This window comes from Odontesthes bonariensis, chromosome 2 (assembly GCF_027942865.1).
Source record: "Odontesthes bonariensis isolate fOdoBon6 chromosome 2, fOdoBon6.hap1, whole genome shotgun sequence".
In the NCBI taxonomy this organism is placed as follows: Eukaryota; Metazoa; Chordata; class Actinopteri; order Atheriniformes; family Atherinopsidae; genus Odontesthes; species Odontesthes bonariensis.
The window spans coordinates 17,401,157-17,544,644 of NC_134507.1; the positions used below are offsets into that span (position 1 = coordinate 17,401,157).

General features: G+C 39.0%; 9 protein-coding genes across 11 annotated transcripts in view; 4 read left to right on the forward strand and 5 right to left on the reverse strand.

Moving 5' to 3' along the window:
* Positions 1-703: 703 nt before the first annotated feature.
* On the reverse strand, positions 704-4,122 carry LOC142394650 (polymeric immunoglobulin receptor-like). Of its 2 annotated transcripts, XM_075478385.1 has the most exons (8): positions 4,050-4,122; positions 3,544-3,864; positions 3,064-3,357; positions 2,885-2,945; positions 2,657-2,751; positions 2,510-2,544; positions 1,513-1,590; positions 704-1,199 (listed from the first exon to the last, which is right to left on the reverse strand). In XM_075478385.1, the coding sequence occupies exons 1-8, from the start codon at positions 4,093-4,095 to the stop codon at positions 1,134-1,136; spliced, it is 996 nt and encodes a 331-aa protein (XP_075334500.1). In that variant the 5' UTR covers positions 4,096-4,122; the 3' UTR covers positions 704-1,133. The 2 variants fall into 2 exon arrangements, with proteins under 2 accessions (XP_075334500.1, XP_075334499.1); XM_075478384.1 differs by having other exon boundaries at positions 1,107-1,590.
* A 6,661-nt stretch (positions 4,123-10,783) lies between these two features.
* Positions 10,784-15,202, reverse strand: LOC142398898 (polymeric immunoglobulin receptor-like). The gene is made up of 9 exons (XM_075483135.1): positions 15,150-15,202; positions 14,610-14,942; positions 14,161-14,505; positions 13,851-13,944; positions 13,512-13,604; positions 12,066-12,100; positions 11,308-11,364; positions 11,165-11,230; positions 10,784-11,026 (listed from the first exon to the last, which is right to left on the reverse strand). Exons 1-6 carry the CDS (start codon positions 15,193-15,195, stop codon positions 12,085-12,087), a joined length of 927 nt encoding a protein of 308 aa, XP_075339250.1. The 5' UTR covers positions 15,196-15,202; the 3' UTR covers positions 10,784-11,026; positions 11,165-11,230; positions 11,308-11,364; positions 12,066-12,084.
* Positions 15,203-15,999: 797 nt separating this feature from the next.
* polh (polymerase (DNA directed), eta) lies at positions 16,000-21,397 on the forward strand. The gene is made up of 10 exons (XM_075484501.1): positions 16,000-16,263; positions 16,850-16,984; positions 17,094-17,350; positions 17,460-17,638; positions 17,724-17,827; positions 17,948-18,067; positions 19,323-19,446; positions 19,676-19,741; positions 19,835-20,004; positions 20,099-21,397. The coding sequence occupies exons 1-10, from the start codon at positions 16,127-16,129 to the stop codon at positions 21,042-21,044; spliced, it is 2,238 nt and encodes a 745-aa protein (XP_075340616.1). The 5' UTR covers positions 16,000-16,126; the 3' UTR covers positions 21,045-21,397.
* A 1,503-nt stretch (positions 21,398-22,900) lies between these two features.
* Positions 22,901-32,160, reverse strand: gtpbp2a (GTP binding protein 2a). 2 transcript variants are annotated; one of them, XM_075478386.1, is made up of 12 exons: positions 31,740-32,160; positions 30,695-30,721; positions 30,105-30,289; positions 29,781-29,889; positions 29,483-29,680; positions 29,113-29,287; positions 26,262-26,481; positions 25,983-26,118; positions 25,818-25,876; positions 25,544-25,715; positions 25,214-25,378; positions 22,901-24,976 (listed from the first exon to the last, which is right to left on the reverse strand). In XM_075478386.1, exons 1-12 carry the CDS (start codon positions 31,938-31,940, stop codon positions 24,794-24,796), a joined length of 1,830 nt encoding a protein of 609 aa, XP_075334501.1. In that variant the 5' UTR covers positions 31,941-32,160; the 3' UTR covers positions 22,901-24,793. The 2 variants fall into 2 exon arrangements, with proteins under 2 accessions (XP_075334501.1, XP_075334502.1); XM_075478387.1 differs by lacking the exon at positions 31,740-32,160 and adding an exon at positions 31,155-31,257.
* Positions 32,161-34,182: 2,022 nt separating this feature from the next.
* LOC142399950 (otoraplin-like) lies at positions 34,183-37,760 on the forward strand. The gene is made up of 4 exons (XM_075484513.1): positions 34,183-34,405; positions 34,568-34,707; positions 34,983-35,093; positions 35,208-37,760. Exons 1-4 carry the CDS (start codon positions 34,291-34,293, stop codon positions 35,229-35,231), a joined length of 390 nt encoding a protein of 129 aa, XP_075340628.1. The 5' UTR covers positions 34,183-34,290; the 3' UTR covers positions 35,232-37,760.
* A 16,079-nt stretch (positions 37,761-53,839) lies between these two features.
* pcsk2 (proprotein convertase subtilisin/kexin type 2) lies at positions 53,840-83,831 on the forward strand. Its single transcript, XM_075478389.1, has 12 exons — positions 53,840-54,290; positions 56,028-56,132; positions 61,538-61,651; positions 62,110-62,218; positions 63,671-63,708; positions 69,451-69,527; positions 70,499-70,587; positions 71,062-71,237; positions 73,378-73,593; positions 75,270-75,370; positions 76,675-76,902; positions 82,764-83,831. The coding sequence occupies exons 1-12, from the start codon at positions 54,108-54,110 to the stop codon at positions 83,251-83,253; spliced, it is 1,926 nt and encodes a 641-aa protein (XP_075334504.1). The 5' UTR covers positions 53,840-54,107; the 3' UTR covers positions 83,254-83,831.
* A 2,223-nt stretch (positions 83,832-86,054) lies between these two features.
* bfsp1 (beaded filament structural protein 1) lies at positions 86,055-95,836 on the reverse strand. Its single transcript, XM_075478388.1, has 8 exons — positions 95,466-95,836; positions 94,518-94,578; positions 94,044-94,139; positions 92,021-92,113; positions 90,070-90,183; positions 88,219-88,439; positions 87,514-87,605; positions 86,055-87,417 (listed from the first exon to the last, which is right to left on the reverse strand). Exons 1-8 carry the CDS (start codon positions 95,834-95,836, stop codon positions 86,462-86,464), a joined length of 2,004 nt encoding a protein of 667 aa, XP_075334503.1. The 3' UTR covers positions 86,055-86,461.
* Positions 95,837-104,001: 8,165 nt separating this feature from the next.
* On the forward strand, positions 104,002-112,702 carry prokr1b (prokineticin receptor 1b). The gene is made up of 3 exons (XM_075484524.1): positions 104,002-104,175; positions 104,847-105,514; positions 111,189-112,702. The coding sequence occupies exons 2-3, from the start codon at positions 105,048-105,050 to the stop codon at positions 111,892-111,894; spliced, it is 1,173 nt and encodes a 390-aa protein (XP_075340639.1). The 5' UTR covers positions 104,002-104,175; positions 104,847-105,047; the 3' UTR covers positions 111,895-112,702.
* A 23,218-nt stretch (positions 112,703-135,920) lies between these two features.
* Positions 135,921-143,488, reverse strand: part of plek (pleckstrin) — an 8,877-nt gene continuing 1,309 nt past the window's right edge. Inside the window, exons 2-9 of the mRNA XM_075478391.1 lie at positions 140,431-140,586; positions 140,020-140,201; positions 139,432-139,523; positions 139,136-139,320; positions 138,875-138,979; positions 138,627-138,710; positions 138,477-138,546; positions 135,921-138,365 (exon numbers count right to left, since the gene is read on the reverse strand). Of these exons, the coding sequence (XP_075334506.1) occupies positions 138,226-138,365; positions 138,477-138,546; positions 138,627-138,710; positions 138,875-138,979; positions 139,136-139,320; positions 139,432-139,523; positions 140,020-140,201; positions 140,431-140,586 (1,014 nt within the window). The 3' untranslated portion in view covers positions 135,921-138,225. The remainder of the gene's footprint in view (positions 138,366-138,476; positions 138,547-138,626; positions 138,711-138,874; positions 138,980-139,135; positions 139,321-139,431; positions 139,524-140,019; positions 140,202-140,430; positions 140,587-143,488) is intronic.

Genomic DNA, 143,488 nt, shown 5'->3' on the forward strand with positions numbered 1-143,488 from the left:
GAAGTGTCATGACGTCAGACGTATGATACGAAGGATATGTTAAACCTAATTGCTTATCTTTGACTGAGAGTAGAACGTTCATGTCAGATAACAAGCTGGTGGTTTTCAAGTTAATTGAATCCACAAAGATAAGTGGTTTTCACTAAACCTAAAAGCAAAGTAAGATTCATGTGAAAACGTTGCATCAACTACAGCCCAAAGGCTCTTTTTAGAGTGTAATACATATGACACTGGACATGAGGTGAATTAGACATTGTAATGATCCTTAACTTTACCTCAGGAAAATAATTGATAATGTCTTGCATGGAGATTTGTTTTAAAGCTATAAGATATTGATAGTTTTACTTTATACTTTGCTACAAGTTAATAGTTGTAGACATCTAATGAAAGATTACATCTTAGATGGTTTCCTTTAGCACACAATGCAAGCCAAAGTACTTTGTTGCCAGTTGCGTTCACCTCATGCACATACTGTGAACAATAGGGACCAGTGGTTGTTTTAGTCTATCTATTGAGCCAAATGGCCAAATAAGTGACCTCAAAGTAGTAACGTCAACCCTTTTTCTATATCATAGAGTCTATAGCATTGTGAGAGAAACCCAACAGTTTCAAGTTAGTGAAAACAACTGAAAACGTTTTGAATCTACAATCTTTTCATAACTAAGTTGCACAGAGCATAAAATAATGAGCATACCATCAAACAGTTTTTCTTATATCTTGTATTTTTTTTTAACCACATAAGAGTAACAAACACAAAACTGTTTAATTTATACAGACATTTCACTGTACAAACACATTTCACTGTACATTGAACTGTGCATGTTACAAATAGAACTTGACTTTTCTTATCGATCAGACTAAGCTAATAGGTATCAGAAGTATTCATTTATTAGGTGAAGGCTTAACAATAATAAAAGAAAACACAGAAATATGTTGTCAATGGTCATGACAAACATGTTACAAACAACAACTCTGTGCCATTGTGCAACTATGACTCACAGTATTTGAAAGAAAAGAAGAACAAGTGAAAAGTCGCTTTACAAACAGATGGTGACAGCAGACAACACGAAGCAAAACATGCCTAAAAGTAAGTCAAGTAACAGATGCAGACGAAAAATAAATAGGTGTAAAGTTTAAGTGCTTCGTTGGTGTGGAAAGGTTAATGTGCTGTATGTAACATCGTCCTCTTTTGCTTCACCCTGTCAGAGGAGAAGCAAATAAGAAGACACTTAGAAAGGAGAAGAGATGAAAGTTCCACATATCTTAAAAGAAAATGATTCAAGTGAATAAACTGAAAAGTAATGTTTCTGGCGTCTTAGAACCATGAGCAAGATCATTTCTGAGTTGATGTTAGTCTTGTATCTTTGCTGTTTGACTTTTGATGTTGTTGTTGCTTAAATTTAGCTTTTAGTAACACCTGACACAGTACATCAAATGTGCACTGTTCCTGTCAAAAGAGGACCTGTCAAACAGTAAGAAATATTGCGATGTTGTGTCATGTCCTTCAGTTACCCCTTTCCCTTTTTGTTGTGTTGAAATAACCAAAGAGCTGTATGTTACATCTGTGTCACTTTCAGCACGTGATATCTCCTGTTAGGAAAAGAGAATTGAACAAAAGTTTTATTGGATTTTCATCTGCACTTGAAGAAGCAACAAATCAAATTAAGGACAAATGAATCATTTCAGTCAGTCTGAGCTGACTCGTGTTACGAACATGAGAGTACACAACGTCCTCTGCTGTGAATGAGCAGATCAAATTTGTAGATCAAAATGAACTTTAAGAAACCTTTGGCACAGCTTAGCTAATGTTAGAAATGACATTATTTATTTGATAAAGTCGCTTTAAGAAGGCTATCAATGGAAAATCTGATACACAGTCAAATGAGCTCTGATAAGTCTCAGAAACGTGAAAGATTGTGGCAAAGTGTATTCTCTGTCTGCTGTCCACGTGATAGATTGTAGATCAGACTCAACAAATTAGCAGAAGACAGCAACATCTGTCACGTCCATGGGGTTTTCCCCATGTTTTTAGTTTTATGTTTTATCATGTTTTAGGTTGTTTCATGTCTTGGTTTTTGAGTTCATCTTTAGTTTTAGATTTGCCATTGTTTTACCCTCACTTCACATGTTCAGTTCATTAGTTTCACTCACGTCACCTGCATTCATTGTCCCCAGCTGCACTCATTTCTCAATCACTCCCAGTTTAGTATTTAGTTCCCAGGCTCCCCTCTGAGTTTGTGATTTCCTTTCCCTGATTTCACCATTCCCTTCTTGCCACGCCACGCCTTAAGATAAGTGGTTTTTCATGCCAAGTCTTTTGTTTTTCTTGTCACAGTTATATTCATGTTTTTGATCCCACACTTTAGTGTTGTCATCCGGCTCAGCCATGTTAAACCCTGTTTTGTAAATAAACCCAGTTTGCTTTACACCTCTGGAGTCTGCATCCATGTCCTACAAGCACCCTTACAACATCATTCTCAGAAACTGATACTGTGTCATTTCTACTTACCTCTTTTGGGACCACTGATCCTGATTTAGCCTTTTCTGTTGAAATGAAACAGCTGTTACTTAGTGAGATAAAGCACAACTGGTTAAATTTCAACAGAAAGAAAATTATTTAAAATTCAGTAAGGCATGAAAGTATAATCGGACTTACTGCATCTTAATATAAACCAGAGAACTAGGGCCACAGCTACAGCCAAGATCAACAAACTCAGAGGGATGACGAGGCTCATTGGGTCAAAAGAAGCACTGCAGGACACATTGTGTGAGCATGCAATGTAAATTAAGCTAAGTGAAGATAACGTCTTTGATGTCATTTTGATGTGAGCACAACATGGAACCAAGTTCAATAAGTGGAAGATATTAGTGGAAGGTTTCTGACCTGTTTTGTTCATCTTTAACTGTGGTCACTTTTCCGTCTGTAGGAACAGGAGCGACTGTGGCTATAATTCAAAACAGGATTACCATTCTGACAATCATTGATCGTAATATCTGGTAGGGTAGTGCAGCAATATGTAGGAATACTTCAAAGTAACACACATAGAGTCTACATTCACATACCATTGGGTTTCTCCGTAACAGTTAGATGCACTGGCATCTGAAAGTCACCTTTGACACACCAATACCAGCCAGCGGTCTCTGGCCTCAGTCCACTCATCGTCACTTTGAATACATCAGAGTCGCTCTTTATGGACACATTTGTTCCATCTAATAATCCAGATTTCTCTGTCACACATGTCATGCCCAGCCTGCACCATTTCAGTTTTCCAGGGTCAGTGAATTGACAGTTGATGGTTATGTTTTCTCCAATATATCCTGTAACTTCCTGATGAGCCACTTTGACCCTGGGTTCACCTTGACAGGAAACAAATAGTACTCAATATAAAATCTTTGGAAGCCTTCAGACTTTAGATTTATTCTTATTAGCTGTGATTAATAATATGAAGGTTGAAGGCAAGCAATCTTTGTTGCAAAAGTGAAACTTTTACGGTGTTACAATTTCAGGAAATATTTGAAATGTGCATGAAAAAGAATTCTTACCGCTGATGACAAATAGCTGAAAGTACTGACGCACATCAGAGCCCCCATCAATCTCCACAGCACACCAGTAGTAAGTGTTTCTATCTGTCAGGTGTTTTATAGTCACAGTGAAGATATTTTGTTTTTTGTCATCGGAGATTGAAAACTTTTCTGAACTCTGCGGTTGATTTGTTTTAGTTGCATATGAGCAGGAGGACCAATAATATCCTTCACATAAGTATTTCACATGGTCTCTGTATTGAGAGCTGTAAAGACAGGGGATAGAGATGGAAGCTCCAGCCTTCACTGATACTTTACCAGCTGTGGTTATGCTGTGAATTCCTGTAAAAAGAACACAGTATTTTAATGGGTAGATTCCCTCCCATTGTCTATGAATTGCATGTTTTTCTGAAAGGAATAGAACACCAATAGATAACTTCAACTTAATGAAAACCAGTTTCATGACACAAAGATAACAAAAGGCCAACATAAGCTTCACCGCTTTAAAACGAGCCATTGCCACTAACCTGTTGTTCCGGTAAGAATAAGAAGAATGCTGAGAGGAAGAGCCATGTTGAGTGAGCAAGCACACCAAGAAGTAGTGCACTGCATTAATGATACTCTACTTCCCAAAAATGTGCTGGTTGCAGTTGTTCTTCCTCTAATAGGCAGTAGCTTCATGTGAGCTGGCCAATGAAAAGTGTACTACGTACGTACAGTGTATGCAGTCACATGAAAAATTAAAATTAAAAAAGGGAAATCAACTCAATCAGGCAAAGCAGGAGAATATGGAAATATTTGCTCATGCTGAAATAACAAAGGAGCAAACTGATGAAAATGATTATTTTGTTGAAAGCTATTGTTTGTGTCAAAATGTCCTTTCTTGGTTAAAAGCTCCTTAATTCTGACCCAAACTGCTCGTAGCCAGTACTCCTGGCCACCGTGTTCTTTCCTTCAGAGCTCTCAGAGCGTAATTTCTCACATCACACCTTCACTATAGAGTGCACTGAGCTCTTATGGAAACCTTTGTTTGTCAATGCAAAGAACAGGAAAAAGTAAATGACATAAGAGGAAGGATTTCAGCTGAAGATTTGTAATAGGTTTTAAGGAAGATTTTCTCAATCACCTAAAAACTTAGCATTGTTGGAGATTGGTCCTCTGTCAACCACACCTTTACACAACAGCCGCTTTCGGACAGACCGTTCTAAGAAAGTAGTTATCAGAACCCTCCTCGAATTTCGTTCTGATAACTGTCCTTCCCCAGCGGAACTGTTTCAGTCTGCATTCGCACATGAGTCGGGACCTGATAGGGACTGATGCGCCGCGCGCAGCCGTCTGCTTCAGTGACGTGTTAGCCGTTAGCCGTTTAGCGCTACATTCAAACACAAAACAAAACGGTAAAAGTAAGGAGAGTAGAAAAAACACCACCAAGAAGCTAATATGGAGAGCGGGGAGGCCACCGTGTTTATGGTCTACATGATGGTGATATTAATCATGGATAATCACATCAGGCGTCTAATATCAAGGCTGGAAGAGCTCACAGAGAGAGTCAGGAGATACTTTTTTATTTCATGAAGGAAGAAATGAGAGCAGAGCGCTGCAGACAAATGAGACCAGTGTAAGTTTAACTTATTAAACACCCACCGGTTGTGTCTGTGTCATATGAGGAAACATTTCAGCCGTGATAGCATGACATGGGGCGTAGCTACCGACCACCACACACCTCCGTCAGATCGTTCTATAAGAACTATGAAAAGATCCGACCTCGGAGAAGTAGCTAAATAGTTATAGGAACTAAGGGAGAAAGCCCCGAGTTCCTGTATGTCCGAACACGGGAGAAAACGGCCCCGCGGATTAAAAGGTTATTAGAACTGCCAAAGGTTCCTACAGTCCGAAAACGGCTAATGTGATGTAGCTTCTGCTACCGTGTATGATCCCGTCCACAGAGGAGAGGACTGTTATGTTTGTTGACTTTATGCAGTTGTTTTACATATTCACACAAGTTTTCATACTGTCATAAAACAGGGGTGAGTCTGTTGGTGCAGTAGTAAATGGACAGGGTATTTTCTCCCTATCCAGACTTCATGTGGGACAACCTGACAACATTCATGGTGGCATTTGGAGTAAATCTTAGGTTAAAAAACATATTAGGGAGAGCTTCAACCCAAGTTAACTGTGTGTCTGCATAGATTTTGTTGGGCTCTCACCAAGCCGCTCTCTGCTCAATGTTTTTAAATGCGCCATAAAAACAAACCTTGACTTGTCTTGTTATTTCTCACTGCAGCTGTCTTTCTGTTAATCTCCTAATACCCTAACTTATTTAAACCTCTATAAAGCACTTTGCTGCTTTATTAAGAGAGCATATTAATTTTTTCATATATCTGCTGCAGTTACAATAGTTAAATGATTTAGTTAAATAGTCAAATGGTTTAATGAGTCTAAATCTAAATATTGATGATAACTGTTAACTCAGAATTGGTGAAAAGAGGCAGAGGAGAACTATTTAGAGCAGCTAATTTTTTAAAGTCAAGTTAATATTTTGATTTTATATTTGACTTTAGCTCTTTAAGAGAGCTGTTAAATCTTATTTCAGCAACAATTTGTATGAATGTCTTGTTTCAAACACTGTGTTCTTCCTGGATTTATTTTGGACATTTTATTGTTTCTTATCTCATCACTGCGATTTTTGCATTGTAAAGCTGTTTTCAGTTTATCTACATACTTTGGTATCTCTCCCAATCATATGTGTGTTAAAATAGATGGATGAATTAATAATAATTGCTCTAGTACAAAACTAAACCCCCATTATCATTATAAAATCAGGCTAATGATCACTCAGAGTCTGTAGATAAACATATTGTTTGGACTGTTCTCACTCTCAGGGCTGAATGAGAGAAGAAGAAAGCAGGGTTGAGAAGAGATACTCTTAGGGTGTGAGCATTTATGACAAAGAGAACAACTATAAACTTAAATTGGGAACATAATGGCTCAAAAAGCGTTTTGAGCTTTTAATCTCTGTGATTCATTATTTACTGTGATGCTGCTGCACAGCTGATCTTTAGTTAGAAACCTTGTTCTCAGGCCAAGCCTCCAACTCTGTTGATCTTTTCTTTTTCTCTTATAGGTCTCTTATTAGTGCGTTGCTGCTGAAAAATTTTTTCAAATTAATTTCTGTCAATGAACTTTGGGATCAAATATACCAAAAACGTCTTCCTCCTGTATTGTGCAGTTGCTCTTGCTTGTTTTGAAAACATTCAGTGGAGCACACACACACTCACTTCCTCTGCATTTCTCCAGTCCAATTTACAAATCTATCTGTCCCTCGTTTTTCTTCTTCCCTCGGGGCATTTTCTGCCATCTAGTCAAGGTGTTAACTAATACCGACCCTAATGAGCCAGGTTTACACTTTTTCCAGTCGTTGATCAATTTCTGTGACATATTCAAATGTTATACACATGTTAGTCAGAGTGGGTGAATGGCGTAATGCCCGAAGGTTGGAGCCGGTCAAGAAACTTCTACACAGAACCTAAAAGTTCTGCACGCTTGATCGCTGGGGGTTCACCCAGTCCAGTCATCCGTTTTAATTCAACCCTCTGTGTAACACCCTATCTACCGTTCCCCCTTTTTATCTATACCAATGCCCCCAGTTGAAACAGAACTACTTGAGATCTGCGTGATATCACAGTAAAATATCAATCAAGTAGCAAACCACCCCACATTTTCAAGAAAAATAACAAAGCTTTCCCTGTGTCCTTATGCCGAAATCTTGGTCCACCCACCACATATTGAATTAAATTAACAATTACTCACAGGAAACAAGTGAACTATGAAATAGTTCACGTGACGTCCAATACCATCAGGGAATCAAGTTTATTACTGTTCACTGAGGTACATGGCAGTGCTATCGTTGTAGAATTTTGTCTATAGTATGATAATAAGAAATCTATATGTAAAAGTATAAACAAAACACCACTATGAAACATGTAGCCAAGTTATATATGGATACATGTATAACTTGGCTACATGTGTGTGCAGTTTTCAAAATTGTACACACTATGATAGAAATAGTGTGTGCAATTTTGCATGTTAGTAATCAGTCCATATATCTGTATAAACTGTGTAGTAAGTTTGTTTGTCAGGCATATTCTTCAATCATTAAAAGCAGATTGTCTGGTGAAGATGGCTTTATTGAAAAACAAAAGGATAGCCTATATTCCAGCACAATACAGCAGATATGCCACGAGAGCTGGACAGTCTCAGGGGAGGTAATATTGAAGCCAAGTTAATTCTCTGCGTTGTTTTTTTGTTTTTCTTTTAGTCAAAATGTCATACCAGATGCGGAACAGTAATTCAGAATTCTAACAAAACCACAGAACACTTTAAAACGGTTTTTGCTGGTCCCAAATATTAACAAGGAGAAGATGACCACAAAGGATTTTCAACAAACAAATCAGCAGAGAGCACACCTCAAAGGACAACGTGTGTCAAGAATTCGTTGGACGTTGATTCACAGCAGAACTGCAGAACATGACCGATCTTCCAGGGAGCACCCGAAGGCTCCTCTCAGATAAACACTTCACATTACAATCTGACTGGGAATGAACACTACCAACACTGCTAACCTTTGCAATAAAACAAACCACATTCACTTTTTTTTTTAATTTTGCAAATTTATTGATCTTCACCAATAAAAACAGGAGATGAGAAAACTGTTGGATAGGCTTTTGATTTGTAAGAGGATGCTATGTATGACGGGTGGACACACAAAAACAAAGATAGGTCATTCAGAGAATTTAAGATGCTCTGTGCAGTAAGTGTGCCAAACATCAAAACTATATTCAAAAGTTCATTGATGTGGATTTAAATGCAAATGACTGGTTATATTGTGAATTCCTGTCCCCTCAAAAACCTAATATTGCCTAATAATGTCATCTATATAATCAGCAAAATCTTATCCTCCTCCTTTTTGGGGCAGATTTTCAGGCCCGGGCTGGAACTCAGGAAGCAAATGCAGGGATTACGGTTCTTCAATAAGCAATCTTTATTGAAGGGCACAGGATTAAATCTCCAAGATAGAGAAATCAATGCAGGCTATAGAATTATCTCAGAAACACTTGGACGTGTCCAATACACAAATGGACGAAGCGTGGCTATAAAAATGACCAAAATAATAATCTGTCCACTAAAAGGAGGAAAACACAAAAGACTGTAAAATGTTATAAGTAGCTGAAAATCACGCACACTATGGAGGCAAAAAGTCAAGCAGACTAAGGTCAAAATAACAGAAAAACACTCCTGAAAACTGGAGGCACTAGACTATGAAAAGTTTAAGTAAACAAAGAATCTCTCCACTCGGAGGAAACAAAAGGCTATGAAATAATTAACTAGATTGAACCAAACTAAGATATGAAAATAACAACTCAAAATCTCTCTCTAGGATGAATCGGAAAAATCCAAATGACAACTGTGAACAGGGCTATGACTTAACTGTGGTAAGGCTAGAGTGAACGCACGCAGACAAGAACAAATACGATACACTGGCACAAGACAAAGGGAGACGCAGACTCTTATACACAGGGTGGTAGGGAACAGGTGGAAACATTCAGCAGACAATCACACCGAGACACATGAGGAAGGGCAAGTAACCTGAAACGAGAGGAGAGTTACTTTTTCAAATTAAAACAGGAAATGACAAGACAAGACATGGAGAACAAAAAAAAACACTCGACCTCACCGCGGTGACACAGATACAGTTAGGACTATAATATCCTCCTCTGCTGTTTGGAAGACCAGATTTTGAATCACTATGCTGTATGTTATCAAAAATGTGTGGAAGTTAACCTGCCTGAGCCGTGTCCACCACTTGAATTGGGCACGCGGCGCTAAAAATAAGTTTGTCATTATTTTTTTTTAAAAACATTTTTATACTATGAAGCATCATCTGAACCATTAGGGAAAAAATGCATTGATTCCAAATATTATTGCCCCAGAGATGCTCTTTGATAAAGAAAGTCTTCCTTACAAGAGATCTAATTCAATAAGGAGAGATGAAATGAAAGGTTTACACAAATGAACTGGTGTACAATAATTAAGAAAAAGGTTGGTGTACAGAAAATTGGAATAAAGTTTGGCAGATGCTTTAGACGTTTTAGACAATGGTGGAAAGTGGATGATTGGAAAGGCCCCGGAGTCTAGACAGTTGGGCTTCTGTTGAGGCTCCATCTTGGGAAACTGTTGAAGGTGGAGTTGGGGAGGAGGTGGAACAGGCAATGCACAGTCTGAGCCCAACTGGCAAGGAAGAGTGAACAAAACGGACAGATCTCTCTTATTAAACTTTCACCAAAGCTTCATTATAATTTGAAATACGAACAAAATCAGAGATTAATGTTTTTCACCAAAGAATGAATCTCCCCATTTGGGATACTTAAGGTCTGGGATTCCAGACTTTGCACTTGTCTTTGGGTGTTGTACATTCATGGGCCTGTTTTGCTTTAGTTTTATCTTCAGGAAGAACATTGCAGTTTCTTCAGGTGAAGAACTCAGCAAATATATAATCTTTCACTTCTTTTCCTTAAAAAAACTCTTTCTTTTACAGTATGTTCATTCTCCTTCTGTATTGTACAAGACTGCCCAATCAACTATGCTACATATGACTGAATCTCTGCAGAAAGTTTATCCTGAAACTCCGCAGTATGTGACTTCTTCTGCCTTGTGTCAAATGATCACTAGTGACGCAGTGCCACTGGGAGTCATGCCATTACATTACCTCTGTATGTCTAACAGAGGATGCTGTAAGCCATTCTAAGCCTTGCCTATACTTTTTTCTATCATTCTGGTACAGATTGATCATTGTTCCATCTCACTAAAGAATATTACTAGCTTTACAGAATAGTTTTACTCCAGCATTTCCAAATGTATATAACAGTTTGGGAATGAAAATACCATACTTGGAATCAACTCCAGACTTATTACAGCACCCACTGGGCAAAAGGCAGGGTACATTCTGTACAGGTCACCAGTCCATCACAGGATCAACAGAGACAAACAACTGTGCATGCTCAAGGGTTAATCACCAATTAACCCTACATACATGTTTTTGGATGGTGGGAGGAAGCCGGAGTACCCAGAGAGAACACACGCATGTTTAAGAAGAACATGCTGACTCACCTGCTGAGTCATCAGCCGGGTGTCATTAGCAACGAGGAACCATCTTGCTGTGAGGCAACAGTGCTAACCATCACATCACTATGCAGCCCACAAAGTACCCCCAAAAGCAAAATCATTGGATTTTTTTTCTTTTTTACGAACAGCAATTATGTCTGTTGTTTCTTTTTCACGTCTCTGATACGCAGGGATAGACTGACTCATTTATCAAGAGAATTGAGGGCACATTAAAATGACTTCATCAGTGTTGCAGTACTTGCCATTTCAATGCAATCTCATCTCATTCAGGCTCATTGTTTTTCAGCGTGCTGTAGATCACACTTTCATTTGGTCCTGCAGTCTGAAAAGTGAAAACAAGTACAGATAAGAAATGCTGAACAAGCATCAATTGATTATTACAGCAACATCTGTGTGACTGACAAATAAACAAGGTATTGTTTCAGGCCTCTGTGAACTTTAAATAAATGACATACCGTACCTTTTGCTGGAAATTATTCTTTGTTGAAATTGTGCTGTATGTCACATTTTCTGTGAGGACATGGTCCTGTCGATGACATTTGCGTTCAAGTGAAGCAATTTTGTGGGCAGTTATAGAAAAAACAACATGGAAAATGTTCTTACATTTTGAATATCATCAATGGTAGCGTAGAGCACATCGGGATCAAAAGTTTGTGAGCCCTGCAGTAGAGTGATTTAAAATACCAGCATTAGATTTACATTGTGTTTCATATGTATGCTTTCTTCTGTTCAGGTGTAGATCTGAATACTGAATAACTGCAGGGTTACATGATAAATCTGAAAATTAAAGTGCAGCTACCAACATGCACACTTTATAGTATTAGTAGATCACATATTTAGTTTTTCTTCTTTCTTGCATTGTTGGCCCATGTTGATTCTCATGGAATGTGGCTATTGGGTTACAGTTTTACAGATTAATTGACTTCCCAAGATGTTTCTCACTGTCATAATCCTACAGTTAAAAGCTCAATTATTAGCAAATATTGTCAACCAAGTATTTCAAAGGACACTGATGGTTAGGCACTGGCTTCACATGTCACATAATGCAAACGTGTATAAACTGTTACAATAATAATAAAAAAAAATCTTTTAGCAGTTTAACCCCATCAAGGTCATTTCCCAGTTTCTGTTTTTTTCACTCTACCGAGCTGAATATAAACCAAGTGTCTAATATCCATAGATCAACTGGGGACTTGATTGGCTATGTGCTAAGGGTTCAACTTTGCAACTCTGCATGATGCTGAAGCAAACCTACATATTTGTTATCAACTACTCACTCTCATTACTGCTATAATAGCTCGTCAAATTCCTTGAAGTCTATAAGTTCATCAGTCATAAGAGCATTATAAGACAGATCTTACCATAGTGACGTCACAAGCTTCAGGTTTGGTCTTTTCTAAAGAAAAAGGAAAAAACTTTTTGAACTAGAAATTTGCTGTTCCTGCGAAACAGCTGTGAGAATGCATATGAGCTGAATTACCATGCTAAAAAAAACTGAAGAAGATAAAAAAAAGCTAAAGAAGCTGAAGAAGCTAAAAAAAGCTTTAAAAAAAAACTGAATAAGCTTTAAAAAAGCTTTTAAAAAAGCTGAAGAAGCTAAAAAACAAAAAGCTGAGAACAAACAGTTGCTGAAGTCTTGGTTGAAGGAGTTTGAAGTTGAAATGACAATCGTGGAATGATTTAAACCTACTGGAGAAAACTGCAGAAGTCTTAGTTGAAGAAGCTGAAGAGTTAAAGAGTTAAGTTTTTATATAAGTGGAGTGAAATATATTTAAATGGCAGCAGGTTGAACACACACTTGAAGCTGATTTTTGAGTGCTCCGAAATTTAACATTGGAGTGAATGGGAGAATTTGTCAGAATTTGAGAGATTGTTCTCACTTAAAGGCTCATAGCTGAATTTCTGTCAATGTGAGCTCTTTAGTAGTTACATTGGCTGAAAGAGGAATTTGTTTCCTACATTGTAAGGTATACTTTGTCTCTGTCAGTTAAACTGTCTGAAAGTTATAGTAAGTTGTTTGAAAAACTGAAAAAGTTGATACTTATCAGCACGCACTGCTGAATCTCTCATTCATAATTCAACTGTCATATTTCAAAATTGGCCGAATATTTCTAAAAGCTGAAAGATTTGGTAATAGCTGAATGTCTTGTGAATATTTAAAAATTTTAATGGTGTCTCTAACTGAAAGTATGCTGAAGTAGTTAAGTTTTTAAAGAGGAGGAAGCTTTATGAAAGGATTTGAAAGGATTTACCATTACTTTTAAAGGGAGAAAAACTTGCACAAAAAGCTTAATAGCTTAAAAAGTTTAAAAGTTAGAAACATCAGAAATAATTGCAGTAATGTGCTGAAAGAGCTGAACATTTTGATACCAAAAGTGTTGAAATGGCTGAAAGTATGCTGAAGTAGTTAAGCGCAGAAAACTGGCGGAATAATGATAATAAAGAGAAACAGGAACTTAAATGTGAGAATGCTTAATGCATTCTCACAATAAATGTGAACTTAAATGTGAGAATGCTTAATGCATTCTCACAATAAATGTGAGAATGCTTAATGCATTCTCACAATAATAAAGAGAAACCGGAATTTAAATGTGAGAATGCTTAATGCATTCTCACAATAAATGTGAACTTAAATGTGAGAATGCTTAATGCATTCTCACAATAAATGTGAGAATGCTTAATGTATTCTCACAATAATAAAGAGAAACCGGAATTTAAATGTGAGAATGCTTAATGCATTTTGAAATAACGTCTACTTTGACACTTTATTCCTTCATTTATTTTAGCAGAGTTACCATATGACTTACTGTGCTTTGTCATCTTCCAGCCAAAAAAGGCAGAGAGCATAATCAACAGCGGTAAGAGCAGGGTGGTGATGACTATTATTGACCTTAGTGGTACTGGAGGATAAGATATCAGTTTGATTATGTAAGGCTTTCACAAGAGCATTTCATTTGAATCTCTTTGCACAACTCATTGTTTTGTCTAAAATTAGCTTTTGTATTAAGATATAATTTTCAATGTCTTAATATAAAAATCTAAGTAAAGAATGTAACCATATTTTATTTGTGGGTTGCAGATCATTTGAAGGACAGTTATATGCAACTCACTTCAGATGTTAAAGTAACATAAAGCAAAGCACTGACCTCTTGTGTTCATCTTGTATGTTACTACCACCTGCTTCAGTCATGGTGGAGTTTAAGGGCAGAGCTGTGTATGGTTTAACTGGTCCCGTGAAGGCTAATCATGTAAAAAGAAATGTTATTTCAAGGTAAATTTCCTCATTTTTTTGGTAATTTTTCAAATCAATATGTCATACTTTCAAGGTTGAAAGTCTAAATTACATCAGCGCTTTATTTAAGTTATTTTTGTGATTGCCTACTTACTTTACCTCCATGTCACTATAGTATAATTTTTTTAATTATAATAGAAAAAAAAGTGATACATGTATCTTACATGTTTGATTGGGGCTCACTGTAGATGTAGTAGTCAACATAGTTGTAGTTGAGGCTAACTTGTGAACAGTTATATGCACTGGCATCTGCAATTTTTCATTGGCACACCAATACCAGCCACTGCTCTCTGTCTTCAGGTCACTCAAAGTCACACTGAAAATACCAGAGATACTTGTGTTTATCATCACAGTCGTTCCATCTATGAAGCCAGTCGCATGTGTTACACAGGTGCTGCCCAGTCTGCACCACTGGGTTACTTCTGCATTTTCACAGTGACATGCAACTGTAACACTTCCTCTTTCAAATCCCGTTATTTCTTGTTTGGTCACGTACAGACCTGACGCACCTGAAAAAAAGCACAACAAGCATTGCTTAACTGAGATATATCAAACACAGCAGGCACTTCACAAAGAAGGTTTGTGTAGTACATTTAAGGGATTTTCACAGTACCTGAGGTGACAGACAGCTCAAAAAGCTGTCGCACATCTTTTTTCTTTTCAATCGTCACAGCACATGAAAAATACTTGTCTTTATTTGTCACATCATTTATAGTCACTGTGAATGTTCTTTGATTTGTGTCATCTGAGATGGAAAATCTTCCTGATCTGTTTTTCAGTTTTTTTGGCTTTGTTGCAATCACGCCATCGCAAAACAGCCAAACATATCCTTTACACAAGTATTTCACCTGTTCTCTGTAGCTCTGCTCATAGAGACATGGGATGGAGATGGAGCCTCCAGCCGTCACTGCAACTTTACTCACTGTTTTAATTTCAGAGCGAAACCCTGAAAGAACAACAGCAGACTTAGTGGTGTCTTTAAATGCATTATGTAAATTCCTGTCACAACGGTTACTATGACATATCACAGCTAACATTTATTTCACAACTTAGCTATAAAATTTATTTGGATGCTACATTAATGTTTAACATTAATGAGAAATCTCTTAAACATTGGATTCGTGTTATTTTACTTAAAGCTTTTCAGACTTACCCATAAGACCTGTGAGTATAACCAGAAGAAAATATGGAAATGCCATGCTGGCATGAGCCCTACCAGTAAATGAGCCCTATCGCAGTTTCAGTAGTTATTCTACTTCTGTCAGAGTTAATTCCTCATTTTTGAGTTTCATTTCAGTCCAGCAGTGAGTAAACCAGCTGTAGTTCGCATGGCTATCAAAATCTGAAATTTTCATTTCATAAATATATAAAAAAAATACACAAATTATTGAGGTTTATTTACTTCATATTTATACTGTAGTTAGATTACAGAATAAGCTGTATTGGGCAATTACATTAACACACACAAGGAATTTGGCTCTGGCAGCTGGTGTCTCTAGTGCACATTATGTAGATAATTTACATATTATCCACATAACCTACACAATAAGCAAATCATATAGGCAAGGCAAGGCAAGGCAAGTTTATTTGTATAGCACAATTCAACTACAAGGCGATTGAAAGTGCTTTACAGAGACATTAAAACAGTAGAAATAAAAAGCCTGATTTAAATTTTAAACAAAAAGAAAGAAATAAGAACAATAAAATCAGTAGTTAAAATGTGATTAAGGTATATATAAATACATATAAATATGTGATTATATACATACAGTAACACTGTTTACAATATGCCATCTAATTATTAGCAATACACTTCTCAGAACACACGGACATCTCTACTTGAAGTCTCCTAAAGAGACTAGGCAAAACACAGATAAAGTAATAACTGACTAAACGGAAAGGCCTTTACAGTAACCAGCTGTTACTGATGTTTTGGCTCATACGTAATCCTCACATCCCGTCGCCGTTTGATGACGTTTTTATGTAACTGCGATTCACTGCGCCAATAACGGAGCGACAGCGCTCTGTCATTTTGGCGCTCGGTTCAACTTCAGTTTATATGTAAATCTTCTCACAGCTATGAATTAATTGCTCCGTGGACGTTTATTTCACGGACCCCAGTCGTTGCTGATGGAATACGGGAAGGACAGAGTGGTGGCGCTGGTTGACATGGACTGTTTTTACGTCCAGGTGGAGCAGCGGCTGAATCCGGCTCTCAGGAACACTCCCTGCGTGGTGGCACAGTACAAAACGTGGAAAGGAGGCAGGTGAGTTACTAACACAGAGAATCCGTTTTTCTGATCAACGCAACTCAAACACAAACTGTTTAGCCTTCGGATACCTACTCAAACATCTATTTCTCCTTGAACTTAGGGCTGTGATCAAGTTACTTTAGTTTGCTATGTTTCATGTGAGAGCAGTGGGTCAAGTCAAACGTCAACAGGTTGCACTGCAGTTCATGAACAAGTATGAGCAGCATTGGTAATGATGAGGAGGTGGAGGATCTTTAGGGCTCAGGAGTTCAAGGATTATGTTTTGCCCAGACCGTGAACGCCTTTCAAGTTTCCTGCTGAATGACACGTGACCAAACATCACCAACCAACAGTTTTTGCTTCATTTTTACTAGCACAGATTACACATATCTTTCTTCAGCATGCACTGTATATCCACGCAGTTTGTGTCTGTTCAGTTGCATTGACCATTTGAATTGCTGTCTCTGTGTCGGTAACTCACCCGCCCACATCTCCAGCCACTAAACCCGCCGGATGTACTGCTGACATGTTACTGCAGTTTATACGGTTAGCATGACTTGTGAAAACCTGGTTGTCCATGAAACATTATCCTCTGTTTCAGTATCATAGCGGTGAGCTACGAGGCCAGGGCCCATGGTGTCACCAGGAACATGTGGGTGGATGACGCCAAAAAACTGTGCCCAGATCTTCAGGTGGCACGAGTGCGCGAGTCCCATGGCAAGGCTGACCTGACACAGTAAGTGCTGGTAATGTTACATCCCCAGACTTTGTCTCGTTGGCAGAGGGTTGGAAATTAAATCTGTGTGCTTTGGTACTTGGAATCCTGTTATAACTTCTTTTTTTAGTTACAGGGATGCAAGTGTGGAAGTGATTGAGGTGATGTCACGCTTTGCAGTGATTGAGAGGGCCAGCATTGATGAGGCCTACATGGATTTGACTGCTGCAGTCCAGCAGAGGCTAAAAAACACAACTGACAAACAAGTAGAGGCTTGCCTCCTCAAGACCACGTACATCCAGGGGTACCCACAAAGTGGACTGGAACCCTCTACTGCGGACGGTTCCAGTCCAGGTGACCTTACAGAAGACTCTGTTTCAGATAAAGGTAGGCCATAACCCGACTTTTAAGAATCCGTGACTACAGTAAGCTTGTATGAAGACTTACACTTTCCAAACTTCTGGTAGATTTTGAATAATATCATTTCGGTCCTCAGAGGTGCAAAGGTCCAGAGGTCTGCAGCAGTGGTTGGCATCCTTGCCTGCTCCTTTGTTAGGGGAGCAGAGCTCTGCAGAACTGCAGCTAACCGTGGGAGCGCTTATTGTCGAGGAAATGAGAGCAGCCGTGGAGAAACACACAGGTTTCAGCTGTTCAGCAGGGATATCCCACAACAAGGTAAGGCAGACTCTACTGTAATTCTTATCTATGAACAATGATTACCTTTGCAGTACTAACTGTTTAACTGTCTACTTTTTTTAAGGTATTGTCGAAACTAGCCTGTGGTCTGAACAAACCTAACAGACAAACTATTCTGCCTTTGGACTCTGTGACTGAACTTTTCAACTCTTTGCCCATCAGCAAGATGTGAGTTGACAGTATCCGTTTACCTTAGAGAATTAATTCCTCACAACTTGCACTCATGTTCTGATATAGAGGTGTAAAAGGACAAGTGGACTCTTGAAAAAAACTATTTTTCCTGTGCAGTCGTAACCTGGGGGGGAAGCTTGGTGCCTCAATTACAGAAACTCTGGGAGTAGAGAACATGGGAGATCTCACTCGCTTCTCTCAGGCCCAACTAGGACAGCACTTTGGAGAAAAAACAGGGTAAGTAAAGAAAGACGCTAAGTTCACAGCAACAGCCACATTCATGTTCAGTACAGATCAGGTTTGATGGCTCATAGACACAACTATAAATGTCTCGCTTCTGACTGTCACTTGAAAACAACGGGCAACTGTAACGGCACACGTGTACATTAAATGTTTATTTGCATGCGTCATTAGTATGAACAGTTGTAAAAGAAAACATCATATTTGTGAGACAACTTGGGAGAATAGTTTGAGATTTACAAAGTGGAAGCTATCGCAGTTAATTTGGGGATGACATTTTGTTCTATAGGATGGCAATGATTTGATCTTTAGCAGCTGTTGCTAGCAGTCCTCTTGTAGTGCTACAGGTTTAACAACAAAACTCAGCTCATGTATATAAGCAAAAAGCAGCATGGAATCAGTATACATATATATACATAGCGTGAGGATGCTCATAACTGAGCATATATAACATAACACATATATAACATAACACATAACATATATATATATATATATATATATATATATATATATGTGTGTGTGTATATACAATTTAGGACCACATACTGAAGTTACACAGATTGGATTAAAGAATCAGAATTGATGGTTGCATTTGTGTCCTCGCAGCTCTAAAAAAGAAAAATAAACTGATACAAGAATGCAAAATAAAATCAGGTTTGAGATACTTCAGTCTGGTAATGTAAATGCAACCAGAATGTCCTAAGATCACTGGCAAAAAAAAGTCCTGCTTAAAAGAAAATTTTAAACCCAGGTCCTATTTTACCAAACCTGTGGGTCTGTATTGTTAATGAGGACAAAACAGTTAGGAATCAGTTTAGTGTCGATCGAGAACGCCATTACTGACAACTGAGAAGTGGTGGCAATGAAATTTTATAACCAGCTGTCTCCTGATGTACTTTGTCTGTCAGGACTAATGTGGGACATTAAATTCTATTCTACATGTCTCAGCATCAAATAGATGTAGCTCCACATTAAAAATGTGGCAGATAATCAAACTTATTACACCTCAGTAGTAATCTACGGTATGATCCACCATTGCACGTTTCGACAGTTTGCAGAAAGTCGGCCTGTAAATGAACCAGGAAGTGCAGATGAATACGCCAGTCATGAGGTCAGCCAGTATGTTACCTCGGGTAACATCAGATGCTGCAGACCGTTCATCTGTCTGATGACAGCCCTTCAGGGGTCATCTGGACTTTGAACTGTGAATATTTTCTTGCTTAACTTGTTGAATCTTTCCACTTTGCAGCCACTGGCTGTATGACTTGTGCCGGGGGATCGAGTTTGAAGCTGTGAAACCCCGACAGCTTCCCAAGTCCATTGGCTGCAGTAAAAACTTCCCTGGGAAGACATCGCTGGCTACTAAAGAGCAGGTATAGGCCATCGGTCACTGTTTTACTGCGTTAAACCAGGAGGTCTAAAATGTTACTTGCTTTATCCTTTAGTTCTAGTTTCACATTGCCTGAAATTGTTATTCCTCTGGATCTGAAATGAAGACATACTGCAGTAATGATGTTAATGAGACTGCATTATTTAATATAATCTAGTTTTTACTCCTGATTTGCACAAGTATTCTTATGTCAAAATTCAACTTGTGTTTAGGTACAGTACTGGCTTCATCAGCTGGCTCTTGAACTGGAGGAGAGGCTGACCAAAGACAGAGAAGTGGTAAGAGAAAGTGGCCTGGTTTGGTAAGCTTTTATTTATCACTTCTTGCAGCAGTTTTGGTTTTCACATCAGCGTTTTCTTACCATCCTACAGAATGGTCGAGTGGCGAAGCTATTGACAGTCGGCGTGCGTCAGCTTGGTGATAAGAGGAGCAGCTTCTCCCGATGTTGTGCGTTGGTTCGCTACGAGGCAGCCAAAATATCCAGTGACAGCTTTGCCATCATCAAGAGTCTAAACACAGCAGGAAACCACCAGGCAGCATGGTAAGTAAAGTGCAATAACACTGTGAGATACTTTAAGTACTGGTGAAAGGAATGCTTTGTGATTTAGACGCTCTGTCTTGCATGGTATCCCCAGGACTCCACCTTTCACTCTGCTACACCTCTCAGCCAGCAAATTCAACGATGCTCCATCGGCTGGAGGGATCGCTGGCTTTCTTTCCAGTGATGTTACTTCAACTCAGAGTGTTTTGTCCACCTCTCAGTCCTCCACTCAGCCACATTCTGAACTGAAAAATGGCTCTCTGTGCAAACAACCCGGCACCATTCAATCCTTCTTTCACAAGGCGGCTGAGAAACAAAAACGGGTTCGAAAGCATGCAGAGGAGGAAGATGAGGGTGTAGGTGCCAGAGATGTCCCTCCACCTTCAACCCATGACACAGATACAGAAATCAGCTCCCCTGCATCCTCTTTTAAAAGTTTTTCCCACTCTAAAATGGGCGCTGCAAGCCCTCCCTCTGGCATCTCCTCTTTCTTCCATAAGAAGAACCTTGAAAGAAACTCACAGGTCTCAGTCTCAACATTGGACAAACCTGAATCCGGACAGAATCCTGTGCTCATTGATAGTGATGATCATAAAGACTCTGATCCTGTTGCATCAAGGCTACAGTCGCAGCAGAGCTCAGAGTTCACATCTTGTCAGTCGCCATGTGAAGAGGAAAGGCAGGAAGTGGAGATCGATCACCATTCTCCCAATGTGGCTGGAGAAGACATGTTAAGCTGTGACCGCTGTGGTCAAGAGGTGCTGGTCTGGGAAATGCCTGAACACAATGACTATCACTTTGCCGTGGACCTCCAAAATTCACTCTCTTCATCCACTAATTCAGTAGCCATCACCTCCTCGTCTCTGGTATCTCCCTCCTCCAGTGCCTCTCTTACTCCTCTTAGGGTAGGAGGAGGGGGCACAACCCAGTCCTCCCGGGGAAAAACAAAAACCCGAGGCCAGTCAGGACCTGCGCCGAAAAGACACCGCTCCCAAGGCGCAAGTACGGGTACCCTGGATTCTTTTTTCAAGAAGAACTGAAGATTTTAGACAGTGCTGCATTTGCGTTTGCTTAAATCAAACATATTTAAAGACGGAATGTGTTCTTGTACTCACTCAAAGAATGAAAAGCCTACTTAGGCGGATACAATAAGATTTTTGCTACGTCACTGGTGTTATTATATTTTAAAACAATGTGTACAAATTAAAGAAAGTTTATATTTATTTAATTTGATTCACCTATGTTTTAAATTATAAAGAGAAACATGGTACTTTAAACCTACTTTTTGATTTAAAAAAATTCTTCACTTTTTTTTTTAACCTTACATTGTTGTAATATTCTGACTCACCAGCAGGTGACAGTGGTGAGTTGTCAATAAAAAAAGCAGTCCTCACTTGGAATGAAGTTTCTTAAATATTCAAGATAATGATAATTACTTTCTTTACAGTACGGTTAAATTCAAACTTTATTGGTTGAGTATTTAGACACAACTTTATTAAACTCACTTTGATGTTTAAGCTAATCAGACAAACGGAGCACCAGTCACTGGCAGGATGTAATATGGAATTTTCCCTAAGGTTTCTCCAGTTGAACTATTTTACACCTCTTGTCTAATATTACTGAGCCATCACGACCATCATATGTTTTACAGATAAGAGGTTTATAGAGTGGAGTTTTGAACTGGGGAGGCTCAGTTAACAGTGGTGTAGTTTGGTGGTCGTGGCTGATTTAGGAATTTCCTTCACTTTTTCAGTCAAACCAATATCTAGTGCAGTACAAATTCGCGCTAAACTGACATTTTAGGCTAGTTTGGCATGCTTGGTGAGTGTAAGTTGGATTAAATAGTAATAACGATGATGATTAACGCTGCGCGATAACGTCATATGCTCGACCAATCACCAGCTCGCAGTGCTTTGGCTCCTCTCCAAGGGAACCAGTCCTGTATGTTATTGGACAGCGGGAGAACAAGCTGTAAGGAGAGGGAATGTTTAACCCTCCCGTTGTCTTGCGGGTCAAAAGTGACCCACTCCCATGTTTAGCTGTTGAAAAAATATCTTAAACTATCTTTTTCCAACTTGAAATTTTATGACTTTTCCTAAAGGCACCCCATCATTAGAAAAAGTCATACTTTAATTTTGTTTATGTTTCCATGTGGGCTGTCTTATGGGTCATTTTTTACCCGTGAATTATAAAAACATTTAAACACCAGAAAAAAAGTTCACTGGTTTTTTCCCTTTCAATATAATTAATTCAGAAGTAATTACTTCACATTTATATGATAGAAATAATAAACCTTTATTATGTAAAATAAAACTAAGAAAAAAAGAAAACTGTTGGTCACACAGACAGTTGGTTTGTGGTTAAAAAAAAAAAAAAAGTGTAATCCTGAAAACTGGTGATTGTCTTAAAACAAGATAAAACAATTATTGAATTGAGTTGAATAGATAAATAACAGGTGGTTTCATCATACAAAATAGATTTTGGATTTAAAATTCAATTAAGTTGCTTTATTTTGGGGTTTTGGTAGGGCGGGTCATTTTTGACCCGTAGGACAAAGGGAGTAAAACAGAATGTTAAGACCACACAAGGGGCACAAGGGTTAAAGGGAAGTGTTTGTCCAAAAGCTTGATTCATTTAGAGCTTCATGAGTAGTACATGAGCCTGACCTGCTCTTAATAAATCATTCTTGCGCTGTATTGCATCAGATGGGGAGCAGAATAAGGAGGGGCAAAACAATAAAAAAAAAAAAATAAAAAAAAATGTTGCCTCTTCTTAACCCCACCTTTTGCAGTGAGTCATGTCTCTGTGACACGAGAGCCAACACACGGTGCTGGATGACCGGGTTGAGCATTTTGTTTTTGGTTTCACTCAAAAAAAAACTAAACAAAAACAGCTGTTCAGGAGGTAATAAAAGTTTTATTTATGTACACCATGACACACAAATTGGATCTGTACATAAATATTGCATTTTACCCAACAAATGATCAAAATATTAACATTTTCGATTCAAAGAAGAAAAAAGAATGGGTTTTGAAAATAGTGAAGATGTGCCCGCCTCAAACTGCAACAGTGAAAAAAATGTGAGTCAACTGTAAAATCGGAAACCTCTAGAAATCTATCAAATACAACTGTAATGCATTAAAACAAGCCGACACCTGAACTCTTCATAAATGCTATAAAACAATTTGGTTGAAGTGTAATCCTAAACGTCTCAGTCTTTTGCATATAAACTGCACTGATGCCGCAGGGGCTACAAAAGAGCACAGAGTAAAAGTTTCCACGCGCATCACTGATGTCAGTGGGACGAAATGTGTGTAGAAATCAGGTCAACATGCAGTAGTAAGACAGACGGTGAGGCTGAAAATATGAATCAACATTCATTTTCAAAATTTTTCTTTTAAATAACAAAACCTGTTTCGAATAATAGCACCAACTCAAGTAGATGTTCGTTCCTAAGTTGTAAAACTTTGGGCTGGAATGGAAGGATACCCAAATGGTAGTTCCACCAGGCAGGCACTGTTAAACCACATCTAAACCTGTGACATCAGTAACTTAAGTGAAGAGACAACATCAAGTACCTCCGTTATCACTGCTTTTAAACAAAGCTGCATCGGTCGGCAGCCTCGCACACTAACGCACGATCAAACACACACCTTTGGGATTAACAACATGGTCTGTTTTTTTTTGTTTTTGTTTTTCTTTCCTTTTCTTCAAATCTCCCAACTCCCCAAAATCAGCAACAGACACCTCTGCTGGAGCGGTTCTGTGAAAGTGGAATGCTGTCTAATACAAGATTTACGCTGACCTGAGTTACTAAAGCACTTGAAAGATAGCCAGCGAGATGGTTACAAACTCGCTGCACTTCCGTGAGGCATTATTTGTGACTAAAAAAAGAAAAAATCATTCTCACTGACAAATGTGACATAAAACGGTGATTGCCCGTGTGTGTGATTTTGGCAGACTGACACACAAACTAAGTTCTTCCTTTGCATACCCCCATTTCTCCCCATCACAATCTAAAAGTGCCCATGTCTGCAGCACAGCTTGAAGCAAAGCTTCTCCGAGACGGACGAGCTGCGCCCGACACCGACAAATGCGTCTCGTTGCTGTTGCTCTTCTCAAAACGCAAAAGCAGTCACCGAGACAATATGATCCAGAAGTATTCAAACAGTGAGATCCAAGGTTTTTCAGGCACTATGCTGGTAACACAGACAAGCTGCTGCGGGTTATTGATCATGTATCACAGAGGTGATACCGATTACACCTTCATGTCGAAGCATCTGATACTTTGCGAATAGATATCTGCTAAAAGGTATATCAATTGACATTTGAAGTTCAGTGCAAATGTGTGTGAGGATCAATTTTGAATTCGGAGTACATTTAGGTGTAAACTTGGTAGGCAGCACCTCAACATAGATGTGGAAATGTCATATTTGCTACTTACTGATCTGTGCATTGCAACTGTGTTTGCTTTGAAAATCACTTTGGTCTATGTTGCTGAGTTAACGCGCTGCGCCGAGAAAAGGTGACACTCTTGAAAACTCAACACCAGAAAGCAGGTTAAAATATCAGCAGTTATTCAAAAGGCTGAAGATGACATGCGATAACAAGGCTTTGTGAAAATTTAAAAAAAAAAAAAAAAAAAAAAGGTAAAACCACAGTCCTGTAGAAGGGATTTACTGTGCATGAACAGGGCAAGGTGGCTTCTTGAGAAAGCAGGAAGCCGTTTATAAAGCACCTTGTTTTCGGGGCGGGACGGTGTTTTACGCTGTGGTCGTCTAACTACATTTTAGGCTTCCTCGTCCTCCACATGGGATGGCTGGTACTGGGCGAGGGGCTGCAACTTGGTGACGTGACCGATACCTTTAGTTGCTCCCTCCCTGAAGAGCACCTTAGCCCCAACTTTCAGATATTCTGGGTGCTTGATGAACTTGAAGAGAACCACTGCTTTCTCCCCTGTCCTCAGCTCCTCCTGTGGTGCAGAGAGCAGAAGAGGATTCAAGCAAAGGCAGCATTACGCATAGAGGTAAAGTACGGAGGAATTAAATAGTGTTGTTTCGTGTTGTTCTTATTTCTTAGAAATCACCGTAACCCATGGAGTTTTTTTATAAGAAAAAACGTGCTCACAGAGAGCGTTGCTTGAGCCAAAATGATACCAATTCAACGGAAACGGATTCAAATGATTCAATTTTACTTTGGATGAACGAACCTTGCCATAAACAGCCTCCACTGTGGCGGTCTGTCGCACATTGCCAATGTGAACAGTAACCTGGAAGCCCTTGTGGAAAGTCTTGGCGTGGAAGAGGAGCACGATCTCCGCTTCAAACATCCAGCAGATGGTAGGATCCATCTCTGGACTCACCATCACCATGCCCTGCACATAGATAAGACTTCAGTGTGCAACCTGATAATGTGGTTGGGATTGAAACCGTGAATTCAAATTGCATAAATGTATTATGGCATCACCAGAACATATAATATCTGGTATCAAGTATCGAGTACACACACACACACTGTAGTAGAACATTAAGAGTCTGACCTTGCGAAGTAATGACCTGTCGAAGTTTCCCAGGGCAAGCGTAGCAGCCTGGCCAGCCCTGAGTACTCTGCATGCTGATCGATTCCTTTGGATGCTGCCGATAGTCAACTTGTGGAACTGGCCGGAGTCTGTGGGCCCTACTACAAGACTATCTCCTTCACGGCAAATACCACTGAATGATGGAAGAGACAAGAGGGTCAGAGAGGTATCGAGCTTGAGAAAAAAAAAAAAAAAAATTACATCTGGAATGAAATGAGGCTTCCAACACACTGACCTGTACAGAGTACCTCCCACCACTGTGCCCACCTCTGGAACCGTGTAGATCTCATCCACCTGTAATGATGGACACGAATGACGTCAAAATCATACATGTACTTACACTGCACCTGCAAGAGTGCAAATCACAGCCAGCTGGCCGCGTCCTTCACCTCAGACTTACCTGAAACTCGGTTAGTTGCTGCATAAGCTCTTCCTGCTCCTTGCTGTTGCTGAGAGGAGGGATGATGTTGAAGAAGACCTTGAGCAGGTCTAAACTCTCACCATTTACACTGGACAAGGTGAAGATAGGTGTGATACTGCCAGGGAGAGAGCAAGCGCAGAAAACAGGTATCAAAGACACAACCATCTGGTTTCTAGCCTCTGCTCTTACAAGTGTTCTGACCAACAAAGTAAAAAAATTGATACATAGAAACAGGCTCATGTACAATAAGTGTCATACTTGGGTGACTGGGCGAACTGCTGTGCTGCTGTAACGGCATCATCTGTGCTGCTCACAACCATGGGCACTTTGTTGCAGCCCGGCTGCTTCAAGACGCGCTCCAGCTGCCGCAGCGTGCGCTCCACAGTGGCCCGTGTACAGAGGTCCACTTTACTGATGACGATGAAGATGGGCACCTTCAGGGCCATGGCGAGGCCCAGATGCTCCCGTGTTGTGCCAGCTGGAAGAGGGTGGGAAGCAGAAAAAGTAGGGAACAGCAGTGAAACATTAGTTTCATCTTACCTTTTACTGAATCAAGTCACTAAAAAAAAAAAGAACCTCAAGAATACAAAGACCATGTTTATCTGGTGCTCTTTTGTGGGGTAGGTTGCATTAAACAAGCAGTAAAGGACAAAGTCTCCTGCAGAAGCACACACATGGCTGTTTATGCACACTAATCATCTGGGATAAATAATAAGCAACCACCTGCTATTACACACATAAGATTGGCCTTTTGCTGCATGGCAAACCGCTCCTCCAAATCAATTCAGACATTAAGGACTGTTGGGACCCAAGATAACCTTTCTTATCTATATGCTTGCTATATAGATTGCAGCAGAAGACCACGCATACAGACTGATAAGACCAGGTAGGTTTTCCCATGACATGCGAGTGTTATGTCATTGAATCAGGCAGATGGGATAGCAGTGCTGGGGAATGTGCAACCCTATAGTAAGTTTCCTCAATATTTTGGTTGTTTACAGTGCAAAGTAATAACTTCTAAACAAAGGGATGTCTCCCACAGATGAAAGTGTCTTGGATGTATGCTGGTCCTTCTATTCCAGTGATATGTTTAGTATCACAACTGTGATATGGGTCTCAACTTGTGCGACATCACCAAAAATGCCAAGTGTACTGACCCACAGGATACATTACAGTGTAACATAGATTTGAAATACCCTGAATCCGAAGCAGCAGTTCGTGGTTTTTTTTCCCTCTTAAGCAGATCCAAGGGAAATAAACATGAGATGATTTTTTTTTTTTTGTCCCCGAGCATTTTCAAAGGCAGATCTGGTTAATCTGGATGTTTCAAAGTACAGTGAGATATCAAAACATCACAGCGCAATACAAAAAGACCACTTGCTGTTTGGCCGGCCCCGCGGAGCTGAAGACGAGCCCTAGGAATTGCACCTATCCATTACCCCGTTTCATAATTAAAGCTGCAGCTCTTGGGTTGCAGACAGCGTGTCCTATCCCGTCTATGGCAAAGCTAACGTGGTGTACATTCTTGACCCCGTTTTTCCACAGCACAACCTTTCCCACAGCATACATAAACACAGCAATGTCCACAGCGTACCAAGAACAGAAAACATAAAAGGAAATTAAGCAGCTGAATGTGCAAGCTTTAAAAGGATATGAAGGAATAAATGTTAAAACCCCTTTTTACTGACCGACAGAAGCAGATACACTACTTCCATAACCCCTTTTGCTTAGCAAAATAGAATTGTAAATCTAAAGAACTGAACAACAGCGTCTCAAGCATATCAGAATCTTTTATGATTTGTTAATCAAATCGTGCCTTACATTGACAGAGGCTTAATATAGTTCATCTATTAACTCCCCTCTGAGCCTCTGAGTGTTATCTCAGGTTTCACATACTGTACCAGTTCACTTGCCACTTGCAAAAGTAAAAAAAAAAGAAAAGAAAGAAACACAACATATTTCATAACAACCAGATGTTTTTGAAGTATTGCTTTCAAAACGGACAAGAGGCCCTTAGAGATTTTCTAAAGCTTTATACACATAAAAAAAAAGCGAAAAAAAAAAAAAAAGAAAAGTCTTATCTCTGTCCCCTCATGGTGTCTGTCAAAGCCCCACCTTCAACTTGACAGAGACGGAGATAATGTGAGTCCCAGTGGCAGAATTATCTGAGCCTGCAGTGTCTCCTGTTTGGAAGTATTTTAACCACAGACTGTTGCAAGCTACATTGAAATGTGAGTTTACAGCAACAAATGTCTTTGGGAAGTAAAGCTGACAACTGCCCGTTCCATTAGCATCATCAGCTCAGGTTTCAGGGTATGTTGTTGCTGGATCCAAGCTCCCTGCTCGCAGTCCCATTTGTTGTTTTTACAAAAGAATATGCAAACTATTGTTTTATTTCTTTTTTACATGAGAAGACTTATTTGCATTTTCCTCTGTACCCCATTATGATCTGGAGTGATTTTTGCATCATTGTAACTATAAAGCCTGAAACAATGCACACGATTTAAAATTTTCAAAAACACCGACAAACATTAGTGCAAAGTTACTAGATTTCAACTTTAAATGTGTGGAGACTTTAAATGACTGTGGAATAGAGTGTAAATTATCTCTTTAGTCACCACAGTAATCGAGCCCAGTGAACAACAAGCCTCAATTTAAAAAGGCTAATGCCTGCAAGTATTTGGGGAAAAACTTCCGGTGACCGTGTCGTGTCTTTTCCACAAAGTTATCAAAGCAGAGTTACTTGCTTACATTGCTGTTACTTGCTGATTTCATTTGTAGAAATCAGGTTTAGATTGGGATCAGGCGCCGTGTGTCACCTGGCTTTGCTGTGATCGGATGCTATCTTGATATATTCTGGGACTCGCAGTGCCAAGCAGACGTTGGGAGGAGATGTAATTGGACGGCTGGTATGTTATGTGCGCTCGGATGTTTCGCTTTTTAGTCAAACTGGTCCTGCAAGAGTATATCAACACCCTCTGACAGGTTAATTATCAATCCGGCTCGTCTCAATTGCCATGTGAAACGAATGCACATTTTTACAGCCATGTAATGACGCTAAGGCTCGTACGAACATAACACAGAGGCAGCTTGATCTACTAGTGCTCACCCATGCCGGTATTTGCGCTGACGACCAGCATTGCAAAATCTGGACAGTAGCTGGTGAGGCCAAAGATGGTGGTTTTCAGGTACTTGTGGTGACCCGCCAGGTCAATGAATGTGATCATTTTAGAGGCACTCTCACAAATCTCCTCTGCTGTCCGAGACTCGCTGTAATTCACAACCTAGGAAAAAAAAAAAAAAAAAAAAAAAGGTAAAACATTCATCAGCGTTAGCTGCAGAAGCAGTAATTTGCTGAATGATGTTAGCTACAGAAACCAGGTGTTTAAAAATCATCCCTTTTTATAACCACAATCACGTAAAAAAAAAACTCTTGATGTTGATATTATTTATTCTGTGGCAGAGGGGGTTTTGTTCACCTCTCCTTTACTGTTAAAACCGAGGATCTCAAAGCTGATGCTCGAGGTGCGTCCAGTCTGGATCTCATGTAGATGCCTGAAGAGGTTGAGCCTCGCTCTTCCCCGTCCATTGTCCAGCTCGCCCTGTGTCAAAACCCCCAACAGGGTGGACTTGCCAGAGTCCACATTACCCAGCACCGCCACTCGCAGGTCTAAGAACTAAAGGAAAAACAGCAAGGGAAAAAAACCAAAAGCATGAAAGAGCTCAAAAATGAAAAGGGTCAAACCGACCGTTCACCTTTACAGGAGCCAAACTAACCTGCTGGTCATCTGGCACCTTGCGAATGAGAACTTCAGCAATCTTGCGAGGCACGTCAGAGTCATAATCAACCTCCCGCTCTCTCAGGACAGTGATGTCAGCTCCAACTCTGTCAGACAAAAAAAAACAACAGTGAATTTTTGTATTTACAGATTGGAGTAAATTTGTTTCATACTGGAGACAAACATCTCAACTCCTTTGTTTAGCTTTAATTTCCTTTAATTTAGTTTGGGTTAAAGAGGAAAGACATGTTAAAGTCACTGTCGAATCAGGATGACACAAGTAAGATCTGAAGAAAAAGCGAGAGATACTTCCTGGACTTACTTCTCTGCCAGCCTGTGGAGCGTCTTTAGCGATGCCCTCATGTCCTCCTCTGACAGTCCCACCAACATGCCATTGTCCTCGACACCTATTTGATAGACAGCTTCACCCCGACCCTCCTGCAGCCGCCATTTCATTTGTGTCGCCAGGTGCTCAAAGCGGTATTGCGTGGGGTTCACCAGCTTCAGCTAGAATAAGGCAATTCCTTTAGAAACCCAAACTGCTGAAAGTCGAATGGGTCTAGTAAGTAGTCAACTGATTATGATCCAAGTAACAAAAGTTAAACAGGACTACTGTAGGACTGGGATGATCAAAGAAAATAATAAAAAGAAGTGGAATAAAGTCTATGTTGTTGCTGGGAAGCAGCTGTTCAGGTACTAAAAGTGTTCTTGCTAATCCACAGCGGTGTTGAATTTCCATGGGGTAGGCTGCACTTATATGTTCTGACATATTACCTACACGTTGCTGACTGACTATAACAATGTGCCAATAACATCTAAAGGGGCACAGTATGATGCAACCGCATCTCTGTGAGGGAAATGGGAGCATTCTGGGAACAATTAAAGTCCTTGCATCACAGCCGGCTTGCTTACCTTGTACTCTATATTTCCCTCTTCGGCCTAGGAGATAGGAGAGAAACAACAGCAGTCAGACAGCACAGAAGTGACAACGGGCCGACGATTTGTTTAAAGACAAAAAGAAAAAGCAGTGTGACTGAATGAGCACTAAGCTTGTGCTGTGAATAGGTAGGCACTCACTGACAGCAATACAAAGTGACCAACTGCTTAGTTAGCCTTAATACACGGACACTCTCTGTGTTATTAGGCAAAGCACGCATATGTGTGACAGCCATTGTGAATTCGGTCAAGATTTATTAGGATGTGGGACAAACTGGCTTTATGATCAGTATAGGGAGGTTGATCTAGTTGCATTCGGGGATCAGTTGAAGCCACGAGCTCTTGACAACGATGATGTAAAAAAAAATAGAGTTCATCTCTTTACTGTCAAGACTAACCTGCTAGCTATAACTCACAGCGACATTTAAAAGATCACCTGATCGAGACCGCGATGTGTCTTTGTTCGGTTCCCACTTTTAGATATGCGTGAGGCTGTTGTGCGACTTGAAGTTTGAACAACTAAAAAAAAGGTGAAATCTAAATCTAATGGCAATGCGCACCAACACAGTTATTTCCTGAGTGAAGTTCAGAGAGCGTCACCACTCTTACACCCGCCCCCCTATTTACAAACACACAGCTGTTCCGCTTCTGCTAGCTAGCTAAATATTAGCCACCTAAACACCAAGTGGCCTTTTGATTTTGGTCAATTGTGGTTTGACTTGGTCTTGTGCAGAGAAACACAAGTGAATGGCATATTGTAAGTCTGGAACAAATGGGAGATGTTACTAATCTCAGCCCAACACGACCACCTCACTCGTCTTCCCTCGCCGACCTGCTACGTGTCACTGCAGAGACAAATCAGCTAAACCCGGCGACAAGAAATCCTTTCACTAAATCTATTATCAGTTTTACACGTCATGCAATTAAAAAAAGTGGTTATATGGACAGACTTTTTCGTCTTTCGAGGACAACAGTAGCTTGAGTGCGCTAGCTGTGGTTTGGAGCGTAATTTCAGTCCTACCTCTGGAGGTAGATACGGGGTGTTGTTGCTTGGTTTGAAGTTGCGGGAGAATCGGGCTTTTGCTTTCTTGTTGTTCTTCGCACAAGCCTTTTTCGAAGCAGACCCATAGCCATTCCCCGGCTTGTTGTTGGACGCAACACCTTGAGGACAGGAGCCGTGTCCATTTCCTGATCCAAACAACTCCGATACCCGCGCATCCATCGGCTTCTTTGGGACCTAAGTTATTAACTTACCACTACCTGCCTAAAAGGTTTGCTATAGTATCAAAATATACCCCGGGTCAGACATGTATGTGTTGATATTTATGTCAAAAATATCCAGCTAATGGTAGCTCATATCCCCTATAAGCAAAACAAAGCACCCGCGTCCCCCAAACTCTCCAAACCGAACAATAACACCGCCGTCCGAGACTGTGGTTTTGAGTTCACAGTGTGCTTACGTCAGCAAGAGGGTGTGCGTGATTTGATTAACTGCAGACCGCGAGTGAGCGGTCCTCTTTGATTTCTGTATTAGACTTGAACTAATGTAGGTTTAAACTCCGCCCAGCTAGCAACCGAGGTGTATTCAGCATTGATACAAACGCAAATCGCTTTGCAAGCCTTTGCATCAGACGAAAAAGGAAATACGTATTTATTTACAGCGAACATGAAATGCTTGTTAAGAATAGATTTCACAAAATCGAAAGTCTACGTTCTCTTGTGACATGTAGACTTTTGCATTAATAGGTTTCAGTGACTCCTTTGTGGATTCATTTTCAATATTACAGAAATAACATTTCCAGTGACAATTTTAAATAATCCTGTTATCTGTCTGTTAAAGATTGTTTAATTCCCTATTAACATTAGCCATTTTTGCCTACTCATGAATTTCTAAACAGTTATCACTTTTATCAAGCTCATCGTGCAAGAGGTTCTAGCATGACTAATCGTCACTGTCCTAATAAACCCTCAAAATAAAAAAAACAAAGAAAACAAAAACAGATCAAGTGGGGCTTTTTCTTGACCATCTGGAGTTTAAGCTGTGGCGTGTTTTAAAGATAAGTCTTACTTATTGAACTGAGCTCCACTGTGCCCTTAGAGGACATAGGGAAGAACGGTCTGGGTGCCAGGGAAGTTTGGTAACAGCTTTTGTCATTGCATAGATAAGCAGGAGATGAACTGAATGCAAAAATGGAACATTGAACAAAGTGCAAAAATGGAACAAGTGAAAAAAAGGTGAAAGGCACACCAGGCATGAGGCTTGTTCATGGTCATCATTAGTTAAGACACGGTGATGTCAGTTGTTAAAGTTTTTAAAATGCTCCTCTTTGCAGCTGCCCAGCGGGAAAAAAAACCCTAAAAGAATTGCTACCCACAAAGCAGATAGAGAGAAGTACAGAACTGAAACAATTTTCCAAGAAAACAACTTGTAGGATTGCTAGAAAGTCATATATATCTATATTTATAGATATAGATATAGGCCTATATGTAAATCTATGTGAACAACAAAAGAATCTTGGCTGGCAGTAAAAAGTATTTACAACATGGGATACTTTCAAAAGGTTTTTGAAAGTGGTTTACAATAATCACATTGTATACTGTCTAACTAGTTTTGAAAATAAACTTCCATCCATTTTCTATACCTGCTGAATCCATCTGTCGGGTTGCGGGGGGGCTGGAGCCTATCCCAGTGGTCAATAGGCAGGGTACACCCTGGACAGGCCACCAGTCCATCTCAGGGCCACACAAAGTCCTAAGGACAAGTTTAGTCACCAATTAACCTAACGTGCATGTTTTTGGACAGTGGGAAGCCAGAGTACCCAGAGAGAACCCACACATACACAGGGAGAACATGCAAATGCCACACAGAAAGGGAGTTGAACCTGGAACCCTCTTGCTGTGAGGCAACAGTGCTAACCACCACACCACCATGCAGCCCGTGTTTAAACTTAAATTGGTTAAACCTTTTTTTGTTTGTTTTTGTTTACATAAGTATTTATTTGTATTTTTATATTTTTCTCCTAAAATCATCTCCAGACTGCTATGCTAATGAACTGTTTGCTCATTTGCTTGTAACATTTACTTACAGTACACAATGTGTATGAAATCTAGTATTATCACTTATAAACTGCTGTGCCTGTTTCTGCTACTATTGTTATATTTTCAGTTGTTTATATTATATCTTATTAGTTGTATTTTTTTTTTATGTTTGACCTACAGTTTATTCCATCTAAGATAACCCTTTTAGCTCCTTTGTTTGCCACACGAGCAAACATTTTCCCATTTTGAATTGCATCTAAATTTGTTGTTTTGAAGAGTTCACATAAACTGTGACTATTTGTCTTTGCAAAGAGAATGAGATCTGAGAAAAGTCAGCCATCTCCCTTGTGGGAGATAAATAGTTGTAGACATTTCTGAAACTTAACACTGATTGGTCAGGCAGCCTCTGATGCACGGGCTCAGCCCATTCAGTGGCTGAGCCTGGCTGAAAGAAGAGTTTGGGGATTTCATAGCCTCAAGCTCCTTCATACCTTCCCGTACAGCTTTCCCATGGTTCTGCTCCTTCGGTCAACATGAGTCATCCACTGGTGATTCTGCTCTGTGTGATACTACTACATCAAGCGACAAGGGCCGTCCTCATGGATAAACTTTCAGACAGCAAGATCTGTGGAGACGCAGAATGTTCAAGTAAGTGAGAACATTAAGGCATTGCACAGTATGTAGAATGTATCCTGAAAACAGTCCTACATTAAGATAGAGAAAATAAACTGCATATCCAAGATAACATTTTAAAAACTGTAGGCCATATGCTTAAACTTCCCTTTTTTTTGTTTGTTTTTGCTCTATTAGATGTTCTTTCCATGGCCACAGCTTTGGATGACTTCATAGCTCCGGACTGCAGATTCATCAACGTCAAAAAGGGTCAGATTGTCTATGTGTATTCTAAACTCATACCAGCAGAGGGCAATGGAGTCTTCTGGGCTGGAAGTGTACGTTCATAGTTCTTGTCCCCACTACACGTTTGAAAGTTGCAGTAACAAAATGTATAGAGAATATGTTAAAGCTTGTAAAAACAAACATATTTTTCCATGCTGCCTTGATAGAGCAAAATGTCTAGGAGTGTCTTTGAAAAATCTGTTTTGAAAATGTTTAACATCTGAATGAGCTTGATTTAATCAAGTTGAGCATAGAGGGTTCAATGCAAAAAACATGCAATGTGCTGCATGTTAATTTGCTACATAGTTGATGTTATTTTCATTGGCAGGTGTACAGTGAGCGCTATGTGGACCAGATGGGCAGAATCGGATATTTCCCTACAACTGTGGTGAAGGAGACAAATAAGTTCAGCGAAAACACAATTGATATGCAAACAAATGTGAGTATATTTATGTCTTCTATCAGATATTGTTCAAGATGAATCATTTCATTCCAAAATCATTTTTTGGAGTAGTAAGAACTTGCCAACATTATGATTTTCCCTCTCTTTTAGGACATGGACTTCTACTGTGATTAAGGCTTTTCAAATCTTCCTTTTCCTGATGGTTGCTTTTATAAAGGACAGACAGTGGCTTTGTCAAGTCCAAGTTTCAGACAGTGTAGCGTTATATCATATTCGATTCCTTCAGCAGGAATGTTTCACTCTTTTAGCCCCCCATATCTTTAATACACCCACTTTTCAGTTACCTAGTCATGTGTGTTGCTCAAGATCTTTTGCTAAATAAATCTTGGTCAAGTTTAAATGAAAAGACAAGAACTGGTTTTCTAAATGCTGTTTTGATGTTTTCGGATGTGTTTCATTGTACAACTTGAATTAAAAAAGAAATGGGATGATGTGTATAATGGAGATTAGAAAACACATGGCAATTATTTGTACATCTCAATAAACCAATGGGGTATTCACAGTAGAACACAGAAAACATATCAGATATTGAAATTGGGACATACTACTATTTCAATAAAAAAAATAATAGCTTATCTTCAACTTGCTACAACCCCATCTCAAAATGATTGGGATGGGAGAAACTTTGAGTATTCCACCATCTGCAGTGTATAATATCTCCAAAACATTTAGGGAATTTGGAAGATTCTTTGTATGCAAGGGACATGGACAAAAATCAGTAATGGCTGCCCATGATCCTCAGGCCACCAGTTGGCACTGCTTTAAAAGCAGACAACTCGGTCATGGTCTGTCATCTCTGGATGGATTCAAGAACACTTCCAGAAATCCAGGTCTCTGAAAACAGTTCACTGTCCAAACATGCACGTTGAGTTGATCAACGTTGATCTCTGCTGAGATGTAAGTACAGGTTTTAGAGCAACTTATGCTCGAGTCCAGATGACTTCTTTTTTAGGGAAGCAATTTCAGCCATACAATGCTAATCCACATACTGCATCCATTACAATGACAAGGCTTTGTGGTAGAAGAGTTTGGGTGCTGGACTGGCCTGTCTGCTGTCCAGACCGTTCACCAAGCTAAAGCATCATGAGAAGGCAAAACATGCCAAAGAGAACCCAGTACTGTTGATTAACTAGAATCCTATATAAGAGAAACAGGGACAAGCTTTATCTCTGAAAGGTTAAGTAATAAGTCTCCACAGTTCCCAGATTCTGAGGGACTTTTTTTTTAAGGAAGAGAGGATCCTACGCAGTGAAGAACACGACACTGTCGCAACCTTTTCGAGATGTGTTGCTGAAGTCAAATTCAAAATGAGGTCAAATTTTTTGTGAAATAGTGAAATAGTACAATGTTTCATTTTCAGCTATTGATGCTTTCCCTGTGCTAATATGAATAATGTATTGGTTTATGAGATGTGCAAATCATTGCAGTTTGTTTTTAATGCACATTGTACACAGCCTCCCAACCTTTTTGACGGAGGGATTGTAAAATCTTTTCCTGATACGATGCAAACACAGAATCAAATCCACTATGTGATGCTAATAGGGTCTTCTTATCAGACTCTAAAGGTTTCTTGACACTTTTATGCTTTATATATTGTCACACAAAAATTATGATTTGCCATGTGGTTCATTCTAAATGAGCAATGAATGAAGCATTCTGCTTTTCTGTCTCATGACAGATGTAATCTGTGAAATCTAAGAGAAATAAGTGCACAGAGGTGCCATTATTGGTGTCCAGAACACAGGAAAGAAGACCAAAATCCAGACACAGAATCAGGCAAGAACATGAGCCGTGTTATGTTAATGAAATACAATCACAGGCTTACAAGTCGACAGACAGGTACAACTGGCAGTCTCTGGTACTGATAGAAGCGAGAGCACTAAGACTGAAAAACTGACAGTGGGTGAGTGAGCTGAACAAGTATAAGAAGTGGCATTGCTAATGGGAACAAGTTGAAGAGGAAGTATGGAAATGGCAGAAAAAAAAGAGTATTTCTGCAGGACAAGTTTAAAAGGGTTTCAGGTGACAGGGAAGTGTTAGAAAGTCGAAATGTGGCTGAGGGCAAGAATAAACGTACAAATTATGACACAAAGTGATTTGAAATCAATTCATCATCTACAATTCCCTTTTGCCTGGAAGCTATCTCTGAAAAATCACCAAAATTGATATAAGGGGAACCAACAAATGAACAAGATCAGTTAATCTAATGTGTAACTTATAAGATAAACTGGCATGCAGTTATTATGTTGTAAGCATGTTAGAAGAATGAATCTTTTTATTTGTGTTGCTTTTTTTAGATGCATATATGGAGCATTACTCTTTCGTTCAGACATTACTCAGCTTCCTTTCTCTCAACCACATGAGTTTATTGACATGGTAATTCCTTGAACAATCATTAATAAAACAATCACAACAACTCGCGAGACAAAAGCCTATGTAGAAGTCAGTGTTCTTTTGTATTTGATTATGAGGCTTACTTTTTTAGTGTTTGGGACAGCAATTGATCGAATGATTGACTGATCTCATTACCACAGTGATCAGGATCAAAATCCCCTCTAGTAAGACAGGTGGATTGCATAAAAGCTATCTGTTGACCTGTTTGGTGCTTATGTACTCTGTGTTTTAATTATAAAATGGACACAATGTAGCTGTTCTTTCAGACATGCATCATTTACTGCTTTGACCAGACCTCCTTAAAAGTTTCCAATGGTTGCTTTCTACCGCTTCCTTTGTTAGAACTCTAAAGGCTAAATTTCATTTTCATGTCATTTATCATATACTATATATCCCTATGAGTTTAATATAAATGTAATATAAGTTAAATGAGACAGGAGATTATTCAAGTAAACTGTATGGATCAGTCGCACTCACACACACACACACACACACACACACACACACACACAGCTCCTGAAGAACTATCTTGATTAAACATGGCCTTACATATTGTCACTGTTAAAGCTCTTTCCAAAGGATGATTTAAATCTTTTTTTGATTGGTTTTGAATCATCAGTATTCCATATTTTTGTGTCATGACACACACACAGATATGATTGTAAATATCACATCTTAAAATCTTCCTCATTTGAAACATTGGATTATGAAAGACATTTCCAATTTAGTTTGATAAGGGAATGCTCAGCCATGTTCCTCTGAGCTGCCACTGAATTTATCTGCCTTCACGGGGGAAACTGGTACATGACAGCTGAATGCTGGGATTTTTGAGACCACTGCTAACAGGTCATTTTCATTAGTTTATGCCAGACTGACCTGAGGCATTCCTAGAAAGGTATGCTTACAAGTTTAGGAAATAGGGCTGTCACGCATGCAATCAATCTCTCCCCGTCCTCTCTCAGCTAAAATCAATGATAACCTGCATCAAATGTTCTACCACAAAATGTCACTCAGTAGGAACATGCCTGGGGCATGTCGAAGGAGCCTGATAAAGCACTGACAGTTTCAGGGTAGTGGAGGAGACGCCATTTTGAAAATGAATTCTGTCTTATCATGTGGTCATACTGTGATGAAAGTGGGATCATTATCATCAATATCCACAGAGGAACTGACTGCTGAATTCAGTGGTTGTTATCATCGCTGTTCCATAGAGGTCTAAAGCTCAGCTTTTTTCAAATGATTGCCAATTGAAGTTGAGTGCACATGTGTAGGTCTTTATATGAAATATACACAATAAGTTCAGTCAATCTTACTGATGACAGCTGTTGCTTTTGTGTGTTACCATGGCGACGGGCCGAGATACTCTGTCAGAGGAGATTGATGTACGTCAGTGCTCAGGAGTGGATGTGCATTTTCTGTGTTAAAGCTTAAAGAAGCAGCTACCACACGTAGGTTACAGTTTTTGTTCGTATCCAATGTCATGCTCACACCCACACCTCTACAGCCAGTAGCACAGCGCCCTGTGGAGCCGAAAAAGAAGCAGCAGCAGGGCTGGTTAGCATCTGAGACTGACATGTCTTTTATTTTACAAAACCAGAACTCACGCCTGGCCCATCTCTGTGCATGATAATCAGCAAAAGATAATTCCACAAGCATTTGTGTTTGTGGATAACTGGGATAAACAAAACACTCCAGAGCACTGTGCTGAAATAATATCTTAGTCTAGCCTTTGAAAAATTCCATAATGTTAGGCTGAACAGAACTGAAGTGGGTCTGAAAAAGATGATACTGAGAAGAGGGACCTTGGATGGGCAAACATGCTGTATTGCTCCCCAGACATTGATTGATTCAGGTTGAATCATTTTGATTTAAGCATTTCAATCACAACTCATTTCATTCCATGACCATGTGGATTTATTCCCTTGGGAAAAAAGTTTTTGCTCAGGACAATGACAAAACAGAAAACTAATTTTCTATTCTTAAATGTGATGGAAGAGTCTTTGCTTTGTGTGTCCTCTTGTGACTAGAGGCCAAATCGGACTTAATCTGTAGTGTCTTCGAGGTGCTTGAACAACGTAGTTTGTTGTCTCTAATTTTCTTCAGAAAATGCCAGATCACTGTTTGTTTGAACTGATCAATCAATATGTCCAAATGAATCAGTCACAGTTAAAGCCTGAGGATTAGCACCTACCTCCTCACACGATTCATTTATTCGACACGTCAAAATACATTTGTCAGTCTACACTTGTGTTTATAGTGTGGGCCCGTCAGCTGGCCCGTTATGTGGGTTGTTGCCATATTTAAAGGGTAGGTGACAATGGATGTGTTTCACGCAGAGGAAAAGTGCAACTACAACAAAATTCTTTCCGCTAGTATTTCTCCTTCACTGCCGTTCACTCTCTGTTTCTTTGTTATATCTCTGACTCATTTAATTGCACAAGCTAGTGTAATTCCCCCATTGCCTCTGACACACAACCATACAAAAGAAACAGCTGATTTAATTTCATGTGAGTTCCACCTTCCAAAGAATCCAGGACTCGATGACTTAATGTTTGCCTATTTCCAAATTTGTGACAAAAGACCAACAACTACAGGTAAAATAAGTTCACTGCGCAATCATCTTTAGGGTCAGTGTGCATGCATATTCCAATGAGATTGTCTTAATGTCTCCAGCAAGGATTGATTGTGCATGTGAGAATTACCAAGTGGAAGAGGAAAATATCCTGACATTTTTGTTAATGACAGATTTCTATATTTCTTCACAACTCAACTTTCACTCACATTTCTGTCACACCCAATAAACCAAGTACAACCCTGTTCTCACCTTCTCCATCTGTGAAAACTAACTTCCTTTTACCTCTTTAGTTTTGCCTGTCACTATGGTTACCAAAAAGATTCAGGTGGAGGTTTGTGTGCATTTTTGTGATGTCAATCGGTCAACAGGGGAAGTGTGTAACTATCCCTCTTTGGCTTCTGTTAGGTTTCGAGGTCATTCAACTGAATGGCAAACAACAGGAAATTAATTGCGCTGTGAGGATATTAGCCCAGAATTTCAAGCAAATGCAAATCAAGAGATTTTATCCTTTTGATATATTGTGAATGTTGCATATTTAAAAAATGTCCAATGTATTGCTCAAGCTAATCATTAGATGGCAGTGTATACAGAACCAAATTACATAAATAAACTATCCAATCATCTCTTTTTGTATATAAAGGTTAGTCACACTGCTATCATTATTGATTGGCTTTTACAGTATCTTTGCACAAATATTTCTATATCTTTCTATATCACCCGAAAGAAAGAAGAAAAACGTTAAATTCATGCTCTGCATAATTTTTTTTAGCTATGTTAAGCACAAAAAAAGGTGTGAGGAAGCTTCCCAGCACAGGCCTGGGTGACTATTTGCCAGGTGGCTGGAAAGATGATTCCCCTCTCCTCTTTAGTTGCGTGAGCTCTGTGTTTTTTCCCCCTGCCAAGTCTCATTAAATAACTTATGAATGACAAATAAAATCATGTTGTGTGTCAACATCAGTTTTTTTGGGGGGAAGGGGCATTTTGCATGTCTTAAATGCCGCATATCCTCGAAACGACACCCATGCCCTGAGCCCTTACACCCTCACAATTATGTGTATCTTTGAATCTTTTAAATTGAAACAAATGTTTAAAATATGTAATAGTAAATGTATCTGGTAAGCTGGTATGATATTTATAGCAATGTGATTCAAAATCATTATCTCACCATGCTCATGTGGGTTTCCTTCCAGTTTCTCACTTTTAAGCCAATGTTAAAACACAGGCTGGTTTAAACTCGATTTATGCTTCCTTGTTGGATCAATAGTTGAGTTTATGTTGCAGCCTACGCAAGTGATCCACATCATTGTGAGCTTCTAAACATTTGCAGTGGTGCGTCTCAGTCGATCTGTGGTGCTGTGTTGAGTTTCTTAATATGATTTGAAAACACAAATTGCTGGTGTAACACAGGTGGAATGTACTGATATTAAACAGCCTCTTTTTCTGAAATCACTGCAACACAGAAAGAGGGGATGTACTGTACCATAGGACAGGGCAGTATGTGCATGTATTAAATTGATGAGTCTATACACAGATTTGCAGAGGTATACCATATAGCTGCATTACTGGGAATGTCAGGTTTCGGGGACGCAATGCTGTTGGCTATGGTGTAGCGTACACAGCTAGGATCTGAAATGATCTGACATGACTCACATAAACATGTGAAATTACCATGACTTAACATTGTATTGAGTTCTTGTGTCACAGAAAGCAAAAAAACTTTACTTGAAGTAGATGTGCTCTTTTGACCTATGCCTACAGACCAGCCTCCCCGGTTACCAGGGTAACGATTATTGCCCCAGATAACCAGGTTGACGTTAAAGTTGCGCTGCTCAAACCCTGTGGCACCAGTACTTTCAACACATCATGTCCCACCATGATTTTAAGCATTGTTAAACAGAGTGTGTTATTTCATGTCGGATCAGATTGACTCGTTCCTTGATATCGAGGTCACAAATGTCTCATGCGTAAATAATGCTCATGTTTAGGCACAATGTGACGAAGAATCTTACCGTACATATAACAAAAAGAAAAGCTCCTTCAAAGAATGATGCTTCCCACTCTGTTTTTATAAAATTAGCAGGACACTGATGAAAATGTTTCACTTTGAATGTTTATATTTTATATCAGTATATAAATCAGTACATAAAGACTGAAAAGGGATCAAACCTTTTAGTTCGCTTTCATAAAACTAGTCTTTTAGACGTTTTAGGTGTGAAAGACTAGTTTCCTTCATTTCCTGTATACTATGTAACTAATAGGCATTTCATTCATCCTGAGGAATGCTCCTACATCAGGCTGATGTAATATTTCTGGAGGAGATTGAGAGAGAGAGAGAGAAAAAACATGCTATCATTTTCTTTAATTTTATCAAGGAAAGCTTCCATCAGAAATCTTTCACATCCTGTGTTTAAATGTTTTTGCAGAGGTTTTTTTTTTTTTTTTACTCAAGTCTGTGGGCTATGAATAGACTGAATGTTTGTCATGACAACCAATTACCCATTACAAAAGCAGCACGGCTAAGTAAGGCAATTAAGTGGTGAAATAAAATCATGTGTCCCTGTGTGTTTTTGCTCACAGCCACATGTGTAGGCACAAGGGTAGCAAAATGTCCTTATGTGGATTCTCATATAGTGATATTTATGGTGTCTGTTGGATTCATGCATTATTTGAGAAATTTGACAGCAAGAAAAATGGGCTTTGTTGTGTGCAAGTGGGAGGAATATTCTCCATTAGCTTGTGACTTTTAGATAATGTTAGTTGCTCGCACACAACAAAGTAACTCGTAATTCAATATATATTTCCAATGAACAGTGATTAGAATACAATAAACAGACTTGCAGACAAACACATTCTTTTAAACTGCATAGCTCCACTGTCACTGTCACTTAAAAGTGGTGACTTATGATTATTGAAGAACTATCTATCTGGTCGGCTTATAAAACATAGCATAGCTCTCATTCTGAATGTCAAATCTTGATGTGCTGCACGGGGATGCTGCATACAGCTGTGCTTCATCTATTAGCTTTCTTTCAAGTCCCATATCTCAGTCTCGCAGCTGCCCAAAGGTTGTTGCCAGAGAATAAAATGACAGACTGTGATAAAAAAGAAAAAAAGAAAAAAAAACAAAAAACTGCTGTGACAGAACTTCTCATCATGGGAAAAAAACAGTGAAGTGTTGCTCCATTTGCTAAAGGAAATCACAACAAATGGCGGGGAATGAGCACATGAATGCACACACATCTGATGTTTTAAGGGGTTATCTGCGTCACTACATGTACATCAATGTGAAATTTGAAACATCCTGTTTTGTGTAAACCACCTGTCCCCAACCTTTTACAGGTAAGCAAGCTGTCCCAGACAGCTTGCGGGCAGTTAAAAGACAAACCAAGTTGGTTAAGTCTAATGGCCCTTGCATTGATTGCTTGGGGTATCCTCACAAATAGCAGGGATAGAAGAACCACTAAGATGCCCATTCAGGATCTCTAAATGCATTTCAGCTTGTACTTTTATTGACCCTCTTGGAGCGGCCAATGCAGGGTTTATTACATGCACTGCTCACAGCCTGTTTTTACAATGACATGATGGATCTGTGAGGGAGGTGTTGAAGGAAGCAGTACACATCAGCCACTGCACAGCTCATTGGTTATATTGGAGGTAAACAGCTTTTATCAATTCAAATAATGTATTGGCTCTGGTCAGTAAAGTTGTGAAGGGAAAACTAAAAAAACATATTCAAACAAATTACCTCTTCTGGATTAAATACATGAGGCTGCTGAGTAAATTAATCAGCACTGGACTAAACTGCTAAGCTGTGCTGATTTCACAGTCAGTAGACATAATAGCAGATTTATCGCTTGGATGCTGTCAACTCTGTGAAAACGAACTGTAGCCTTCAATAAGCCTCGACTGGATCAAACGATGCTGGGTCTCACCTCTGTGTTAAGAGTCTGGGGACAGGTGTTGAACTGCATGTTTCCATGAGAGCCACTGCGACAACTTGTGTTTGCTGTGCTTACACACCGAGGGCATAATCCTAACACCCATTCTCAGCTAAGCAACTTGGAAAAGGGTCCACATGCATAACAGTCATGTACAGATACAATGGGTTTTATAACAAAGTGTTTCTGTGCAGTCATTCTAACCTTTGCTGCCAGTAACTGATGATTAAAAGAATCATTTTAAATGTAAATTGTGACTCCTTAACCCTGTCTTTGTTTTCTCAAAAAAATATCCTGTTTTTGATTCATTCTTTCCTAGCTATTAGTTTGATTGCAGGTTTGTACCATTAATACCAGAACTTTGAACATTAGATGCCTAAAACACATTGTACATTGCTAATCTCTGTGCCCTGTGTGGCCTAGGAAAAAGCATCCAGTGTTTGCTTTCTTAATGGACTACGTCCATAGGACTGCACTGGAAAGAGGCTTTGAAATCTCTAAGATACCATGACCATTAGCCCTAATGTCCTTTTGAAATGGAAAGAGCATCAGAGCCCACACACAGAGAGAGACTGCTGTGTCTGCTGTTTGCTTGATACAACCGCTTTGTCATCATATCCTGCCAAGGTCACTTGGCCTGCCCCCTCCTGTGGTCACAGACACATTACAAATTAGTCTTATTGAAAAACAAGTACTTTTCATGAGCTGATGGGCTAATGTTTGGCATTTTGCACTCCATTCCTAATATTTGTTGGCTTTATTGAGATACTCTTAGCTTTGTAGACAATCTCAAAGCCTATTATTTAGATTTTTGAATGAATGTAGATCTGAAATGTGTGCTTTAAGGTTGTATGCTCACTCTCACACACAGTATCTATAATGTCTGAAAACGGCCTTCCTTTGTAGAATTTCAATTTCCAGTTTGGTTTGATCGTGCACGCATATGCCAAGCATGGAGCTCAACGGGGTTAACACTAATTTTAGCTAAAGTGCGATTGTTTCCTGGTGTGCCTTAAAGTTCAGGGTGTTTCTTTAGATTCTAAAAAGGCTAGCATTGTCTAACTGCACTGTTAAATATTACACCCGACTAGAGCTGATAATTGCTCATACATCAGATTGGAAATGGCTGACTTTGTTGATGACTTAATAAACGTATGAAAGTAAATGGAAATGTTGGCAGTACTCTGAGTAGATAAGGACCAGGTCCAGCTCAGGAGGGTTTATTAGAAAAAATTGACTTTGGGGTAATGTTTTCCAGTGTCCAATCGAGATCATCAGCAAGAAATTAGTTTGAGGTGTTTGATTCTGGTATATTGGGGGCACTCAGCATGATACATTAGCAGTAACAATTAAACTACTGCAGTTATGACATCAAGATAATTTCTGAGTACATGCTGAGCGCTGTCTCAGTGATGAGACGGTTTACACACAAACTTGCTGCAAAGTCCAAAGCACCCACAATATCACTGATTGCTTTTGCTCTTCTCAAAGCAGCCCATTATTTGACAAAGAGCAGTGGTTGGCTAATAGGTTCCAGTGAAATTACAACTTCAACATTGTTGTGTACTTTCTACTACAAACTCAGGAGCAAAATACAGTTTCCAAGCTGGCATTCTGAGAATACAACAGATAGCAATGCAATTAAAGCAGTTTGGTACCAAAATACCATAGACAGTCTACATTTTATAAAATTTCAGTGTTGGCACTCCCAACCTGTGACATAGTAACAGTAGGGACCGTGTAGGCTTTAAAAGTTGCGTTGTCAGAATCAGATTTAGAATTTTTAAGCAGGCCACAACTTTTCCTAATCTTAATTTAAGTCTAAATTTGAGTTTTGGTGCCCAACTCTGAGGTCTATGTCGAATCTAACAATGGGTTAAAAAAATTAAGCTTTAATCTAATTCATAAACTCACTTCAGGTGTTCTCTTTCCTCTTTTAAAGGAAGACTTATTGTGTACTAGTATGGAAACAACTTTCAGATCCGTGTTCAAGCACGAAGATTGAAATGACACGACACATGCTGTGTCAGGTTAGAGCGGGCAAAGAAACTGACATGACTGACCGGCATCTACCCAGATAAGATGTAATATCCCAGATTTCCCCAGAGATCAAAGTAATTCCTTTAATTTTTCTCTTGTGGATGTCGACCACAGTATTTATTGTTTGATTTTTTTTCACCTTGAGATAAGAGCTAACAATGATCTTTCAATGGAGTGAAACTCAGATCTTGTGACAAAGGCCCTCCTGTCATCATCCAGACTCTAAATCTTTTGAGCTAATAAGGCACACGACCCAAGGAACATAAAATGTCATGATGAGAAACATATGACTGGCAACTAATAGGAAAACCCTGCGGTTTCGTAACACACAAGAAAATATTTTTTGGCCATCTGTGAGAGGTTCTACTTCCTTCAAAGTCACAATGAGTTTGCTAATTAATCAAATCAGAGTGAATATCTTTTCCATCCTCTCCCTCTTAAATGTGATTCATCTCTAAGGGTAATTTACATGTCCTTTTATTCCCTCCAAGGTGATGCATGCATTAGAGGAACTGAACACTCACTTCAAAGAAAGTAATACACAGAGGGGAATAATTATTGTGATTATGCACAATCTGTGCTCGCGCTGTTGTTTTTTCTTTTCCAATTAGACTAAATTTTTATTCAGAATACGCTCTGAACGTCAAACCAGGTGGCATGTCTTACACCTCCATTGCTGTTTCTGAGGAAAGCTGCGTGAGCACTGCTTGGCTACAGGCTGAAGCAGTATATTGTTTTTCCAGTCTCTGGGAAAACAACACTCCACTGTTATTACAGCACATCTCTCCCCATCCAGACGCGGAACCCTGGCAGAAACCCAATGAGTTGTTCCATTTCTACAGGGACATATATAGAGGAAAATAGTTGGAGGGAGGAAATGACATATTTTTGCTTATTTCACAAAAGAAAGATAATTGCATAATTTATATATCCATAGGACAACATAGCTAACCTACAGATGGGTTATGTTTATCCAGTGGTGTCAGAAGGATGCGAAAATTAAATGATACTAATAAATCATGTGAAAGCAATTTTTTTAAAGCTGGAGAAAAAAATTCTAATTCCTCTTTTATGCTACATTATACAATCCCACATATGGTTTGTGAGATTAGTTACACCATTTTCTTTATTCAGACTATTCTGAAACATTTTGTAATATGGACAAAATCAAGATTTCATATTGTAGATGTAAATTGAAGAGTTCATTGTATTAACAGACACGTGGCTCTGACTCAGCTGCATAGTATATTCAGGTAGAAGCCTGTATTGATGCATGACACTGACACCTATTTGAAAGAGCTGACAAATATCTACAATATTAAAAACAGTAACTCTACAACGTTGTTCTTATAAGTTATTGTGATAGTAAGCTCACATGTGTTTGTCTTAGATTCAAATCATAAAAGCCAGGACAGTTTATTTAGCAATAAGAATGACAAACAAAACACATTTTGTGATGGTCCATACATGGGCAGTCAATAAGGATACTGAATACTGAAAATTCAATTCCTATTTTGGACAATGTTACAATTCTGTTGCAAGACTTGCTGTCATGATCCGTGTTGTGTTGATGTTTGTTTTCCATTCCGTTTCTTGTTTGGGTTCTGTCACTTCCTCACTTGTTTCCTCAGTCTCTCTTCGGCATAGTCATCAGCTCCACTCCCTTCACCTGTGTTCACTTATCCTCAGCTGCACTCATTCACTAATCCCCCTCCTCTGTATTTAAACCTCCGGTTTCCTTCACTCTTTGCCAGATCCTCACCGTTACCCCCTCTTGTGCTCTTCCTGGTTCCTTGTGTCTGTTTTTGTCAGTCTAGTCCATTCACGTTTTCTCAGCGTTTTGATTTTGTTTTCCCATGTTTTAGTCTAATGTATTTCCGGCTTTGCCGCGCCTTTATTTAAAATGAATAGTTTTGTTTAATTTTTGCCTCCTGGCTCTCGGTCAGTGTCTGCACCTGGGTCCTCCTTCCTCACCCCCACCATTGTGACATTTGCAAACATTTCCTCTTAGAGCAGAATAAATATGATCATTACATAAATTGATGGAATAAAAGGGGCATTTATCCATATTTTATTGTGGAACCAACATATGGGTCCCCTGTCTACCTCCCAACCTGAGGTTCCGGTTCATACTGCAGTAATTTATTTCTAATGCATGATTAAAACACGGACACATGTATCAGTCATCTATTAGTCATATGTAGCTGTTATAAGCTGAATCACGTTTCACTAATTATTTCTTCTTTTTCTTTGACACCCATTTTGTTTTAATGAAGTGCGTCTGTATATCAGACATGAGTAGAATGTGGCTCAATTGTGTCAGTGAAACCAACTTTACTTTTTGCGTTTTAATGACAGAAGTGTAACAATAGCCCAAGGCTTTATGTATTCACAGTGCAGGGCTTTATGAGAGGATGTAAACTACACTTGCATGGAAACATGGCATTTTTGGAGCTGAAGTTAGAGAAAATGCTCAATGATATGATTTACAGTGGAAAGAGAATCAGTGGGAAAAAAAGCAAAATAAGACAGAGTGATGTAAAGGATGGGGAGGAGTGAGAAAGACGGAGAGTGATGTGTTTAATTTAATCTTGCTCTGCGTTGACTTGTGGTCCATGATAGATCGAGCTTGTGTTTCCACCTGAGCTAGCTCTGCTTTCTGCCACGCCTCACAGCACATTAAGCCCAACATAACCTCCTGTTGTCCCCTAGCTCCCTGCTATCTTCTCCTCCAGCTGCCCTGATGGAAGTAATAGATCTGCACAACACAGTGTGAGCCAAGTCTGCTTGCGGAATAGCTGCAATTAAATTTCACCTCCACTGTGTTCTGCTCTCAATATCTGAACCGGAGGACTTCACATTAGCACATATTCTGAATCTTACATTAAAATGCATTATTTGATGCACAAATTACAGTCCTTTTCATAATTATTTCCCTTTAATTCATACACATGCACAGCCAGCATGCTTAATCCTAACCATACAGTTTTCAACTCTCAGCTCTAAGCAAGTCAATTTTATAGGGATATTCAAAAAAATATACATATGTTTTTCTATTTAGTGCTTTGTAAAGATTTTGTAAAGATGTATTTATGAGTAGTCACTGTCTTACCTGTTATCTCGCACTCAGTTTGGAGAAACAGGAAGAAGAGCAGATGGACAATCCTGGCTAACAGATACTCAAAATGAGGATTCAAGGAGAGTGAATTTTTGTCAAGTAAAAAAAAAATTCTATTTCTAAAATTCTAAAAAAACAATTTCAAAGTGAAGACACAGTAAGACTATATTTATTGGCTTTAATTCAGTTCAGAAGTGTTGTTTCTTCTGTCAGGGTGAATTATGTGTGTCTGTGTGTGTCTATTTGTTAGGCGGAGAAAAAATGCCAGAGATAATGCCAAAAAATAAAAAGAATAAAATAAAATGGTTATTTCTCAGTGTGACAAAACACAGCAATAAACTATCCTAGTGATATCAAAGGCAGGCTGATAAAGTCTTCGTAAGAGAGGGATATAGTTTTTAAAAAAATGATCGTTCTGGTTTCATTAGGAGAAAATAACACAAAGCATACAGTTGAGCTTAGAGAGACAGGCGCAGCAAGGGAGAGGCAGAGAACTTCAGGTCAGTTTTTGTTGATCTTGTTTCAGTGTTATGAAATATGGAGCCCTTTCACATTCAGAAATGTTAAATTGCAAACCCGAAACATCTCAGGTGAACGGGAGCAGTGAACGATGGAAACTGCTGAAGCAGCAGTGTGCCTCAACATTTCCTCTTGAGATATTTTCTCTTTATCAAATTTCATTGAAATAGATATTACACTGCAAAAGAGACTCCTAAAAAATCCCAAATTTATTTATCCACATTTACATCTCAAGATATTTTGAATTATCTGTATCGAATTAATTTGTACCAATTACATTGGTAAGGTGTTCCCCAGTTTCCCCTAGTTTTTTCGAGTGATTTATCTGACTCATCCTAGTTATTCATCGTCTGCTTTTGTATCCAGAAGACCATAGTGAAATGAAGTGAAATTGGATGGTGTAATCACATTTCAGCCCTCTGTTATGATGGCTGGTGTTATCTGAGGGGTTTGATGTCAGTCTACCTATGAAGGTTGGCATCCTATCTTTCAGAACCAGAGCATTAGCTTTCTAAGTTATAGGGAGAGTAGAGCAGAGAGAGACACCAAAAGAGGCAGAGCAGCAAAGTGAATGAAACAATCAGATGTGAGGCCCCTGACACTATCCGCACTGCAATCAATGCGGATATACAGTAATAACCACAATCCCCCACTCACTCAGAGACACACAACAACAGCTGGCACCGAAAGAACAGTCAAGTGTAGAACTGTCTCTGAACTATAGCTTAACCACACAGAGGGATAAGGAAGGCATTAAGCTTTTGTCTTTTTTTTTTTTTTTATCTTTGCTGTACACTGTAAAAAAAATGACACACTGTTATATATATTTATTCTCAGACTTTTGTTCCATTTGCAACCCAGTAAGTTTACTCTGTTTCTCTCAGTGAAGGTTTGCATGGAATGTACACTCAGCATCAATATTAGTCTAGAGAGAAATAACATCTCTCTTCAGTTATAAACTATTCATGAACAATGTACATAAAACACAAAAATAGTATGTTTTAATGTATAAGATTTGATCTAATTTCAACAATGTAGAGAAATTACAATGTGCAGTACAGAAGACAAGTATCCTTTCTCTCTGGTCTTTAATTATCTTCTGAGTAGCGGCTTGTAGTTGCTGGTTTAATCTCTCTTGCTCTCAGAAACACTGACAGGCAGCCTACTTCTACTCCAGCCTCAGGCAAGTATGAAAAATTTAAGAATCATATTTCTCAGCTCCTCCCCCGACACAGCTGCAGATACAGGTCCACACAGTTGAACAATTCCGCTAATTTTGTGGTGTCTCTGGACAGTCAATCCATAACAGAGGTTGTCTAATTATCAATTTCCAAAGGTCTCAGAGCTGGAAAAAAAACAATTACTCTATTTATTTTTGAGCACAACCATTTCACAACAACCTCTCGAGTCAACCTATTACATCAGATGATTGAATTACACGAGAAAAGATTTCAAAGGGTACACTCTCTTGCAACCATAGTTTGGTTCTGTGCACACTGATGTTGTTAAATGGTATTCAAAAGATATTTTGGGATACATTGAAAAAAATAACTTTTTCAAACCTAGCTAAGTATAAATTCAGAGCTTAGATGTAAAAAAAGTAATATTTCAATTAATTTTCACTATTGGAGAAATATTGAGAGAGTGCGTAAGAACTGGACTGCATTACATTTAAAGTGCACCTAAGGTTTAGCACTTATCTTTCCGCCCATATTTTCATTTAAAATGTCTCAGTAGCTCTTTTCATATCTAATAATGGAACTGACCTGTTGTCAGTTAACCTAATTAGTTGCTACATGTTCCTCTAGCTGTTTCTTTACAGTATCACATATTTTTCTTGCCTTATTATTACCCTCCCTTTTTTTGAGACAAGCTGCTTCTCAGAGGTGAGTCAAATATTGGTTATTTGAAAATTGTTTGATTGTGACTTTATTGACATCTTAGGGAGCCTCACAACTCCTTTGGAAATGGGATTGAAGATAGAAGTGCCAGTAAACAGTCTCACTGCAGATTTCACCACTGCATTATACTTTATGGGGCAGTCTTGTTCTATTTTTGAGGGAGGGGTTGGGTGAGGTGCCTGATTCTGAAGTCAGAAATCTATCAAAAGTTCAAACTTACTTACCTTGCCAAGTTATCTGTTTGTGGCCAGAAAATAACTTTTTGGAACAATCAGTGGCCTGTGCTGGCAGCTACTGGCTGATCTTAGATAATTGCAGAGTCTATTCACCGACGTGCTCTGCTTATAGCGCTTCACTGATTTGATTCATTGAAGTTTGCTTGTGACAGTAATAGACAGAGGCTTCACCCATTCGCCTGTTAGATAATTGTCCAGATTTATTTAAAAAACTAATTCTGACACAATTTGGAGAGTTTTTAAAGATTGCAGTACTGTTTGGTATGTTGGAAAGCTTTTGGACATTCGTGGGGATCCTAGATTTGTCTTTACTTAAGATAATGCATTTTCATTATAAGACATACATACAATGCAATTTAACCATGTTATAAATAACTTATGTCTAGCTTAGTGTCGCTCTGCCAAGACTACATGTAAGCATGTCTTATCTTTGAGCATTAGTTCACACTTCAGGCTAGTTTTAGTGGACTATCAGTACCTGTTTCATTCATAAAAAAAAATAGATCACAATTTGTTAAGAAAAGAAAAAACTCACTCACTTTCTAAAAGAAAAGGAAATTGTAATTTTTCTTCATGTGTTTTTCTTGCATAAATGATGCAAAACAAATTGCTGAAAGCAACAGTTAGAATAAGAGTGTTGATTCATTACTAAGGCTCTGCAGTGAAGAATTGTGGGCTGATGGAGAACAGAAGGGCGCTGCTTGGCCCAGTAAACTAAATGAATAATCTTGGAGCTACAGAGTGGCACAAGTGTGGGAGGACGTCTGCAGGGAGCAAGGAAATAATGATTAGTTATGTGCATCCACTTATAGAAAATGTACCTTCATTATTTTTTCCAAGACATCTGTGAAAACTGATCCACATGCTAATGTGCTGCCTTGTTGCAACACATTCCAGATGATTTTAGTGAAGATACACATGACAGTATGTTATGATGATAGATTAGCATATAAGCACTTATACGGAGGCATAATGGCATCACAGAGATGAGTGCTTTAAGTACAAAACCAAGATAAAAGAACATAATGCATATTTAATATAGCTTTTCTTATTCTCCTCCATGGAGATTTGATTTGATTAATTTGCCTCATTACTTTTATGCAGTAGTGAATATTTGAATCCCATGAATTAATAAGATGAGAAGTACAATTTGGTCAATCTTTGCTCTTGTTCAAGATCTTTTTGGTTCAGTTATAAAGTATGGAACCATACAATAACAGAAACCTAACAAATAAAAACTGTTCTCAGGTCACTTGGCATGTTTATTCAAGCCAGGGCAATGAGCTGTCTCATTAGGTGACCACTGTCAAGTCCCCACAGTGGAACTGAAAAGGTTTTAGGAGGAGCAACTCTCAATTGCTGCACAAAGCACTCATGCTCCTTTTCATTGGAACTCAGTTCTCCCATTTGCTGTGTACTTTCTCAGACATGCACATCACTGTTACACTACCTGGCAGCAGCCCTGTAACCCACACCTCAACCCAAGGGAAGCAAGAGGAGGGTAGTGGAGATGGTTTACTTTAATGAGAAACCCTTTGGAAGAGCATTTCCTTTGCTGTTGCCATCTGCTCACTTCCAAAGGGCCAATTACAGTCCAGGAGGACTATCTTTACTTTTCACTGGAGGGAAGGTCAAAGCAGATGTATTTGGGGTGACAGAACTGTAGGCTGAGAAGTTGCCTGTATTGTTGAATTGTGTTATACAAATCTGCTTATTGGAGGATGAATACGGTGGGATGCCTTAGAAAAAGGTCAACATAAGAAAAAACTAGTCCTCTCTGGGCTATTACGTGGAGTGTTTCTATTTCGGATGGGACCATCTCCGGAGAGCGCCATTTATCAATTAAATTGCTATCAACACTGAGGAATCCTCCAAGGTGCTGAAAAGTGTCCCCGAGCTCATCCGGGAGAGAAAAACAGCGGTGCACACCCGCCAGAGCCCATTGGTACAACGTCATACGCACGAGACTACCCGAAGAAGGTAAATGAATTACAGATGAGATGAGGAGGAGGAGAGATGGAAAGCTGAGGATGCAGCTTGGGTCCACAACACACAACCGCCCCACTCGAAGGACTCTGTAAGAGCGGCTTCATCTCGATAAAATAGAACTTCCAGTGGTCTCATCAGCTGACGACGAAGAGATGCGTTGATCCGACTCCTTTACATCCTCCACCTCTTTCTCCTCCTCCTATTTCTTACGAGGAGCATCCCGCACACTGATTCACTCCGACGGACAGGCAGACAAGAGGACTGACACAAGCCAGACAAGATGCGTGGATATCCCCGCCATGGGACAGCCGTGGGATTTATAGTGTTGTTGAACGCGCTGCTTTTTGCAACGCTGGCGGCAGAAGGAGTCTTAACGGACCATCTTTTGGTTCAGTTGCATGAGGACGCACAGGATGAGGCGCACCAACTTGCAGCACAACACGGGTTTCAGAGTGCACGAAAGGTATGGATATTCTTATAAAACTGTCACGCAGTCCTTGCAGTGAAACCTTAATTTGTCTCTTGGGTAAATCGGTCATGACTCAGAATGTATTCAAGGCTGTTTTGGAGGGTTCGGATTCTTTTGTCTCTCCCTTAGAATAGTCTGACATAACAAAGGTATTTAGCAAAGCAAGCCGTCTTTTAAAAAATATTCTGAGGAGCTTCCTCAGGTTTTCTTTGGGGTTAACTTGATTTCACTTACTCTTAATTTGATGTCGTCATCACCACTAAAATGCAGGCCCGGGGTAGTGGGTTGTCCACTGGCCTTTGGGGTAAATTCAAATAGCCCAGTCAAAATTTTCAGAATCACTGCTCTTCACAGGAAGAAACACATGCAGCTATCTGTGAAATAAAGTATCAGGTAAAACATCAGATTTGCAAGGTTCTTCTCACTACATGAATCTGTAGTGGGATCATCCTTACCACATTATTCCTTTGTTCAAATAGTCTCCGAACTCCATTGTAGGGTAAAAATAGCTGTTTGTTTTTGTGAAAACCAGCTGCTTTGAAAAAAAGAGTTGCACCTTATAAGAATAATTTTTTTTGAAAACATTTAAAAAAAACTTTTTATTGCAGACAGAGTGCATCGTGTATTTGCATAGATGGCTTCCCCTGCAAATGAACCAACCGTATACAGTACATCTTATTAAAACGCTTGACAAATGCAGGGCATCTCCCACAACATATCAAAAGGTTTAACAAGCCGCTTATGACAGACCAATGGAAATAATTCCCTGACAGTGTGTGTTCCTTGTCACATGTCAAAATAAATGTGTGGGTGAAATTGGCTGGAGCCTTAGTCAGTGAGGCGTAGCAGTGAACAGAGCAGTGTCTGAGCTGCTCTGAATGAGGATTTTTCTCTCTGTGTTTTTCTTTTGCCTCGATAAATACTGTTTCAATTTATAAATCAGTATAATGTGATATCTGTGCAGTTGTTGTGCAGCATCACCTGCCCTGAGATCTTGTAGTTCATCTTCGACACCTATTCCCTCCCAGGTTATGTAATCTACAGCTATATTTGCCTTAATGGGATGTGCGCCATTAAACAGTGTCTGTGTAATTTGAATTGCCCTCTTTTCCTGCTTAATTAACTAAACTTGGACACCATACTGGCAAACACTTGCAAATGTCAACACAATGAAATCTGGGATCAGCCATTATTAACAAAGTTTAATTACAAACAGGAGGATTCATCAGAAGTGCAATAATTCACACATTTTTGCACTCGCATTACATACACAGCTTTTGTGTACAGCAGTTGAGCTAAAAGGCTGTGGTAGATAAGAATAATCTTCATTTTTTTCACAAGTATTACTTTGGCACATTAGATCTGACAGGCACATCTGAATGCATTTATTTTGTGGACTGACCTGCACCCTGACTGTTACCAAAGCATAAGTAGGTCTTTAATCTCTGCACAGCGCTGGAGGGAAAGCTCTGGATGATGCATCTCATTTTCCTGCCCATGTGATTTATCATGGTTGATTCCAGCACTGTTCCCCTGTGTCTTAAAATAGACCCTTTGTGAATGCCGGGGAATCAGTCCCCTTGTTCTGGATCTGACCTGCTGTCTTTCTTCTGCATTCATGGTCTATTGTATTTTGATTTGCTATTCACACTTTATGATTCCTGCAGCTGTGCTTGTTCTCATATCCTGATACAGTCTTCTCTCTCACCTTCTTTTTTTTTTCAAACTCAGCTTCCCTTTGGAGATGGCCTCTTTCACTTCTATCCTCAGGACACTTCAAAGAGGCGTAGCAAACGCAGCACTCGCATCAAACAACGGCTCCAGAAAGACAGGAGGGTAAGCGCAAATGCTGAGATGTCTGCATGTGCCTACAGCAGTAAGACTTCCCACTCAGTTTGCATGACAGTTGTTATTTTGAGACTTGCATCCATGTAGAATAACATCCTTCAACTTTAAGACAGCTGAACATGCCTACTCCAGCTTAAAGTTAGGATGTTTCATACAGCTTCTGATGCGCAGAAAACGCAAAAGGTACACAAGAAGAAAAGAAAACTCTCATGTTGCAAGGCACATTAGACCAAAATGCCCCATGATTGCTACAGGACGAGACAAATTCTTCTTATTAAAAAGGTACATAATGTTCCCCATCAAACTGAAACTACTGCTGAATTATTGGAGCTGCTGCAGTGGCAAAATCATTGGTCTCCACATCTAGTTTGGTGCTGTACTGTGTGTTTAATTACAGCGGTTAAAACAGCAGCTGTCAACAAAAAATCTATGGTGTAGATGTGATAAGTTGCATCACAGTGGAATATCATTGATGTTTTCTAACTGCCTTTCTGTCTAGTACTAAGGAAAAAGTGACAGTGTTTACCCCAACGTGGCAATTCAAGACCCTGTGAAATGTCACTAATTCAATATCAAGCTCTAAATGATCATTAACTAACTTTTTCTTTGTAGATATGTTTTTTTTGTCATGGTTTTGGAATTTGTCTTAATATGGCTTTGAATGTGCTTCCTAGTTATGTTCCATTTTTGTATATTAATGCACAAAATAGACCCAATCGTGACTAGTTGCAGCGGTGGTACTGTATTTGTAATTTAAATGATGAATTACAAATTTATCCTTTTTTTGTAAATAAATCTTTGTTCTTACAATATTTTTGTAAAAAAAAGTTCATTGACATTTTTTCATGTGAATTGTAATGATATTTGTATATTGTAATAAATACTTTCATATGTTCTTGGAATGAAAAAATGTTACAAGTGAATTATGCATTTCTATTGGCTACTCTAGCATTTGGTCTAATGCACCATTTTTTTTTTGTTTTGTTTTTATTTGTCTGACCAACAACACAACAACCCTAAATAATGGAAGCAAATTTGAGACAACAGAAACCCTAAATATTTGCCATTTTGCTTGAAAAATACATTATAACATGATTAAAAACAAAGAACAGTTTATCAGTCTTGTGTCATTTGACCCAGGGCTTTATCTACAGATATCTTTAATCTGTTTTCCGTAATATGAAATACAGATCTACTGAGTTTCCAAGCTCCTTACACAACAGTTGGACTGTATGCAGAGCTCTATCTGTTTAGGCTAAAACACCCTCCACCTTCACATTTCTCATACGATAGACTCGAAACCCTGTTCAAATAATTATTCAGTGACTATTGTTCATCTAGTCTTGGTTTACTAAGATTGTTTGCCATATGTCTATGTCCATTATGGTTGTAATGGAGCCGTTGTTGTGTTGAAGCATTGGTCTGTTTGCACAATGAAAGGATGTGATTGAATCTGTTTGTTCCAGGTCGCTTTTGTCTTCTGTAACTCAGTGTTTAGCTCTGTCCACTGTTGGGGGCGGTTAAAGTAGAGGTCCTGCTGCAGACAATCATCTGACCTCTCTAATTGCAGTTGTGAGAGGTGCTAATGAAAATAAATGCGAGCCACTCCACCGAGCTAATACAGCTACTGGAAATGAGATAGCACAGACATAGACAGGTCTACTTCCCAAATGCTGGGTTTTAATCAGATACTTGACAAGCTTATATGTTGCACTGAAATTATAGATATCTGTGTATATGTTGACATTACGTGGGCAGCTGGTGTGATTGATTGTTGCCTGTTTATAATTACATCCTGAGGACTTTTAATATAGTATACTGTGGAAGTGAGTTCTCCACTGTAAAGAACACTCTGTTTTCATTTAAAGATAGTTCTAGTCAGCAGTGCCTTACAAATGGGATTATTTGCACTTAGTTTGATTATTAATTAGTTCAAATTTGATTCTAATAGACAAGCTTGCTTCCCTTTTTTTTCAGTTCAGATTACAAGTTTCTTAATTGATATGGGGAGGTTACAGCTACTGAGGCCATTTTATTTTTTTCTATCATTTTCTTTTTTTATTACAAAGGCAACCTGTGAGCCTGCTTACAAAGGCTAGATTAGTGCACAATATATGGTGACAAAGGCAAGCCAATTTACTGATTTATCATTAGCTTGGACATGTATTGCACACATCCGCAATTCAATTTTTTCTATTGTCAAAAACATCTGTCTCTATCTTCCAAGACAAACTAGAGTCACCTTTGCCATTTAAGTGTAAATTGCTTCCTTATAACAAATATCTAAATATATATGGAAGCATCCTCAATGGACATTGTGGATATTAATAACGTTGTAGATATCTTAAATTTTAATTACACCAAGTCAAATTCTCATTATAGAGTTTGTGCTTGGGTGAAATTATGTTTAAAATTTCCAAAATTAAAGGCTTCAGCAAGTTTGAGGCTTGAGGGGATGCTTGTTATTCTAACACGCTGCACTGCTGCAACCGTACAGCTATAGTAAGCTATACTGGTATGTCAGAGCAGCCTGAGGCTTAAACTGAAGTTCGAGAGAGATGGTGTTTCTATTTAACGTTAACTATCTGTCATAGCATCTGCAAGTGTTCACACAGCTCAAATTTAGGCAATTATTCTCTTGGATGCTTTGCATGGGCAACATCTTGACCAACAGTTTGGAGCAGTCATACTGACCTTTGAGATATTTGCAGCTATTATTCTCAGCAGTCCAAACTGAATTACAGACATATCTCAGTGCCATTTGGAGTAGCCAGAATGATATTAAAGACTGTAATGGTTCTTAGGGAAGAAGGACCCAGGATACCAAAACAGATGAAAGTTTCCAAATTAAAAAAAGATATATTCACATCGAGGTCACGGTGGCAATTAGTGAAAGGTGAATTGAATGAATAATAAAACAAGACGGAATTTTACAAATTTGTTCCAAAAGAAATGACAGAGGGGAAACGAAAAGGTTTGAAGATGAAACAGACCAGGACAATAAAGTAGCACAAAGAAAACCTACAAAGACAATCTGATGGAGAACAAATTGAACAAAAGCCTGTAACATTGAATCTCTGGTAGTTTGTTATTGTTCTTGTTTTGTTTCCTGTAGAATCAATGAAATATATTCTTCCTCTCATTTTATGTCAAAATTGCCCCCAGTTAGAATAACTTAGAGGAGGGCTGTTTTTCACTCAAAACTGAGTATAGAGTATATTTAGATTAAGTTAACTTGAACAGATAACTAAGTTTGACTGAATTTCGGAATGACTCTGTTTAAAAATCAGATTTAGTAGTAGTCTATTATAAATTCAAATGAAATGTTACACACTCTTATAACCTGTTTAAAAATATCCCTAATTGAGCAGGAGCACTGAGTGCATTTTGCCGTATATTATCCCGGAGGACCTGTTCTTTTTTTGGACTATTAGTAGAGCATTTTGACCCACTTCTTATTCGCCCAATTACCTTCTTGTGTCACTCCTTTGCATCTTTCTTTGTGCTTACTTGACCTTGCCCTGTCTTGTCTTTTTACTGTACAACACATCTACTCGTCCACCCTGCCATCCAGCCATTGTTCCTTCTTCTCATATAACATTTTTTCACATACACCCCACAATTCATACTCAGGACAAACTAGGAAGTGGGAGTGAAGTGCACAAAAGTAGAAAGTGTAATAAATGGCTGTGAATGAGCAGCATCTTCTGTCCATGAAAGAAAGACCAATGAAAAAGCTCAGAGGGAAATGAGGACAAAGAGATAAGAGAGGCAGCACAACCCTTTGATTTAAAGTGAAATGAAGCATCGTGAGCAACCACTTGGCGAAGGTGCACAGTGACGGTGGTTCATGGGCACTGTTGGATGTACTGAGTGGGCAGTGTGACATGACATCTCAAGGGAAACACCAACTCTTCTGCCAAGTGATGGAATAAATGTATGAAAGATAGAAAAATGGCGAAGGGAGAATGCAGGGGTGATGTGGAACTCTGAATGTAAATGGAATTAGTTGACATCTGTAATATAGGGCCAAAACAACTGCTATAATAGGACCCTGCAATTATTTCCACAATTTAATAATGATCTAAATCAGAAGATCTACTCTAAATGCAAATACAGCTGTTTTATTCTGAGGGATAACCTGTCTTTTAAAAGACTTAGTGATGTGCTTATTTACAGTGTGTGTGCCGTCTGATTGCTTTGAATATACCATAAAAGAGGCATTTGGATTAATAGGCTTTGGCCATTTTAGAAGGACATCTTAAGTGGTGCTCTCTTATCTGGGGAGGTAAACATACTGGACAATGCCTGTTTTCTAGAGTCACTAGAATGAATTTACTGAGGGTAGAGGAACACTTGGCCAGCAACCTGTTTTCAAAATGAGGCTTTCAAACATTTTGTCTCATTGTCAGCATCCATGATTCATAGAAATTAAGTTGAGTTAATATCTGTGAATGAGGTTTTTACGGTATAGATTCATTTGATGTGTTGACAGTTCTTTGTAATGAAACTCCAGCCTCTGTATTTTTACAGAACAACTACAAAAAAAACCAAAAAAAAAAACCACAGGTGAAGCAAGTGACAGAAAAGCCTCTAAAACTTTGATCAAAATCAATGAGAGAGTTGACAAGCAGAATGTAGGGACTAAATCGAAAATTGAGAGCTTTCTGTCAGGCTTGCAGTTCTCAAATAGATGTAGTGACATGCCCTTCCGTTGCTTCTCCTTTTTAATCTGTTAAAATTGTAAGGGTCTGTTTGTTAAAATGTACAAAAAAATCACAGTGGATGCATTGATAACATTTTTAATTAAAGCAGCTAAATTAGTGGTCTACTGCTTATCACTCTTGTTATTACAACTACAGACATGGAATATTGGGTTTTTATTTAGTGTTTTATCTGATCATCACTTATTGTATCTCTAATGTTATCTTCTAGTGCTTTATAATAGTATTGTGGCAGCATTCACTAAGTATTTCTAATCCAAAACACAGCTGTTCATCCACCTGGGTTTCTTTGATGATTTGGGGAAATACAAGTGTGTTTGTGTGTGTGTAATTGGTTTGGCTTTTAAGCAGACAGAAAAGAAAAGAAGCTGTGGCTTTGTGGCAGGTGAGATTAGAAGCCTTGGTTCCAGCTGCAACCACTCTTATAACAAGAGAAATAATTGTCACATTGATTGACACAGCTCAGTTTACTGGTTCCTTGTGCACAAAGCGAGATACCGCAACATCTCAGCCATCACGAAAAAAAGAAAATCCTGTTTTCTTCTTTTTACTCAATTTTTACTTTATTTCATTGTGCTCTTTATCTGCTTCCTTTATACAAATGCTTTCTGAGATCAATATTGACTTTAGATTGACATCAACTTCTCATCTCTATGCTTTCTTCCCAAGGTAAAGAATGTCGTTGAACAAGAGGGCTTTAGTCGTCAGAAGCGAGGCTACAGAAATATCAATGACATAGAAGTCAACATGAGCGATCCTCTATTCACCAAACAGTGGTACCTGGTGAGTAATCAGCCAGCTAGCTGCTGCATGTTGCCTGACCTTTTGCAACAGCCAACATTCTTCCACCTTAATTACTAAGGAGCCAGGCATTTTTCTATGCTACTTTCTGAATCAACATTGTTACTCATTCTTAGATTAGCCTGACCAATACCAAGACATCTAATCTTTGCATTCCCTCTGCCTTGTTGCCTCCCCTCTTGTTTACTCTAAATGGCAAGCGTGACTTTTTCGCAGTGGCAAGCTTGGCTTTATTCAACGTGTGTGTCATATGAATACGCCGTATTGCTGACATTTACTTCCCCTTTCTTTACCCTTCACTCTCCCACCCCCAAGCAGTCCTTATCTATTACTTCTCCTTCCCGTACATACACATATCCTATGTGTCAACTAATATCCTAATGGTGGCTCACCTGGGTGCCATGAGTCATGGATGCTCTCCATATTGTTTATGTGATTAGATAAACACAGGGCAGGCAGATGGGACCCCCGGGCTGGATCTTAATGTGGCTGAAGCTTGGCAACTGGGCTACACCGGTAAAGGAGTTACCATCGCAATCATGGATGATGGTGAGTATTAAGCCCCTTTTCTGTCCTTGGATAAATCCCCCATATGATTTAATTGATTCTTGTTAACTTAACAGTTAAACTATTTAACAAAACATTGAAACATAACGAGATGTTGCTTTCCAGAATATGCGTGGTGACCATGTTTTAAAGAAAATACATATTTATTTGGATCAATTAGACATAGTCTATTGAAGATAATTACCTATAACAAAGTATTACCAGAAAAAAATCCCCTCTTTATTCCTCAAAAATTAAAACGACCAAATAATGACTTAACAGTAGACCGTATGGGATTTTCATTGTACCCAATGAGCCCCCGTTTTGGGGGATAAGCAGGAACTATGACTTATCAATGTATTAGTGTATGACTTTTCAGAAAGTCATGATAAATGGCTATCATGATATCCAAGGTGGCAAAGTTCAAATATATTTATTTTAGAGTGGTAACAGGTATCAAAAGGTATTGAGGTTGCCTTCAATTTTTAGGAATTTGGCAGCTGCAAGTATCTCTCTGTCAATCATCTCATCAATCATTTACTTAAATGTACTTATTTGGAGCTTAATATTACAAATAAATATGACAAATTACCAAATCAGTGTGCTAAAACAAAAAGAAGGCAGCGCACTCAGAACAGACTGGCCCAATCACAATTTATTTCCAATCAGATTGGTTGTAACCTTATAGTTAAATAAATCAGCAACAAAATGTAAATGCTTAATCTGAGAGACTGAATCATTGGAATAAATATGAAATTTCTGCATATGTTTTGTCCTCATGAACATAATATAAGGTGTTTTAATACTGCAGGATACAGCGAGGGGCTGAAACATGCTCCGCCTGCACAATATACATATCTCTCCATTAATGGTCATGTGTTGATGAATGCCTGTTGTGCTATTTAGTTGTAAATAGTAGTTTATGTAACTCTCTCCCTCTCTTTTGCTGTTGTACTATGTACCATCTATGTTATTTAGTGGAGGACGCAGCTTCGAGTATACCGTTCTTGGTGAGCTGTACAGGCTCTCTTGCACTCTCCCTGCTTCTGTAAATTACAGGAGGAGTATGTGGTGCTGAGTTCGCAGCTTAAAATAGAAAGAACAGCAAAAAAACACAATTATTGATCCAGGGGAACCATGTAGATCCATAATGGTGGATCTTCTTCAACTGAAATAAATAATTAGGTTGTACTTGTAAATAAAGAGTAGATGCTCATGCGCACATTTTATCTGCTCGCTTAATTTAGTGTCCATGAAAACAATTAAGATATAAATCTCAACAGAATCATTTCAACAGCATTACAGAAATGTGTTTTTCATATAACCATATAATAAAATGATTGCTTTCAGAGTCATTCAGAACAAACACAAAACAGGAACTGTAAGCTGACATCTATTATGTGCTTCTTCTCAAGCTTAATTATATCACTAATGAATGTCACAATCACCTTTCAGGTATTGACTATCTACACCCGGACTTGGCATCAAATTATGTGAGTAACTGAGTATTGTTGAATGTCCTAATTTCTTTCATTCCTTTGAAGTGCTGTTAATAAGTTAAGCTGGATTCAGGTGGTAGATTTCAGGGGCTTCTTGTGGCTTCTCATTGGCAGTGACAGGTGCTCTCCAAGTTGCCTTCATGGCTGCCGAATCTCCTTGTATCCCTGGAGGACGCAGAGACAGGCAGGCGGCCAGCCAAGCTGTTTAATGTTAATGCACATTGCGCTGTGGCAGGCACAATGGCAGGCCGATCTGTCACAAGCAGAGATAATGCCAGGGTAGTTGGCGCTGCATAATGTGATGTTTTATCTCCAGAATACTGATAAAACTTTAAAGGACAAGAGTGATTGTTAAATGGAACACAGGGATGAAGAAGGTTTAGTTTGATTGTGCCATAGCGTTTGTATTTTGTGTGATTGCATTGTGCTGTTTTCTTGTGCTTTGTTGAGTCCCAAAACATCCCCTCTTGATAATTACTGTAATGCTGTGTAGTCTTGGTCATTTCTTAATGTATCGATGGTCCTAAAATCTGATTCCTTCTATACTGCTTCTCTGTTTCTGCTCATTGTGTTAAATTCAAATGAGGATTGCATAATTGTGTTTTTGTTTCTGTGTGTATGTATCTGTACACTTGCCACTATGTGTGCCTGTCTTCGCATGTGCCTGCCTGTGAACAGAGATGAGTCGTGGCCCAAAAATAACACTTAAACTCAGCTGTGGTGATGCAGGAGCATGCTCCACTGGATTGATGGATCATGCTGTGCGTGGACCTTAAGTGTGTGTTTGTGTGAGTGAAAATGTGTGAGGAAGAGAATGAAACTGCGTGTGTAATCCTGTTTTGTTACTGTTGTCATGGTGTTTTGCAGACCTCCTACTATCAGCTGAATACAAAATGACATCCAATATCATTTTGGGTTCATCACATCTTTTATATCAGGTTGAATTGAATGTGTGACAGATGTCTCTGTGTTTATGTGCTCTGAAGTACCAATTTTTTAGTTTAGGCCAAGGCGCTGGGTTGTGTTTGTTTTCCGAGATTTCCCATTTGCTCTGATAATCATGTTTCAACAGCTCATAAGGTACATTTTGATATGGTGAATTAATTGTGAAACTAGAAGAAATTCCTAACGTGGCTGTTCGATTTCATGGCACATTTATCTGCAAATGCCAATATTCAAAGTAAATGTAAAGTAAATGTTTTTTTGCATAAAATAAATATATCTCTTCAGAAACTAGTAACATGCAAATGTAACAGAGGATACACTGATATATTTTATACCATGAACAGACCAGGACCAGTTAGAGTTTGAGCTCTTTTCTGCACAGGAGTGGGTTGTTGCTCTTTTTTTTTATCTATGTTCTATGTCAACACCTGATCAATACTAGTGCTGTTTTCTGGTTCTACAGACTTGGGTTATTTCTAAGTAAAAGTAGGATTGAAGTAGATGGAAATGTGTGTTGTTGAGTTTTATGTCCCCCCTGAGAAACATGTTATTTCAAACTGTCCTTTTGTACAAACTTGGAAGTAACCATCACAACATGTTGTGATTTTACATTATCATAAGAATGATGTTCACAAACATTTAAAAAAGAAATGTGGACCTTCAGTAACTACTTTAAAACTTAGACATATAGACCCTGTGTTTTAGTTCCTCATATTTTGATTTCACTTCAAAGCATTTAGAAAATGACATGAAAGCAAGGTCACATAAAGAAGCTCTCCTAGATTATATATTACGTTATCAAAGCCTGACAGACCATTTAATTGTCATGACACCATGATAAACGGCTCTAAGGGGTGAAAACAAAGGCACATTCGGTCCTTGTTCATCTCTCTTCATTTGTTTCATTCCCCTTCAGATGCAAGAGTTACATTTTAGGAATGAAACTAATCCAAAACATGAAGAGAAATGACAGGGTTTGTGCTGCATATATCTATATATCTATATCTATAGATAGATATAGATATATAGATAAATGACAAGGTTTGTGCTGCATATATCTATATATATAGATATATACCTTCTCTGTTTTAAAAATGAAGGAACAAGGAACTTGAATATACACTCACTGTTTTTATGTAGTAAAGATTCAGAGATTCAAAGTTTTTATTGTCTTATGCACAGTAGAAACACATTTCCTTGTACAATGAAACGCTTACTCTGCTGTCTGCAAGAATGCCAGTCTAAGGAGTAAAAAATTGCTTTATACAAATACAAATAAACAGAAGAAAGATAATAAATATATTCACGCTGAATAGTAGTTCAAAAATCTAATGTAAACAGGTAAATGTGAAGCAAATGTGAAGCAAAAAGTTTGGGAAATACAAAATTGTAACTGTCACTTTACAAATACATCAAAATTCTAACCGTGTACGGCTCTTTGTTCTTAGTACTAAATTTTCTCAGAAACCTGTGAAACAAGTACCTATCTCACTCTGCATTATGTAGCGTCGGCACATGATGTGCTGAAATCACATGCTGGCAGAGGTGTCAAGTAACGAAGTACAAATACTTCGTTACTGTACTTAAGTACACTTTTTAGGTATCTGTACTTTACTCCATTACTTATTTTTCTGCCTACTTCTGACTTCTACTCATTACATTTTCACACAAGTATCTGTACTTTCTATTCCTTACATTTTCAAAACAAACAGCCTTGTTACTCTTGGCTTCAGTTTTTTTTTTTTTTTAACTTGGCTTCAGTTTAATGTTTATGTATTTCACGTCATGTGCGCCATCCACACCTAGTGAGAACGAGTGTAATTGGATGAATCATATAACGCAAACACTCATCGGTTAGGCTATCCGTCAAATTTGTGCTGACACACAAGGAAATCATCATTCGTCAGAAGCAAGCAGATGTTCTACAAACGGCAAATGCGAAGCTGCGCAAAGTGTGTGCCACGCCACAATGTCGGATTCAGAAAAAGATGGCGAAATGTCTGAAAGGTCGGACACAGGCGAGAGCGTATCGGGAGATGAAGACGGAGACCAACAAGACCTTCCTCATCCTTGGCCCTATCTCAAAGAATTTTTCGAAATAGTCGGGTGCAAAAATTTTTATTTAAAGGTTACTTTATACTTTTATACTTTAAGTAGGTTTTGGAGCACATACTTTGTCACTTTTACTTGAGTAAAGAGGTCAAGTTGATACTTCAACTTTTACCAGAGTGTTTTTAAACTGCAGTATCTATACTTCTACTTAAGTAACAAATGTGTGTACTTTTGACACCACTGCATGCTGGCATCATAGAAACTTTGCCACTGGAAAGTCAAAATTGGCTTTTGGCCAAAACATTGAATGGGAATCTCATTCTGTTGCTTGACACTTAAGTGTACTCTTAATTTTCTTTGCAATTATTCATCCTTGTTGCTTTCCCTTAATTCTGTTGATATTTAGGCATTATGTGCCTCCACCTGCATATCAAAGAAATTTGATAGTTTTCGAGCACTTTTATTTTCCACAGCAATTAAAACCGTTTCAGTTTGCTACCATCAGTGTAAAATTTCTGAATTTTAAGCACAAACATTCACATACACACTGGCCTCACTATAGTAAGTTTGAGTCATTGCTCTTTTAAGTGCCATTTCCTCTGTGGAGGGTGAACAGCCAAGGGTTGCTGGGGAAAGGTTAGGTGGCTGAGCCCCAGCACAATCAATTACTCTGTACCTGGATGAACACAGGACAGCATTGAAAGAGTAGAGTTTGATTGATCGGAAAAGATATGAGCTGGAGAAGTACAGTAAGGGATCAATGGACCCAAGCCAGTGTTATTTATTGCTAGGGCTCAGCACCTTTCACTTAATTTAATGAAAAGCAAACAAAACAAAAAAACTCACTTACTCATGTCTCTTCTGATGTGAGTAAAAAAGCCTGTTGGGACTCTCTCGTAAAAGATATTCTGCTCTGAGTGATGGTCATACCATTTTAAAGGCAATTCTTATATTTAGTTTTACATTTTAAAACAGTTTCACCTCTTTTTGTGGTAGCATGTGTTAAAAGTCTCTGGTTTCCTACTGTCTTTGACTCTTTCATGTCTTAGCAACAGATGGGCAGAAAGACAGATGATGCTAAAGATAATTACATATGAATTAATGCGTTCATTTGGCATTTTGAACAGGTTCATTTTCCCTTTATTTAACACTCATTCTCTTTACGCAACAACAAACCATGATTACTTCTGCATGTAACCCCTGTCGCTGTAAGGAGTTCTGCTTTCCTTTAGTTACTCCCTCCACACTTCCACAATTACAATGTTTCTCCATTGGGCCAATAAGCTTGTGTTTTGTTTGCCTTCTCCTTTTGCTGACTGAGTCATTCCCCTAAATGTCAGCCTGCAGAGCTGTCAGGCAGCACCAAAGAAACAGTGTCTCCAACACTGATCTGATGTGTTTAGGTCTACAGCTGATGAACAAGGCTGTGACTTCTCTGTTCTCTTGACCACACAGGCCACCTGTTACTGGATAAGCAGAACAAAACAGATAACACTCCCACTGACCCGAGAGACAGATAAAAGAGATATTCTAGCAGAGTGCTTCATTAACAAGTCCCTGGCAGATGTGTCTCCTGCGCCTTTTTTCTCTTGTTTTTCTGCTGTCTGCATACTATTACTTTTGGCAATGTGGAATTAAATAATGGGCCATCCCTTCTGTGACCACACATTATTGCCGCAGAGTAAATATTTGTAATTACGTATTGCATCAAGGTAGTCAGGCCAATGTTAATGTGGATGTTCTAAACTGTCAGTTTATTAGGAACATCCAGGTAAACTGAATGAATGAACAAAGAAAAGGAAAAGGAAAGAAAGAAAAGACAAAATTGCAACAAAGAGATGAAAAATCACAAAATTGAATGGTTTCCCAGCAACATTAGTCTTAATAACTATGTGTATAATATTGTAAGGTTATAGATGAATGAGGTTGATACATTCAAACATTTCAGCAGAGAAATTGATTTTATGCACACTACGCGTTGCAAAAATCATCAGTATGACTCTTTATGTACCTTAAAGAGAAACAAAATCAGTGGGTGACCAAACAAAAACAGCTGCCAGAAATGGTGTATTTGTAATAAACCACCACAACTCGTATTTGTACAATTTAAGGTTCTTTAGGATAGACTCATGATAACATTGTATCTATACAGTTGAACTTTCCGAAATAGATTGAATTGGCGTGTATGTAATGGGACTTGAACTGAACTTGTTTGCAATCTTTGTATTGTAATTCATCTGTATAATTGCCTTGGTTTGAGTCTGAATGTTAAAAACACCTCCCAGTATCACACAACAAAGTACAACAATACTTCCGACTAGCCTTTAATGAAACTGAATCAAAACCTTCGCAAACCTTCCATTGAAATTTGAATAGGTTATTATTTTTTTGTCTTTGGCAGTGCAGACTAGTTGCCTCCTGCTCTATCCTGTCTAAACTCTAAACCAACTTCAGCTGCTTCCTGACAACTCAAGAATATTATATTTTTCAAAATACCCAGCTATTAAAGTAGGGTTTGTTATAAAGTAGTACCACTGCTGTTAGTTGTAACATCCTCAATGGTGTATTATCAATGGGTAGAATTCAGGAGTCCCCCCTAGCTGGTGTATCCAGCTGACAGAAAACATTATGATAAGGTCAACCCTTGGCTGTGATTTGCTCCTCACTGCCCTCTCTCTTGTTGTTTTTTCTGCATTGATGGTGTTTTTGTTTGTAATTTAATCCATTTGGTTCTTTCAGAATGCTGATGCCAGCTATGACTTCAGCAGCAATGACCCTTTCCCATTTCCGCGCTACACAGATGACTGGTTCAACAGGTAAACCTAGTCCAGAATACTCCCGTTTATATACACACAAACTGTTTTTGTTTGCAAATGTGAGTGCGTTCTCCCTGGAGTCTGGTAGCTCTCCTCTATTGATTTTCTCTCAACATAGTTCTATTAAGCTATAATGGTAATGGTGCCATATAAACAAAGCTTTTGTCCAGTGGAACACAACAGAAAAGACAGTGCCTTCTTTTAACTGTTCACTCGCAGGTGATAAGGTAGATAAAAGAGGACCATCACAAGTCTAGACTCCTCTTAGGGAAAAGTGTACCTAGTGGTGACCTTCTGTATGATAACAGCTTATCTGCCCCCCAACTCTCAATCACACTGTGATCCACTGGCTCTGCAAAACATCCAGGGCACACGGGCAAAGACAGATCTACTCTTTTTCTCCACCTCTCCCTCCCCAATCTGTCCAGACATGTATGTTTGTGCTCCTGTGTGTAGGATTGAGAAGGGAGTGCTTTGGTATAGTAGCAGTTGCTGACTGTCGAGCAATTCTCGCTGGCTAATCAGCCGGTTGTTATAAATAGCTGCCTGTCTTTGCAAAGCATGCTGGGAATTAGGGGTTGACTCTCTGCAGTGCCCCAGTGGGGATCGAAGGGATGGAGAGATAGACGCACATAACATGGTGAACACAAAACTGTGACATGTGCAAACATACAATAGGACATTCATTTAGACTAGAAATGTCACAGTGAGTTCCTAAGCTGATTATTGTCAGATCATATAATTTGTTTCTTTGTTCTAGTCGTAAGTGATTTATGGCAATAATAAAAACCAAACAAACCAAAATTAAACAAAAAACAGCTATACATACCCATTCTGTTATGAACATCCTTATTCAAGTCTGAGACGGTCAACAATGGGACATCTCAGCTCAGACTTAATCCCCAAGATATTACTTACCAATTCATGTAAATTAATGCAAATCTTTTTTTTTTTCACTTTTCTGTCGTCAGTCACGGCACACGGTGTGCTGGGGAGGTTTCTGCAGCAGCCAACAACAACATCTGTGGTGTGGGAGTCGCCTACAACTCCAAGGTGGCAGGTGCGTGTCATGTAAAATCTGCAGTTTGGCCGAGAGAAGAGTGACAATGTGAAGGCAACAATGTTAAGTCCTGACAATAGTGTGATGGAAGGCTCAGAGGCCTGATGAATGTGATTTACTAAAGGAGGCACTAAAGTTGCTGCGGGAAAATGGTTTTGCATTGTGATGATGCATCTATTCAGATTTACTACAAATTACTGAGAACAAGTGGAAACCACTACAGGACAACACCATTAATTCAGACAACTCTTTCATATAGAGATTTCCTGAAATGTGCTCTGGGAGTTACTCAGAAAAAAAAACAAAAAACAGCGAGAGTTTGATTTGTGTGCTACTACAAAGCAGACATCACTTCCCCGCCATTGTTTAGGTTGCACACTTGTTATAGTTCAGTGAGGTCATGCTGTCAATAAACCATACCTTCCAGCAACAATAAAGGGTAAACCAATAAAAACAGGATCGTTACTCTTCCAGGTATCAGGATGCTGGACCAGCCCTTTATGACAGACATCATTGAAGCATCATCCATCAGCCACATGCCTCAGATTATTGACATCTATAGTGCCAGCTGGGGACCAACTGATGACGGCAAGACAGTGGATGGACCCCGAGAGCTTACATTGCAGGCCATGGCTGATGGTGTCAACAAGGTAGTATTGCAGCACACCTACTGTGCTAAGACAATTTGGAAGTGTTTCCGTAAATGTTTTTTGCTTGTTTGTTTGTTGTTCTGTACAACAGGAGTTTTTTTTTCTTTCATCAGGGTGGAGGTTTATGTTCCCTAAAGGTAGTGCCAACAAGTAACTGACGTCTTTTATTCCATCATCTATAAGGGTTTTAGAATTATACTAATCAACCACATTACAAATCAGGGGAAGTGATAAACATTACTTTTCTCATTACAATTCATTGTTTTGCTGGGAAAGCTTGTGTCAATGTTAAAGGTCAAGCAAACCCCTTCATAACAACATTGAGCAGCAGCCTTCCTCAGCAGGGGTAATATGCCATACCACATTGCAAAACAAGCTTTGGAAGTGGCTAATTGAACTTGATAAAGAGCTCATTGCATTGATCCAGCCAAATTCCCTCAGATCAAGTATATATGGAAAGGCCAAGGCAAATAGGTGCCATTCTACTCTCCAGCATTCAGAGGTTGGACACCCTCAGATGTTCGATGTCCATGTCCTTTGTTGCAGTGACAGTGAATTGTTAGTCACATGACAGAAGAGGAGAAGGTCTACTGCCTGAGATTTATCTGACCTCTAAGATGACATTAATAATACAATCTGTAAGTCCAGAAATAAATAACGCAGTCCGATTGCAAATCCATCATTGCATTCCCGATGTGTGATGCTACTGTTTACACCAGTCAAATACACTTCAAGAGTACTTTCTTTTTTATGCTCCCTAGACCATCAGAGTGCATTTTGGGGGATTCTGTAGCTGATTACGCATTCTGTTGTATGTCCTGCTCAAGGACACTTGAGCAAGGTTAAAAAACTCTCCAAAGCCTGCCAAGTAGGGCTGTGTGTACTTCGGACACACCCACACACACACACACATATAGTACAGAGTTGCCATGCTAACAGCTCCACTGCTAATTACTTGCTTGATTAATTATCATGAACTATGCAGCCAGGTGCAGGCTGGTCTGAAAAGAACCGATCTAAGGCAGGGAAGGTGAATAGGAGCAAAGCTCACTTGAGTGGCTATAGCTCAGGAAAAAGAGCAGCTGATGATTCTGTGGCACTCTATCAGTAACAAACATGAAATTTTACTGTCTGTTTCATTTATTTCGTTTAATTTAGTTGTTTCCAGCGGGCATGAAGGGCCTTTGCAAATTGAGGTACGGAAAAACAAATAAAAGAGACATAAAATTATGTCAATTTGTCTACAATGAGTACTGCAATGCCAATTTACCAGCTGTGGAGAAAAAAAACAAACTAAAATAGGACAAAATATGCTTGTGTGTCTCCATGGGTTGCCTATTCTTTTACGATACACTTTTAAATTTGATTTAATTCTCTTTAGTCTGCGTGTGACCACAGCCATATTTCCTTTCTCTTGCATCACTGTGTTTCTTTTGGTCTCTGAGATGTGGAGCGATCTGAGAAACCTCTATGATTAGCATAAGACAGTCATTCACACCAGTAAACATGTCATGTGTACATTTGAAGGCTTGTCTAATATGTCATAAGGTCATAATGTAGGTTTGTAATTTTCAGATGGCAGCGCATTCCTAGGCTATCTTTCTATCTATATAAATTATTTTTCGTGTCCTATTTGTTTAACCTTGGAAAAATAATCCCATATCGGACTGTATAATTCACTGTATAATTGTTTTGTATGGAGCACTTTGCTGTTCCTTCTTTGTCTGCCTGTGTTCTCCTGGATTTCGATCACATTTAGTTTCAGTTGCTTTTCGGCAGTCGTTGCTTCCTTTGGAATGTGACTACACTTGTGACATATCTCATTAAGGGAGTGTGTGATTAGTTTGTTCCACAGAGCGGGACAAAAGTGGCTAAAATAATTGATTCCCGGAACAATTAAAAAACCACTACCTGGTGAGAAGAGATGTCTGATTGGATTGTGGTGCATAAGCAATTCAAGAATGCACAGTGGAGCCCATTTTCAAAGCACTTCAAAGACGAGTTGAAAAAAAAAAGAAGTGAACTAGAACACACACCTGCTGTAAAATAACAGTCACATTGAATTCTCCTGTTCCCGATTATCATCTTAACTATGTAAATGAGGGAAATCAGTTGTTGGATTATGATCATGTTGTTTTAGGGGCGTGGAGGAAAAGGCAGTATCTATGTCTGGGCATCGGGAGATGGTGGTAGCTATGACGACTGCAACTGTGATGGTTATGCCTCGAGCATGTGGACAATCTCCATCAACTCTGCCATCAATGATGGGCGCACTGCCCTGTACGATGAGAGCTGCTCCTCCACCCTGGCATCTACGTTCAGCAATGGACGCAAGAGGAACCCAGAGGCTGGCGTTGTGAGTGTGTTTGCATTTAACCACTTACCATATATGATCTGTAATGTGTTAATAGAATATTTTCTATTTGATAGTCCTTTTAACATTCAAAGATGATACAGAATATGTTTTCATGGTTTGTCTTTTTAAAAATTCTCTCATTCATAGACTGAACTTTGAAAGGCTTCTTTTCTGTTTACCAGGTACAAGTGTATCCTAGACGTTTGAAGAGATTGACAGAAATTGCTGGTAGTTTGTGAGAATAAGAGGCTCAGGTTTTTCAAAATGTTCTGTGGATACTCATAACCAGCATCACAATGTGTTGATCCTAGCACTTCAGGCAGTGGGTGCTTTGCCATGAAAAATCTTTACCTCTCTTGTGCCTGATCATGGTACCTATTTTGGTTTTTCCATATAGAGAGAAAAAGAAACCCATGTAGAACAAGTTAGTTTTGACTAAACTGTCTTATTGTATTGTCATTTTGTGAAACTTATTGTCACTTATTGGGGTAAGACCCAGGATTGTAATGTTTAAGAACTACGACAACTACTTGATTTGGGTGAAGGAGACATTAAACTCTAATCCCCCTTCCAATGGATCCATCCATCCATCCATTTTCTATACCCGCTTAATCAAACAATCTCAGTGGCCCCTTCCAATGGATGTGTTTTATTTATTTATTTATTTTTACTATGCAAACTAAATTTGGACATAAATCAAGGCTTAATGACCCTTGAGAATAGTTAAAGAGCTTACAGCGCCTAGCCTGAGAGCTCAGACCGCCACACAAAGCAAACCAAGGTCAGATGCCACACAACAAACACACGTTGATATCATAACACTGGACTGGCATTTTGATTCTGAAATACATTTCAGTCGTTGGCATTTTGTCAACAGTCAGTGTCATGACTCACACTTTGAACTGCCCTAGACCTCAGGGAAACCACAGATAGAAAAACTAAAGTAATGTAAAAGCCAGCTGCCTGGTTAAACCCCTATTCAACACAAAAAAAAGTAATAAATTATTCTGGCATTGTCTGAAATGTGAGATATGGATAATTCCCGACGTTGATGGATCCTGATAGGATTACGAATGCTCTTACTACACATTGTCCCTAGAACTACATATTAGCATGCAGACCCCTATAGACCAACATCTTATAACATGCCAGTGTAGAGACAGCAGTGTTTAAGTGATTATGCAAATCACCTTTGGCTGTTGACAAAGCCCATGATCTTCCCAAGGGTTTTCCCACTAATTGCAGTTAATCTGTGATCTAATTAAGATTCAGGTTGAATAAATATTTATTGAACATAATGATTCTTCAGTTTAGTTAACATACACTCATCATCCCTGTTTATCCTTTTACAGACGTATGTATATAGAATAGAATAGATCGATTTACTGTACTTAAAGTAAAGATGGATAGAACTGTGTGACATGTTCCTAAACTCAACATGCCTTCCCAGAATAGTGAGAAAAAGATAAAGAAAAGATAAAGTTATACAGGTTTACTTTGACTTAAACCATCTTTAAGTGTTTGTCTCTATCATTGCCAAAATGAACTACACCAACCAATAGATAAATATTACACTTTTCCTCCTTGTCAATGTTCAAATTTGAAAAAAAAAACACGTTCCCCCAAATGGGTCAGATGATTAATTTCTTTCTATTTTTGTGATTTGGCTATTTCAGGCCACAACAGACTTGTATGGGAACTGCACACTACGTCACTCTGGAACATCAGCAGCAGCTCCAGAGGCAGCAGGCGTCTTTGCTCTGGCTATTGAGGCAAAGTATGTACTCTACAACTCCTTTAGCAGACCTTTACTAATTGTGATTATTAAATCAGACAGACTGTCTACATAAAACAGTACTTGGTTACCTCATTCACAGCCATTCTGCTGAAGAAGGTGCCAGTCAGACAGTACATTGTGCTTTTGTTGCCGTTTATTTGGAAGAAAAACTTTGAATTTTTTTGTGTAATGTTTTTGATTGCACCTTTCAATCTCTACACATCCTTTTTTTCAAAATGCTTGTGTGAGTGTCTGAATTTGATAAAGACACAAATCATTTCTCTACTTTTCACGGGGCTGCTTCACTTCTCACAGAATTGCTTATTTATCCCAACTGGAGCCAGATCAAAGTAAAACTGCTCTCAGAACACAGACTCTTTACCAAGGTCACTAAGCACTAAGCACATTGGGATCGGTGCTCTTTATATCACAGCACACAGCTAAAAAAAGTACAATTTCTCTGCCTTTGAGAAAGCTCAGAATTTAGGCTTGATTTATTATTCCATTTCCTGTAAGGTTGGAGCAGAGATACTACATTTTAACAGAGTAGTGTCTCATCATCATTTCAATATACTTAAAATGTTAACTACAAATAGGCAAATAGCAATCCGAAATAATCTGTTTCTCAACCTAGAACAACTTGGGCTTTATTGTATGATCTTTGCAAATCCAAACCTTGGCACCTATTTCAAAGTAAACCCACCCACAAATAAGACAAATCTAAAAACCTGGAGAATTACAGCTTCTCAAATCCTGAAGAAGACCCACTCTTTGTTTCTCACATTAAAGGCTGACAAGATTATCTCACTATTAACCAACACCAGATCATGGAGTTGAGTAAAGAAACACTGTTTGCTTTGCACACACAATAATGATGTTGCTGATGTGAGGACCGGATGCTCACCCTGTCCGGCGGCAAATAACCCACGAGCCTTTTTTACTACCCAAACACACTTGAACCACACAACAGCAGGAGTCGGTGAGTCAGCCAGAACAAAGCTGTCACCCCACACAGCCAAAAAAATAGAGAGACACAGACAAAGTCAACCATCTGCCCAATAAGCACACACAGTATGATGTTTTGATAAGTGAAAGCTCAGAATGGTAGAAAAACAATGAACCAGAAATGCCTCCCATTGTAAACTGTTGTTTTACATTTTACTATTTCTATCTAACCTTTAAATTTTTTTTCTGATTAGAGCACCACAGCTAACCTACAATCCTTGTTTCTCCTGCATCCATCTTTTCTTCCTTTACCACTTGTCTGTGCCCTACACACTCTTGTGCTTGTTCATCTGTCCCAGCCCTAACCTGACATGGAGAGACATGCAGCACTTGTCAGTCCTGACCTCGAAGCGGAATCAGCTCCACGATGAGGTTCATCAGTGGAGGAGGAATGGTGTGGGCCTCGAGTTTAACCATCTGTTTGGCTATGGTGTGCTGGATGCTGGGGGCATGGTGAAAATGGCCAAGGAATGGAAAACTGTTCCAGAGCGTTTCCACTGCGTAGCTGGATCCATTCAGGAAGCCCAGTGAGTCAAATTTTTTCAAATCGTGGTTTTATGTGTACTAAAAACACTGAGTATGTAAGCACATAGCATATTCTTCACATTCCAAATGCCCTCTCCAAGATTTTGTAATGAAAACCCTGCTGAGCACAAGAAACACACAGATCTAATTACCGGGTAATCCCAATAGGGCCTAATTTAATAAAACATCTGCGATGGGAGTATCCTCTTTAAAACCCTGTAATATTTAGATTAACTGCTCAGTCTGTCTGATGATCTTTTAGACATAATGTCTTCATAGCTAGTGTTTGTTAGTTGAGGCATCAGTCGACACACGATAGCAAATATCTCCAACAAAGCATTATTGAAATCATTCTGTGGTGTCATCTACTACCATCTTCTTTTATAACTAAAGCCCCTTTCACACTGCGACCCGCTACCTTAGCGGGTCCAAATTGCACCTTCGACCCGCGTCGAGCAATGTGAAAGCTTGGCGTGTTGGTGACCCGTGTCGCCTGAAGCCGAGTTCAGGGGGCGTTGCCTAGTGGCAGAGCGTCACACGAAACACAGAAAATGCTGGGCGTGTACAATGACGTAGGCACAAGCCATGCGTCGGAGGGTTAAATACACCTGTCTGCATCACATTTTTCAAACAAACGATGGCGGGACACCTAGAGATATCGTTTTTGCAATTGTATATGCAGTTCATGGAGATGTTACTTTACGGTGCGTGGGAAACCGCGCTCTCCCATCTTTCTCGCCAGCCCTTCCAGCAGAGGTCCATCTTTCACCGTCCCCGAAATGTGGCGGAAAATAACTTGACCTCCTTGTCTCCCCAGTTGGCCATATTAAAAAATGTCTCGAACTTGATGTAGGCTAAAACAGAGTAAAACTTGTCCTCACCTGTCGCTGTTGTTCTGAATCAGCTGTCCATTCTGTCTTTTAAACTCCTCACGTCACGCCACGCCCACGTCCGACCCACGATTGCGTTCACATCAAACTCGGCTCGGCAAAAAGACTAGGGTCCGACGCGGGTCGAAAGGCGAGTCGAGTTGACGCGGCAGCCCGGGTCGGCAGTGTGAACACAACAGCGGACACGCTAAATTCGCGAATTAAACGCGGGTTATTCGGCAGTGTGAAAGGGGCTTAAGAAACTAATAACAGAAGCCACTATGTCTTATCACTTCTGCTCATCTTTACTTCACTTGGACTGTTGACATTCTAGATTAAGACTGATCTAGGTCCAGAGTTTGACTGCCATATGCTGAAAGAGGAATGATTTACTCTGCTTACCCTAAATTTGAAGATGAAGAGTGATTGATGTGATTTTGTGTCAAGAAAACTAGTTTGGAAGCCAATTGTTGCTGAGTATGCAACTTACACGCACAAAGTAGAAACTTGAAAGCTCCAGTGCACAAACAGTGGGCATGTAAGTTTAGCAAAAGTAGATATGGAGCACTTAGATTCAAAAACTGATGATTGATCAGCGAAGATTGATTGATAATTTGTTTTGTGGAGAGTAATTAAAGCAAAGCCTTGACAACAAACAACTTCTTTCAGGCCAGTTTGGAGCAGCGACAGAATAATCTCCCTTTGGTGTGGAATTTTTGTACTAAACACACATTAAGGGAAAAAAAAAACACAAAGCATTATACAGCTTCTTTAAAGAGAGTGATCCAGGTTTAGGTTTTCATCTGCCCATGCTGCTCCATCAAGATTAACAAATTGTGTCCGGTAATTGTAGCTTAATCCTGGCAACTAACAGACAAATGGAAAAAATAACATACCTTCTGGCTCAAATTTCTGATTACTCCCTGAATTACTGTGTCACTCCCACCATTGTATACTTCTCAAAGCTGCTGCCAGAGAAACATTTTGACAACAACCCAGACTAGCCCATGCCCTGTAGAAGATCCTTAATCTCTGTCCTCAAATTTCTTAGATGTAGCGATAGTTAAGACGTCCTCTTTCACATCCTCCCTGTGCCAGCTCAGTATCTCCTTCTTCCATCATCCTACATTATCTCATTCCCAGCATCTCCTTCCTCTGTGGCCTTGCTTTCCCCTTTTCTCAGTGTTTCAACCCGCCATCCTCATTATCTTTTCTCTGTTCATTTCCAATTCCTACTCTTCCCCTTCTCCAGTCTCCACAGCATGCCTTCCAGGAGGGCTCTGCCATCCATTCATCTGTCATATCCTGAGGCCTTGAGCATTGGTGTGTGAGGCCTGGTGGTTTCCGGTTGCCACTCCTGCTACTTATTCAAATTAAAACTGCCAGTACTTTAGCATACATAGTAAAGCTGTCAGTGTGTGGATGAAGTTAGAAAAGCAAACAGCATGCAGTCTGAGTGCATGTTTACCGCCATCCTCTTTCTTTTTGTGACTTATTAGTGCAATGCCAACAATGGAGTCACGACAGCATGACATGAATGTGTGCCTGTGTGTTAGTCTCCCTCCCTTGCGTGCAGTGGCAGATAAAAAAAAGGAAAAACACAGCGTTTTTATTTCAAACTTGCATGCAAGCGGTGGAGAGGACTTACCTTCTCATGTAGAAAGTTTGCCACATTATTCATTCCCTGCTCATTTATGGTTCAGCTGCAGAAAGTGGCTCTGAGCTCTTTGCTCAGACATGAAGAAAGCCTGAGTATCTTAAAATAACTGCTCAATGAGGAAGTGTTTATGGAATATACCAACAGAAACATCTCTCTCTCTGTCGGGTTTTGAGCTCAGTGTGAAAAGCTGTATCGCTGGCTGTGTCATATTTTTCATTAGTTCCTTGTTTCCACAGCAGCACTACAGGGCTTCTGCAGCCTCTATTGTGGTAGAGCCATAATTACAACAAGCCCACCTCTGATGATAGTGATCATCAGAGAAAAGCAATAAACACCAACATAGCCATGCTCACAAACACTGTTCAGCACTGATCTGATAGCTCATATGGCTGGTTGCAGCTTACTAAGCAGGAGTAGAACTTCTCATTATCAGTGTAACTGGCACACAGTGCCCCGCTGTGCAATAGCGTTGCTTTCAACCTTCACAGGAAGCTGCCCTTCAGAAGCTGCCCTATCCTCTATCAATGACCAACTGCTGTAATTACTCTTACATATTATCTGATGGGGTATGTACAACCTTTGCACACAAAACCTCCCCCCAACCTCCTTTTGGGGGGCAACGGAATCTACACATATTCACTCCCAGACCAATTTATACTCATAGTCATGTACAATTTAAAAACTGATGAAAATAAAAACATACATACAAAATAATTAAAAAGTGTTAAAAGTGTTCCAACAAATAGATAAAAGTTGTTTCTTTATACTTACACAATTTTTAATATATATATACTATATATATTATATTTTGAATACTTCATACAAAAATCATCTGCAGGCAATGACTACCTGAAATCTGGAACCCATCAACATAATAAGTAAAAAAGTTTCCTCCTTTGTTATTCTTTGTCAGGCTTTTACTAAAACTTCCCCTTAGTTATTGTCTATTTGGTGCGTTTTCTGCCATTAGTTTTTTCTTCAGCAATTGCAGCTTATTGAGACTATGTGCTGGTGATCATTGCAGAATATTCCACTTCCATACCTTCATATCTCCCCGGTTGCTTTTGCAGTATATTTTGAGTGATTATTCACCTGTATTGTATACCCCTAGCAATTTTCTTTCCTGTCTTCTGTCAAATTATTAGAAAACTCTAGTAACCTAGTGACCCAGTTAATCTGAGTTATTTCTGTCAAATGAAAGCCAGAACTAGTATGGCTTTTGATGATGTTTTATGAAAAAAACTCTTCCTTTTTCTGAAAAGCATTTAGTCCGTGTAAGGAAAACGTTCCAATGCTGTAGTAGACATCCTGCCTCGTTCCTGTACCTAAAAAGTAAATCTTGCGTCCACTGTGATCTGGAAAAAAAAAAAGGCGGCACATTGAGGGTCATATTTTTCGTTCAGGGTCTTAAATACAATTCAATCTGCACTGTTATGTGTGACAAAAAAATGAATTGGAAAATGCCTCTACAACCACTTGGATTACTGCATACCTGACAAGGAGACCACAGTTTTTGAGCCTGAGGGGTTGTGTGACTGAGAAGGTAGTCAGCTGTACAGGAGCACCGCAGGGGACTGTACCCTCACCATTTCTTTTCACTCTGTAAACCTCAGACTTCCAGTACAACTTGGAAATACTCAGATTACTCTGCAGTTGTTGGGTGCATCATTGACGTACAAAAGGATGAGTAAAATAAAATAACCAAATCATTTGATTTATTTGACTCTTAACAAGAATATTTTTTCAGCTTAAATGACAGAAATTACATGGTGTCCAACTATATATGCAATCGCTTAGATGAATTATCTAGTCTTTGGTTATGTCAAATTTCTAAACAACTTACTCTTCAACACCCCGCCGTGAATTGTCCTGTTTTTCTGGGAATGGTAATTCACTACTTCAGTCATCATCAGTGCACCACTGCACTCACCTCAATGTGCTCAGCGCAGTGCTCAACTAATCTTTTTTCAAACTGAGCAGGTCCACATATATCTTTCATTCGGTTTCTGTGTCTTCTCTTTGTTGCTTTTTTCTTCATTTCCCACCACCTGTGATATGGTCTCAAGTTCTAATAATGTTATCAAACCTCTTCACAGTCTTTGGCCACCACCTCTGCCCTGCTGTGCTCTAACTTTGTCTTCCCATCACCCAAAGAGATGGGAAAGCAGTATGTCTTCCAAAGCAACTGCAATATCAAAACCAGCTTTCATTCTACTCTCTGTTCTGTGAAAAAAAAAAATAAATAAAAAAAGACCTTGCATGTTCAATAGTTTAGAGGGACATAGTTGTCCATTCACAGCATACTCTCAATACAAATAAAAATATATAGAAGCATGTAACAGGCAGTGAAGCATTGCACTGCACATTGTTCAAACATTATCTTGTTAAAAAACTCTTTCTAATTGCCCATTTATGAAGCAAAATGCTTATGCTAACACATCTAACTCTCACAGTTTACATCATGAACATTCTTTACAAAACATTTAATATAACAACCTTTTATAGGATCAAGGGAGCTTGCAAACGTCTATGACTTTACTTTTTTATAGTTTACTCTTCAGAGCAATTTTTTTGATCGTCTTTGTTATAATATTCTTTCTAAACTTCCCCAGTCGCACATTTTTTCCACTGGAGTGGTTTGAAATCTTATTGAGTATTCACAAAATACTAAGGATAATGACGCAACTCGGTGACACAAAAGCTATGCGAGGCAGTTGGAAGGAGAGCTCAATTGACCATGGACTAACTTTGTGACATCAGTTTTTGACAATACGTTGTGAGTTTATTAACTTTGAGAACGCGTAACAGGAATTTTTCATTATTTTTAAAATATCATAGTTTGGGTAATTTCCAAACTTACTGAAGAATTAATAACCTGTGGGCTTTTCGGTAGCTGTTTTGGCCTTGTTGATCATATCATATAATCGTTTTTATGGAAATGGAGTTTACAAAAACAAGCCTTACGTGTCAATGTTCTTGTTCTTGTTTTGTTGTCAAGAGAAGATAAATAAAAAAAACAAGATAAATCCAAGGAAACAGGATAAAAGCAACCTCATTCTATGTCGCAGTTGGTTTGTTCTATGGCAAATTAGGTCACGCACTGTTAATAGGCCAACTGAGATTTTTGAAGGAGAAAGGGGAGAAAGCAGTTTTTATGATGATACCTGTTGTCCCAGTCTTAACTACATGTGCAGTGCCATCTTCTGGTCATCTGCTGTCTATTTTTATATATTTACATTTGACCTTTCTTTTTTAATGTTAACAGTGCTATTTGATTTTTCCTGTTTCTCTGACCTGGAGTTTTAACCCTTTGATTCTTGTTCTTCTCTCCTAGTAAAATCCAGTCTGGAAACAAGGTATTGTTGGCCATCACGACTGAAGCCTGTCAGGGTAAGGACAACTTTGTCCGCTACCTGGAGCACGTTCAGGCGGTAGTCACTGTCAACTCCAGCCGTCGCGGAGACCTTAACATCAACATGACCTCACCTATGGGCACAAAGTCCATACTGTTGAGCCGAAGGCCCCGTGATGACGATTCCAAGGTTGGCTTCGACAAGTGGCCCTTCATGACCACCCACACCTGGGGGGAGGACCCCCGTGGAACCTGGGTCCTTGAAGTAGGCTTTCAGGGTGATGAGCCACAGCGGGGAGTCCTAAAGGAGTGGACTCTCATGCTGCATGGAACACAAAGTGCCCCTTATATAGACCAGATTGTGCGTGATTATCAGTCCAAACTTGCCATGTCCAAAAAGGAGGAGCTGGAGGAAGAGCTGGATGAAGCTGTAGAGAGAAGTCTGAAGAGTTTGCTGAGTAACAGTAACTAAATAAGATTTCACGTGCATGTTTCCAACTCTCTCACTTTCTCCTGTCACCCTCTCTGCAGTCTTACTCTGTCCTACTCTGAATCTCACTACACCTCCTTAGTTCTTCTCAGTGTCTCGGCCATTTTGTCTCCCTCTCCTTCTATAGTTTCTCCGCTTTATGTCATCAAGTTTCAATTAGCCTCCATCGATGAATGTTTCTCGTAAGAATCATGATAAAAGTGTAACCCTCAAAAATCTGTTCTACATAGAGAAAGCTATATCACCCGAATTTTTAATCTATGAAATTGTACATAAACCAAATATAAGCCAGTCTTTCATGCTCTTGCTTTTACTGCCCTGCACCTCTCTTCTGCCAAATGTTGTACAGTTTGTGACTGAAAATGATTTTCTGTGTCATTCTACTTAAAGTTTAATATCTTGCAAAAAGAGCAGTGATATTTATTTCTGTTTATATTTTTGTGAAATGCACTGTTTATATAAACAACGAAATAGAATGTGTAATTTACTTTGCAGCATGTGGTCATCAGTTCACATTCCATAATCTTTGGCATATACTATAATAAATCTATTCAGCTGTTTATTTAAGTATTTGAGTGATTTGGAACACACCGCCCAAGATACCAAGTAATTGTCCTCTGTCTCTTGAGTGCCTAAAACTGTGGGAAAGGCAAAGAGCTGGACAAAGAATATGGCAGAGAATGTAAACTAATTAGTTTTCAAGCTAAAATTTTACTGGAGCACCAGCAGCATAGTGGACCAGCAATCAAACATGATTCTTAACTTTCTGCCTATATCTTTCCGTACTGCTCAAGAAAAGAAAAGTGCTCGCTAAAAAGTGGAGCGTAAGCTACTTTTGCCCTGGTACTTCTCACTTTATAAAAACTCATTCTTCATTAAAAATCTCAAAAGGAAATGTAGGAAAGATACTTATGGCAAAATGCTATTCTCTATGAAACAAACGTCAATGTTGTTATGATTATCATATAATTTTTTTGGGTTATGGTTAGACAGTCATAACATGTGTGGAGATCAGTGGAGATGGAAGTTGTTCGGCAAATAGCCACAACCATGACTACAACTAAATGTAATCATTAATAATGTTCTCAGTTAGATCACCTGTAAAACTATATTTGAGAAGGAAATAGCTTACAGGGCATGTTTCCACTGCCCCTTTTCCACGGCCAATTTTGAACTAATGGACCCTGAGGAGCTTAGAAAAAGAGCATTTCCTTTGTCCAACCACAAATAACATGATTGTAAAACTGTTATTTTAAGTGTAAAAATCTATTCGCCAGATGAATCAGGTCACTTTGCATTGATTTTCTTTTCAAAATGTTTTACTTTCCCCCCCCCGAGATCACCTTTTTGTCTTTGTGTTGTCCTCCGCCTGTCAGAGGACAGTGTCGTGTCCTGTCATTTCTTATACTGCTACTCCACACCACTAGGTGGTGTTGTAAGAAAGATAATTAAGAATAGAGAAGCTGTAGAGATCTAAGATGGTGCGGACAGATCTACGTATGCTTGTTGTACACTACAATTTACTGAGACAAAGTTTGTTATGCTACTGTTAAGTCATGGCACTTGTTCTACATTTAAGATTCATTTCATTCCAGTTCCACATTCTAGACAGTCATGATTTATACTACAATCAGAGAGCATTTTGACAGACAAGTTATTGTTTTAGTCTGAATACATGCAATTTTCACATTTAAATGTGAAAATTCATTGTCTAATAAATAAGCACTAAGTTGAGTGTCCAATGGGCAAAGTCTGAATGCATGTTCTAAACTTCTAAAAAAAAAGGACAAACACGCCCAGATAAAGCAGTTGGGGTCCGAATCACTCTGCATGTTTACAGTAAACTCAGATGGGCCAAACTGCTGGTTTTGTAAAATTAGTGTATAACAATACAGCTGAAAACCCAGTAACACTGCTCTCGTTCACAAGTTTTTCTACTTCTTTGGCAGCATGGCAAAATTAATCAGAAATTATGACTGAAGTTCAGCCCAGATTCCCAATCAGCTCTAACAAAATCCTCATGTTATAAATGCAGTCATTAGACAAAATCCCTTTTCCAGTAAAATAAAGACAGCTCCACTTATGTTATCTCACACAGAGAAAATTAGAAGAGACAGAGTGCCTTTGATTTTTTTTCTCACAGTCTCACTTAGCATTTCAGTGTTGGATGTACTTTGGTTAATAACTCGATTCCATTCCCATGCACGCAGACCATTACGAGAAAGGTGGGTCAGTAAAATGTCCAGCAGCTGTAACTGTAGCTCAATTAAACTGTGCATGCAAGTGTAGTGTAAGCTTTTCTTTTTTGATATTGCCATTAAACCCAATTCTATAATGCCTTCCTACTGGTGTACTTTGATACACCTCTGACACAGAATGACCCACTGCTGGCCACTCTGCTATTTTTGACCAGTCAGCTGAACAATCACAGCAGAGAGGGCACTTTGGGAGGGGGGCCTTTAAGTGACAGGACAGGTGACATGTGGTACAGAACCCAGGCAAACCCTCTATAGTTGACCCACAATTCTTAACTTGTACATGAGCATATTATGGGCTCTGTGTGAAGTCTAAGGGATACTGAGACAACACTGTCTTTTGTTATTGTATATAAATATACTTGTGTCCAAAAGTGGTTTGATAGCCAGAGAACCATGCGGGGTACTTTGTACAGTGTCCATCTAAAAGTAAAACCAAACAGAACATGACATCAGTCACTGTTTGAGATTTTTATTATCATTCGATATCAAAGCAAATTTATACACAGCAAAATTGTGTTAAGGGCAGGCAGTGGCATCCAATTGAACAAATTAGCTTGAAGGGGAAAGTTGGAGTTCTATGAGAGCTCAGAAGGGTGGCACAACTTCAAAGTAATTTTTTTTATCATTATTATGTTTTTTGTTTCTTTCTCTTTTTTTTTTTTAACTGGTGGCATAAAGTTTTAGCTGTTACTCTGCCAAGTTTTCAGACAGTAAAGGACTCATAGCATGAGCATTGGTGTAAGCTGAATAACAACAGCAACACTGTGGAGCTATCAAAAGGTATTCTGGACACAGGACCAGAGACAGCAAGCGAATGGAAGAGGGCTGAATATCAGAGCAGGAATGTGTTGTTGGTCTTACAGCATGGTTGGTCTTCGTAAGAGGCAAAACCTTTCGTGCTAAAACAGTGGTTTTAACATGTAGGACTGGTTTCAGGGTTTCTTCTTGCTGGACTTCTCAATCATGGTTTCCACAACCACCGAAGTCTCCTCATAACCTTTAACTTTGCGATCTTTAGAGAACTTCTCCACAGACTCCACAACCTCCACCTTCTCGTAGCTCATGGCATCAGGGGTGAAGCTGCTGGAACTGGTGGCTGGTCCACGAGGTGCAGGCTTTGGAGCTGGCCCACTTGGACCGTTATCCTCTTTATTTTTCTTGGATTTATTGTGAGCAGGGGCAGGATCTTGAGAGCTTTTGCCAGATGGTGGAGGGACAGGGCTTGGATGTTTTGAGTATGGGTGTGGGTCTCCATTATTGTGTTTAGCTTTTCCTTCACTGTCCTTGGCTTTTCCACCCTTGTTATTGTCCTTTCCTCCTGTATCACTGGGCCGGTCGGGACTAAGCGGCCTGGGGTCTATCATAGGCTGGGGGGGTGGAGGAGAGGGTGTTCTATGTCCATAAGGCTCATATGGCGAAATCATTCCATCTCTGATAGTGACAAAGATGTGGCCGGCTGATGGTGTGGAGGTGTAGAAGCAAGGATCCAGGTAGCTGCCATCACCGCTAACAAGGACATAACGACCCTTGGTGTAGAAATCAGCGATCGGCTCAGGCCTCTTGTACTTTCTCATTCTGTCTCTGACGATGTTACAAAGAGTGTCAAAGGCTTTGCTAATCTGAGCTCCATCTGGGACGTCTTGTGGAGACACTCCAGTGTGAAGAGGTCTCTGCTGTTTTCTCTTCACCCTCTCCTCCTGCACTTCTACAGATGAGGTCCCCCTCATTTCTTCATCTTCAACCACTCCATCGGCTCCACCACTTCTCTCATCCTGAATACTTTCCATTACATCTTTCGGGGTCAGCTCTTTCTTCTTCAGGACCTTTTTGGCCAGTATCTTCTGTCGAGGCTTTATGCTTGTGATATCTTGGATAGCCTGGGTGATATCTGGACAGAAAAGAAGTCAATTCAGCTTCCTATAAGTTATAAACAGTGTCAACAAGATATAAAGTAAAAGTTCTGATGTATTCGTGGCATCCTTACCTCTCCCCCTGCTTGATGCAGTAGGTGTGTGAGTGTAGCGGTAATTAGTTGTGAGCAGGGTAATGGGAGTGCCAATTATTGCGGAATTCAGCCTGCAGGAAAGAAAGCAGTGAAATGTCACCCATGCAGCAGCATTATACTCAACAGCTCTCCTAAGCAGGAAAATCTAGTTTGAAAACTGATGGTTGATGCCCTCCGAAATGAGGAAAGGACAATAAAAACCCATTTAATTTTTTTGTTTTCATAGAGAAAAGTGTGATAGTGTAATCGGGTAAACCATTTGTTGTCACACAGTGCCATCTACTGCCGGATTCACGGTCTAAAATACTGGGATAGTCAGACATACTATTGCTATAAATCCGGCCTGTTTTCATAATGTCTAAAGTTTTGTCTGAAGCCCTGCCGCTGTCCAGGTTTTTTTTCAAGGCTTTAAATCCAGGCACACATTTTTCTGCATCCATGATTAGAAGTTAAAACCAACAAGGCGATGCAACAATGACTTCCATTTACAGTAATGTTTCATTTTTGTTGGGTAGAAATTTTTTTTTCTCTGCAGCTGTTTGAGCATACAGTGAAATATTCAATTCCCACGTGTCATGGAGTATTCTTTTTAAAAGCCATCCCAGCTGAAATAAAAAGTTAGACCTTCCATGTCTGTGTCAGTGTGCCTTTATGATTGTCAGAACACAAAACGAGGCGACCTACCTGTTGTCTTCATTCTCTATGATCCTCTTGTACCTCTCCAGTTCGTTCTCAAGAGATGTTTGGTACATGGCCAGGTGGCGACATTCACTGGTGAACTTCTCCAGAGACCTCTCAGCTCCGTCAATGTCCTTCCGCAGAGAATCGATTTTCTCATTGAACATCTGGATTTCATCTTCGTAACTCTCCTGTGTGTTTTTCATGCCTTGCTCCAGCATTGCAGTCTGAGAGAAGACACGTGTGCAGGGATTAAGAAATTATCGTATGAAATAGAGATTTTACATGCCCTATGAGAGGCCATACTCATTTCATTACAAACACTGTAGAAGTGCCACAGTACAAACAATGAATTCACAAGAAAGCATGAGAAAGGAAAAGAAAGAAATCGAAAGAATTCGATTTGTGCCCAACTAAATACTGTTTTGTTTTTTATCAGTTGTATGAATTAAAGCAAATTTTGCAGAAATCAATACAAATTGTTCAACATTGTGATTAACATTGTTTTTTCTCTAATTATTCTAATCTAGTCCTGTGTTTCTCCTTGCGATGTGGAGACACTGGCGTCACAGAACCCAGAATTACCCTGTAATAACGTGTGCATTGCTTACATCTAGTGGTAGAAGTATAGTATAGCATCTTGTTATTTGAGGCGGGGGAGTGAAACTCTTAAAGGTAGGGAAGGAGATCCTGGATTTTGAGTCCAGCGAAGCTGCATTTTGAAAATACACAGGTAAAAAGTCCCAACCCTTTTCTTCACTTTCCCCCCGAAGGCACGCCTCTAGAGTACATGAACGCGCACGAGCACTAAGGTGCACGAGCGCTGTTCTGACAGCAAGCATCGATCGTTGCCGTATTTAGTATTTAGTATTTAGTATTTAGTTTATGCTAACTATACGTTTAATAATGCTAGGTGCTAGCCAAGCTGGCTCTAGTTTAGCTTCCTGCCAAGCTTCTGGACGCGTAATTCGTTCACGGAGCAGGGTACGCGCACGGGGGGGGGGGGGGGGGGGGGGGAGCAGATTGCAGTTTGATAGACGGCATCAGAATCCAATCATTGTGAACGGTCCGTTCACAATGATTGGATACTGTTTTTCCTAGATTGTACGTTCTAGAGGCCACTAAAACTTTTCATATTTGTGTCAAAACTTTTAATTAATTGGTTGCAATGAGGGTGTGAAGAGTATTTCAAGCAATATGTAAAAAAATGTTCCAGAAAAAGATCCCCTACCCCGCCTTTAAATACCTTTTCTTCATTGACAGACACAATTTAGTGAAACAGGAAAAGAGTAAAATAAAACACTTAGAAAAAAATTATTTTTACTGTCAACTGAGAAACCTCTAGAAAATTTTTTTGTAATTTGTGTTTTGCTTTTTTTTTTTTTTTTTTCTCCCAGCGTTTTCCCCTGAAATGAAAATAGTTAGTTTCAGTAGTTAATCAATATAAAACAATACAATTCTGACACATTGATAATCAATGGAAGCACGTCAATTCACTGGATCCAGCCTCTTAAATTTTCTTAAAACTGAAAATTGGTTTTCATTTACTTTGTCTTCTTCAACAGTACACGTAATGAATTTGGGTTTGGGAGTTTTGGATGTAGAAATATGAATTTACAAACAGTACTATAAACTTTGGGCTGTTCTTTGGCTGACATTATGATGAAAGGACATTTGTATTTGTAGTGATTGCATAGGCTCACTAAATAATAGGAGAGATCTTGGACACTTTTTCTTAGTATAAACACATTTTGATTCCTTCGATTAAATTATCTTTAACCTGTCATACAGTAAATATCAGCTTAGTTGTTGGTTTAAAAATTTGGGGAAAACCTCCCTGTTGTCATGGTGACTCACATCACTCTGTAGGCATTGCTTCTGGACTTGCAGCTGACAGAGGGCGCTCTTGTATTCCTCCAGCTGACTCTTCAGCCCTGGTATTTTCCTCTGGGCCAGCAGCTTCTCCTGCTCCTTCAGCATAAATTAATAACAACCATAAAAGTGTTGTGTGTTTGAAGCATCAAGATAACCCCTCACCATCACCAACCCCCTACCCCTCACACCCCTAGACACACCCCACACATGAACACAAAAAAGCAGCTTCTGACTGAGACATGAATTGAAAGGCATTGTGGAAAATGGTAATAACACTGACCTTTTCTGTAAGCTTAGCATTAAAAGTGCACTTTACACTACCCAGGAGTTATATGATTAATAGCGAATGGTTTATTATGCTACTAAACGCATGGTAAATGACAAGTACTGTGTACAGCGTAGTCATGGCATACAACATTTTAGTTAGTTTTATGTCATAGCATTTATCATTGAGGATTTAACGCCAGCAGAGGTATTCCTGTATAAAGTTAGCCAATATAATTACACTTTGGATTTAAAAACAGATTTAAAGAATTAATCGAAATTATAGAATGTGACGATCTCATTACCCTAATCCTGATATTTTGGAAAATAAATGTGCAGTTTGTGAAATGTCAAATCTGCAGACAATATGGACTAGCAATGAAGTGAAATTAGGATGACATTTTCATTATTGATTTCAATTTGAAGTCATTAGAGTTGGGTATGCAAATTCACATTAAGCAACTGTTTGAACTACTTGTTGACATAGGTTCACTGGTGGAGCACATACACTGTGTAGAAACGATGTACACAACTACCACGATGCCCCATGATATCTCAAGTTTTTTTTTACTTAAGATATGATGCCTTGAGTTTGCTTGGTTTTGGATCCAGATGTTAAATTTTAAGGAAAGTCTGATCACTCCCATTGGGTGGTGATTGGGAGACTCACCTGTCATTCTGTGGCTGTGACCTGTGAGTCTTTTTTTCAGCCTTGGAGGTTGCATCTCTGTGTAGACTTTTTTTTTTTTTACTAACAAAGTGTTGCTTTAGGGAGATGAAAGGCTAATAAAGTGTTTCTAATAATGGAAACATATATACGAAGACATACGAAAACAAATATATTTACGAAGCCAACTTTCAATTAAGGGTGAGACTATGGAGAGTGACGCATTTATGTGTCAGTAAAGTGAACATTTTTGGCTCATATTATGAGACAACAAATGAGACCGTCTAACCATTTTGAATCCCCTTACAAGACGTCCTTAGTTGATTACTTTCTCTATATTTAAATGTGAAAATGCATTGTCTTATAAATAAGCACTGAGTTGAGTGTTCAATGGACAAAGCGTTGAAAAACGTACGCTTTCATCACACATTAACTCTGGGTTTTCTTTTATTGTGTCACCCTTCTGTACGTGTATGCAGCTGGCCCTCAGAGATCACCAACAAGCTTTCTTCTTTTTTTTTTTGCTGATTCCTGCTCAGCACCGTAGCAAGGATCTGCAGCCCTTTGTCATTGCCCATGAAGACTTGACTCAACTAATTAAACCATTTCTGCATTGAGAGCAGCTCTACCTCTGAGAAATGTTGAAAGAAATAAATCTCCACTCTGTTACACAAACACCAGACACTGTGGCGCAGTTACTCAGAAATTAGCATCCGCAGCCGTTCTTCAGAGTATATGCTTCATTGTGAGCCCTGACACTTTCCAACCTTTGTTCTTTGTATGTGTCTTGATGAAAGGTGTCTGTGTGGGCTTACTGCTCATGTACCCACATACGTACACAAAACACAGGCACAGGCAACCAGTTAGACAGAGAAGCCAGTAACCTTATCAACCTCAGAGACGTAGCAGGGCTGACACACACGCAAGCACCATCTTCTCCCTCAGGGAGAGTTGTGCACACACGCACACACACAGACACGATGACAACATTAGTGACCTCACCTCAGAGATGCCAACTGACACATTGGGAGCGAGTGGAAGTGTCTGGTTGATTTGCTGCAAAATGTTTACATAGGTTTGGATCTCTGCAAGGTTCTGTGAAGAGGAATATATATGTTAAAAAAAAGCATAAAAATACATAGTGAATGAAAATGCATACCAAAACCAATTTATTTTGCAGAGTAAAACTTTCTTCTCTCTAAGATTTTGTAAATCTACTTCAATCTTCCCTTCATGGATTGGATAAATGAAAGAGAATTCAATAAAAAAAAAAGGATTTCTTTTAACTGAAAAACACAATGCAAGACCTCTTTACGACAAAGCGGCTCTCTTTTGAAATCCATATGTATGAGCGGTATGTAAGACTCTGATAAACAGGAGCTATTTTTCTGTCATACCAAATAATACTTCAAAGCTCAAGACCACAAGCCCAATATTCACGTGAAATGACCCCTAATCTTTTCCTCATAATACAGTAATTGCAGTGCCCTTTGATATACTGCCTAAACATTGCTGAATCATGGATTAATTCATCATGAAAAGCAGCACTGGATGAAAGTAAAAAGAGAGAAAATTCTCCGGCATAAAGGTCTATTGAGAGTACCCCTGATGCATGGAGTATGGTGCTTTTTGGTCTTGTTTGTTTCAGCATTTTTGCAGCCATTGTGTCGGACCTTCCAGCTATTTTTACTGTACAAAAGATAACCTTTCCGTTTTTCTGTCTGTCCTTTTACTTTTTTAGCCACACGTCAGAGGCCGTGATGACCAGAGCTCTGCAATGCTTTTCTCCCCACACGCCACACAAAATAAATTGTTGCTAAAGTCCCAGAAACATCACGACACATCCTCCGGTACCTATTTCAAGGCTGTAAGCCTTGTCATTTAGAGGAATACTGGCCCGAGGTCAGCTGTGTTCAAAAGCAACAGCAAGAACCACACAACGTTATCTACACTTCTTTGAACTGGCATTCTTTGATGTGCCTGAGATAAAAGGCAAGGTGGAAAAACCAAATGGGGATATGATGTGAGCATTTTCTAATTTGTCACTGAGAACAAGTTTCAACAAAGGCGTGATCCGTTTACCGCTTTTCACATAACATATCAATACCACATGATCATTTCATTAACAGGCTGATTTTCAGCACAGTCCCAGTTGCTTTTTGTTTTTGCACACTTCCATCTCATCCCTCTTGGATTACTACGACAGCCTTTTTATCTGACAGATGCAAAAATTTTACTCCACATTGTGCACAGTTCCCCTGCCAGGCGTTTATCCTGAAATAAGACATGGGATCACATCACAAATGTTTCAGCCTCTTTTGTTTGTGAATAGATTTTGCTGATTATTTTATGGGCCCCTCATGGCCTCTTTTCCAGCTACAGGTCTGTCTTCTTGGTACTTCTTTACTCTTTCTATAATTTTCAACTAAGAGCAAAATGGAATCGACAACAATACCATCCTCTTTTGCTCAAGGAAACCATGTCCCCTTTTCAAACATATCTTATATTTTAATTTAATTAAAAGTGTCTTTCAGAAATTTCTCAGCATTTAATGTACACTAAGTTCTCTTTTGCATCAACCCGATGATCGGAAAAATCCGACTTGTCCAATGTATTTTTTCAAGAATTTAATAATGTGTATTTTTTTTTAAAGAGGCTCTGCATAGGAAGATTACTATGATTGTTTCACAATATTTTAAAATGAAATTAAAGTCTCTCTTTGATAGAACTGCAATGCAGCAGGTATGTCAGTGACTTTCATTGGTTTTCCTTCATGAACTATTTCCGCAGTACAAAATCTGCTTAGAGCACCTCAAATGTGACACACAATGGCTTTGAATCATTAACTGAGGATGGCTAAAGATGTTTCTAGTTAAATATTTAAGGTGTCCAAAGTGCGTTTGATCATGAAAAAGGTGAAAGGCCAACTGGTGAAAGGTGAAAATGATGAACAAGGTGTTTTTGTTGCTCAAACAGAACCCTTATTTCCCCCCGTATATGATTAATTTGCATTTGTTTCACTGACTTTCTTATGTCTGTCTCTGGTGGAATTGATGTCGTCCTGCAGGAACTGAGACTGGATCTGATACTCCAGGTTTCTCAGCAGAGCATTGTCTGCTTCCTGCACAAGGAAAGGAGAGGACGGACAAGAGTGCATTTGGGAACCCAAGAGTAAACAGTAAAAGGTAGAGCATGAACTAATATGTTGAGTTCAACAAAAGCCATAAAACAATGAAGTGACCAACTACGTTCATACAATGATGCAGATTTCACTGTAAGATCTTCGATATTAGTTTTTTTCACATTTAATTTCCAAATTAGATTTATTTCTTTAGGCAAATTGACTTAATTTCTTTGAAGCACATCTAAAACAATGGACACCTGATTTTTTTTTCATATTTGAAAAGTAATTCATTCTAATGAAGAATCAATAAAAATGTGTTGATATATGACCTTTTGTACAAATTTGTACAACAATGTAATTCTATTCATACAATACCTTGTTCAAATTTTCCAGTGTGCCTCGCAGCTGCTCTTGATAGTCACATTCATTTTTATATCTGGAAAATAAAACATCTTAATATTAATTCTAATTAACCTTTATTTACAAAGCACCTCATCGCAAACCATCTAAAGGCAATTTACACATAAAAATAATGCACTGATTTCCTATTATCAAGCATAATGATATTTGATCATGGTAAGACGAGTACAACATCATATGGTCATATTAGGCTACGTTATTCATCTCTCGATTAAGGCACGAGACCTCTGTTTGTGTAATGCTGAAGAGTTGTGAAATCCAACCAGCTAATTCTGGTCAATATTTTAATTAACTCATCAGTAATGTAATGGTGCTTTCTGCAGACAAGTGATTACGAGATGTCTCTGCCCAGCTGCAATTACAGCAATGCCTCGCCTTGATTAGAATAAAACATGTTTTCTCTCAATTTCTGTATTTAAAGGGGCTGGGCTGACTGTTTTGATTTTTTATTTTAAACAGTAAATATTGCCTCTTAAAATTCTGTAGAAAATGGAATCGAATTTTGTTTACTCCACACAGTATTATAAAATGTTCCCTCTGCTTAACTGACCTTACAGTCAATGGATTTAACTGAAACTCATAAATTAGTCCTCATGAAAACACTGTATGTCTGGTGGGGTATGCAAAATTATATCTTCATTGTTATCAGTTTCTGTTTGACATGTAAGATCACATTTTGTTTTGATGGATGGAGATGTTATAATGTAAAAACCTATCTTAGGTTAATGTATGATAGGCTTAAAGGCTAGTCATTGAATTCCATGTCTTCTGACAGTGTGTATCTTATTGTTTTTGGTCTCCTCTGTTACCTAATAAGTATAATTCTTCTTCTTTTCACCATCTCTGAGAGAAAAGTTTGACCTTTGACACGCAGATAAAACCAACCACTACCCACTCCCTTACTTGCTGGTAAATTCATCCAACATGCGGCAGGCCTCCCTGAGCTCTCGCTCCAGCTTGGAACGGTCGGAGCACAGCTCTCTGATGCGCTGCCTGTTGACATCAATCTGCTCTGTAAAGGCCTCCTCCAGGCCGCTGGCCTCCTCCATCCTTTGCAATGTTTCTAGCTGCTTGCGGAACACGGCGTTGCGCTGCTCCAGTACTCGTGCCCTGTTGATGTACCGGGCAAAGCGGCTGTTGAGCTCCTGAAGACTCTCCCAGCCCTGGATGGCTGAAATGCCTGCAGAGCGCTCAGGGTCTTCTGTGTCCTCAAAGACATCTGAGCGCTCATACTTTTCCTTGCGCACCTCGCGCAAGTAGCTGGTCCTGAACATGATGGCACTCTTCTCTCCTCGGGGCTGATGGTATCCCTTGAGTGCTTGGTCCCCTTCAGCACCTTTAATGTGTGAAAACTTGGGTGCTCACCCTTTGCTGTCTCATGCTAGACTAAACGCTGCACAGCACTGGCTGGGGCCGAAATAGCCCCCAAAACCTCCCCTTGGCTCTCACAGTGTATGCTATGAGCCTGGGGCCTTCCAGAGTTTATTGTTGCCTTTGTGACAGAGATTTGAAAAGCAGTACTGCTGATGACAAAGCAGAACCACAAAAAGAAACAATCAGCTGGTCTGCGAAAGCTCTGGGTTGTAACCCACCATTATTTTGGTTCTTAGTCAGCTGCTTTCTATATCCCTGTTTGATATGGCACACTGGATGCTGGCCGATTGCACCAGAGAGGGGGGATTTCGTGAAGTGCAGCACTTGTGGGGACTGTGGTAAGGTAGAGTCATACTGTGGTGAAAGCAAATTGTTTTTCATTTGTCTGCTTTGGTTCATATAAAAATCATTACAAAAACATTTTATCACATTTGTTGATTCACATTAGACAGAGCTAGCAATCAGGATTGCAAAATCCATCGAATGTCCTGATTTTAGTGTCTAGTAAATGTCTATTTCTAAACACATTATGTCTTTGTTTAAAAAGAAATAATCAGATGGCCCATATTTAAACTGAAAGTAGCACTTTTGTCAGAAAGATGGCTCGAAAGCAGACGCATTGCAGGTATATTTTGATCATTAAGATGAAAGCCTCTTGTCTTTTTTCAATACAGTTTGATTTTCATTGCTATATTTCTCTCTTTTCTCTTTCTATTTCTGTTCTTTCTCTCATTGTGACCTTTAGCAGAGATGAACATTAGTAATAGAAGAATGAGGAAGAGACAGAAATCTTCTATGTCTTCCTTCTCAAAACAAGGTCAAGCTAAGTGTCTCTTTGGACAAATCTTTTTAGCTGTCTGTAAAACAGCTAAATGGAGCACATGCCAAAAGGCTTTACATCTACATTTTAGCATATTTTTTTTTTCCGACACGGGAAAAGTAGAAATAAAGTTACACTCTGGAAATTAAAAAGCCAAAAAACAGCCATGTTATACATAAATAATGCTGTAATAAATAATTATAATAAAACAATAATGCACAAGCAATTGTGTGTAACTGAGGTAAAGATGTAAGTTTTCAATCAGTTCAGTGTGATGCTAACGTCTGTAACAGAGCCTCCAGTCCACTTCAGGATATTGTTGTCAATGTCACATTGCTTTGTTCATGCGTCCAAACTGCACACTTCAGCTTGATCGTCAACTTCAACTTTATTTACATAGCAGCTTTTAAACATAAGTGTAACCCAAAGTGTTAAAATTAGATATTTGAGATAATTAGGACCTAGGCCATTAAGGGCTTTGTATGTTGTGAGAAGGATTTTAAATTCTAGATTTTGATTCTAGATTACTAGATATTACAGGGAGCCAGTATAAAGAGGCCAAGAGAGCCTGGAGAGATGTGATCTGTCTTGGCAGTATTGGTCAGTACTCTAGCTGCGTTTTGGATCAACTGAAGCATCTTTATGAGATTTCTTGGAAAGCCAGTTAAAATGGCATTGCAGTAGTCAAGCATAGAAGTAATGAATACATGGACCAGTTTTTCAGCATTGGTTTGGGACAAGATGAAAAAAGGCAGCCGTGGTGACCTATATGATGTGAGCGCTAAAGGACACATCTTGGTCTAAAATGACTCCAAGTTTCCTCACAGTAGAGCCAGAGGCCAAAGCAATACAATCAAGAGTAACTATATTGCTGGACAGTGTTTCTCTGCGGTTTTTAGGACCAAAGACAATTACCACAGTTGTCTGGGAATTCAAAAGCAGGAAATTGCTGCTCATCCAGGTTTTTATGTCTGAAAGTCAACTGTCTAGTTGGTATCGTCAAGTTTCATTGATAGATACTGCTGGGTGTCATCAGCATAGCAATGCAAATTGATACTGTTTCCTGATGATGCTGCCCAAAGGTAACATGTATACAGAAAACAGAATTGGTCCAAGTCCAGAACCTTGTGGAACACCATAAAAGACTCTGGTACAAGTAGAAGATGCACCATTTACCCGTGATCCCAATAATGTGCAGGTCTATGTAATAAGATGCTATGGTCAATGGTATCAGCAGCTGCACTGAGATCAAGCAAGACCAACAAAGAGACAAAATCATTATCAGAGAGGGTAATTTGTGACTGAAATTCTGTAATTGAAATTCTGTAATTGGATAATAAGTCAGGATCAAGAGTGTGTTTTTTTAAGCAGTGGCTTGATCACAGGACAACATGAGCATGAAGCATGTGAGCATGTTTTGGCTTTCAAATTCAAGGGTTCTTAAGCTTCCTTGAATACATGATTTGGCTATGGCCGCTACTCCTCCTCTTCCTCCAGTGCTACAGGCTATTTGAAAATTGGTATGGATAAGAGGAATGGATTCATTTCACGTAATAAGTCAACCAGGTGTGAAGACTGAGAAGGGTGTGTAGTGAGTGAGTGAGTGTAGAGACGAGACCAGAGTGAAAAACTGATTTGCTTCAGAAAATTCAGCAGTTGTGTAAAATGAGATTTCGTTGAGGGTAAAAGTTACTTGTTCCAGCATGAACTCCAGCATGAAAGGAGAGAGACATGGCAACAAATCCTGGAGCTTCTTCAAAATATCTTGAGCAGTTGCACCCGGAAAACAATGATTATAATAATAATGATAATAATTGCATTAAAATAACATACATTACTAAATATGGAATATCGAATAATCAGAGTTGATGGTGGAAAAATGGGCTGAAGTTGAGGGGACTGTCCTTTCTTAGGGCGATTAGTGGGAACTAGAATACTCTTAACAGACATCTAGCTTACCGGCTGTGGGTGCAAATGAAGGGCACCAGTTGGAGACTTGACGACCAGAGGGGCAATTGTTGTCTTAGACAGAGGAAAACCTGCGGAGCATCTGCAGATGACAGCTTCCTTCAGGACTTGTGGCGCTTGGAAGAGGGCTTTGTAGTCAGAGGAATCTGTGAGTTTCTGCTGCCTAAACTCTGTAGGGAAAGGAACATAAAACTGTTGAAACAACAGATGGTTATATTACGTACCAACCAAGACAGCAGGAAAATATATTGCCATTTTAAGTTTTTGGGACTGACAATTGCATACATTGTATACATTCCTTAGGTAACCATATGACTTTGTTTTATTTTCTGGACATATGTACAACCAAATGTTTTACTCTCCTGGAAACAGACAGATAGATAGATAGATAGATAGATAGATAGATAGATAGATAGATAGATAGATAGATAGATAGATAGATAGATAGATAGACAGACAGACAGACAGACCTCAAACTCATCTGCACTCAGTTAGTTTAGTTTTGGTTTCAATGACTCCATCTTTTCTTTGTATTTGTTTTTTTGTCTGCCCAATGTTTACAAATCCCAAAATGTTCAACTGGCGTTTTCATTTTTGTTTATTCAACTTACCTCGGGTATCTGTCATGCATCTGGGTATTCATAGAAATTAACTTTTGACATTTTCCTTCAAGCTTTGGCTTATATGAGTTTCCAAAGCTCACCCATGTACAGAAATCTTTTGCAAATGAACACACATATAAATTATGTAAAAAAAAAGCACATTAGAAATTACACTCAAAATGTCCTCTGTTGTTTAGCATTCATCACAGCACCAAAACCACAAATAATAAGTCTTGAAGTTGGCCCGTATTGTTTTTGTTTGGTGGTGTAATCCAGTACATGCAGAGATATGTACCACTCACCGCTAATCGTATGCTTTATTAATTAGCCTGTCTTCATGTATGCATGTGACATATTTTTCTGACAAACACCAATTACAGTTGTTACATTAGCAATGTCTGCTCCTGTGTACTTGTTATGATTGGATTTTTCGAGAGTCTTCATCTATCATAAATGTAAGGATCGTATTGTGCTTTTAGAAACCTTGAAAATATCCGGTCCTAGTTTTGACAAACATTCTTTGCTGAAAAAGATCACAGTGTCTGAGATGGAGTGATTAAACAAAACTATACTTATGATCTGAAAGCTAGATACACAAAAGGACCATGTAAATAGGGATATACATCATCCGGTTTCTCACCTTTCACATAGATAAATTACATGCTCAGAATGTGATCATTTGGATAAGAGCCAAACATGGGATGCTAATGTGCATTGAAATTAATTAACTGACATTGCTGCTAAGTATGAAAATAGTTTACCAGTGCAGAGACCACCCGACACAGTTATTGTGCACACCATTGTACTTTTTTTATATGTGACAAATGTCAGTAGAATTTGACAGTGACATTACTTATTTTGCATACTGAATATGTATTGCTACAGATATGAGGAAATGTTGAGTGACATTAAAGGACTTCACTAACCTGCAGCCAATTAGAGAATGTCCTGATTCACACAGTATCATTTTCTTCTGTAATCGAGGTAGTAAAAAAGGATTCCCATTTGCAGATTAATGTGCAAATGTGTCGTACATAGACAAAGGAAGGCAACTGCACATCAAGTACCCTTTTTTGCAAATTTCCACACAAAGAGATATACTTAATGAGCATACTGACAATGTGAGAGAGAAATTGACAAATTGAGAAAAAAATATCAAAATGTGAGCTAGAATGGAGAAAGGAGTTACAGTGCTTTTTACAAAAATACACTGTGTCAAAGTTCTGTTGTCCTCAAGAGAACTAAAACTGGGCCAAAACAGAGAGCTTCTCTTTAAATTTAAACCACAGATGTATGCGTGTATGGTCTCTATTTCACTGCTTCTTACACCCTCTTAACACTGCTACCAATAAACTACCTCCCAACTGTCCGCCTTCCTGCAGACGCCACAGATTAAAGGTCTTGTGCATATTCTCCATGGATGAAGAAAACGCCTAGATGAGGAACGCCTGAACAAGCTCTCCTTTCCATCTATTTTCAAAGGTTATGAGTGGCAATAAATTTGGGGACTGGGTGAGATCAGAGAGCTGTCCATAGCTGGAAATGAAAGTCTTGTGTTTATCCTGCTCGTCAGGCCTCCTGGGCTGCAACGGCAAACGATGGCAAGTAGCTGAGCAAATGGAAATTATTTAGAGGCTGATAAAAAGCTAATAGGAACACGCAAAGACCATTCTTTTATCCCCTGTGAAATGAGGGTTGGATACAATCAAGGAAACAAGAATTTTCTCATCTTGTATCTGTTAGATGACAGGAGGAGCTATCCGCTGCTCCGCTTGTGTCTCCCGTTGTTCATTATTGTGTTTGAACTGCACTCAGTATATCCCCCAGTCCGTCACACTCGATGCGAAGGCACAAAAAGCCATCCTGCTGCCATTGACAGATGTAATGTAGAAAATGACAGGACCAGTTTTCCACCATAATAAAAAATTGATCCATAAAAAATCATTGGTGGTGCCATCTGAGGGTGTTTATCCCCTGTTCAGGATGGCTGACCACAGAGAGGCACTGCTGAAAGCTTTCCACAGCTCTGTCTACACTGGCCCAGCAGGGGGAAAAAAACAACAACAAAAGCACAGAAAAGCTTTATAGATGCCTCTTACATCATTTTCAAGAGCTATTACAGTTCACTGTGTAGCCAACCAAACGAGAAAAAAAAAAATAGATAAATTAAACATCACTTCTGCACTTCTTTAAAACAACTATGCATTTATGGTTTGTAATATCGTCTGTGATTTATTGTTCTTTTTTTTTTTTTTTTTCGTCTGAAACCAACCGAGAGGAGAGCACCTGCAATCAGAGATCACATGACATCCAACTATTGCAATTCACGGTGACATCTTTAATGTAATGATGCACTGATGATTGTTAACGTGTATATATTTCAAACATTCAATGATTACGAAATTTAGGTAGTTTTATCAACAAGTAGTTGTAGATTTGAAATGACCATCATCTCAGATAATGAGCAACCAAGTTTGCTCCTTTAATACATTCAAACTTGTCTATTTTTCTATTCTCATTTACATCAAAATTCAACATAAAGATACACAAATTGTGTAAGCAGAATTCAAATACTCACGTACTGTTACACTAAAGATAAAAAACTGATGCTGGCATTGTTTTGAAATTCTCATGCCCACCTCTTTACATACTGCTGCTGGGTCAAGACTCTTTGCATCATATTTAATGCAAAGGACACCTCCTTATCATCACTTTCTGTGAACTGTTCTTCAGCTGCATATTTCCAGTTATACGTCTGCAGCGGTAAGTGATGCACTGGCTGTGCCAGTGGTAAATGGCGACAGAAAAACATCATAAGGATGAACGATCAACAACAAACACATTTCACGTAAGAAGACATTATTGTTGTTACATTTTGTCGTGCTTTTTTCATTTCTTTTTTTTTATCCATTAGATATTTCCAATTCAGATGATTTGCTTTATTTTGCATTATTACTGAAAATATTCAATAACAATTTTGAACCAGCTGTGGTCAAAAACATCTACACATTCTCTGTGTAGATGTTTGTCCTGTGTATCATTCTCAGGATACCAAATAGTGAATTCTTCCAAAGCAAGAAAAATATTCCATCACTAGTTTGTGTGTATCCAAAACAGATACTTTGATTTAAAAAATAAAAGATAAAAATATTCTCACATCAACTTGGCCCAAAACTTGGAGAAATGCTTAGAATTTGTGAATGAGTTTTTTGGATTTTTGAAGCTGGCTGTTTTTTCCATGCCATGTCAACCAAAATTCTGTTTAAGAAGTCGTTTAAAGTAGAGTGGTTAGTGTTAACGAGATATCTTTTGAATAGACCTCTTGTGTGGTCATTACTAGAGTGACTGGGAAAACAAATTTTGCCAATGGGAGTTTATGTCAGAGATAACAAAGGTTGACATCACAGATACTGTTCGCAAAGCTTGGAGGTAGTGACATTGTGTCAGATTACATGAGTGTAATAATTTCAGATCCCACATGGTCAGTGACAGCTATGTAATATTAAAGTAAATTGTGAGTGCATGGCAGACTTATGATGTTTGCCATGGCTGCTTCAGGTGACACAATATCACAGCTCTGAAGAACATCTATCGTGTTGACACAAGCAAAAGATTCAGAGATGCTCTTGGGCTATGTATTTGCTTCGAGTAGGTCTTAGCCACCTATATGTTTGTATTGGAAAATCGAAACATATTGGGGTTAAAAAAAAACAAAAAACTGAGCATAAAACCACCTAAATGTGTGATTTACACAGCTTTTCTTGCCACAGGACATAATGACCATGTTCTCATACAAAGTCACACTTGTGCTTTATGTGTGAAACCCCTGTCAGGATTTTTTTTTCTTGTGTTTTGTTGCCTTTTGTGTACGTAAAAAGTCCAGATTTAAAATGTCCACACCAGTTATTCCCTTAAAGACACACAAAAAGATGAATGAAATTAAAATGAAATGATTTTTGTAATAAAGTGACAGCAGCAATATATGGTATCAGAAAAAAAAAAATTGAGCACTGAAGAATGTAAACGTATAGACCCCCAAAAGGATATCATAAACTTTAAAATAAGCAAATTAAAGGGATCTTTAAAAGGGGTTATTTACAACTTGTTTTTTCTTTCACTAATTTCACTACAAACATGTTGTAGGGGTCCAGTTAACCTAGGTTTTTGCAATTTCAACTACAGTACTCATTAGAGTGTAAATTAACATTTTAAATATGTCCTATAAGGCAGATAAAATGCCCTCTCAGTCGGACACTGGTGTGCCAGCTACAGTAAAATGCATCCCCATTGGGAAGACCACCACACCATGAGATTCAGTCAGGAGTTAATTACTGTGATATAAACCGCACGCTTTAAGCATGACAGGACGGCTCTGTTTTTATAGAGTGAGTCAATGGCATGACTGTTGTGAATAACGTTTTATTTTCTATGTCCTTCACCCCTCCTCCATTTTCTGTGAAAATAAGATCTTGGGCATATTTTGGATTTATAGACGTCCGTCAAGCTGGTGAACTTTCAGCCACCACCCGCACACACACGCAGAAGAGCCCCACCCTCTCTCTCACATCCTGAGAGACGTATGTGCAGTTTCTCCACTGCGCCTCACTGTCAGATTGATCACTTCAGGCGGAGAACAAGCACACGCAACTTTTCCCTTTAAAGAAGCGTCAAGGGGAGCGCTGAGCGGTCTGGCAGCAGATGCAGTCACAGGGCAGGGGGGCTGATGAAGCGACCTTGTGTCTCTACTGCTTGAATTGTCCTTTGGCACAGGATTTCGGCGCGTCTTGGAAAAAAGGACAGATTTTTTTAATCCGGATATATAGCCCAGAAAAAGTCACAACGTGTGTTGGTAAGTACGTGAAATGTACAAAATTAGCCTGAATTAATTTATTAACTGCTTGTAGAAATTAAAATGATTGGAGAGACCTAGAACTTACTGCTACTAAGCTGTGAAATGTTTGCTTTTAGACATCTTTTTTTTTTTATGTCCAATAGATATCAGTGCATTCACTTATTTTCTGAATTGCAGCAATTTATCTGCTTTTATGTTTACTTGTAGGCATCTTAGTGGAGAGCATATTGAGTCACATTTTAAAATCCAAGCAGTCCAAAACAATATCATAAGATGTAACATATATTTTATTGTGTAGAGTCGGTTCAGCATCCAGTTTGTATTGCTGCATCGTTACGTTTTTATTCATTTTATTTTGACTGCTTTTTTCCTCTGGGTTTCCATTGTTGTGTTGCTTACATTATTTGCATGCAGTGGTATTTAAGTGACCATTTTTGCAGCAAACTGAAGTGACAAAGTCCTCAATGAATCCCATAGAGGCCTTTGCTTGGAATAATCACGCCACCCTCGATTATACTTAACCAGGGAAAACAAAGTAGAGACGTCACACATGCAACTGTGACTATGCCTTAAACACTGAGATCATCTAATTTGTCTTGATAATGTCTTGTTGTCTCCAAATCCTGACCATGAATGTGTAATGCTGACATGGGGACTTTCTGTTCCAGGTGAGGATGTGCCTTTATTTCCAAGGAAGATTCAAAATAGTCAAATTTTCACATACACACAAACAGTTTAATTGAGGAAGGGAACATTGACACCATGCACATGAAAGCATCATCAGTCTTAACTTAATTTGCTGGGAAAAACATTTTTTTTTCCTCAAATCTAATTTTTCTGAACAAAAGAATAAAGGTGCGTGCAAAGACATGGGCGACACAAACATCAGCCACATGATAGCAGCTTCTACAGAGTTGCAGAACAGTGTCCCGGATGGCCAGTTGGATCACTATGTGGACAGCTATGACTTGGACTATAATATCCCTCCAGATGAAATCCCAGACACAACACAGGGCCAGGCCTTCTTTGTGGCCACCATCGTTATCGGTGTTGTCCTTGTGTGCATCATGCTTGTTTGTGGCCTGGGAAACTTCATATTCATTGCCACACTGACCCGCTACAAAAAGCTCCGCAATCTCACCAACCTGCTCATTGCTAATCTGGCCATCTCAGACTTTATTGTGGCAGTGGTGTGCTGCCCTTTCTTGGTGGACTACTATGTGGTAAAACAGCTTTCCTGGGATCACGGATTGGTGTTGTGTGCTTCTGTGAACTATCTACGGACAGTGTCCCTCTACGTGTCTACAAACGCCCTGCTTGCCATTGCATTTGACAGGTAAAGTATAGAGGTAATTTTTACATTTCTCTGGGTGTGTGAGCCTGTGTGAATGTGTCCCTGTGAGCATGTTCAATAAGCCACTGCTTCTTGTAGAAATCCTCCAGCATTGTCTACTGAGATCTGAATCAATAAAGCTTATTTTTAGCAATTGTATTTCTTTGTCAATATCTTCTCCACAAAGAAACATAAAAAATGGTAATAACCACATGTCTGTACAGCTGGAGCTGATAATGACATGGCAACAGAGGATATAAACTACTTGGGGAGTCCTCACTCTAATATAAATTAGGTCTTGGTTGACTTAGTTTATGCAACATGCCAGTTTTCATTCTCTGCCCAGAAGATGTTGAGTGGTAGAGGCACTGATGGAGTGCTTTTTCATTTATCTCACTGGTAGGTAGGCCTACTGTAGCCTGGGCGAAAGCCGACTGTTGACTCTGTCAAACAGTCTGGGAAAACCCAAGAGGAATCCGTTTCCATGGAGGGCGGGACCTTACCCAGCAACTTAAATTCATTGGAGTAACGGAGTTCCCTTAACCAATCATAATGTTTAGAAATGACGTTGGTTATGCGCCGATGTTCATGCTTACTCTCGCGAGGCTCTAGCTCGCGAATCACGCTTCCCACATCCGCTTTCATTATACCGGTACCATTTGATAAATCAAACTTTTCCCAAAGCCAGTTGGAAGGAGAGCTTCGACATCCTTGCCACTAACAATATTGACGAGGCATTCCTCTTGCTCTCGTTTTAATTGTGTAATGATCTCCAGAGTTGAGACAACTTCATGGATAGCTTCTAGCGTTCTTCCGTCGCCTTGTTTATTTCCGCTGCGGTTGAACTACAATTATATGGACTACAATGGACTCCGCGCGTGAGTTCTGCGTCACCACTCTCAACTGTTTGCTGATTGGCAAAACACTGAGCGAACCGAGGTAGGGGGATTTGGCCAGACTATGTGCGGAGCCAAAATCTTTGGGCGGAAGTATGTAGGATGGCGTCGCCAGGCTAGGCCTACTGCAAAGAGGTTTTAGAATTTGGACCATTAACATATATCGACATTTCTGATCTTGGAAGAAACATTACTGTTTCAAATGCACTATTAAAGAAGATGTTTGAACATGTCATACACGTTGGACTTTAAAAAAAACCTACCCCACTAGTTGTTATGGTAACACTTGGTACATAGAACATCTTGGTTGTTTTTGACAGAAAATTGTAAGAACTGGGAGTCAATGAAGAAGAAGTGAGAAACAACATCAGGAACAAATGGATGATTATTGATTGGTAGATTATTAGTTCCATAATAAATGTTGATCCAGGGCAATGTGCTGTAAATTGGAAGAGTTCATAGAGAGCATGCTGAGTGAGAGTAAATCGTTAGGTAAAAATTAGTTCAATGATTTGTATCTGTGAAATGGATAGGGGATGTGATGTGGGATAGTGATGTGTTAGTCACCATCTGCACTGTCAAACTCTGTCAACATCTTTTTCATTGCATTGTTGCTGGCAGAGAGCTCACTCTGATTAATCATTCAGCGTAGTGAATGATAGCTGTGTCTTCTTGCCCAAGTGTCCACAGGACCACATGTCCTGCTCAGCTGTTCTCATGGTTTGTGTCGTGTGTCTGTTTGTTAGTGGGATATTTTCTGTACCTGGACACTTGTAAAGTCAGTGGGGGTTTTTCAGTTTTCTCCTTAAGAAATCTTTCTTTATTTTTTTTAATTGAGTGTGTTTGTTTTTCCAACATTAGTATGGCCCATGCAGGTTTGTCCAAATTGGCCGTGTGATGGAATGGCAACCTGTCCAGGATGTACCCTTCCCCTTGCTCACATGGAAGCTAGAATAGCCTCATCTCTAGATAGCATCAACACGTCGGCTCAGATGCAAAGCAGTGGCTCACACCTGGAAATCAATCCTACACAAACAAAAATCTGCCTCAGATGCACACTTTGCATATCTAAAACATCAGTATGATTTAAAAAATACTTGTATCTGAAACGGAAAAGAATCAGAAATAGTGAACAGTTCTGCATTGTTTAGTTAATCCCTAAAATTTATATTATCAGCAAACTTGTTGTATCAGTACATTAAGTACAGTGGGTGATGGCATTAAAGATGAGCACCAAAACAATGCTATGTTAGTTGTCAAATTAATAAAAGATTTTCCTCGATCACACATGTGTTGAAGTGAACAAGATACAACTTCCAAAAATACTGTGATCCCATGAAAATTGCTGACTGGCACTAATCAATGATACAACCCTGTATAGTAAAACCTTACAGCATACTGCAATAGATTTCATGAGACTCTGGTTTATATTGATTTAAACTTATTCCAAAATAAGGCATTTCTGTTTGTTTACACCATATCACCAATATTTCAAAGGGAATGTGAAAATGTGTCTTGATTTATTTTAGATTGGTTACTAGACTTGAAAGCTCAACAAGAAACACTCTCTGATAATCTGTAAGACATATAGAAGGTAGATTTTCTCTCATGAGTCATCTGTATATCTGTATCTATGCCATCTATTTGATCTATTTAGTCCTCCTCTAAGCTCATGCTGAAATATACTTCAAAGAGGCATTGCACACCAATAAATTAAGATGAAAATGATACTTTTTCACATGTAAAGAGAAGGAAATAAATTGGGGCCAACTGTCAGTTTGTGAGTTCTTAGAAAGAAAATCCCATTGATCATTTTTTCATAAATCATAAAACAACCTGCATCGGTGGCCTCTAAGCAATTTAAATGTAGTAATGTACCTCGCCCTCCCCAAGACAGCAGATAGGGATTCCTTAATGATGATCTGCTGAGCTGAGGAGCAAGGCATTTTCCTCAAAGGCTGAAAGAATACAAAGTAAAGAGCAAGTAGAGAGTTTAAAGAGTGACTTCAGGCTTCACTCAGGTGGCAGCAAGGATATGAATCATTTATATTCTCACTCAGTGACTACAGGATGTTTGGAAAAGCTAACAAATGTACCACATCAACTTAGAAAGTGATTATTTGCCAATGTTCACAACTTGCCACAGAATGGCGAAAAAAAATAGTCTTTCTATGTTTGAGCGACTGATGATGAGAAATGGCAAAGGAGCTCAGAGAGCATCAGCAAAAGTTTGTACTGCTATATGCTGATAGGTCTACCTGATGGGAATGGGATTTGGTGGAAAGAATATAATGCCACTATTTGGTCTGCATAAGCTACACTATGCGTAAAATTTAGGCCCCGTTATTCAGACAAAAAAAAAAAAGAGTTCATGACTTTGCGCTCTAAGCCCTGAAAAAGCCAAGTGAAATCAAACACCATTCAAATCCCTCTGGACGCCAGTGCCTTCAGAGTCAAGAGCGTCTTTAAGTGTGGCTGAGCACAGCTGCAATCACAGAAGACTTCCTAACATGTAAGAAGGCTGCTGAAGTTACAAACAGAAAAAAGAAAAATGTTACAGTAATCAGTGAAAATCAAATCAGAAACTTTCACAAACACATGCTAGAAAAACACATTTTTCAAAGCAATAATCACAGTGTCAGGAGTTTGTTTGAGGAAATGTGTAAGTTTGAGGGGGAGTTTAGAATATTTGTGTCAAATGAGACGTGAGGTGACAGAAACAACTCCAAAAACCCAGCTGTGAAATAAGTAAAATACCAAAGAAATGAAATAAATAGGACAGACTAGAACTCATAATCTACAACATTCAGTGTTAAAATGATGATTTATAAGAACCGGAACGCTAAATTTATTAAAACCTTCTGGGTGAGACATACATGATGATACTGTATAAATAATGGCCAAACCAAAATTAAGAGAACAAAAGGTGCATTACAATGATAAACAGTGATGAGCATAAAATGAGATGTCAGCCACCTTCAACACAAGGAAATGCAAAAATGCACATGAGTGAACACAATGTCCACAAAGTTTGCTTCAGGTTTAAGTTGTTATATGAGCTTTGTTGTTTGATTTGTGCCTAAAACGTAAAGCAACATAAAGCCTGCCAAAGTAATTATTTTGAAGAAACAAGAAACAGCTGCTGCTGCATAGTGCTGCACTCAGTAAGAGCAGCATTATAGGGAGAATCCACAGCCTTGCTGTCATGCTAGTGGGTGATAATTCATTTATGTTTTTGTATTTTTTTGCATCTGAATACGGCACAAAGGTGGCCTAACTTTATGTTAAATGTATTCAATAAAAAGGCCCTTTTTATCCAAAATGTTTCACCATGGGTTGATTAATTTCCTACGTTTTTTATGGCACAGGCTAAAGCATTTCTTCTGTTAACCGGTTCAAATAAAGTGAAATTAGAGTATATTAAGATTGTACTATTTCTAATTGTACATGTCTGTGTCAATTCATTTTCAATCAACATTTATAGTTATGATAAGAATTTTTCACACTGTTGCTCATGTGGTAATTGTGCTTGTGTATAGTTGAAGACAACTGAAAGATGTGAGAGTGAGATTTTCCACCCAAAAACATTTTTTTAACTGTGTTATCTCAACTATATCACAGGCTACCGTGAAGTGTTAACATTGACATTTTCATCAACATTGTACCAATCTAAAATTATAATTATAATTATTTCCACACTACACATTATCATCATTTTATGGGTTATAAATGTCTCAACAAGCCATGCACTGGTGCAAAAGAGTCAGGCATTTATGACTTCTCTAGTCACTGAACCTTAAGTTAAAAGAAATGCCTTCTGAAAAGAGAGGCTCAACTTTTTTTTCCCCCAGTCCTTACGTTTTAGCAGGTGTCTGTGAAACAAAGGACAATGCATTTACTGAGTATTTTAGTTTAATAATTTGGACATTTGCTTTTGGATGACAGCATAGTAGCCAACCTAAGTGCATTATTTCTCCTCTGATTAATGCCACACTCAGTGACATTGCCTGCTCTTGTCTTGGCCCCAGCTTTCAGGCGCTGATGTGATTGGAGCCAGCGGCTCTTACTAATGCAGCTTGCGACCACATTTGTCCTTCGCTACACTCATGTCATGTTTCAGGGGATTCTGAAGGGCAAACGTCTTCCACCTTAAAAGAGTCCTCTATCACAAGGGCGTAACTCCACTGTGTTTTCTCTGCTGCACTGGGCTGCTCCAACCTCAAACATTACCCAAAGCTCCTTCCGTCCTTGCACCTCTCTAAACCATATGTTCACTTTTTAGCATTTAAAAGAATATTCAGTGGATGTAGTTAGGCTTGGACTTATTATCAAGTTATGTTTTAAAAAAGAATAATTTTATTCCTGCTAATATTTATGGTTTTCTAATATTTTAAAGGACCTTTATAATTACGCGGAAGTCATAGTCATTCATTTTTTATGTATTAGTATTATTCACACTATCAATTTGACATTATGACAAAAGTTCCCATACTGAAAAGGTTACCTATTTATATTAAGAAGTCTCAATTGTTGGAAATGTGGGATGGAAAAACCATTTACATTTTTTACCATAAAACTTGCTTTATATGAAACACTCACTTCCCTGAATACTGGAGCACTATATATTGAACTTAATTCTTCCATGTGTAGCTGGGAACCATTTCATGAATCTATGAATTGCACACAGCACTCAGACTGCTTAATAGATTTCTTGATATCATTGTCTCATGGGTTTATTGCCTGCATTCTCAATGATAGACATTATGTCTGTGTCCTTCCAGGTACATGGCCATCGTCCATCCTCTGAGGCCTCGTATGAAGTACCAAACCGCCTACTGTCTTATTACGGGAGTCTGGATTGTTCCCATTCTGATATCAATTCCTTCTGCTTACTTTGCCTCTGAGACCACGTACCCTCATAGTGGCACAACCCCAGCCACTCACAAAGTCTTCTGTGCACAGATATGGCCGGTGGACCAGCAGGCCTATTATCGATCCTACTTCCTGTTTGTTTTTGCAGTGGAGTTTGTTGGGCCTGTGATTGTCATGGCTATGTGTTACGCCTGCATTTCCCGTGAGCTCTGGTTCAAAAACGTCCCAGGTTTCCAGACGGAGCAGATAAGGAAGAGGTTGCGTTGTCGACGTAAGACAGTGATGGTCCTGATAGGAATTTTGACAGCGTACATCCTGTGCTGGGCACCTTATTACGGCTTCACCATCCTGCGAGACTTCCACCCAACGCTCATATCTCGCCAGAAAAACTCATTGGTGGCTTTTTACATCATTGAGTGCATTGCCATGAGCAACAGCATGATCAATACTTTCTGTTTTGTCAGCGTCAAGAATAACACAGTTAAGTACCTGAAGAAGATTGTACTGCTGCATTGGAGATCAACATATGTCCGCTCTAAGACCGTGGATGAAATGGATATGAGGACCTCCTCCATGCCTGTCACCGAGGAAATTGAATGCATTCACCTGAGGTGAGGAGAAGAATTTAAGATAAACACAAGAAACTTGTGCGATATAAAAAAAGGACCAGACTCAGTGAATGATTCCCTATAATCCCTACATAGATCAGTGAGCAGTGCTGACCAACACGTCATTGGGGTCACACAGATTTGGACTGTTGCTGTAAAAAAATCTATATCATTGGCAGCATTGATTTTGACATGGCATTTGTTGCTATTGTTGTTTGTTTGTTTTATCACTGTCTAGAAAAAGTTAAGAACTCATGAAGTGCAATGAAAGCTCAGCGTCCTCTGACTATTTGCTGTGGGAACATATTGCATCGTCAGCAGTGTGTACAAAAAAAATCTGTAAAATGAGATTGTGACTGTTGTGACATTTATAATGTGGCTGTAAACTGTACATTGTAAGATATTGTTGTATCTGTTTTATCAACATAACAGTGAAGACTTTATTAATCATTGCTTGCCAGTTCTGCTATAATGTGAACCTTTGTATCTTTTTTTATGTGTTTTGTTTTAAAAATCGTTTTCAGTAAGATCATGTAGCTTGTTAGGAACTTGAAGTGTATTTCTTTTTCTGTTTACTTCTCTGTCTAATAGTGAACAATTCCTAATAACTTGTCACCTAACAAAGATATGTGAGTGTACTGTTGAGTGTATAAACATTTTCCTAGAGTATGTGTCCTTGAAATTAAATACTATATTGCATGTTTTCTGTATAGATTCTTCTATTTTTGTTTGGTTATGGTAAGAAATAATGACTTGCTAAAAAAACAAGACTCAATCTATTTGCTAAGTGGTGCTTTTCCTTGTATGTACTTTAAGTCTCAGAAAAATCTCAAAAATAAATTTTTAGAACACTGAAAGTTCATTGATTTTTCTGTGCTTTCTTGTTTTTTTGTTTTAATTCAAAAGAAAAAGAAAACAAACTGTTAACAGCAGTGAGATTTATTGGTTATTTGCAATTCAAAATACTGAGGTGGAACAAGTGCCACAATAAGCACACCATAAGGTTCTTTGTGCTGCTCCTACAAATGTGAGAAGAATAAGAAGCAAAAACATGGACCTGAATTCTCTGGGTACTTATGAATGAATAAAGTGTGTTTATATTCCGTGGACGAGTTACAGACGAAAAGATGATGACATCAAAGTGCATTAATGACAAAGTTCAAGGCATTAAAAATGCAATAATTTCCACAACACAAAAGACTACTCTGCAGCCAGCTAGACACCTAGAGCTGACACATTTCACACCTGTTACTGACAAAACAGTCGAAGAGATCATCTGCAGTCTGAGTTCATCAACGTGCTGCCTTGATGAGTTACCCACTAGATTCCTAAAGTCTGTGCTGAGCAGTTTGTTACCACAACTCGCTCATCTAGTCAACATCTCACTCCAGACTGGAACATTTCCAAAGGCCTTAAAAACCGCTGTCATTAAGCCTCTTCTAAAGAAGAGCAATCTTGATGCCACAGTACTGAACAACTACCGGCCCATATCAAACCTGCCATTCTTAGGCAAAGTCCTAGAAAAAGTTGTATACCAACAGCTTAGTGACTTTCTCCTGTCCAACAATGCTTTTGATACTTTCCAATCAGGCTTTAGGCCCCACCACAGCACTGAGACAGCTCTGATCAAGGTGACAAACGATATCCGCCTGAACACAGATGCAAGTAGAGTCACAGTCTTAGTTCTGCTGGACCTGAGTGCTGCCTTTGACACAGTTGACCATGCAATCTTATTACAGAGGTTAGAAGACTGGGTGGGAATCTCTGGTAGTGCTTTAAACTGGTTCAAGTCCTATCTGGAGGACAGGAAATATTTTGTTGAAATTGGTAACTGTGTCTCAGACCAAATGGCTATGACCTGTGGGGTTCCCCAGGGGTCAATCCTGGGACCCGTATTGTTCAATCTGTACATGCTTCCACTAGGCCAGCTAATACGCAGCTATAATGTGTCCTACCACAATTATGCAGATGACACTCAGATCTACGTGTCACTGACGGCAGGAGAACACGGGCCTGTAGATACACTGTGTCGCTGCATCGAACAGATCAGTGTGTGGATGCAAAACAATTTCCTCCAGCTAAACTCAGACAAAACTGAAATCATTGTCTGTGGCCCACAGAAACAAAGAGAAAGTGTTATCAGTCACCTTGAGACTCTCTCTCTAAAACCTAACTATCAAGTTAGAAATCTCGGGGTAATATTGGACTCAGACCTGAACTTTAACAGCCACATTAAATCTGTAACATCAGCAGCTTTTTACCATCTAAAAAACATTGCCAGAATCAAAGGAATAGTGTCTAAACCAGACTTAGAGAGACTGATCCATGCGTTTGTCTCCAGCAGGTTAGACTACTGTAACGGCCTGCTCACTGGGCTCTCTAAACGGGCTATAAGACAGCTGCAGTACATCCAGTACGCTGCTGCTCGAGTCCTGACTAGAACCAGGAAATACGACCATATTAGTCCAGTGCTCAGGTCTCTGCACTGGATTCCTGTCGCTCAGAGAATAGACTTTAAAACAGCTCTGCTTGTGTACAAGTCTCTTCACGGTCAAGCGCCAAAGTACATCTCTGACATGTTAAAGCCATACTGTATGAACCAACTCGGGCTCTGAGAACCTCAGGGAGGGGTCTCCTGCTGGTGCCCAGAGTCAGGACTAAACAAGGTGAGGCTGCGTTTCAGTTTTATGCTCCTAAAATCTGGAACAGTCTTCCAGAAGATGTGAGACAGGCCTCAACTCTGACAATGTTTAAATCCAGGCTGAAAACAGTTCTGTTTAGCCGTGCATATGACACCTGAAAGTATTTTATCTGCACTCTTCACTTTTTAATTACTTAATGATTATTTTAATGGGTTTTAAATTTCTTTCTTTTTTAATTTCTTTCTTTTGTTTTTTTTATTCCTTTTTAATGGTTTTATTGCCTTCTTGTGATTTTATGTAGCTGTAAAGCACTTTGAATTGCCCTGTGTATGAATTGTGCTCTATAAATAAAATTGCCTTGCCTTGCCTTGCCTTAATCCAACCAAAAACTAGCAGCAGAAATGCACTCCTGAAAAAAAGAAAGCAAAAAAAACCCTGAGATTTTAGTTTTTAGCTTTCTTTTTCTCTTTTTGGATGTGTGTAACATAGTCGCGTTCAATGATTTTAATATATTTTCATTGTAGAACATATGTTATGAATGCTGCTTGTGAATTTTACAACTCTCTATCTGCCCATTTTGGAGTCGAAGCAACAATATCCTTACTGCTTCTGTCAGTCAAAAGATACTTTGGGAAAACTACAGCAATCCATTAAACATATTCAATAGTTGAGATACACATATAAAACAAGGATTATTCTTTTTCATTTCATTTTATGTCAAATGGCAACATGTTTTCATTTCAGCCATGAAAAATATATCTAATTACAATAAGACTGATTAGCATTTGGAATCTCTGCACTTTCCTCTGCCCAGTGTCACAAGAAGATGTGTAAAATACACATTTGTCCACTATCCAAAACTTAGTCACTTTCTGGATATGTAGAGGCAGAAATTCCAGTGTGTCTCAATACCTCTAATAATTCAGACAGTTTTTTAAAATTTTAGAATCTTCTGTTTTTATCGAACACAGAACACTGGAAAATGAACCTAACTCCTAGGAAAGCAAAGGTTGGCAACCTGAGTATGGTCTCATTCAAAAGCATCATACACTGCTGTTTTATCAGGACCCCTTTGTGTCATACTGCAACACAATAGGTACCTTTCTAGCATTCTCATTTTCATGTACAGAGTTAATATTATGAAGGATTTTGTATGAAAACCAAACTAATCTTGCAATGTAAATTTAATCTACTTTAAATCTGAAAGCAAGCAGCAAAAATCGATACAGTCTCACTCTAGAATTTGAGCTACATTGGTCCACAACATAAATTCAAAGCTTCACATTAAGGGCCCAGGAATTATAAAATAATTTTGTCTTCTTTTAACATCCACAAAAACACTGTGGAGAGGATCCAAGGGGATGCCAGGTGGTGTTGATTAGGTGGTCTAGCAATAATCCAGAGTCGAAACCACATCAGTCCACACAAGTTCTAAAGTTTCCTCACTTTTCAACATTGGTTTCGGTTGTTCCTGCTTAGGTTTTGGTTTCAGAAAATACACGATGATTTACCAAAGGGACTTTATTGGGTGTCACTATTACACCATGTAAACACTGCCCTGTACACAAAAATAGAGTAAAAAACTTGGGTGGTATGCAGATACCGAACACAGGTTCAGCAAACAAAGAACAAAAAAAGGTCACTTAAAAAAAACAAAAAACAAAACAGCTGAAGTTGCAGAAACAGGTCAAGTTTAAAGTTACAAAGTAAACCTTAACATACATCCAGGAAGAAACTAGGCTGGTAAAACAGGAACTGAGCACAAGAACATAACCAGCAGAGAGAACAGAAAGACCAACTAAAGCAGATGGAGTGACGGGACTAATTATACATGCAGGGGCTGACAAAACATGGGTGGCAACAATTAGGAAGAGTTACGAAAGAGAAGTTAACCAACATGTCAAATACAAGATAAACATATTTACTTAATACAAAACACAGGCAAAATGCAACAGAGCAAGTAAACCAAGACTGAAAGTGAACAAAAACAAGAGCTACCCAATATATCATTAAAAAACAGTACAGTCTCACAATTTTTGAGCCTTTATTGTGACACTACTATGCCTATGCAAGAGAGTCAAAAAACACTGTGTGATAAAACTAAGTAAAGAAAACAACCAGTATCACCAAAATAAAGTGATCCCACACTGAATAACTCATCTCAGGGATTTTGTGGCTCACTTATGAAACTAGATTTGCTCCTGGAATTTAATATTCCAGACAGAATGTAACAACATTAATGCCACATAACATCTTACATTCTCTAAAGAGAAGCTAATAGCTTTGACTCACATCCCACCCACTACTCTGCATTTTGTGAAGTAATTTTTATGGGCTCAAATTGGTAACAGAGCTCTTTGAGATGTAAAGCATCTTTCAGTCTACCAGTGGAGGGCTTTCTGCTGTAGCATTAGGTAGTCAGGTCATCTTAACATTAGATGCAGCCACAGTATCTGAAAGAAGAGGGGAAATGTTGGCTGATATTTTATGATACAATACACACACAGTCTTGTGGCAGTTGCACATTTTGTTTAAATCTTAGTATAAATGGCCCGGGCTGGTGGAAACATCAAAATCTCTCTTTCTTTGCTGCACTGTGAATTTTCCCAGTCAAGTATGCATTAAAAAAAGCTCTTCCTGATCATTTAACCCAGATTCTCCTGAGTATTCCTGGGTTTCAGGCTTTACAAGAATTTACATAACACATCTGATAGCTGATTAAAAGAATAACCAGAGTATAGCATGGCACAAATGTAGAGTAAATTCGATTAGTTCCACTGTGATCAGAGCTGCTCAGAGGCTAGAGTGTGCACATTTGGATGGATTCTGTGCCATTGAATGGCTGTTTGGGGACAGAGACCCTGGTAGTCATTTCGGAGAAAGCTATCAATTTTTCACTGTTCTGCATTTTTCACTCAACCTTTTTCGGGAGGAATGAAAGTCTGAATTAATACACCACATATGAAGGTTTACTGCATAATCCTCTTGTCCAGTTACGAACCAGAGTATGTATCCTAACATGATTCACATAATTCTGTGAACCCTGAAACAGAGAGCTGAAATAAAACCAAGCATTGTCTTCAGACAGGAAGGGAGAGTTTATCAACCTCCTGTTGTTGTGGTGTGATGAGGTAAGGGGCTTATATTTTCGTTATTGAAAATAATACCACTGTATATGTAGATGGTTCTTATCTTTATTCGTTCTAAGTATTCAGCCTGTAAAACAGAAATATAGTCCATGGAACACAATGTGATGTTTGCTGACCTATTAATTTTTTTTAAGCCTCTGCTAGGTCATCAGGTTCTTCTTTACTATGTTGACAACTTGAGAAGATCATCTGCTATGCTAATTTTCTAACAGGCATTATCGGATCAGTGCTTATTGTTCCCATTAGTCTCCATGCACCCATCCCTGTGGGTGAAAACTAAAGGTGTTTTTTCTTCTATGTACTGCTCCTTCCTGAAAAACCTGCCATTAGGTTGGACAAATCAACAAAATAGTCAGTGTTTGGATCTATTGAGCTTCTCCTTTCTTAAGTTCAAATGTTTATTTTTGACACTTGTTCAGACGTTGCATACTTTTCCATTGCAGCATATCCTGCACTCTACAGGTATTGAGCGTGACGCAGAACATTTCCTCATTAATTATAATTTGTCTGATTATAGAAAAGTAATGATCATGTTTTCCAAATATATTTCTTGGTGCCAAAACAAACGGAAATTTTACTACTTCACTACTTCAGTGGAAGTGTAGCTATAGATTTCAGGTTTTATCCAGATTTTATTAGTGCTCTTATTTCTTTTAAAATTTCTAGATTTGGTTTAGAGTCAGTTATGCGGTATTACTGATGTTATGAATATTATCTGCTTTTATTCCTCCTATAAATGGAAGATTTTCCCCTTGTTTCTCCTCGTCTTACCTTGATTTAGTTCCGTTTTTTTTTTCTCCCATCAGGCAGTTTGAGTGTTGCCACCCGTGTTTCATCAACCCCCCCACTGTGTGTGTATATATAGCTGTTCGTCTTTCTCTTTTTTTGTATCTGTCTGTCTATTCACCTCACACGTTGCGGTCCTCTCAAGGTTTCTCTGGGTTTGTCATATCAGTTCTTGTTTGGATAGTCTTCAATTGGAAGTTTTGGTTATCTCGCCTCCAATGCACCCTGAGTTAGTTTTTCATTAAAGTCTTTTGTTTGCCACACCTGCCTCTTTATGTCCTGTATGAGGGAGCACTTCTTGCAATCCTTCAGAACACCATTGAGTATGTCAGTTTAAAAAGGAACTCCTGGTCTCCATTACAAAGTCTAATCTATCAAATATAAACAGTTACAAGGTCCCATTGGATCCTACTAAGGAAGTTATTATGTAAATGTATGCATATGTTTGAGCCTCATCTCCTCTCTGCACCTGTGCATTGCGAGGTTTGTTTTTAACTCGTCGGTTGCATTCTATATCATTATCCGTACAGTAGTTGTTGGATCCTGGTTGAGATCAATTCAGAAACATACCTTGCTTTTCTTTAATCATTGTTTGAATTCATGTTTCGGAAACAATTGAGTCTTCAAGTTTACTCATTCATTTGAACCAGCAATCGCACAGTGCATTGCCTGGCTTTCATCAGGTGCCTCAACCTACGATGATTATACACCCCATACCTACAGGGAAAATGTAGTGCAACACCAGGCACCAGTGTTTCCCGTCAGTCTTCCCCCTTCTTTAATGGAGCTTTTTGCTTTCAGTTGAACATACACTGAAGAGATTATTAATACATTAGTCATTTTGATAAGTTACGTTAAAGCAAAAGTGATATCTATAAACAATTACTAGGGTCTCAAGCAGCAAATATAACATGTACATTAATTAAAAAAAAATGTGATGGTGACATTTCCCTCTTGTAAAACTTGATTACATTCTGACTCTTGCATGGGCAATGTTCATCTGTGTCAGCAATGTGCATCTCTCTGAACCTGTTAACAAACCCTGCCACAGAAAGCAGACTCATACAGATTCAGCTGCATAGAATGGTCGGCCGCTTCGTGCATCGGCCATTCACTTCCCAGCTTATTCTCTGCAAAGCCTATGGCAGAAATTGGCTCGAAACTGACTGGCCTTCGACTGAGGGGAGTGATCGTAAGTGGCTGCATCTGTAGGTGTTGTGAAAGCTTTCCTTAAATGGTTGACAAGTTTTACTGCCATCACAAGCACATCTGGCACAATGAGTCTTACACTAATTAGAGCATACATGGATGATATGACGTTAGTGACTACAACAGTGCCATGTATGAAGAGAATACTTGAGAGACTTAATACAAATCTAAAGTGGGCTGGGATGAAAATCAAACCTACTAAGTCTAGAAGTATCTCAATAAGTAGAGGGAAATTAAGTGATGGAAAGTTTGTAATAGATGAAGAAAGCATTCCAATAATTAGGGAAAAGGCAGTAAAGAGTTTAGGCAGGTGGTACCAGGCAGACATGAATGATGGAGAGCGGGCAGTGCAATTTCGGAAAGATGTTGCTGAGGGACTGGATAGAATAAATAAATCAGAACTTCCAGGAAAGTTGAAGCTGTGTTGTCTGCAGTTTGGATTGTTTCCTAGGTTGATGTGGCCACTGTCTGTGTATTAGATTCCAATATCTGTTGTAGAGAAAATGGAAAGATTAGTTAGTTTTTATATTAGGAAGTGGCTAGGTGTTCCTAGATGCTTAAGTACTGTGGCACTGTATGGGAAGGGCACACTCCAGCTCCCAGTATCTAGTCTAGTAGAGGAGTTTGAATGTACTAAAGTTAGGACAGAGCTCCTGTTAGCTGGGAGTAAAGATGTGGTAGTCAGTAAGGTGGTTCCAAACCCAACCAAGGGGAGGAAGTGGAAACCAAGAATGGCAGCTCAGGAGGCAGAAGCAACTCTTAGACATGCAGATATTGTGGGTAATGTGCAAATAGGCTGGGGAGGCTTGGGGCTTGGCCCAGGCAAACCAGTGTGGAGTAGAGCAGGTCCCAAGGAGAAGAGAAAGCTAGTTGTTGAGCAGGTTTGTAGACAGGAGGAAATGTTAACGGGTGCAAAGGCAGTGGCTCAGGCTAAGCAGGGACGGTGGTTGAATTGGGAAGGTGTAGAGAAGAAAAAGCTTAGTTGGAAAGAGCTGTGGAGTATGGAGGAAAGGACTATTAGATTTTTGATAGGGGCAACATATGATGTATTGCCAACTCCCCAGAACCTAAAACTCTGGGTAAATGGAGACCCGTTATGTTCGTTATGTTCAGATACTGCAACTCTAAGGTATATTTTGTCAGGTTGTAAGGTTAGTCTGTCACAAGGCCGGTACACATGGCAACATGACCAAGTATTAAGAAGCTTAGCTGCAGGTACTGAAGATAAACGAAGGTAGGTATACTTAGGAGGGTCTAAGGTGAAGAGAGTATCAATTCAGTTTGTTCAAGAGGGGGAGAAAGTTAATAAGACGATAAGGAGGCACGGCAGCTTGGAGGATGCTTGTGATTGGGAGATGCAGGTAGATTTAGGAAATAAGCTTGTTGTTCCCCAGGAGATAGCCTCTACAAATTTAAGGCCTGATATAGTTTTGTGGTCTCGGAGTGGAATGAGAGTCTATTTCATAGAGCTGACTGTTCCTTGGCAGGAATTAGTAGTAGAAGCATAAGAAGAAGCAATAGCAGCTGGGGGCCCAGCAGGAGGAGCACTTAGGGTAAACAGACTCTTGGAAGAAGCAAAGAAGAAATTCAGGATATTTAAGTGGAGAGTTTGGCCCATGTGATCCTTTTGAAATCAGGCGGCCATTTTGGGTGAGTTGGCTTTGATTGAGTTGTATGGCTTAGTTTTTGCTGGCATTTTTGCTGATTATAGGACTGTTTAGGTGAGTTTGTCTTTTGAATCTGCTAGTGTGTCTGCTAGTGTTCTTGTCCTGCCTCCACCTCTGGCACCCTCTATACTTTCATTACCCCCTACCCGAACCAGGGTTTGAATCCCATTCCCGCTGTGACTAGTGTGCAGTTGGTGAGAGTAAGTTGTATGGCTTTGTTTTTGCTGGCAATCTTAGTGACTGTAGGATTGTTTAGGTGAGTTTGTCTGCTGAATCTGCTAGTGTGTCTTGTCCTGCCTCCACCTCTGACACCCTCTATATTTTCATTACCCCCTACCCGAACCAGGGTTTGAATCCCATTCCTACTTATCTTAACCGCTTTTATTTCTCCCCCTACCCGAACCAGGGTTTGCATCCCCACCCCGCTGTGACTGGTGTGCAGTTGGTGAGAGGCTGAGGTAGCTTGTGACTGTAAAAGATGGTTGTTGTGGTGTGAGGAGCAGTGATGGCTGGCATTAGGGGGGTGACTCTGGGACGCCAGTGGTCATTGTCTATCCTCCTGGAGGTGTCGTGGGCCCAACTAGATGAAACACTGATGAAAGGAGGTCCCCACCTGATGACCCCAATGATATGTTGGTCAGCACGGCTCACTGGTCTATATAGGGAGTATAGGGAATTACTCACTGAGTCTGGTCCTTTTATTTTTTTTTCTTTAGCACAAGTTTCTTGTGTTTACCTTGAATACATTAGTCATTTTGACAAGTTACGTTAAAGCAAAAGTGATATCTATAAACAATTACTAGGGTCTCAAGCAGCAAATATAACATGTACATTAATTAAAAAAAAATGTGATGGTGACATTTCCCTCTTGTAAAACTTGATTACATTCTGACTCTTGCATGGGCAATGTTCATCTGTGTCAGCAATGTGCATCTCTCTGAACCTGTTAACAAACCCTGCCACAGAAAGCAGACTCATACAGATACAGCTGCATAGAATGGTCGGCTGCTTCGTGCATCGGCCATTCACTTCCCAGCTTATTCTCTGCAAAGCCTATGGCAGAAATTGGCTCGAAACTGACTGGCCTTCGACTGAGGGGAGTGATCGTAAGTGGCTGCATCTGTAGGTGTTGTGAAAGCTTTCCTTAAATGGTTGACAAGTTTTACTGCCATCACAAGCACATCTGGCACAATGATTCTGTCCAGGAAGCTACTTTGACATTAACAAGAAGTTCCTGCTTTTCTTTTCTTCTCCTCCTTGCTAATTGTCCCTGGATTCCTCCAAAGAGCACTGTTTATTCATTTGTAGGAACATATAAAGCCCTCCTTTTCCTTAAATGGGAATTTAGCTTTCTTTCATGAACACTCTCTGCATTGATGTAGGAAAAATAAAAATTAAAAAAATAATCATAATTCACCATAGATTTGCTCCAATGATGGAAGAGGCTGAAAAAAAACAATGAATAGATAAACTGAAGCAAAAAAAATACATTAAAAAAAATTACAAATGACATCAAGATATCCAGTTAGTCCTTTCAGCCAAGCTGTAATATACTTCCACTTTTTAAGTAGCTAAATCACTACATCAATTCTAATTCAGTTCTACTCAGTTCATTTCAGTTGATTAACACAATATCAAAGACCTGGAAACAAAAACAAAACAATTATGCAAGCTTTACATATAGATTTGGAATTATATCAAGTCAATTTTGACTACATGAAAACATCACACATATGTGTGCATTATTCCTGCGCTATTGTCTTGGGAAGTGATGACGAAAAATCCTGGGTGTGCATTACACTCCATTCCTAGGGATGAAAGTGGGCTGGAGCCTTGGTAAAAACTCCTTAGTTATATGCTGTAATGTATCGAAGAAATTCTAAGTTGACTTGGCATTTTTCCCTCTCAAGTGTTTGCTTTTACAAGCTAGAACGTCCTTATAGGGAGAAAAAAGGAGAGGTGGATGGCTCAAGTATGTGCAGAGCTTTCAACTTTATGTCTTTGACTGTGAGAAAAAGTGGTAAACCCATGTCAGATAACACGAGAGGTTCAAAGACTGCTGTTTTAATTGTCTTGCAGACAATGAGAGCCAAGGTCAGATTTTAGGATCATGCTGCTGTGTGACTGCTCCTACAGCCTACATCTAAGAACAAACCAATAGGAACGTGGCATGGAATTATATGCAAAGACAAACGAGCAGAGAATGACTACAAACAAGGAAACAAACATATCAATACAAACATACTGTAGAATGAATCATTTATCAGTCATAAACCTCCTTTGCATTAATTTGACACTTGGAAACTGTGTAGCTCTTCAAAGTGGCCGCCTACAACAACCCACAGGTATCATTTTTATCCTGTCTGCATACATCAAACATAATGCTGTAGCCAAGCTCATTAAATGCTGGCATTACAGTGTGACTTGTAAGATGATTAAACTCACACAATGTAGCCACCTAAAGACACCCAGAAAGTGAAAATGTATGGCTCTCTTCCTAATTTAAATCTGAGACTGCTAATGCTCAAATTAATGATGCAATCATATTAAAACTCTGAAGTCGCTCAACAGACAGTGAAAGTATTCTATTGATGACACTATGAGCTTGAAGGGGTATGTTCCGAGTTCATAGGTACATTGTTCTTAATGTAAAAGCACTACTGTATTTCTATCAAACGTGTGGGTCTGCAATATGTCTGTCAAATGAAATACATCCACATAGATGAGACATTTAGTTTTCATCAGGTCAGAAGACAACTTTTAATAAAGGTACTTAGCCTCAAGAGAGAACTCAATGTAATACATATAAAAGAAAAAAGAAGAGACGATATTCAAAAGAATCTGAATATGAAACTTTTCCCAGTCAGATACATACACACACTCTGGGTTTCTGTACATTAATTCAGTCCTTATCAAAATAAAGTTGAGTTTTTCTAGGTTGTAAATGGCGTCCAAAAGTGATGACATAACATTTTTTAAATCAGGTTTGAAACTACACCAGGTGAAGGAGTTGTCCATTGATTACAGCTTGGCTGTTATCTTCCTTTCCCCCACCACCTTCACAGGTTCAAGGGAGCATCCCGAGACAGAGCCGTTCATCGTGATCAGATTGGCCAGCATCTTCCTGTCAGCTGGTGATGCTGCTCCCCCAGTAGACCACACCAGAGACAATGGCTGATGCCTTAGCAGCATGGAACAAGGTCTTCAAGACTGCCCCCGCACTTTTTTATAAAGTTCAATGGTATTTACAGTCCAGTCCATTCAAATGCTCAGATAAAGGCCCAATTGTTTGCACGTTATCTTATGTTAACTTGATCTTATTATCATAAATGCTTAGTTTTTTTGTTTAGTTATTCTTTTTGACTTGGTATGGGGTCTGTTCTGTGTTTTGATTCAGTTTCTGTTTAAGTTCTGGTATTTTCTTTGAAGTTTATTCTTTGTGCATTCTGTTTCAGTTTTCAATCCTCTTTATTAGATTTTGGTGTTAGAGTTTTCATTCTATTTGTGTACTGTTTAGTTTCTAGATTTAGTTTCTCACCCTCTCGTCTAGTGTCATGTGTTTCATTCTGTTTGTGTTCATGTTTCACTTGAATTTATAATCCTTGTGTTTTCTGTTTTTTTTTCCTTTTCCATCATTGGTATAGTTTAGTTTTCCCTTATTCATGCGATTGTCTCTAGATGTCCTCAGTTGCCTTGGTCTTGTCCCAGGTCTCCATGCACACCTGTTTCTGCTGTCACTCATCATGTTGCTCATCAACCTGCTCGATACATATACAGTAGCTCTTGCTTCCACCCATCACTATGCTTTCTGGGTTTTTCCTTGCGCTCAGTATTTAGTCTATTAAGTTGTTTAGAGTTACTTTTGTTTCTGAATACCCTGCTCAGCAGCACCCTTAGTTATGTTTAATTTAATTATAATAAAGACCTTTGATTCATTTCGCGATCCCTCTGCCTTCTGTGAGCGTGTCTGCATTTAGGTCAATCGCCTCCATCTCTTCAAACATGGATCATAACAAAGGCTTGCCTGTCATTGTTGTTGTTGTACATGCACTGTGCACCCATGGGGTCCCTGAAAACACAGAGTCCCCCTACTAGGTAAATGCTAACTTAATCTCTGTCTATTTCATAAGGAAACAGATAGAAGACATGCTCTTTAGTGGGCAGGTCGTGCCAGGAGCCAGAATGTTCAGTAGACAAATGACTATTGGATGACAGACCTGCTTCTCTGGGACAGCAGTCGAATGCAATGTCTGAGTGTTTCTCTTCCCTCACTTAGCCTACGGCTTTGCAGGCAGAAGACATCCTGTGACAGGAAATCATTGAGTGGTCATGAATAATGATTCTGATTTCAGGCTCACATGCTCACAAGAACAATTTGATCAATCCTGTTCCTTTAAGAGTTTTAATGAAGATGTATCCATTTTTTTGTGTATTTTATACACAGGAAAGGAAAACCCAGAGCTTAATAAAGAGTTTGATATGTAAATCTGGGGTTCCCAGAACATACTGAGTGTTCTGATTCAGTGGATTGAGTCTTGGGAGGCTTTGATAGCAATAACCATGTAAATGAGTTGTCATCAAATAAATTTCATTTCACCTGTACCTTCTCTCCCATTGTTTTTTTATATTTCTCTGCTGCGCATGTCTGCTTTGCACTGCTACACCCTCCATGGACTGTGTGTGTGTTTTTTTTCGCTACAAACTCAAAATCACATGCGCAAACCACTTTGTGTGCTGACAAGTCAAACAGCTGCACCACAAAAAGAACAGCATACCAGCAGTAAAGACTTGAACTGTGCTCAAATTTAATTAGTGCTTGCGGATAATTTTCACCTTTGACATAAGTACAATTATTTTCTCAATTATTGTGTCTCACAAGTTACGCCCACCCTGCAGGTTGATGGGATTTGTTCCAGTTGCTTTGAAATCTTAACTGTTAAGAGCTTTGATTTTATGAATTTCCAAGGTGAAAATGGTGACAACTTTTTTGACATGCAAACATGTGGATTTAATTTTTTTTTTCCTTCTTGAAAATTAAACTATGCCAAATGAACCATAATTACACATTCACATTTTTTTTCTAATTGTATTTTTTTTTTTTTAAAGGTCCCATGGCATGAAAATTTCACTTTCAGAGGTTTTTGAGCCTTAAAATGAGTTTCTCTAGCCTCCTTTAGTCACCCCAGTGAGTAGAAATTGCGAAATGTATTCACTGAGCAGTACAGCATTTCCTCCGTGTTTTGAACAGAGCGCCTCCAAGTGTCTCGTTGACTCAAGGCTCCTGGCATGACGTCATGCCAGGATAGAGCTCATCAAAATTTCCCACCCCCTCTCTCCGCCACGCCCTCTGTCTCCACCCACTGCTGGTAAACTACCTGTATCTTACCCGCCCAACTCATGTGGAGTAGACCGAGACTCGCCACGACTGAAGACAGTCACAGAAGATACAGCAATGGCTTCCAAACGACTTTACCATGCGAAATGTACTGTGCCAGGATGTGAAGATGAAGAGAAGAATATGTTTCCGCTGCCACCCTCTGTCCCTTTGAAAACGGAATGGCTAATTTCATTTAGAGGGACGGGTGCCCATGCATGTTCCAAAGAGCGTCAGTGTTTGCGCGACACATTTCAGAGGAATGCTTTCACAACTTGGGACAGTACAGGGCAGGTTTTGCCCTACACCTGAAGTTGAAGCCTGGATCAGTGCCAAGCCTTGCCGGTCCATCAGCTACCCACACCGATCAAGTAAGTCATAATTATTTGCTAGCCGCTAGCACTTTATGGGTGACAGCTAACTAGCCAACATTAGCTGTGGAGGTATTTATCCATGAAACCTACACTGCGCTACAAAACCAATACTCTGTTAAACTGGTTAGATTTGGAAAATTGGTTGTAAAACAAGACATTTGTCTTTTGACCAAGTATCTTACGTGTAGGGGACTACATACAGCATGAATACTAAGGTAAGCAAGTCTATTTCTGTTCTGCGGCTAGATACGTCTGTTACACGGAAAATGACGCCCGACGATAACAATTCATATTTTGTAAGCCTTTCTTTAGATTGGTGACTTTATATTTTGTAAGCATTTGTTACGGTTTGGTGACTTTTTTTTTTGACATCGAGTCGTTTCTGCGTCTTTCGTGTGTGATATGCGATCGGGTGTTGTGGCTGGGTGAAGGATGTTTAGCAAACGTTTGCTGACTTCCCTCGAACATACACCATTATGTATCTGTCAATTCGAAAACAATTCTGACTTCAAATCTGTCGTGACACGTCAGTTTATCACGAGTGTAATGCTCGGCTTTCGAACCATGAGATGTGTGCTCTCTGTCTGCATCAGGTTCACTCTTCACTGGCCAGCACATCAAGTGCTCACGTCCAGACATCCCGGACCAGGGATGCTGCCTGCCAGACTGACCCCATTGTCAATAGGACTGCAGCCACACCGAAGAATGTTGTCTTTCTCTATATTGGAATGCTTTGCAGGTGAGATGTTTTACCTTGTAGTTGTTGAAAGTTTTTGTTGTCTGAAATGTCATTATTGAGCCGGGTTTCTCCAGCACTATAAGGCACAAAACACCTAGACCAGGTCCCCTGAAAAGATTGTCTTGTGAATGTAATTTATATTTGATTTACCAAAAAATGTATACTTTTAGGGGGTTTTCAGATCATAGTTCCTATGAAACTTCACAATATATGAAAAGCTTTTTCCAAAATGTTTTATACCTACTTTCAAAAATATTGTTTTATTTGTTACTACCATTAAAAGCAGCATTTAAATGTTTCAAATGCTATCTCAGCTGATATCACTTTCCTGATGCTTGAAATCAGATTTAAAAAAAAGTAATGAGAACAGCTTCTATAGCATTTTGGAAAAGAGCTTTTCATATGCTCTCCCATGATGATGCATGTGTCTCTACCAGCTAACCCCCACCACCATGACAAATGAAAATTCTGTGAGAAACACCGTTTACACATTGTTTCTTGTACTTTCAGACTGTACTTGGCGGCGATCCACTTTAATGAAAATGCGAACCGACCACAGGCCCAGACAGCAGACGGTGTACCTCTCTTCAAAATCTCCTTTCCCAAATCCAAGAAGGGAGAGTGCACAGTCAAACGTCAAAAGACTAAGCCAACCTTTGGTAAGACCTCAAAAGTTCAAGAATTCAAGTCCAACTACTTTTGCCTTTATCAAATTTACTGAGGTTAATTCCAACAAATAGGAATACAAAAAATGTGAGAAATAGAAATCTAAACAAACATAAATATATATATATAGAACAAATATAAATATATAAATAAACATTGAAATGTACAAATGACTAACTGAAATATACAAATGTTGTGCGTGTACAGTGTGTATGAATGTTCTGTGTGAAAAGGGTATGTGGATGTCCTGATGGACCTAATTTTTCACACGTGAGGCAGTCTAAACCCGGTGCAGTGTCCTTCATCATCGGGGTACTCGGCACGGATACGCAGGACCACACAGGCAGGAATGACCACTCTGATCCGGCGACCCAAAAAGCCCCAGCACCACGCCACGAGCTGCCTGTAGGCCAAATACCTGAAGCGCCTGGAAGAACAGATAGAAAAAATGACACTTGCAGAGAATGTTGTTGTTCTTCTGTTATTGCTATGTTGTACATATTTACATATTCCTATGGATTATTCTTGATTGTGTTTTAATGTCTTGTAAATAAATCTACAAACACTCTTCATACTGTCTGCATAGTTGAATTATCAGGCTCTGTTGGGTGGGTGTACTGTAAACTCTTATGTATGTGGCTATGAGTGATTATTTTACAACGCTTACCGATGGGTTCTTCTCAGGCGTAAACTGCCAAACAGGTAGATCCAAATGTTTACAGTGTTACCTGAGGGATCTCCATGCAGCATCTATTCTCCCTTTCTGTGGGCATTATCTCGCAAATTCCCCATTGACACCTATTATTTTAAAAAAAAGGCAGTGTAATGATATTCTGTTTTCAGGTAATGCCGGCAAATATAACAATGAAACATCTTTAGTGAGAAGTAAATGAGTTAACATGTGAGCATGGAGAATAATTACATGCTGGTCAGAATACTATCATGTTTTTTGCATGCCATAGGCTACTGTATAACTACATGGGCAACGCACAGCTGGCTGTTCCCAGTGAAGACGGGCTACTAAAAAAGGTGTACACAGAAATATGTGGCATAAGTTTCATTCCGTGTAGTTACACTTTGGATCCAGCACCTGGTCAGGATATGATGAGGTATGTTTTTTTTTTTGTTTTTTTTTGTATATTACAGCATGTAAACCTTTTTGTCTAGAAAACTTGGTAATAAATCGCTCCCCTTATGTCAACACTGGGTGGAGAATCATTTGCATGTTGGCAATGTGTACTATGGGAAATACTTTGGCAGTGTTACTGTTGTACAATGCAAGGCGACATTGAGAGAGTTACTTGGTGTAGAGACTGGAGATGCCAGCAGCCATACTCACTAATGTTAGCACTGCAAATACGTGCCCACATTGCAAAATAAGTTGGGAACTTATACGTTTTGTAAGCCAAAATAATATTTTAGGTAGTCCTGATGTAGTGACTACAATTTCTGCTCTAATTAGGCTACCGTAGGCTAAGCGACTGCTAGTATCTGCGCACCTCAGTGGTTCGGACCGACCCAACTATAAACGTTTCCAGACATAACATTTCAAACTCACCATTCTGAGACGTTTTGCTGAAGGCGCTGCTGATCTGCAGTTTGTTGCTGAACTGCCTGCGCCTCGCTTCAGGGTCCGATTCCGGGTCGAAGGCGAACGGTACGATGGTTTGCTCACCTGCCATTTCTATTTTTTTTTCCTACTAGCAGGCAGCTAACATGCGCGGAGCCAAAACAGAGAATCAGACACGCCCCCATTCAGCCATGACACACCCCTCGCGCTCCTCCTTGCTTCTCATTAGGAAAACAGGGCACTGGAGAGAGCGCTGAAATGCGGCTTTCTTCTAAGTGGCCAAATCTGCGTTTTTCGGGTGAATTTTGAGAAGCCTGGGGGTATAACATCCTGAAGCCTTCGAAAGCCCATTTAAAGCGCCACTACTATACCATGCCATGGGAACTTTAAATGTAACGAACAAAAACTTATATTTAAATTCTCCCACTTGTAAAAGTATTCAGACCCATACCAGTGACACTCATGTGGTCAGACGTATTGTTGAGAACTTGACCGAAGTCCACCAATGGCATATTGAGTGGACTGAAAAGTCTTACCTGTGTATGAGAAAGTCTCACGGTCATCACCACATATTGGGAGAAAATAAACTAACATCTATTTAACAACAGGTGCTTCCCAAAGTCAAGAATTCTTTCTTGGTAGGATGAAAACTTCCAAGTTGTATCCGTTTTAGGCTAAGAAAAAAAGTTATTTCTTGCATTTGGAAAACACATAATGACAGAGTGAAAGAAACAACTGGGCAGAGGTCCGACAATTGGGAGGAAGTGAAATGCGCAAAACGTGATCTAGAAGGAAAATGACAGTAGAAGTAACATTTAAAAATGACAGACCAGTGACTGATTGGCCAGGTGAGAAAGAAAGCAGGAAGACTATTTGTCATAATCACTGTGAAAGGTTTGACAGCTTGGGAAAGAAGGGAGTGGCAGAGAAGTGGTAGAAAAGCCCAGGTGGCAAGAAAGACTGAACAAAATGGATCAGATCTCCTTTATTATACTTTTGTCAAAGCTTCATCGAGAGTACAACAGTGGAAACACTGACAAGGTTGGAATTCTCTCTCTTGCAAGTGTTTAGTATTGGAGTGGACAAAAAAGTAACAAGAGTAACGACTGTAACAAACAGTAAGTAAGCTCTTATGGCATGAAGACATCATAATTGCAGTTATCCAGTTGCTTTGTAGAGTGATGTGCAAAGGAAAGATGCCTACAGCCTGTTTACATGGAGAATGTGAGCATGACAGTAAATAGATACAGTATATGTCATTCTAATCTTTAACTCACCCTCAGATAATAGGAATCAATATAATGTTTTTGACTTCAGCCCCACCAGGGAAAGACTCAAACCGCAACGATCTATCCATCTATGTCATCAGTGGTTAATCTAGCTCTAAACTAGCAATGACAGCCTGTCAAGGTTCAGATTTTAGCAACTCTGCAGCACCAGAGCGTGGGAGGAAGACAAGTAAACAAAACATTCTCATCACATAGCAACACCCTTCCAAGACCATCAATAGCTATCTCCCAGTTAGAATAATAGCAAGTTTTACATCTTTGTCAATCACTTTGTCTTTCAATTACTGCATGGGTCTTCAGGCTCATTGGCAAACTTTAAGACAGTCTCTGATGCAGTAGATGAATTACTTTTGGCATGAAGAGAGAGTTGTCAAGGCCAAGACAGACCAAACTTGTAGAAATGGGAAGATAGACTAATCCTTTCCCTTGCAGTTAACTGTGATCTAACATTTTCTAGGATAATGGATAAAAGATCATTTGTTACTACCTTATTAAAGCATTGGATATTAGATGATTATCAGTAATCGTGTTATTTTGAAAAATACAGTTTCATAGACTGTATATTAGATAGATATAGCCAGGGCAATGTCACCCATTGGTTTGAAAAAGCAATTAAAAACTCAGGACACTACATCCATTAAGTCACTCACCTGTTAGCTGCAATGATAAAGCTCGACTCTAAAGTCTGCAGTTTGAACAGATTAGTGACCCCTTGTCTTCATATGTTCATACTAATTTATCAATTTCTGCCTTTAATTGCTAATCTATTTCCATGTGCATTTACAGATCTATTCTAGGCTATAAAAAATGTATGATTGTGATGTAAAGCTGGCTATTTTGATATGTTGGTCTATGGGAACTGACTTACTTTTGGAGCCACCTTCAAAGGGTTGTTTTTGGCACTTCCACAGGCTTCATTCTTCAGCCTCAGGGGGTGGCCTCTTGTTCTTTACCTGTTTTGTTCCTCTCCTTTGTCTTGGCAAACCTTGTTTCTTAACATTATGTTGTTCTGGTCATTCATTGTGACCTGAACAGTTCCAGTACAAATCCAATGAGCCCCTCTAGAGTCATGGAGGGACCTCAAAGTAATGGAAAATTAAGTGTTCTGGTTTGCTGGCGTTGGAAATGGCTTGTCTTTCACCGGAGGGATAAAAAAGGAAATTGAACACTAAGGTGAAAATGCTTCACTTGGCATGGTACAGATAGACCTGTCTGCGATTTGATAAGAAAATACACTAAATCACCAACATCAGTGATTTAAATATTTGCTTTTAACATACAAGTCAAGGAATCCCATAAAATAAGCCTAAGTAAGCCTGGTCAGAGAAAAGTTTCAAACCTGCACACACATTAGTGGTACACTTATTGATTTTTTTATTGAACAACATCTCATGCTGGTTTCATGATGATTTGGTCAGTTACAAGAGCACATGTAGTAATTGACTCATGGCAACGCGATATATAGTACAACTGAACGCCACAGGAAATCATTCCCACCTGTCGAACTGTACAACTCCTCTCACTAACATTCATGCACTGATGTGTGCAATAACAGTACATTAATTAATTGGTACACAATGCAGTTTTATTATCAAGCATTCCAAACATTCTCATATATAGCATGTGTACATCAACAGATTTTCTAATTTACTATTTCTATTTTCTGTTTCAGTGTATTGTTGTATTTATTCTGATTTTTCTATTTTCCATTTGTATTGTTAATATTTTACTATTATTACTTATGTATCTATGATAAAGCACCACAACAGAACAATTTTGCATATCTAAATCTGAAGTTTACAGACACAATAGTAAAGGGAATTAATTTATGTCCATATATTTCCATGAAGGAACAATTCAAATTTTTTGCATTAACATTCTTATACGATAGGTCTCTATCTGTTTCCATTTAACTGTAAAATGCTGTAATGCTTCATTGCCACTTCCCTGTGACTTGAATGCAGTAAATATATTGCATTAGGCTCCCTATTAGAATCTGTAGATTCTCATTTGATGCCACTGTACAAGACTTTTTGTGCAACAGCAAGCTTGGTTAAAAAGTTAATAACTCACACAAATGTGATGATAAAATCTGAATATCATTTATTATATCAATAATCTGAAACCTGCACAGTATCAACAACAGACTTTCAGTGAACCAGTAAACACAATGTTAAACTTTTAAAATGTAATTTGTGTATTCATACATTTCTTTCCTACGTTTCCCACCAGTCTTATATGCATGCGGTGGATCTTTGAAATGCCATATTTCAACCTAATTTCATTCAGAATCAAAGATATTGTGATCCCCCTACTAATTCAGACGAAGCCACTCCCACTCGTCCATCATCTGACCTTCTCTGCGTCTGCTGCAATCACTTCCCCAGTCAACCTACCGTGCACACACATCTGGTTCATCATGCATCATTTGCCAGATTGTCTGAGTTATTTCCCTTAAGATTCCAGAGATGCTGTGTGGCTCTTTGGATTTTCCATGTTTTTGACCGGCTTGAAAAAAAATTGACTGTTCGCCTAGTTCTCTGTAACTTGGTAAGAAAACTCTTTGGGACCAAGTACACTTATTCCTACTTGAAAAAAATAGCAACAAAAAAGAAGAACATTTTCTTTGAGACACCCACCATAACTTTCAAAGTAACCACATTTTCTAGTTTTGAAAATGGAATTATTTTACCTCGTAAGCGACAAAAAGGAGATTTCTGATGAGGTGGATGCTGTGAAAGCGAAGGTAAGGTAAGGTCTTGGATTTGGTGACATAGATGTACTCTGTTCAAAATGCTTTTTGTTCCTTACGTGGTTGCCTAAGAACTGAATACAAAATATTTGGCGCATTTAGACAAAGACAGATGCTAAAGTCATAAAAGTAAATTTCAGAATACAGTAGTCCTCAGGTTCATTTTCTCTCTTTTCCCATACAATGTGTCCACATTCTTAGGCATTAGAGTGTTGACTACTTCTTTCTCAGTCTTTCTATGTCAGGTAGTCCTTCTCATTTGTTGCAACCAACACAGGTCTCCTTTCAGTGAAATATGTGTGCCAAAAATTTCTGCAATCCTTTTCAGGGTCAGCATGGTCTTCTTGTGGTGGTGAATGATGGTGAAAGGTCCTGAATGCCCTACCAACACTCTGACTTTATACTGACGCCATAATGCCAAAGCATCCACTACTCACAAAGCCATCAAGAGGACACACAAATAAAGCATCTCAAAGTCCAGAAAGTACATTGAAACCATTTGGAAAAGTTACTTTTTTTTTTTACAACAAGAATTGGATATCTTCAGATAAACTCTGACATTTATTTAACCATTTATTTTTTTTACTTATTTAGGTCTATGTGTGTGAGAAAGATAGAGAGGCGATAGTAGCAAAGTAAATACACATTTGTGAGCTGAGGGTCAAACAAAGCTGTCATGCTTCTACATCTCATGAAACCGGACTTAAGGGAATGTTAGTTGTCCATGATGTGTGTGAGAGGAGTCAATCTTTTCTTAGCATTCATTCTGTCCGTTACGTTGCAGACAGGTTATCCAAAAGTAGAATGGCTAATCCTGTGAAACGATAGGAATTAGTTGAAAGGCTGCTATGTAGTGCATATCTGTTTGAATTGCAAAATGTCCTCAATGTTTGGTTCATGAAAAGAAAAAAACATATTAATTACAAAATCAACTGGAGAGTCAGTGATGGATGATAGGTCTTTCCATTTGGGATCCTGCAAATCTTGCAGCTGGAGAGCTCAACTGCAGCCTGGCAGCATCATTCAGTTTAAAAAGCTGTGTTATATATCAGAGGACTCACACAAGAAGCCTCTTGAGGTTAAAATTAGATCAAATTTGTTACACACAGGTCGAGAAAGTGCTGTCAAAATATCTGTGTATTGAAGCTATCTTGAGTTAGAGGCTGACTGAAGGTTGGGGAGATTGCAGATATAAAGGAAAATGCAGTTTTCATTTTCCATTTCACATTGAGCAATAAAAGAGTGACATGCTTACTCCAATTTAGTCTTGTGGCAGATGGAGGATTTCAAAACTGTGAAGTTTCTCTATCTCCTGGTAAGAAGGCTTAATGTCTGCAGTGTTCTGAAAGGTGTGGTTGGTGACTGTGGTTGATCTCAGCAGCTCTCACACTTCAGAATTACTTTTCATTTTTTGTTACCCCTCATTCCTGATGGCATAGTGCTTGCATGATGCCAAACATGAATAAAAAACAAACAAAAGTACCAAGAAAAACAGTACTCAAATTGATCTGTGTTAGCGATGACAAGATTTTATCAGAGAGTGTTTTCTTATGCGTTTGTCTTTTTATTGATTTATTTCTCCTCAGGATGAGGTTTCTATCTACTGTTATTTTTCCATGCCGGCGATTAGCTGAGATTAAATCAGTTGGTAAAAAAACAGACACACCTGATAGAATAGAAATAGAAATAGAAAAATACTTTATTTATCCCCCAATGGGGGAAATTCAAATTCGTTAAGTAGCTCAACATTTTTTTAAATATTTACAATGATTGTATTAATAACAATAAAACAACAATAATACTACTACTACTAACTAAATAATAATAAATGACTAAATGACTAAATAAATAGTGATATGAAAAAAAGTGATATGATCATCACTTTTCATATCCTGCACGGTATAATATTTTTCATCAACTGAAATGCAAAATTTTGAAGATGATGCTCATATTAACTTGGTCATTACAATAAAGAACAATGAATTCCTCTTAATATCCTAACCACCAGTGCTTCCTTATTAGAAGAGAATGACAGAGGGACCTTTAATATGGTACCACTATTCGATAGTTGTTGTTGTTTATTGTTCGGTGGGCTCTCCACTTTGGTTTGTGTCTGCACAGTCCTGTTTTTGCTGTCTTTTAACTTGGTGGGAGGCTGTGTGATGCTTTGGGTAAACCTGGTTTTCCTGACTTGTTCACAGCTTTTCACTGCATCTAGCACATCGACTATCTATTAAAAGTGTTATGAGTCATTTAACTGTGCACAGGACCCACGAAGCGACACTAAACACAGCTTTTTTCAGAGCTGTATGCAATTCTTGAAGGACCACACTGATTGTACATTGAACTTTATCGCTGCTGTTTTTAGAACAATCAAGATCAGACACTTAAAGGGTGCATTTGAATGTGCTAATTATCTTGATTGAGTTGACTTTAAAAATGCTTGACACAGTTGAAACTTGATGTGAGGAACCTGTGCTGTTTGAATTATCAAGTTTCTATCTTTTGAACATTTTTTAAAGGAGCCCGAATGACATTTGTTGCCATCAAAAATCTCTGAGAATATTTGTGGGTCTTGACATTTCCCAGCACATATACACAATATGCTTCAAGCAGTGTGTCAAATCTAAATTTCGTCATGTTTTTATGTATACTTTATCGGCCTTAACCTGTAAAAAAAGAAGAAGATCCGATATGCAATCATTCCTTAACTCAAAGCAACAATGTTAGGTTGATACATAGTGCCCTCCAGTGTTAGGATTGTAAAGTGCCTTTATAAAGTAATTACTGTGAAATGTTGCTTCGACAGATTTACTCTAATTTAAGCTTTACAGACAAGTCAATGCAATCAATAAAAAAATTGTTTTGTGAAGTATCAAGTGTTAGTAATGTGGTTTGCTTTTTATTTCAAATCAGATGTCAAGCCAGCACTGCATGGTTCTGTGGTTTGTGGTAAGGAGTAGGCAGGGAGGAAACTGAACTGCTGTGCGAGTAAGTTAGTGAGTGGGCGTTTGGTTTCCACATTCACAGAGAGAAGACAACGCTGTTAAAGTCATCCAAGTCGACTCACTGGAGTAAAGCTGTTTATTGACAAAAGGTTCACTGTGGCTAAAGTTAACATCAGCTTCAGAATTTGATCAAATTAAATTGAGAAGAAAATGTCAGCCGTTGGTGTCTGGTGTTTTCTCTTGAAGATGTGTTTGACTAACCTGGGGATTTGTTTGCCTGGGGGCATGTATTTTCAGTCCTGTCTGACTTGTCTTCACATTCCCAGCCCTCAGCAAATGGTCAAAACTGTGGAGATAACTTGTGATCAACAGCAAGTTATCCTTATATGAAAAGTCGGTCCCGTTGTTGTCACTGCAACATAAGTTTTGCGTGACGTCATGCTGTCACTCTAGCCAGTCATTTTTGTAGCTGATAAATTGTCACACAAATGCAGCAGGCCTGTAAGCTACAAAGTAGCTCTGGGAAACTGTGATTCACACTTAGGAACTGGGTGCGTCTGTGTGATAGCAGCCGTGGCCTAGTGGTTAGGGAGGTGGACATAAGATCAGAGGGTTGCAAGTTCAAATCCCGACGTTACCTCTCCCTACACCTCTATCCATGGCTGAAGTGCCCTTGAGCAAGGCACCTAACCCCACATTGCTCCAGGGCCTGTAACCAATACCCTGTATCTAAATAGCTGTAAGTCACTTTGTCACTTGTTTCTTCCCAGAAACCCACTTTCAGTTATTGCACAATATATTCTGAAGTAAGGCACTTTTTTTAGATTAGATTAGCTGTTTATGAGTTTTACTCACCAATGCATTTACATATTCATAAATATTAACAGGATACAATTATAATACTGAAATCTTTCAGAACATTCTCATTAATATTACAAGCATTTTTTCAGTCTGTTACCCATGTATTTTACAGACATATGTAACAGCATGGTGCATTACTGGTCACAATGTATTTAGTTAAATTTAGTATATATTAGTAGGCTGACAGTGTGCAGAGAATTTAAACTTGCAAGTTACTTTACAATAAAGGAAAACAGCATAAAAGTTTTATTGTAATTCAGTTTTGTTACAGCTGGGGCTGGCGGATATTCCCCTGCTGCTTCACTGCTCCTGTTATTTTCCACTTTTTGACACTGCCTGTATTGCTTTGATCCACTCCTTTCTTTCTTCAGCTGTTGCAGCTTGCAGGAAGTAGTGAGTCTCATCTGCTGTGATGATCTCAAAGAGGTTGTCAACAATGTCATACTTTTTTGCTAAAACCGAGGAGAAAAAGATGGAGAGAGGGGAGTTAAAATGGCTGTCTTGTATATTGCGGTCACGGCTGTAATGCAGCACATGCAACCTGTGGCAAAAGCCTCACTCACCATCAGGGACATACTCCACAGCTGTAACCACGGCCCCACGGAGATAGATTGAACCTAGAGGGTCATCACCCTGATATTAGGAGAGGAGGAGAGTTTATTTTTCTAACTTACTTTGAACAAGTACAGGTTAGGCCAAATTTGTTCTTTTACCTTTGATGGATCATAATAGTGCATAAACGCGGGGTCATCTCGCAGGACAAACTTCCGCACCTTCCAGTTTTTTCTCCTATGTCCCTGTATTAAAGTAACCATACGTTTCGATCAAATATGATAACACACTGAACAGTTAACAAAGCCTCGTATGAATCAATTGTAAAGCAGACTTCGTATCTGCCAACAAGAAGAAAAATGGAGAATTATTTTTCACAACGAGGAGACTTGTATTTCTTGTATTTCACCTGTTTAAGTAAACAACCCTGTTTTATGATGTTTCCCCTGAATTCTTCCTTGACGAGCACATCTTCATCACTGGAGTAGCCTTCACAAAAGAACCCACTGTCTGCCTGAAAGTACAGCCATGCACACAAATATCATTCATGCAGTATACGTATACATGCAGTATTTTTTCATCATCTTTTTGAAAAATAAAAAAAGCAGAACCTCTAATTACAATAAAAGCAACGTTTGTTAAATCGTGGCTTTCAATGAGCTGGACTTACAAAGTAATAAAGAGCTTTAGTCTCATCTAAGAAGGCTGTTTGCTGTCCACCGTCTGCTCCCTCTTTTGACAGGTCCCCTGCAGGCTGGAGAAAGCCCTCATTCAGAAGCCCTGTTGCTAACATGAGAGCCTCAGGCCTATTTCTTGCCTTTCCTTTCGAAATTAGCCACTCTACCACTGTCACACCTGTGCAAAAATAGAGAAGCAGAGAAAAATGGTCAGAACACCGGAAGGTGAAAAAAAGAAGGCACACTTCCTCCACACCTTTAACATTAATAAAAACCAAGACAGCTGTACCGGGGAAGCAGTGGTTGAAAATGCGATTTTCCTGCTCCATGGTCAGCTCTTTCACTCCATCATCCAGGTCTTTCATCAGCATGTAAAGTTCACTGAGAGAACACAATGTATGCACAGTCAATATGTCTCACAGCTAGACACAAACACTCAAATTTTCTCGTCGCGTTTTTCACGTAAAAATGTGGAAGTCACAAAAATTCCATCTATTCATCAACAGGTTCATGTCCACAGACATGATTTTCCCTGCATCTTCATACTACTGAACACAACATCGACAACTCCATAGTGTCACAACCTTTTTGTGAAATAGTCCCGTTTGACAGGTGTATTACATTTAACAGGTGGCAAATTCCACTTTTGGGATCAGAGGTGTTGGAGGGTGGCGCTTCAAACTCGACTGCCAACAGGGAGAGTCGAGATCGAGTCCTCTCCTCACCGGTGCCTTTAAATAACTTTGCCTTTAAATGTCATTTTGAAGTTCAGTCGCTCTTCATTTGTGCTTTCACTCTTACACATGACAAACACATCCTTTTCCATGATGTGACTATTTCAAGTTGGTCTGTGAGACTGGGTCGATTCGTGACCTACCTAAGGTTGACAGTTTCCGGCAGGCGAATGGAGCGTCTTGTGGACCTTCTGGCAAACTTTTTCCCACCCTGCAGGCAGGTAATGGCTCTCTTGATGTCCTTTACCCAGCACTCTCTCTCCTCCACATGTGAGGCTTGGAAGAAATGATCCTGCTTCTTCTCTGTGGTAACCTTGAACACCAGCTAAACCAAGCACACTCAGTTAGTTGTGCCTTTACTTTCAGTGTTCTCCAAAGATTTTCCTTTCAATATCCCAAAAAAAATCTGCTGCTAAAGTAGCTGCTAGTTTAGAAAAAAAAACTCTAAAATGGCAATGAAAATGTAATCAAATGTTCAAATCCTCTGAATGCCAAATCATTTTTTACATGTGTAATCCTTCGGTACAATCTGTTTCTACTTGACAGTTTCTTACCGTCCTCTTGCTAAAATCCTGACAGGGGCTGACGAGTGTGGCTCCCTTCAGTGGGATCATTCCTTTCGGTGAACGGTCCGTTTTCTTTTTATAGTATTCCACACCATCATCTGACAACACCACCCACACTGCTCTCCAGGAATTTAACACTGTACCCTGAAAATCAACAGGCAGCTATGAGCAAAAGTTCAAAAGAAGGGAAAAAAGAAGGGAAATGACCACTTTATGCCTATTTCTTTGAGTCGTGATCATCAAATTCATAGTGGAGTGCATGGACTTAGAGAACAGTGGTCACTCAAATGTAAAATAAAACCAGAGAGTTTAGCTTTTATTCAGACGTTTACATGTAAATCTTGAAACACTTTTACATGAATTCCCCTCTGTCAAGGTTATATGTGCTTTCTCTGTTGCTTCCCTTTTTTTACTTTGGTGGTATGATGTGAAAGCAAACACACTTAAAAGACTTAAGTAGAAGTGCCCATCTGGTGTGGGAATGCGTGGTAACTGTTTAAAAATGCAGAAATGAACATGTTCTTCTGGTAAAAATGTGTAGTGAAAAGAAGTTGTGGCTTGGCAACCCCTTTCTTGTGAAACTTAGGTTTATCTTTATAAAAGTTACAATTTATTCAGTTGGCGTTTGAAAAAATCTTCTACTCTATTCACTCCTTTAGGGACCAGATACTGGAGTTAAAAAGTGCAAAGTTTTTAGCGGGTCATATTCTTGTGAAAGTGTTAAGGTTGCATAACTGATGTTAGAATTAGTCTTTCAACACTATATTTGCTTTGACATTCTTGACTGCAAGCGTTCAACAAAACCATGTAGGGAATTGGGGCTGTGCTCACTCAATCATCCAGTAAAACATGGCACGGTGCAGTGCCAGTTTTCATGGTCTGAAAAGCTTTAAACTATTCTTGTAAAAAATGTAAAAGAAATGGTTGAGTTGGATCATTTGTTTAAGCAAATACTGAATCCTCTCGGTAACAGCACATACAAACAAATCTGTCATACTTCAAAAAATGGCACACAAAATTGATGAACTGCAGACAAATCTGATACGTGACATGGTGAAAGAATGCACACCATTCACATTCATCTCATTTTTAATTAGGGCTGGGTGAGTTAACTCGGTATTATCGCGTTAACTCGTTAATTATTTAACACTGACAAATATTTTATCGCGCATTAGCGCAGGTTTTATTAGTTATTTTATTATTGTAAAAGTCTGTTGCTCACAGGCTTCTATTTTGTAAAAGTCTGCTGCTGTCTGCTGCGGAACTGGAAAAGAAAGTAATTGGCGGATCCACCAAACAAGGAGAAGGGTACGGAACTTTTACTCGTCCATTTTCATTTTAAAGTTCTTCCAGGCGGCGGAGTCGACAGAACCAAAGTCATCTGTAAACTCTGCCAAGTTGAATTGTCTTCTCACCGTAGTAGTTCCAGTCTAAAATATCACTTAAAGGCAAAACACACAACTGATAGCAGCAAGTCATTCAAGGAAACAGACAGTGGAGCGAGGCTTCTACATAAAAACTACATGAAAATGCTGATGTTAAAACTGTGTTTGCACAACAAATGTTATGTCACTTTCATTCATATGGCAGTGCATTTAAAATAAAACTAAATGTTAAAAGCTATACACTACTTTTGGATTCATTTTTGGATTTTACGTACAAATGCGATTAATCGTGATTAATCAGGGAAATCATGCGATTAATTAGATTAAAAATTTTAATCGTTGCCCAGCCCTATTTTTAATCCTAAACAATTAATGTTGACTCAGGGATTAAAAAATTAGGTGACAGTTATTTGTACCCCCTTAAAAGATTACATTGAAAAGGAAATCCACCACAAGTGTGGCTTTCAAATGACCACCAATTTGTCCAAGATTGCAAATGTAACTCACTGCAAAAATGTAGCACTCAAAATGTAAAACTTATCAAAAGAGGATCTACAGGTACCTCTTTGGACATTATTGTTGTTTTCTTTTATCCTGGTAAATCTTTCATATTTGTCAAATTCGTTCAAGCTATACTTTATTGGAAACAACTCGACTCCGAAAAGAGTATTAGCTGGTGGGAAATGTTATGGTTCGCTGTGGCGGCTGCAGGAGCCTCTCCCCAGCCGCCAGCGGGCAAGAGGCAGGGTACACCTTGGACAGGTCTCCAGCCCATCAAAGGGCAAACACAGAGGCAAAGAAACAGCCATGCACACTCACACTTGCTCAAAATAGAATCACCACTTAACCTAACATGCCTGTTTATGGATGGTGGGAATGAACACAGGAAGGCCCCAGCAGAGATTTGAACCAGGAGCCGTCCTTGTGTGAGGTGACAGTGCTTACTACAACACACTGCAGCTCGTTTTTTTTTTCCTTTCTTTTCTCAAGAAAAATTATTTAAAAACCTAATTTCTCATGTGGTGTTATTCATTTATACAATCTTTATCTGTAGGCAGTATTTCACAAAAGATTGTGTGTTTTCTTGCTCATATACATGTGTACACACTTGATATAGTTTATTTCTACATAAATGTATAGGGCAGAATGCTTTAGTGTAATTCAATTGCTAAAACTTTTTGCTCTGCACCATCTGACCCTGTTACCCTGATGTGTCATTCAGCCTCCAGCCAATTTGGCTTCAACAGGAAAAGCAGTCGGAAATATCAAGTGTCCCTTTCAATACTTTTCTTGGCAAGATGTTCTTTTGTGGCAAATCTTTTTGTATCGTAAGTTATTGTTTGTTTGTCTTGTTTTTGTCTGTTTCTTTTTCCTTTACTTTCCTGGTTTTGTTTCATTTTTGTCATAACATGCTCAAAATAAAGCATTCATTCATTTAGTATTAGTTTGTAGATATTGAACAAACAGGTTTGTGCTTACCATCCATTCACTATTGCATCTTGATGATTTACAGCTAGGTAGCTAGCTGTACAGCAGATGGTTTTTATTAGTTTGACACACGTTTCACAATCTAAATATTTCATTGACTTGCCAGTTAATCCGCCTGTTTACATATTACCTGCCTGTTCTTGCACTTTTGCAATGAAGGAGTGTGCATAATG

Excerpts from the sequence above, each read along its gene's own strand:
- prokr1b (XM_075484524.1), top strand. The coding sequence starts at position 105,048 with ATGGGCGACACAAACATCAGCCACATGATAGCAGCTTCTACAGAGTTG. Across the intron at positions 105,515-111,188 it reads CTTGCCATTGCATTTGACAG|GTACATGGCCATCGTCCATC; the intron begins GTAAAGTATAGA and ends GTGTCCTTCCAG.
- LOC142398898 (XM_075483135.1), bottom strand. The coding sequence starts at position 15,195 with ATGGCATTTCCATATTTTCTTCTGGTTATACTCACAGGTCTTATGG. Across the intron at positions 14,506-14,609 it reads TGAGCTGTCTGTCACCTCAG|GTGCGTCAGGTCTGTACGTG; the intron begins GTACTGTGAAAA and ends GCTTTTTTTCAG. Across the intron at positions 13,605-13,850 it reads ATACAAGATGAACACAAGAG|TACCACTAAGGTCAATAATA; the intron begins GTCAGTGCTTTG and ends CTTATCCTCCAG.
- LOC142394650 (XM_075478384.1), bottom strand. The coding sequence starts at position 4,095 with ATGGCTCTTCCTCTCAGCATTCTTCTTATTCTTACCGGAACAACAG. Across the intron at positions 3,358-3,543 it reads TCAGCTATTTGTCATCAGCG|GTGAACCCAGGGTCAAAGTG; the intron begins GTAAGAATTCTT and ends TTTCCTGTCAAG. Across the intron at positions 2,946-3,063 it reads TGTTACGGAGAAACCCAATG|CCACAGTCGCTCCTGTTCCT; the intron begins GTATGTGAATGT and ends TTTGAATTATAG.
- pcsk2 (XM_075478389.1), top strand. The coding sequence starts at position 54,108 with ATGCGTGGATATCCCCGCCATGGGACAGCCGTGGGATTTATAGTGTTG. Across the intron at positions 69,528-70,498 it reads ACAGATGACTGGTTCAACAG|TCACGGCACACGGTGTGCTG; the intron begins GTAAACCTAGTC and ends TTCTGTCGTCAG. Across the intron at positions 76,903-82,763 it reads GGATCCATTCAGGAAGCCCA|TAAAATCCAGTCTGGAAACA; the intron begins GTGAGTCAAATT and ends CTTCTCTCCTAG.
- polh (XM_075484501.1), top strand. The coding sequence starts at position 16,127 with ATGGAATACGGGAAGGACAGAGTGGTGGCGCTGGTTGACATGGACTGT. Across the intron at positions 16,264-16,849 it reads AAAACGTGGAAAGGAGGCAG|TATCATAGCGGTGAGCTACG; the intron begins GTGAGTTACTAA and ends CCTCTGTTTCAG. Across the intron at positions 20,005-20,098 it reads GGAAACCACCAGGCAGCATG|GACTCCACCTTTCACTCTGC; the intron begins GTAAGTAAAGTG and ends TGGTATCCCCAG.
- bfsp1 (XM_075478388.1), bottom strand. The coding sequence starts at position 95,836 with ATGTTCAGGACCAGCTACTTGCGCGAGGTGCGCAAGGAAAAGTATGAG. Across the intron at positions 94,579-95,465 it reads TTGGATGAATTTACCAGCAA|ATATAAAAATGAATGTGACT; the intron begins GTAAGGGAGTGG and ends TTTATTTTCCAG. Across the intron at positions 87,418-87,513 it reads TGCATCAAGCAGGGGGAGAG|ATATCACCCAGGCTATCCAA; the intron begins GTAAGGATGCCA and ends TTTTCTGTCCAG.
- LOC142399950 (XM_075484513.1), top strand. The coding sequence starts at position 34,291 with ATGAGTCATCCACTGGTGATTCTGCTCTGTGTGATACTACTACATCAA. Across the intron at positions 34,406-34,567 it reads TGGAGACGCAGAATGTTCAA|ATGTTCTTTCCATGGCCACA; the intron begins GTAAGTGAGAAC and ends TTGCTCTATTAG. Across the intron at positions 35,094-35,207 it reads CAATTGATATGCAAACAAAT|GACATGGACTTCTACTGTGA; the intron begins GTGAGTATATTT and ends CCTCTCTTTTAG.
- gtpbp2a (XM_075478386.1), bottom strand. The coding sequence starts at position 31,940 with ATGGATGCGCGGGTATCGGAGTTGTTTGGATCAGGAAATGGACACGGC. Across the intron at positions 29,890-30,104 it reads CTCCACAGGCTGGCAGAGAA|AGTTGGAGCTGACATCACTG; the intron begins GTAAGTCCAGGA and ends TTTGTCTGACAG. Across the intron at positions 29,288-29,482 it reads GTTTTAACAGTAAAGGAGAG|GTTGTGAATTACAGCGAGTC; the intron begins GTGAACAAAACC and ends TTTTTTTCCTAG.